The sequence below is a fragment of the Dendrobates tinctorius genome, unplaced genomic scaffold (assembly GCF_039654945.1).
Source record: "Dendrobates tinctorius isolate UK_male_01 unplaced genomic scaffold, ASM3965494v1 ptg000083l, whole genome shotgun sequence".
Taxonomy (NCBI): Eukaryota; Metazoa; Chordata; class Amphibia; order Anura; family Dendrobatidae; genus Dendrobates; species Dendrobates tinctorius.
The window spans coordinates 18,671,545-18,815,723 of record NW_027361751.1 but is presented as its reverse complement, the minus strand read 5'-3'; the positions used below and the strand labels follow the sequence as shown (position 1 = coordinate 18,815,723).

Genomic DNA, 144,179 nt, shown 5'->3' with positions numbered 1-144,179 from the left:
AGCAAAATATAAGTATCTTTGAATGTACCATGTCACGTACATCCTTGTCAGCACCTGACGGGGACTTTGAATGCAAGAGATAGGCCATCTCCTCCAACTCACTCTTGTACTCAGCCTTCATTGTAGGCTGCAAAGTGAGCATAAATCACCCCCCCGACACAATTCACCCACTCTAGATACTCAACATGCTGCCACCACTCATCAAATGGGAAATGAGTCCCCAAAATACTGGATATACTGTTATCAGACAGTCAAAGGCCACACAGTAGCCGAGACCCCGGAGAAATTCTGACCCTGGGGGGGCACTATACACTTACTTCTCAGCGCCATTAAAAAATGGCGCTGAGGCATAAGTACCCTTAACTGCCGCCGTTAAAAGGTGTATCGGCAGTCATTAAGAGGTTAAAGGAGTTGTCCTGCAAACAAAAGTTCATTTCAATCAATAGATCTTGCAATAATAACTTCAACAATTGGATGTGATTAAATAAAATGTCCCTGTGATGAGTAGGGATGAGCGAGCACTAAAATGCTCATATGCTCGTTACTCAAACTGTTTTGAGTAACAAGTATGATGGGAGTCAATCGGAAATCCAAGCATTTTTCCGGCAGACCCTACAGGGAGGTCTGAGGGGACTGTGAAAATGTTAAAATAGATGGAAAAAGTGCTGAATGGAAGGAGAACAGCATGGTGAAGACTCCTGGAAGCATCTCTGACTCCCAGACGGCTGCTGAGAACAATGGGGTCAAACTTTTACTCCACTTTAAGGACAGACAATAAAACATTCCAAACAGTACCAATAACTGGACAAAAGGAGCCATACTAAAATGAACCAAACTTAGTAAAGCTTTCTTGGAGTAAAACCTATAAAGAACTGCCCGAAAAGCGAAATGAATAACAAACAATCCATATACATAAACATCCAAATTTTATTAATAATAAATTATAAAAAAAACTAGAACTAGATAGGGATTTTGCCTATTTTTCAAAGGTCGATCATCTTTTGACACTTGCACAGTCCCTCTCATACTGTATTACTTTAAGATGGTGATTTCCTTCTTACTATTACTTTGACAATAACCTCTTTTGTATAGATAAGCTATTTTAGGTGTCTTCTATATATGTCGATGACATATTATGACTCATGTTCATAGGAAGAAAAATTTAGCTCTGAAAGAGTAACGCTTAGCTAATTCTTATCTCACCCAAGCATAGAAAGTTGAAAAATTTCATGAAACTCCTGTTAATATAAAAAACCTAGGCAGTTATGGCCCATGAAAAAAACCCTTAGTCAACTAAACCATATGAGAAATAAATATCTATTCACATTTTTATAAGGAATGTTTTATAATGGTCTTGCAACTGACTTGATACTGTGGCCCCAAGATTGAAATTGTGGCCCCAAGAGAAATTTAAATGTGATGGCCACTCTCGTGTTACCAGTACTGGTCCTGAGTGGGTTGGGGACACACTACCAGCTGAAATCAGGGGCGGACATATCAATGGGCCCAAAAGGTAAATAGGGCCCATTTACACATACAAAAGGGGAAATTGTGCATTATGAGGAGCTATTGGACTGCAAAGGGCCCATATATTGTTTTTGCATTGCTCTTTTGCCTGTGTCTGATAGTGACTGAAATTATTATCAATCAACAATCATCCAATGTCTGCAGCAGGGATGGACCCACGGCAAGAATTGCGAAGTGTTTATAATTCATAGCATCCAAGGAAATTTTTCCCAAGCCATGAAGTTCAGGCATACCAGATTACTGCTAAGTTATTATGACACCCTCTTACATGGTCTACCAAAGAAACAAGAATCTCTACTCCTGCTCTACTGTCTAATTCACGTACCGCTAGGCTCCGAATCATCATATAGGTGTTGTACCAAATTTCGAGACTTTTTAAAAAGTCTTCCTTGCGATGCAACCACTGTCGCTGTGGTTGCATCCTGAGAAAGAAGTTTGATAACTTCAAAATGCGTAGATATTAAAACCACAATTCCTTTATCCCATGTGTCCTGAATCTTTTCCGTGGGAATTTCACCAGCAGAGCAGATAAACCACTTAATCTTTCCACAGCAGCACTTTCCTGGTTTTGTGACCCTTGGAGTTGCAGCACCTGGTTTTTCATGCCTTGAGATTGTTAGGATCCACAACCATTTCAGGAGAGCAGTCGTTTTGCTCTTCCGCTCCTTGGTACATCATAATGTAGAGACAGAGACTCTGATTCCAGTGATATGTCACTTAATAGGTTGCTTGCTGTAGTTTCGATAAAATCATATTTTTAAGCAGGAGGTCATTACTAGAGAACTAGTAAACCTGCCGCCATGCAATCCTCCACATTCATGAGCTCTGTATAACCCTACCCTCACAACGGATTGGCAGCTTTCTGCCTAAGCACAGCATACACAGACTTTTAAGTGTAAATACGCATGGGCCAGCAAACGTGTTTCCGGTACATGCAAGTAATTCCAGTACATAAGCCGGAAATACGTTTGCCGACGCATGCGCTCTTCTGCTTTTCAGCTTTGTCCGCAGTTGTGCAAAGCATACTGCGCAAGTGCAAGACACAATTTTTCACGGCGATGAGGATGACTCAGGAGGATGCGTCATCCACGTCCAGCTGTGAGGGAGGGGTCGAGTGGCCCGAAGCCTCGCCCATCGGACCAGATGGACCCGATTACAATAGCTGGTATGAAACAAAAATGGTGACAGGTTCCTTTTAACAATGTGAAATTCTCATTGTACTCAGATTTTCAAAATGCTTACCTTCTCCTTTTTTTTTCAAGTTAAATCCATTAAATTTATCTAGTTTTTAATTTATATTAATTTCTATTTACTGAGAGCTCAAACAACATAATTTAAGGCTCCTTAATGTCATCTTTTTCAGTATGGATTTCCCCTTAGAAATGGATTACTTGCAGCCCAGAAACAATTAAGAAGACAATAAAATGCAATTTGGATCACCCAGGTTTATCTGCGGCGGCAGAATTTACTACTCCTAGCAGAAAGCAATTATGCCTAAATCTTCTTAAATAGATTGGTTAAGATGGACGGGTTGAAATCTGTAGGCAAGTGGCCATTTTCTTCAAAGCTTCCTTACACAACGATTAAAGAGATAATTACATTGACAGCTCCAAGACCCATATATACACAGGCATTTATTGTATATACTTGCTAAATCCCATGTCAGCTGTCAGTTAATAACATTCAGAAAATAGATATGTTATGGGGGATAAAAAGAAAATGAGATTACATGCTGGGATTTACATATCTAGAAAAAAGCCAGGATTGCAAATTAATTATTTAGAATACTCTGTATCATTTCCCAAAGCTCTGGAAGATGCATGAAATCAGTCTGCAAATAGAAGGAAATTAGAAAAAAAATGTGTTTCGCCAGACTCGTTATTCCCCCAACACACATTTTTTTTCTATTTTCTTTCTATTTGGAGACTTGATTTCATTCATCTTCCAGTGCATTTTTAATGAACTGCAACAAAGTTAGAAATGATGTTCAAACTATAATGAGCAATGAAGTTACAAAAAAGGTTTATACAGTAAGGGCCAAAGAGTGCGATGAATTAAAAGGACCAGCCATATAAAATACAAGTAGAGGTTGGACCTTTAAATCCAGACCTATCAGGCAAGCAATCCCTGCATGTGTTATCGCAGTCTAACATCCACGAGAAATGCAGCTGCGGGGATTCAAACCTATTTTTCGAGCACGCCGAAATGACTTTGTTAGCACACGAGCAGGCTCGATAACACCTTATCCAAGCACGTTCGCTCATCACTATTCGTTATATTGTAAGATCGAACTTGCGTTCACACAGACAGATAATTTGGAGTCAAATCCCAAAAGTGACACTAATTATTTGGAATATGTGAGTTCATAAAGTATCTTACAAACATTTCCAATGATTCTGTACAAAGAAAATGTAATTAAACTATAAAACGTTCAATAATTCATTTCACAAATTTATACTGTATGAAAAGTAGCATTTGCAATAATAATGGTGAAAAACATGACACAAATACAAGCACTTCTCACAAAATTAGAATGTCTTCAAATAGTTAATTTATTTCAGTTCTTTAATACAAAAAGTGAAACTAATATATTAAACAGAGTCATTACAAACAGAGTGATCTATTTCAAGTGTTTATTTCTGTTAATGTTAATGATTATGGCTTACAGCCAATAAAAAACGAAAAGTAATTATCTCAGTAAATTAAAATAATTAATAAAAAACAACTGCAAAGGCTTCCTAAGCGTTTAAAAAGGTCCCTTAGTCTGTTTCAACAGGATCCACAATCATGGGGAAGACTGCTAACTTGACAGATGTCCAGAAGGCAGTCATTGACTCACTCCACAAGGAGGGTAAGCCACAAAAGATCATTGCTAAAGAAGTCGTCTGTTCACAGAGTGCTGTATCCAAGCATATTAATGGAGAGTTGAATGGAAGGAAAAAGTGTGGTAGAAAAAGGTGCACAAGTAACCGGGATAGCCGCAGCCTTGAAAGGATTGTTAAGAAAAGGCCATTCAAAAATTTGGATATTCACAAGGCGTGGACTGCTGCTGGAGTCATTGCTTCAAGAGCCACCACATCTAGACGTATCCAGGACATGGGCTACAAGTGTCACATTCCTTGTGTCCAGTCACTCATGACCAATAGACAATGCCAGAAGCATCTTACCTGGGCCAAGGAGAAAAAGAACTGGGCTGTTGCTCAGTGGTCCAAGGTGTTGTTTTCAGATGATATGTTCCTATGTTACTATGTTGTTTTCAGATGAAAGTCAATTTTGCACTTCATTTTGGAAATCGAGGTCCCAGAGTCTGGAGGAAGATTGGAGAGGCACACAATCCAAGCTGTTTGAGGTCTAGTGTGAAGTTTCCACAATCAATGATGGTTTGGGGAGCCATGTCATCTGCTGGTGTACATCCACTGTGTTTTATCAAGACCAAAGCAGCGCAGCCGTCTACCAGGAAATTTTAGAGCACTTCATGCTTCCCTCTGCCGACAAGCTTTTTGGAGATGGAAATTTCATTCTCCAGCAGGACTTGGCACCTGTCCACACTGCCAAAAGTACCAATACCTGGTTTAAAAACAACAGTATCACCGTGCTTGATTCACAGCAAACTCACCTGACCTTAACCCAGAGAGAATCTATGGGATATTGTCAAAAGGAAGATGAGAGACCCAAGACCCAACAATGCAGATGAGCTGAAGGCTGCTATCAAAGCAAGCTGGGCTTCCATAACATTATAGAATACTGCAAATAAGCCCTGAAAGGCAGTGGGCGCATCTTATAGTGGCCAAAACAGCTGACAGGTTCGCTTTAAGGGTACTTATTCCTCATCGCCACTTTTTATCAGTGCTGAGAAATAAGGTTATAGCGCCCCCCCAGCATCGGAAAATTGCCTGGGTTTTGGCTACTGGGGGTAGCTGAGGCCCTGGAGAACATGATTCGGGTCCCCGAGATCTAATGGCTAGCATCTATTGGTTCATTTTGATTACTGTGATAGACCCTATCACAGTGATCAAAATAAAAAAAATTGTAAATCAAATCTCCCTTTATCACCCCCTTAGTTAGGTAAAATAATAAGATTAAAAAAATGCATTTTTTTCTATTTTTCCATTGTGTTAGGGTTGGAGCTAGGGTTAGAGTTAGGGTTGGGGTAAGAGCTAGGGTTAGGTTTGGGGTTACAGCTAGGGTTAGGGTTGGGGCTAGGGTTAGGCATGGTCTAGGGTTGGGCTAGGGTTAGAGTTGGGGCTAGGGTTAGGGTTGGGGCTGCAGAGCTATAACCTTATAAAGTGACAGTAGTCAGAATTGTAAAAATTGGCTTGGTCATTAAGTACAAACTTGGCTCTGTCACTCAGAGGATAAAAAGCTCCTATGATTCCCTCCATAATCCAACAGCTTTATTTTTCTTCACCTACTTCCTGTTTGATGACACTTCATTTGAGAACCTCCAGTGCGTGCTGGGATACTCAAATGAGCCATTGTCAGGCGCTGGACTTGTCCCTGCTCTACTTAGCATGTTCTGTGGATTGGTCTCTACTTACCAGGTTTTCTCCTTACAATGGGCACTGCTAGTGCGCTCTCTCATTATTTATCATAACAGGTGAGGAAGCACACTGTCACTGTGCATTAATTAGAATATTGCACAGTGTCAAGATCCTACTGTGTATATATTGGAATTGACAACTGACTCATGCTCATTAGAGCAGGGACTAGCCCAGCCCTGAAACAGAGAGGGCATCTTCTGCCCCATCATGACTTCTTGAGTATCCCATCATGCACTGGGGATTCTCAAACAAAGCTTTATCAAACAGGAAGTAGGTAAAAAACAGCAGTTAAATAGAATAAAGAGGGAACGGTAGAGACTTTTTAATTAAAGTATATTGGAAAAGAGATGAGTTTATGTCATTAAATAGACAGCAATTTAAGATTAAAATAAATGCTAGCTTTGGACCACTCCTTTAAAGGGAATATGTCATTAATTTTTTATGCCTAACAGCTGCGGCCACTGGCATCAGGGGCTTATCTACAGCATTCTGTAATGCTGTAGATAAGCCCCCGATGTTACCTGAAAGAGAAGAAAAATGAGTTAGATTATATTCATGAAGCGAAGGCCGGGGGACCACCACAATGCAGGGAGACAACGGTACACAAGATGAGGTGCAAACAACAAAGGGTTAATTTATTTACAGGCAAGGAATGCAGTGTTAAGAAAGAGTAAACAGGGGTATGCAATGACATAAAACAATTTACAAAAGTGATATTCTCTAGCTGGGCCATACAAATGGCACGGTGCACCAACTATTACAGATCAGTGTATTCTTTCAAAAGGCAAACAATGCAATAAAGTTCAGTATGCTGCTACTCTGACTATAGCCTGACTGGCCGCTGCTACTTCGGACGCACGGCTACCATGCTCTGTCTATTGTAGCCTATCCTAAGCCCTAAACATGTGCGCACATGGGGTTAACACTCACGGTGAAGTTGGTGTCTCAGTTCCTTCCTGGGGGCCCCCTGCAGTTCTCTGCAAGATGATGTGATGTCCTCCCTGGCAGCTCTGTGCAACGTGGTCTTGTCCTTGTGTGAAGATTCCAAGCCTGATCCTAGAAACGGTGAACTCCCTCTTCTGAATTCCTTCCTTGTAGATCTTCGTGGCTCCTCGCAGTATCACAGGAAAACCACCTTCGTTATCCCCAGAAGGGTATACACAATCCCACAGGTTCAGTCAGTTCTAAGCTACACGTTTTTCTCCTCACATCAGTCTCCTGCAGACTCCCAGCTCCAAACACTCTCTGGGAAAACAGCCCTTCCCCTCTCCATAGCTGGAAGAGCAAACCAAAGCAGACTTTGAACGGTAGAATAGAATGTACCATCTCATCAGCCAAGGGGGTGCTGTCTCTTAGGCTACTTTCACACTTGCTTTGTTTTGCAGCGCGTTTTTCCCCCCAAAAAAACATGGAAAAAACGCATACAAACGCATACAAATGCTGCGTTTTTTTCAAGCATTTTTATGAGCATGCATGAAAAAAACGCAGCGTTTTTATGCGTTTGTATGCGTTTTTAGTGCGTTTTTACCGCGTTTGCGTTTTTTTCCAACATTAGTTGGCCCCTCACACTAACCCAAACCATGACTTTACTAACCCTAACCCTTAACCAAACCATACCCTAACCCTTAACCAAACCATACCCTAACCCTGACCCTAACCCTAACCCTTAACTAAACCATACTAACCCTAACCCTAACCCTTAACCAAACCCTACTAACCCTAAACCCTAGCTAACCCTAAACCCTAACCCTTAACCAAACCATACTAACCCTAACCCAAACCCTAACCCTAAACCCCCTTAACTAACCCTAACTCTAACCCAAACCCCTAATTTCCATTGCTAACCAATGGTCAACAAAAAAACGCATGCGCAAAAAAACGCATACATGAGCATGCCAATGCACACATATGCGCACCCATAGACTTATAATGGGTGTCTTGCTGTAAAAAAAACCGCATTGCGCGCATGCGTTTTTTTGAGACAAGTCAGACGCCCAAAAAATGCAACAGGATGCATTTTGTTCGCCCGAGCCCACACCACAAAAAAACGCATGCGCGTAAAAATGCATACAAACGCATGTGTATGCGCACATAAGCGCATCCCATGCAAAATATAGGGAAAAAAGTGCATGCGTTTTTTAGCGCTAAAATACAGCGCAAAAAAATGCAAGTGTGAAACCAGCCTTAAAGGGGCAGCTTGTCTCTGCTGTCCATAGCAATGTCAGCCCCTTACACTCACCCAGGGGCGTTTCGGATCCGGTTCGGGTCCGGAGGGAGTCGTGGTCCGATCTGGCACCTCCCATCTTGCAGCAATGACGTCCTCTTCATTCCTGGCCGTCACGGCTATGGCTCTGGCGCACTGCTCTGCCCTGTTGAGGGCAGAGCAGAGTACTGCAGTCCGCAGGACCTCTTCTCAGCTGATAGGCAAAAAAATTGATGACAGATTCCCTTTAAAGGACATATCTGTCAGTAGGTTCAACCCTCCTAAGCCATCTACATGAGCATGTAGGTCATAGGAAGCTGAATAAAATGATATCTTGATATCTGCGATCCAGTGTTCTATTTGAGAGAATTCCATGTTTTTCTTATATGTAAATGGCCTCTTCCAGGTTATGGAATGCTTCCTGGAAGATAACTCCAGAGATTATTTTACATGAAAGGGAGTTACCAGTGAGACAAGTAACTAACACAGAACAAGAGAAATGAAATTTGTCTTCTTGCAAACACATTTTTTGCTTCTCTCTCAGGCACACTAGTGTTTGGCTGAGCTGCGGAGGGCTGCATACTTCGTCCATTAAGCTCCACCTACTTACGCATTTCTTCTGTTTAGCTCCGCCTACTTCTGCATAGGTTGCGATTCTGTGCATTCAGCGGGCACGTCAAAACGACGCATCCGCATACATCCATGTACATCCACATGTCCTGCATACCCAATGTTAAAGATAGGTATGCAGGATGCATGCAGAAGTAGGCTGTCAGGAACACCGCACTGCACCTGCTCACTGAGCCAGTACGCATGTCCTGAGTACAAAACTGTGCACAAAGATACCTGTGGAATGGGGCAGCAGTGGTGATGATGCATGCTCCAGGCTCACAGGACCTGAAGCATGTGACTGCTGAGGGCGTGGTATAAACTCCAGAGAGCTAGGAGCTGAGGAAAACTCCTAGAAAGGTAACTACAGGACAATGTTACCAAGGGGCATAGACAGAGACAGAAACCAGATCAAGCCAGGGTCAAAGCGCAAGATAGCACGACAGTACCAAAGGGTTAGGCAGAATGGATAGTCAGGATGTAGCAATAGATCAGAAAACCAGAACGGGCAATAGATGGTACAATAGGGACAAACTGTAATGGAGTAACGATAGAAAAGCCAGGTCAGAACCGGAAAAGACAATAATACCTAAACGAGAGACGGAGTACAGAGTGAGGGGACAGACGGGGTCATACATGGGAAGCAAGCAAGCAATGCAGTGCACACGCACACCAGGGGGGTCAGACACACAATCAGAACAACAGTATAGCTGACAGAGAACCCTGGTAAAGAGTGAGTATAAATACCCCTCCCAGATCCAGAAAGAGGCCACGTACACTTAACCCTGTGAGTGCAGGGCAAGAACACTGTCCAAACCATGACATAGGCGTATCTAAACAGAAGTGCGGAAGTAGGTGGAGCTTATTGGAGGAAGTACGCAGCCCTCCACAGCTCAGCCAAACGCTAATGTGAACTAAGCCTTAGCTCTGCTGTATTGTAACACTATTACAACCCTGTCTGCCTGTGAGATGGAAACTGAAGCTGAGAGGAACCTGTAGATGTGTCAGGTATAATCACTCACAGCTCTGCAGTGAGATCAGAAGAGCAGAGAGCGTCTATTACACATCACACTGGTAACACTGGTAACCATTACACATCACACTGGTAACACTCGTAACCATTACATATAACATTGGTAACCATTACACATCACACTGGTAACTGGTGATTACATATCATACTAATAACTCCCCCTTCATGTAAAATAACCTCTGGAGGCAGAGTTATCTCCAGGCACCATCCTCCACATAGACTGGAAGTGGTCATTTATACAAAGTGATAAAAGATGTTTTCTCAACCATAAGGCATCTGATATGAGACACACACAGATATCATTCACAGAAACACAATGTCACGCCGTGCTCACCTGGGGGCGGGACCTCAGTCCCGACGTCATCTCTTCCGGAGCTGCGGTCACTCCGGGGGTCCCGTAGGGTGCGCACGCGCAGCTCTCGTTCCCGGGCCTCCTCCTACATGTCACGTTTGCGCTTGCGCGCTCCTGTCAGTGCTGTATAGGGCTCGGTCCTCTCTATGGTAATGGAGGACCTGACCCGGAACCTGTAGTGGTCATGTGCTTTCTGGCTAGGTCCTGACCCGGAACCAGTAGTAGTCATGTGCTATATCAGACGACCTCCCCCTAGGGGAGGTGCCTGATTATTGTTGTGCTTCCTGGCTTGGTCTGCCGTGTCCCTGCCTGGCTGTGCGCTGTACTCAGGTCCTCTGCCTTGCACTCTGTTGTGCCTCTTGGCACACGCTCTGAATCTGCACTCTGCTTTGTACTTGGTTGTGCCTCCTGGCACACGCTCTGACCCTGTGTTCTGTCTCATACTCGGTTGTGCCTCCTGGCACATGCTCTGACACTGTACTCTGTCTCATACTCGGTTGTGCCTCCTGGCACACGCTCTTACCCTGTACTCTGTCTTATACTCAGTCGTGCCTCCTGGCACACACTCTGATTCCGTGCTCTGTCTTATACTCAGTTTTGCCTCCGGGCACACACTCTGATCCTGTACTCAGTCTCTTACTCTGTTACACCTCCTGGCACACCTGCTGCCTGACTCAGTGCTCTGACGTGCTCCTTGCACGTTTCCTGCTTCACTCACACCCGGACGAACGAAGTCTCTGTATACCACGTGTTCCCGTGTCCACACTTTACACGTTCCTGCAGACACTCTCACCCACTCGTGTCTCCTGTGAGCCGGCCGCCTGGTGCCAGCAGTCGTGGTGCCTCACCCCCTGGGGCTTGCCCCTGACACTCCCTGTATAGGGGGTGGTCTTCACTAGGTCAGCTCGCCCTGGGAGGGTTGGTGTCACGACCCAGAGGGTCCACTCCAGGAGTCGTCACAGTATAATCAGGCCATGGACCCCGCTGGTGCCACCACCTCCATCCAAAAGGAACTGGTGTTCCTACGGGAGAGTCAGACCAGGATTATGGTCTTTTTGAAATCCATGGAGTCTCGTTTGTCGGCCATACAATCCGTTTCTGCCCAGTCCTCGGCCCCGCACCCGATGCCGCGCCTCGGCAAGCCACCCCGATATAGCGGGGACCCCAAGTTTTGTCGAGGATTTCTGAACCAATGCCGGTTACATTTTGAGCTTTTGCCGCAGCACTATCCCACTGAGCGCGCCCAAATTGCCTTTATTGTTTCACACTTAGAGGGGGAGGCATTAGCATGGGTGAACCCCCTCTGGGAGCGCAATGACCCACTCGTCTCTCGGCTTTCCACCTTTTTGGACACCTTCCGCAAGGTGTTCGACGAGCCGGGTCGGCTGGCCTCTATCACCGAGTCCCTCTTTAACCTCCATCAGGGTACGCTACCGGTAGGACAGTATGCCATCCGTTTTCGTACCTTGGCCTCCGAACTCGGTTGGAACAACGAGGCTCTCGTAGGGATCTTTTGGCGTGGCCTGTCCAGTCGGATCAAAGACGTACTGGCAGGTCGGGATACTCCCACCTCTTTAGAGGATCTGATCTCACTGGCGACACGCATCGACCTGCGGTTTCAGGAACGTGCCCGTGAATTAGCCAGAGAGAGGAGCTCCTCTCACCTCCTCCGTTCCTGCTCCAAGAAGCCGGGAAACTTCTCCGCCTAGGGTTGATAGGAGAGGCCTCCCTAGGTGTACGTGATTCCTCTCCTCCCCTGCTCGTGTCCGTATTATTGAATCTCGGTGCCAAGCGTTATTCTGAGGAGGCTTTCCTGGATTCTGGCGCGGAGGGGAATTTTATCACACTCGAGGCGGTTAAAAAATACCGGATTCCTGTCAGATCCCTGGAGACTCCTCGGTCGATTGTTTCGGTCAATGGTACGTCCGTGCTGGAGTCCGTTACCCAGGCCACCGAAGAGATCGAGCTGCAGATCGGAGCCCTGCACCTGGAGAAGATCTCCTTCCTCGTCTTGTCCACCATGTCTCACGCACTTCTTCTAGGCCTCCCTTGGCTACGGACTCATGAGCCAACCCTGGACTGGCGGTCGGGCGAGATACTCCGGTGGGGACCGTTCTGTCAGGAGAAGTGCCTGTTGCCCGTCCGTCTGATGAACTCTGCCGGTCCATCCCCGGCACCTACAGGTCTGCCGTCGGCTTACTGGTCCTTTGCAGATGTTTTCGACAAGAAGGAGGCCGAGACTCTGCCCCCCATCGGCCATATGACTGTCCGATTGACCTCATTCCTGGTTCTACGCCACCCAGGGGTAGGATATACCCGCTATCCCCTGCTGAGACCCAAGCTATGTCTGACTATATCCAGGAGAACCTTGCTAGAGGTTTCATCCGTAAGTCCTCCTCGCCCGCGGGAGCGGGATTTTTCTTTGTAAAAAAGAAGGACGGCTCCCTCCGTCCTTGCATAGACTACCGAGGCCTGAACAATATCACGGTCAAGAACAAGTACCCATTGCCATTGATCCCGGAGCTCTTTGACCGACTTAGAGGAGCTCGAATTTTCACCAAACTGGATCTTCGTGGGGCCTACAACTTGATCCGCATTCGTTCCGGGGATGAGTGGAAGACCGCCTTTAACACCAGAGACGGTCACTACGAGTACTTGGTCATGCCCTTCGGCCTCTGCAATGCCCCAGCAGTTTTCCAGGAGTTCGTGAATGACGTCTTCCGGGATATGCTGTACTCCTGCGTGGTAGTCTATCTGGATGACATCCTCGTTTTTTCTCCAGACCTCTCCGCCCACAGAAAGAACGTGCGTCAAGTCCTCCAGCGCCTGAGGGAGAACCGCCTTTATGCCAAGCTCGAGAAATGTGCCTTCGAGCAAACGTCCCTGCCATTCTTGGGGTACATTATCTCAGAATCAGGTCTATGCATGGATCCGGCAAAAGTGTCCGCCGTCCTCGATTGGCCACAGCCCCATGGGGTGAAGGCAATCCAACGCTTCCTTGGTTTTGCGAACTACTACCGACAGTTCGTTCCTCATTTTTCCTCGTTGATTCGCCCCATCTCGTCCCTTATCTGCAAGGGAGCTAACCCAAAGGCTTGGCCCTCTGAGGCTGAAGAGGCCTTCCAGTCGTTGAAACAAGCCTTCGCCGCTGCTCCGGCGCTTCACCGACCTGAGGTTAGTAGACCTTTCACTCTCGAGGTAGACGCATCCTCTACTGGGGCTGGCGCAGTCCTTCTGCAGAAATCCTCTTCTGGATGTTTTGTCACCTGTGGCTTCTTTTCTAAAGTATTTTCCTCCACTGAGCAGAACTACTCCATTGGCGACAAAGAGCTATTGGCCATTAAGTTGGCCTTGGAGGAGTGGAGGTACTTACTGGAGGGTGCCATACATCCATTCAAGATCTTCACAGACCATAAGAACCTGGCGTACATCCAGTCCGCACAGAGGCTCAATCCTCGGCAAGCCAGGTGGTCCCTATTCTTCGCCCGCTTTGACTTTGAGCTACATTTTCGGCCCGGCGATAAGAACGTTAGAGCGGATGCGTTGTCAAGATCATTCCTGTCGTCTGATGCAGAGGAAGAACCCTCTCATATCATTGATTTATCCAAAGTAATTACTGTGGCTCCTGTCAAGTTAACCACGTTACCTCCGGGAAGAACCTTTGTGGCTGAGAATAACCGAAAACGAGTGCTAAACTGGGGACATTCGTCCAAGATTGCCGGCCACGTTGGTGTCAAAAAGACTTTGGACTTAATCTCTCGCCATTATTGGTGGCCTTCACTCTCCCAGGATGTTAAAGACTTTGTAGCATCTTGCCCGTCCTGTGCCCAGAACAAGATACCCAGGCAACCACCCTCCGGTCTTCTGTTCCCGCTTCCCATTCCGTCGGCTCCATGGCAGCACATAGCCATGGATTTCATTACTGATCTGCCTTGTTCTTCCAGTTGTACTGTGGTCTTGGTGGTTGTAGACCGATTTTCAAAGATGGCTCACTTCATTCCTCTTCTCGGACTACCCTCTGCTCCTGACTTGGCGAAGATCTTCATTTCCCATATCTTCAGGATTCACGGCTTCCCCCAGCACATCGTGTCGGATAGAGGGGTCCAATTCACCTCCCGGTTCTGGAGAGCTCTATGCGGACTCATGAAAGTGTCATTGGATTTCTCTTCCGCCTATCACCCCCAAACCAATGGGCAGGTGGAACGTACCAACCAGATCCTTACATCCTATCTCCGGCATTTTTCTAATGCTCATCAGAATGACTGGGTCGGTCTACTTCCTTGGGCTGAGTTCGCCTACAATAATCACTCCAGTGAATCGTCTACCAAGTCTCCTTTCTTCATCGTCTTTGGACAGCATCTCAATGTGCCTCTACCGGTACTTCCTGTCTCGGGGGTACCTGCTGCCGATTCTCAGTCTGTGGAGTTCTCCAGGGTATGGCAGGAGACCAAAACCGCTCTCGAGAAAGCACGGGACAGAATGAAATTACACGCTGACAAGAGGCGCCTGGACGTTCCTCCATTTCTCCCTGGTGACAAGGTGTGGCTCTCCACCAAATACGTCCGCCTTAAGGTACCATCTTACAAACTGGGTCCCCGTTACATTGGTCCTTTTGAGGTCCTCAGGCGGATTAATGATGTTGCTTACAAATTGAAGCTGCCTCCTTCACTCCGTATTCCCAATTCCTTCCATGTGTCTCTCCTAAAACCTGTGGTTCTTAACCGATTTCATCCTTCTCCAGGCCACACACCCCAGCCTGTTGGCTTGGGGGATGAGTTTGAGGTGAATGACATTTTGGCCATGAAGAAGGTAAGAGGGAGAACCATGTTCCTGGTCAATTGGAAGGGTTTTGGCCCCGAGGAGAGGTCATGGGAACCCAGGGAGAATATCCACGCACCCCAGATTTTGTCTAAGTTCCTCTCCAGTTTTAGAAAGAGGGGGCGTAAAGGGGGGGGTACTGTCACGCCGTGCTCACCTGGGGGCGGGACCTCAGTCCCGACGTCATCTCTTCCGGAGCTGCGGTCACTCCGGGGGTCCTGTAGGGTGCGCACGCGCAGCTCTCGTTCCCGGGCCTCCTCCTACATGTCACGTTTGCGCTTGCGCGCTCCTGTCAGTGCTGTATAGGGCTCGGTCCTCTCTATGGTAATGGAGGACCTGACCCGGAACCTGTAGTGGTCATGTGCTTTCTGGCTAGGTCCTGACCCGGAACCAGTAGTAGTCATGTGCTATATCAGACGACCTCCCCCTAGGGGAGGTGCCTGATTATTGTTGTGCTTCCTGGCTTGGTCTGCCGTGTCCCTGCCTGGCTGTGCGCTGTACTCAGGTCCTCTGCCTTGCACTCTGTTGTGCCTCTTGGCACACGCTCTGAATCTGCACTCTGCTTTGTACTTGGTTGTGCCTCCTGGCACACGCTCTGACCCTGTGTTCTGTCTCATACTCGGTTGTGCCTCCTGGCACATGCTCTGACACTGTACTCTGTCTCATACTCGGTTGTGCCTCCTGGCACACGCTCTTACCCTGTACTCTGTCTTATACTCAGTCGTGCCTCCTGGCACACACTCTGATTCCGTGCTCTGTCTTATACTCAGTTTTGCCTCCGGGCACACACTCTGATCCTGTACTCAGTCTCTTACTCTGTTACACCTCCTGGCACACCTGCTGCCTGACTCAGTGCTCTGACGTGCTCCTTGCACGTTTCCTGCTTCACTCACACCCGGACGAACGAAGTCTCTGTATACCACGTGTTCCCGTGTCCACACTTTACACGTTCCTGCAGACACTCTCACCCACTCGTGTCTCCTGTGAGCCGGCCGCCTGGTGCCAGCAGTCGTGGTGCCTCACCCCCTGGGGCTTGCCCCTGACACTCCCTGTATAGGGGGTGGTCTTCACTAGGTCAGCTCGCCCTGGGAGGGTTGGTGTCACGACCCAGAGGGTCCACTCCAGGAGTCGTCACACACAACTCTTTTGCTGATCAATTTCCAGAACTTCCCGTCCAAGCAAAAAACGTGGTTTAGTGAGGAAGTGACGAATCCCAGATCTGGGGCTCATGTAAAAAAAAAAAAAAAAATAGCCACGTGTTTGGAGTCCAGTCATTGATGCAGACATGGAGGAGAGGATTAGGAGAAGCCTGAGGAATCAGCTCAAAATTGTTTTCCATCATGTGCACATCAGCAGAACAATCGAGTGTCAGCTGTTCAAGAGTTAAAGGTGAGTGAGGGGTAAATAGGAGTGTGCAATGTATTGTAAGCAGCTTTTAAATATGAGGGCAGTTGGCCATTGGGCAATACTTGATGACGTACACTCCTTTCTAATCTGAAAGAGTGAATTCTCAGAATGATAGTTACTAGAACTAGAAAATTCACAAGAGCAGCAGAAACAGCAACTACATGATCATAATATCCATGTTATTGGTGCACGTCTACAGCTACACAGATTGCGGGTCTATTATTCTTTTATGAAAATGTGAACACAGCCATGTACATGGACAACTTCCAGCAACTCTACGCACAGTTACCAGATCATGACCGTGAGGATTGTTTCTTTCAGCAAAAACATATATGGTTTTTCATGGCCCATCCTGTATAACAAATTCTATTAATGTAGCTATTATGTAAATCCCTTTTCACTCAGTAAGGGCTGAGTACTTTTAGGAAAGAATAGCAATAGATTTGCATGATTGTTTGAATACCTAATGTTTAATCAAGTTTTCAGATTAAGTATCATTTTTACATGTTGTTGGTGTTGGTCAGTTGAATTTTTTATGCTTTATCTATATTTCACTTTAACTGCTTAGCCCCCCAAATCTTATTTTTCATTTCACTTTTCATTACGAGCTGTGTAGAGATGTGTTCAGTACTAGAGACAAGCAAATTGATTTGTAGAAGCCTGGTACAGTGGCAACGTCAATGGTCAATGGAGCTTGCAAACCGCATCCTACCTACGTGACATCAACGTTCCAGAGTGTTGCACACCTGGCTTTATGCTGGCCCTACTGATCAGTAAAGGTGCTGGGGATTCCGGCAGGTAGGAGATGGTTTGCAGGACTCAAGTTGGACGTCCATGGACCATAGTCCTCCAAATCAATGTGCTAAACTCTATTCAATAGTCATCTCAACTCAGAAAGGATTATTATACAGGAGAATACCTTTATAAGGCTACTTTCACATGTCCGTCGGTGGCATTCCGGCGCCATGCAGCAAAAAGATGGAGTGCCGGATCCAGCCGTGAACGGAGGGACCGGAAGTATATGCGGCGCATCTTACGGCACCTGACACGGCTATGTTGCAAAGGGGTCACCAGGGAAGAAAAGCATCCAGGAGCCGGTGAACGGGGTATGAAAAAGAGAGAGAACGTGGTATGAAAGAGAGAGAGAACAGGGTATGAAAGAGAGAGAGAGAGAACGGGGCATGAAAGAGAGAGAGAGAGAACGGGGTATGAAAGAGAGAGAGAACGGGGCATGAAAGAGAGAGAGAGAGAACGGGATATGAGAGAGAGAGAGAGAGACCGGGGTATGAGAGAGAGAGAACGGGTTAAAGAGAGAGAGATATCCAGGCATGCGCACAGGGTAAAACCGTGCATGCAGTGGCCGGATCAGGTAGAAGTCTGATCGGGCGGCCGGAATGTGCCATTGAGAAACATTGTCCCGCAGAGCCGGAAGGGCCGCATACGTCCATGTCCGGCTTTTTTCGCCGGACAAAAAAACGCTGCAGCACCCGTCCTTTCCGGCCGCCGGACAGAGGAATTCAGCCAGATCCGGTAAAAACCAGAACAAACGGAAGCACATGCGGCGCGATACGGCGCATGTGCTTCTCAATGACAAAAAACGCATCCGGCGGTAAAAAAAACCGGATCCGTTTTTTTACACACATGCCGGATTGTGCCTGACGGCACAAACCGGATGTGTGAAAGAGGCCTTATAAAGCTGAAGGTAGATAACATCCTAATATTGGAATGCATCTCAAGCTCCTATTGTTAAGTCTCATTCAAATGTCTGATTTCTCCATTTGTGAGAAAAAAAAGACTGATTATTCTGATCAGAGTTTCATCAATGTGGTCTGAGTGTATCACGTACAGTGTAGGACAGACTAAGGCCTGTTTCACACATCAGTTTTTTTGGTCAGTCAAAATCCGCTAAAATGGCGGATAACGGATCCGTTCCTGTACTGACCACAACGTTTGGCACCGGACCGTTATTTTAACAGATCCGTCAAAGGAAGAATTTTAAAGGAACCGCTGCCTGGGGAAGGGGGGGAGAGAGAGAGAGAGAAAATTTTTCAGCCGCCAGAACAGAGTTTAGGGTTAAATTTGCGGCTGAGTGAAGTCTTTTGTGCATGCGCAGTGAGAAATGCGGATCCGGCCGCCCGAAAAACGTTGCATGGTCTGTTTGGGCATGTCGGCGGATGTCAAAATTTTGGCGGATCCGCAAAAAAACTGATCCAACTGATCCATCCCTCAAGATCCGCCGGTAATGAAACTCAATGGGAAAAAAAACGGATCCGCCAAGAAAAATGGTGGATCCTTTTTTTTTGCAAAACGGCGGATTTTGACTGATGGACACAAACGGATGTGTGAAACAGGCCTAAGTGCAACACAAAGGGATAATGGAAGGGGAACTAAACACTAGGGAAGGGGGAAACAGAGACCCCTAGACAGATCTAATGTCACCCTGCCTGTCTCTATATAGGCTCCACACCTATCCCCGAGCAGGATACTTAATTCCTGTATGACCCTGGCGATAAGCCCTGCATCGGGAAGGACAGGATGTGCGCTAGTCAATCCCACTAATACTAAAGACAGCAAGGATAACTGAAACCAAGGGGACACATAGTTTGAGTAGATTCAGAGAGAAACGCCAACACCCTCCAAACTCCAAGAAGACGCTAGCAGACTGCTACAGCTCCAAGCTTCAAGAAGGAAGTGCAAATAACACCCACCAAGAGGTTGAGAGTTATAAAAATGTGGAGAATAAAAAAAAAGTTTCTTCACCTACTCCATTGTAACAGTCCGTGAAAATTAAACCTCACTCATATTTTATTCACGTGCGGTCTGATTTATTCACAGACCCAATGAGTTGCATTGTCAATTTTGATCCTACCCTCAGATTAAAAATCTAACATGTCTCCAATATTTCCCGCAAACCACTCAGTCCAAGAAAAGTATCCATCGTGCACAACCCAATAGAATATCATAGGCACAAGTGCTGCTTGTGAAAACCACACACACAGACGAGAAAATCAGTCGGGTGACTGAGCCCTTAGAAGATATGGTGCCACGAGGCTCCAAGTCCATACATTTTCTTCAGCACTACTAGTGTTCCTGCTCTAGAGGAGATTGTGATGGGTATCCATATAGACCTCCTGCACTTTGAATATTGGTGGCCAGGAAGACAAATATGGTTGGCACTTTCCATTACTAGTGTACTAAATCAAATAAAGCAACATGAAATATAGAGCTGACGAGTGTGAACCAGCAAAAAAAGGTTCTGTTTTAAGTACTGGGGGTCCATGCCAAGACATTTTAAGCTTGAAGGAACCTGTGCACATCTTCTCAGAAGAAGATGATATGTATCATATTTCAGTCCATCCAAAGACACCTGTTGGGAAACTGCATTTTAGCTTCTACTGAAAGGCCACAAAGCAAAGTAGTCTCAAAAAGAAGCCAGCAAAAAAGCCTCACGGATGATCTCAGAAGCATTAGCAATCAATTAGCTGTGTTGAACGGAAATCTGAAGCTTATTATTTCTGAAGTAAACAGAATTCGGGAACGTTGCATGGGCAGTCTGTCAGCAATAGCAATCACTCTGGGGAAGTGTTGATGTCATGCTGGCCCGTGTGTTGATAACAGAACCACCTGTAGTTTATCTTTAGTAGAATGTGATCATGGATTGATGGACGGGCGGTAAACTCTCCTCTGCAGAATGCTTACTTGCAGGATCCGCTGGAGAGAGGAGGGATGTTAATGTTATGGTATCTTAAACCGTTGCAGAAAAAGAAACATTATCTTGGATTACATCATTCCTCTACTCGAGGCATCGAAATGGAGCTTTCCAGAAAGACAGCACTTTATACTGCGAGGAATGTAAACGTACCACTTTCTCGATCTGGAGAGGTTTCTTTTTTAATGCGTGTAATTGTGTAATTGCATTGGGGTAGACATGCTCATTCATTCAGTTGGTAGATGAGGGTCATACCTTATTTTAATATTGGAAGCTGCGTGTAAGATTATTGATTGTAGATCACTTTAAGGCTGGGTTCAAACGTTGCATATTTGGTACAGATATTCAACAAGAATTTGCCTATGGAAAATCCACAGCACAATTCAGCACCTGCTCAATAAATGAGATTTCAAAAACATTCACATTGCTGAAAATTTCCGTGCAAAATTGACATACAGTGCAAATTTTAAAATCAGCAGTATGGTAAATTTTTGCGCAGAATTTAAGACAGATTTCACAATTTTTAACAGAAAAAAGGAAATTTAAGGCAAATTCACTAGTAAGTATGGATTTTTATTGTAGACAGGCTGCAGAAAAATTTACAAAAGCGCAATTTGTAAACTTAGGCCACATTCACACGTTCAGTATTTGGTCAGTATTTTACATCAGTATTTGTAAGGCAAAACCAAGAGTGGGTGATAACCACAGAATTGGTGACGTGTTTCTATTATACTTTTCCTCTGATTGATTGAGATGAGCTTTTGGTGAGTTTTTGATATTGCAGTTTTACTGCACCATTTCTACACTTATTAAGTAAATTATGTTCCTTGCATTTTTACATTGTGTTTTTGACTGCATTTTTACATTTTACATTTTTATCTTGTTTTTGATGCTGAGGCTTTGTCTCTTTTTGGTATGTCAATTAATAAATAAACCTGCAAAAAAAAGCCTGGTGACCATCTTCAATGGTTGCGCATGTTCCTTTTTGTTCCTAATTAGTGTTGAGCGATACCATCCGATACCATCCTAAAATATCGGATCGGATGGTATCGGCCCGATACGAAAAAAGTATCGGGTATCGCCGATTCCGATACCGGAAGTCCCATTCAAGTCTATGGGACTTCCGGTATCGGAATAAGAAAAACCCGTTTCTCTCCTTGTACAGCCTCACGGGGGGGTGTACGGACCTTCCGGGGGTCTGTGCCGACTACACGGGGGACTGTGCGGACTGCCGGGGCTCTGTACCGACTGCCCGGGTGTCTGTGCAGACTGTGGGGGGCTGTGCCGGCCTGCGGGTGGTCTGTACCGACTGCCCGGGTGTCTGTGCGGACTGCCGGGGGGCTGTGCCGGCCTGCGGGTGGTCTGTACCGACTGCCGGGGGGCTGTGCCGGCCTGCGGGTGGTCTGTACCGACTGCCGGGGGGCTGTGCCGGCCTGCGGGTGGTCTGTACCGACTGCCGGGGGGCTGTGCCGGCCTGCGGGTGGTCTGTACCGACTGCCGGGGGGCTGTGCCGGCCTGCGCGTGGTCTGTACCGACTGCCCGGGTGTCTGTGCGGACTGCCGGGGGGCTGTGCCAGCCTGCCGGTGGTCTGTACCGACTGTCCGGGGGTCTGAGCAGACTGCGTGGGTCTGTGCAGGATCGTCCGATGGGACTACAAGTCCCATCGGGTGATGCCTGCTACCATGACGGTGATTGACACATTAGCCAATGATGGGACAGTAGTAGTCCCATCATCCGGCTAATGTGTTGAATGTACAAAAAAAAAAAAATACATACTACATACATGCTACATACATACTACATACATACTACATGATACATACATACTACATACATACTACATGCTACATACATACTACATACATACTACATGCTACATACATACTACATACATACTACATGCTACATACATACATGCAACATATATACCACATGCATGCAACATGCATACTACATATATACCACATATATACTACATGCATGCAACATGCATACTACATATAAACCACATATACCGGGGGGCTGTGCCGACTGTCCGGGGGTCTGTGCCGGCCTGCGGGTGGTCTGTACCGACTGTCCGGGGGTCTGAGCAGACTGCGGGCGTCTGTGCAGGATCGTCCGATGGGACTACAAGTCCCATCGGGCGATGCCTGCTACCATGACGGTGATTGACACATTAGCCAATGATGGGACAGTAGTAGTCCCATCATCCGGCTAATGTGTTGAATGTACAAAAAAAAATAAAAATACATACTACATACATGCTACATACATGCTACATACATACTACATGCTACATACATACTACATACATACTACATGCTACATACATACATGCAACATATATACCACATGCATGCAACATGCATACTACATATATACCACATATATACTACATGCATGCAACATGCATACTACATATATACCACATATACCGGGGGCTGTGCCGACTGACTGTCCGGGGGTCTGTGCCGGCCTGCCGGTGTTCTGAGCGGACTGCAGGGGGTCTGTGCCGGCCTGCCGGGGGTCTGTGCGGACTGCCCGGGGGTCTGTGCGGACTGCCCGGGGGTCTGTACCGGCCTGCCGGGGGTCTGTGCCGGCCTGCCGGTGGTCTGTACCGACTGTCCGGGGGTCTGTGCAGACTGCCGGTGGTCTGTACCGACTGTGCAGGGGTCTGTGCAGGCTGCGGGGGTCTGTACGGGACTGCCGGGGGGCTGTGCCGGCCTGCCGGTAGTCTGTACCGACTGTCCGGGGGGTCTGTACCGGCCTGCCGGGGGCCTGTGCCGACTGTCCGGGGGTCTGTGCCGACTGCCCGGGGGTCTGTGCGGACTGCCGGGGATCTGTACCGGCCTGCCGGGGGGCTGTGCCGACTATCCGTGGGTCTGTGCAGGCTGCGGGGGTCTGTGCAGGCATCGTCCGATGGGACTACAAGTCCCATCGGGCGATGCCTGCTACCATGACGGTGATTGACACATTAGCCAATGATGGGACAGTAGTATTCCCATCATCCGGCCTATGTGTTGAATGTAAGAAAAAAAAAAATACATACTACATGCTACATACATACTACATACATGCAACATATATACTACATGCATGCATGCAACATACATACATACTGCATATATACCACATGCATGCAACATGCATACTACGTATATACCACATATATACTACATGCATGCATACTACATATATACCACATATACCGGGGGGCTGTGCCGACTGTCCGGGGGTCTGTGCCGACTGCCCGGGGGTCTGTTCCAGCCTGCCGGGGGTCTGTACCGGCCTGCCGGTGGTCTGTACCGACTGTCCAGGGGTCTGTGCAGGCTGCGGGGGGCTGTGCCGGCCTGCCGGTGGTCTGTACCGACTGCCCGGGTGTCTGTGCGGACTGCCGGGGGCCTGTGCCGGCCTGCGGGTGGTCTGTACCGACTGCCCGGGTGTCTGTGCGGACTGCCGGGGGGCTGTGCCGGCCTGCGGGTGGTCTGTACCGACTGCCCGGGTGTCTGTGCGGGCTGCGGGGGGCTGTGCCAGCCTGCCGGTGGTCTGTACCGACTGTCCGGGGGTCTGAGCAGACTGCGGAGGTCTGTGCAGGATCGTCCGATGGGACTACAAGTCCCATCGGGCGATGCCTGCTACCATGACGGTGATTGACACATTAGCCAATGATGGGACAGTAGTAGTCCCATCATCCGGCTAATGTGTTGAATGTACAAAAAAAAAAATACATACTACATACATGCTACATACATACTACATACATACTACATGCTACATACATACTACATACATACTACATGCTACATACATACATGCAACATAGATACCACATGCATGCAACATGCATACTACATATATACCACATATACCGGGGAGCTGTGCCGACTGTCCGGGGGTCTGTGCCGGCCTGCCGGGGGGCTGTGCCGGCCTGCCGGTGGTCTGAGCGGACTGCCGGGGGTCTGTATCGGCCTGCCGGGGGTCTGTGCCGGCCTGCCGGGGGTCTGTGCGGACTGCCCGGGGGTCTGTGCAGACTGCCGGGGGTCTGTACCGGCCTGCCGGGGGTCTGTGCCGGCCTGCCGGGGGTCTGTACCGACTGTCCGGGGGTCTGAGCGGACTGCCGGGGGTCTGTGCAGGATCGTCCGATGGGACTACAAGTCCCATCGGGCGATGCATGCTACCATGATGGTGATTGACACATTAGCCAATGATGGGACAGTAGTAGTAGTCCCATCATCCGGCCTATGTGTTGAATGTAAGAAAAAAAAAAAAAAACATACTACATACATACTACATGCTACATACATACATGCTACATACATACTACATGCATGCAACATACATATATACTACATATATACTACATGCATGCAACATGCATACTACATATATACAACATATATACTACATGCATGCAACAAGCATACTACATATATACCACATATATACTACATGCATGCAACATACATATACTGTATACTACATGCAAAATGCATACTACATATATACTGCATGCATGCAACATACATAGTACATATACCACATGCAAGCAACATGCATACTATATATACCACATATATACTACATGCATGCAACATACATACAACATATATACTACATGCATGCAACATACATATATACTACATGCAACATGCTTACTACATATATACTACATGCATGCAACATACATACTACATATATACCACATGCATGCAACATGCATACTGTATATATACCACATATATACTACATGCATGCAACATACATATATACTACATATATACTACATGCATGCAACATATATAATACATATATACTACATGCAACATACATACTACATATACAGTGGGGCAAAAAAGTATTTAGTCAGTCAGCAATAGTGCAAGTTCCACCACTTAAAAAGATGAGAGGCGTCTGTAATTTACATCATAGGTAGACCTCAACTATGGGAGACAAACTGAGAAAAAAAAATCCAGAAAATCACATTGTCTGTTTTTTTTTCCTTTTATTTGCATATTATGGTGGAAAATAAGTATTTGGTCAGAAACAAAATTTCATCTCAATACTTTGTGATATATCCTTTGTTGGCAATGACAGAGGTCAAACGTTTTCTGTAAGTCTTCACAAGGTTGCCACACACTGTTGTTGGTATGTTGGCCCATTCCTCCATGCAGATCTCCTCTAGAGCAGTGATGTTTTTGGCTTTTCGCTTGGTAACACGGACTTTCAACTCCCTCCAAAGGTTTTCTATAGGGTTGAGATCTGGAGACTGGCTAGGCCACTCCAGGACCTTGAAATGCTTCTTACGAAGCCACTCCTTCGTTGCCCTGGCGGTGTGCTTTGGATCATTGTCATGTTGAAAGACCCAGCCACGTTTCATCATCAATGCCCTTGCTGATGGAAGGAGGTTTGCACTCAAAATCTCACGATACATGGCCCCATTCATTCTTTCATGTACCCGGATCAGTCGTCCTGGCCCCTTTGCAGAGAAACAGCCCCAAAGCATGATGTTTCCACCACCATGCTTTACAGTAGGTATGGTGTTTGATGGATGCAACTCAGTATTCTTTTTCCTACAAACACGACAAGTTGTGTTTCTACCAAACAGTTCCAGTTTGGTTTCATCAGACCATAGGACATTCTCCCAAAACTCCTCTGGATCATCCAAATGCTCTCTAGCAAACTTCAGACGGGCCCGGATATGTACAGGCTTAAGCAGTGGGACACGTCTGGCACTGCAGGATCTGAGTCCATGGTGGCGTAGTGTGTTACTTATGGTAGGCCTTGTTACATTGGTCCCAGCTCTCTGCAGTTCATTCACTAGGTCCCCCCGCATGGTTCTGGGATTTTTGCTCACCGTTCTTGTGATCATTCTGACCCCACGGGGTGGGATTTTGCGTGGAGCACCAGATCGAGGGAGATTATCAGTGGTCTTGTATGTCTTCCATTTTCTAATTATTGCTCCCACAGTTGATTTCTTCACTCCAAGCTGGTTGGCTATTGCAGATTCAGTCTTCCCAGCCTGGTGCAGGGCTACAATTTTGTTTCTGGTGTCCTTTGACAGCTCTTTGGTCTTCACCATAGTGGAGTTTGGAGTCAGACTGTTTGAGGGTGTGCACAGGTGTCTTTTTATACTGATAACAAGTTTAAACAGGTGCCATTACTACAGGTAATGAGTGGAGGAAAGAGGAGACTCTTAAAGAAGAAGTTACAGGTCTGTGAGAGCCAGAAATCTTGATTGCTTGTTTCTGACCAAATACTTATTTTCCACCATAATATGCAAATAAAAGGAAAAAAAACCAGACAATGTGATTTTCTGGATTTTTTTTTTCTCAGTTTGTCTCCCATAGTTGAGGTCTACCTATGATGTAAATTACAGACGCCTCTCATCTTTTTAAGTGGTGGAACTTGCACTATTGCTGACTGACTAAATACTTTTTTGCCCCACTGTATACTACATATATACCACATGCATGCAACATGCATACTACATATATACTACATATATACTACATGCATGCAACATACATATATACTACATGCATGCAACATACATATATACTACATGCAACATGCTTACTACATGTATACTACATGCGTGCAACATACATACTACATATATACCACATGCATGCAACATGCATACTACATATATACTACATATATACTACATGCATGCAACATACATATATACTACATGCATGCAACATACATATATACTACATGCAACATGCTTACTACATGTATACTACATGCATGCAACATACTTACTACATATATAGCACATGCATGCAACATGCATACTATATATATACTACATATATACTACATGCATGCAACATATATATACTACATATATACCACATGCATGCAACATGCATACTATATATATACCACATATATACTACATGCATGCAACATACATATATACTACATATATACCACATATATACTACATGCATGCAACATATATATAATACATATATACTACATGCAACATACATACTACATACATACTACATATATACCACATGCATGCAACATGCATACTACATATATACTACATGCATGCAACATATATATAATACATATATACTACATGCAACATACATACATACTACATATATACCACATGCATGCAACATGCATACTATATATATACCACATATATACTACATGCATGCAACATACATATATACTACATATATGCCACATATACACTACATGCATGCAACATATATATAATACATATATACTACATGCAACATACATACTACATACATACTACATATACCACATGCATGCAACATGCATACTACATATATACTACATATATACTACATGCATGCAACAAACATACATACTACATATATACCACATGCATGCAACATGCATACTACATATATACTACATATATACTACATGCATGCAACATACATATATACTGCATACAATACATTCATACAATACATACATATAGACATACAGTACATATAACATAGAGTACATACTCACCATCACTTGTCACTTTGATCCCCGAAGCCATTGTCGTCTATGGAATAAAGATTAAAATAACAAAGCACAAATATACTCGTACCCCTGATCCGCAGAAATCCACGAGAGTCTCACGACGATCTTGCGTGGAGAACTGCAGCATCAGCTGATGCTACCGTTCTCTACGGGGCCCAGGAAACCAGTGTCGGGAGGTAGGTATCCTTCCGCCCTGTATTCCACCACCAGTGTAAAAAAAAAAAAAAAAAGTCCATAGTCTCACTTTATGGCAAAAGCTGCATGGGAAATTTTTCACACAGCAATGCCATGAAATGAGAATAGGGACTTTTTTTTTCTTTACAGTGGCGGAGGAATACAGGGCGGAAGGATACCTACCTCCCGACACTGGTTTCCTGGAGCCCGTAGAGAACGGTAGCATCAGCTGATGCTGCTGTTCTCCACGCAAGATCGTTGTGGGACACCCGTGGACTTCTGCGGATCAGGGGTGAGTATATTTGTGCTTTGTTATTTTAATCTTTATTCCATAGACGACAATGGCTTCGGGGATCAAAGTGACAAGTGATGGTGAGTATGTACTCTATGTTATATGTACTGTATGTCTATATGTATGTATTGTATGAATGTATTGTATGTAGTATATATGTATGTTGCATGCATGTAGTATATATGTAGTATGCATGTTGCATGCATGTGGTATATATGTAGTATGTATGTATGTTGCATGCATGTAGTATATACTGTATGTAGTATGCATGTTGCATGCATGTGGTATATATGTAGTATGTATGTAGTATGTATGTTGCATGTAGTATATATGTATTATATATATGTTGCATGCATGTAGTGTATATGTGGTATATATGTAGTATATATGTATGTTGCATGCATGTAGTATATATGTGGTATATATATAGTATGCATGTTGTATGCATGTAGTATATATGTAGTATATATGTATGTTGCATGCATGTAGTATATATGTGGTATATATAGTATGCATATTCCATGCATGTGGTATATATGTAGTATGTATGTATGTTGCATGTAGCATATATGTATTATATATGTTGCATGCATGTAGTATATCTGTAGTATGCATGTTGCATGCATGTGGTATATATCTAGTATGTATGTTGCATGTAGTATATATGTATTATATATATGTTGCATGCATGTAGTATATATGTGGTATATATGTAGTATATATGTATGTTGCATGCATGTGGTATATATGTGGTATATATATAGTATGCATGTTGCATGCATGTGGTATATATGTAGTATGTATGTAGTATGTATGTTGCATGTAGTATATATGTATTATATATATGTTGCATGCATGTAGTGTATATGTGGTATATATGTAGTATATATGTATGTTGCATGCATGTAGTATATATGTGGTATATATATAGTATGCATGTTGTATGCATGTAGTATATATGTAGTATATATGTATGTTGCATGCATGTAGTATATATGTGGTATATATAGTATGCATATTCCATGCATGTGGTATATATGTAGTATGTATGTATGTTGCATGTAGCATATATGTATTATATATATGTTGCATGCATGTAGTATATCTGTAGTATGCATGTTGCATGCATGTGGTATATATCTAGTATGTATGTTGCATGTAGTATATATGTATTATATATATGTTGCATGCATGTAGTATATATGTGGTATATATGTAGTATATATGTATGTTGCATGCATGTGGTATATATGTGGTATATATATAGTATGCATGTTGCATGCATGTGGTATATATGTAGTATATATGTATGTTGCATGCATGTAGTATATATGTGGTATATATATAGTATGCATGTTGCATGCATGTGGTATATATGTAGTATGTATGTTGCATGCATGTAGTATGCATGTTGCATGTAGTATATATGTATGTTGCATGCATGTAGTATATATGTAGTATGCATGTTGCATGTAGTATATATGTATGTTGCATGCATGTAGTATATATGTGGTATATATGTAGCATACATGTTGCATGCATGTGGTATATATGTAGTATGTATGTATGTTGCATGCATGTGGTATATATGTAGTATGTATGTATGTTGCATGCATGTAGTATATATGTAGTATATATGTAGTATGCATGTTGCATGCATGTGGTATATATGTAGTATGTATGTAGTATGTATGTTGCATGTAGTATATATGTATTATATCTATGTTGCATGCATGTAGTATATATGTGGTATATATATAGTATGCATGTTGCATGCATGTGGTATATATGTAGTATGTATGTTGCATGCATGTAGTATGCATGTTGCATGTAGTATATATGTATGTTGCATGCATGTAGTATATATGCAGTATATATGTAGTATGCATGTTGCATGCATGTAGTATATATGTTGTATGTATGTATGCTGCATGCATGTAGTATATATGTGGTATATATGTAGTATGCATGTTGCATGCATGTAGTATATATGTAGTATATATGTATGTTGCATGCATGTAGTATGCATGTTGCATGTAGTATGTATGTATGTTGCATGCATGTAGTATGTATGTAGCATGTATGTAGTATGTATGTACCATGTAGTATGTATGTAGTATGTATTTTTATTTTTTTTTACATTCAACACATAGGCCGGATGATGGGACTACTACTACTGTCCCATCATTGGCTAATGTGTCAATCACCGTCATGGTAGCAGGCATCGCCCGATGGGACTTGTAGTCCCATCGGACGATCCTGCACAGACCCCCGCAGCCTGCTCAGACCCCCGGACAGTCTTTATAGACCACCGGCAGGCCAGCACAGCCCCCCGGCAGGCCGGTACAGACCCCCGGCAGGCCAGTACAGACCCCCGTCAGGCCGCTAAGACCCCCGGGCAGTCGGCATAGACCCCTGGGCAGTCGGCACAGACCCCCGGGCAGTCTGCACAGACCACCGGCAGGCCGGCACAGCCCCCCGGAAGGTCGGTACAGACCCCCGAGCAGTCGGCACAGCCCCCTGGCAGGCCGGTACAGCCCCCCGGCAGGCCGGTACAGACCCACGGCAGTCCGCACAGACCCCCGGGCAGCCTGCTCAGACCCCCGGACAGTCTTTATAGACCACCGGCAGGCCAGCACAGCCCCCCGTCAGGCCGGTACAGACCCCCGGCAGGCCAGTACAGACCCCCGGCAGGCCGCTAAGACCCCCGGGCAGTCGGCACAGACCCCCGGGCAGTCGGCACAGACCCCCGGGCAGTCGGCACAGACCACCGGCAGGCCGGCACAGCCCCCCGGAAGGTCGGTACAGACCCCCGGGCAGTCGGCACAGCCCCCCGGCAGGCCGGTACAGTCCCCCGCAGCCTGCACAGACCCCCGGACAGTCGGTACAGACCACCGGCAGGCCGGCACAGCCCCCCGGCAGGCCGGTACAGACCCCCGGGCACTCGGCACAGACCCCCGGACAGTCGGCACAGCCCCCCGGTATATGTGGTATATATGTAGTATGCATGCATGTAGTATATATGTGGTATATATGTAGTATGCATGTTGCATGCATGTGGTATATATGCAGTATGTATGTATGTTGCATGCATGTAGTATATATGTTGTATGTAGCATGTAGTATGTATGTAGTATGTATGTAGCATGTAGTATGTATGTAGTATGTAGTATGTATGTTTTTTTTTTTTCTTTTTTGTTTTTTTTTACATTCAACACATAGGCCGGATGATGGGACTACTACTGTCCCATCATTGGCTAATGTGTCAATCACCGTCATGGTAGCAGGCATCGCCCGATGGGACGATGCCTGCACAGACCCCCGCAACCTGCACAGCCCCCCCGGCAGGCCGGTACAGACCACCAGCGGGCCGGTACAGACCCCCGGCAGGCCGCTCAGGCCCACGGACAGTCAGTACAGACCACCGGCAGGCCGGTACAGACCCACGGCAGTCCGCACAAACCCCCAGGCAGTCGGCACAAACCCACGGGCAATCGGCACAGACCACCGGCAGGCCAGCACAGCCCCCGGAAGGCCGGTACAGCCCCCCGGGCAGTCGGCACAGCCCCCCGGAAGGCCAGCACAGCCCCCCGGCAGGCCGGCACTGCCCCCCGGCAGGCCGGTACAGACACCCGGCAGTCGGCTCAGACCCCCGGACAGTCGGTACAGACCACCGGCAGGCCGGCACAGCCCCCCGGCAGGCCGGTACAGACCCCCGCAGCCTGCACAGACCCCCGGACAGTCGGCACAGCCCCCCGGCAGGCCGGTACAGACCCACGGCAGTCCGCACAAACCGCCGTGCAGTCGGCACAGACCACCGGCAGGCCGGCACAGCCCCCCGGCAGGCCGGTACAGACCCCCGCAGCCAGCACAGCCCCCCGGAAGGCCGGTACAGCCCCCCCCCCGGCAGGCCAGCACAGCCCCCCGGCAGGCCGGTACAGACACCCGGCAGTCGGCTCAGACCCCCGGACAGTCGGTACAGACCACCAGCAGGCCGGCACAGCCCCCCGGCAGGCCGGTACAGACCCCCGCAGCCTGCACAGACCCCCGGACAGTCGGCACAGCCCCCCGGCAGGCCGGTACAGACCCACGGCAGTCCGCACAAACCCCCGTGCAGTCGGCACAGACCACCGGCAGGCCGGCACAGCCCCCCGGCAGGCCGGTACAGACCCCCGCAGCCTGCACAGACCCCCGGACAGTCGGTACAGACCACCGGCAGGCCGGCACAGACCCCCGGACAGTCGGCACAGCCCCCCGGTATATGTGGTATATATGTAGTATGCATGTTGCATGCATGTAGTATATATGTATTATGCATGTTGCATGCATGTGGTATATATGCAGTATGTATGTATGTTGCAAGCATGTAGTATATATGTTGCATGTATGTAGCATGTATGTAGTATGTATGTAGCATGTAGTAAGTATGTAGTATGTATTTTTTTTTTTTCTTATATTCAACACATAGGCCGGATGATGGGACTACTACTGTCCCATCATTGGCTAATGTGTCAATCACCGTCATGGTAGCAGGCATCGCCTGATGGGACTTGTAGTCCCATCGGACGATCCTGCACAGACCCCCGCAGCCTGCTCAGACCCCCGGACAGTCGGCACAGACCCCCGGACAGTCGGCACAGCCCCCAGGCAGGCCGGCACAGCCCCCCAGCAGGCCAGCACAGCCCCCCGGTAGGCCGGTACAGACCCCCGGGCAGTCGGCACAGACCCCCGGACAGTCGGCACAGACCACCGGCAGGCCGGCACAGCCCCCCGACAGGCTGGTACAGACCCCCGGGCAGTCGGCACAGACCCCCGGACAGTCGGCACAGCCCCCCGGTATATGTGGTATATACGTAGTATGCATGTTGCATGCATGTAGTATATGTGTAGTATGCATGTTGCATGCATGTGGTATATATGCAGTATGTATGTATGTTGCATGCATGTAGTATATATGTTGCATGTATGTAGCATGCATGTAGTATGTATGTAGTATGTATTTTTTTTTTCCTTACATTCAACACATAGGCCGGATGATGAAACTACTACTGTCCCATCATTGGCTAATGTGTCAATCACCGTCATGGTAGCAGGCATCGCCCGATGGGACTTGTAGTCCCATCGGACGATCCTGCACAGACCCCCGCAGCCTGCTCAGACCCCCGGACAGTCGGCACAGCCCCCCGGCAGGCCAGCACAGCCCCCCGGTAGGCCAGGACAGAACCCCGGCAGTCCGAACAGACACCCGGGCAGTCGGCACAGACCCCCGGACAGTCGGCACAGCCCCCCGGCAGGCCGGCACAGCCCCCCGGCAGGCCAGCACTGCTCCCCGGGCAGTCGGCACAGACCCCCGGACAGTCGGCACAGCCCCGCGGCAGGCCGTTACAGACCCCCGGCAGTCCGCACAGACCCCCGGGCAGTCGGCACAGACCCCCGGACAGTCGGCACAGCCCCGCGGCAGGCCGTTACAGACCCCCGGCAGTCCGCTCAGACCCCGGACAGTCGGTACAGACCACCGGCAGGCCGGCACAGCCCCCCGGCAGGCCGGTTCAGACCCCCGGCAGTCCGCTCAGACCCCCGGACAGTCGGTACAGACCACCGGCAGGCCGGCACAGCCCCCCGGCAGGCCGGTACAGACCCCCGCAGCCTGCACAGACCCCCACACAGTCAGTACAGACCACCGGCAGGCCGGCACAGCCCCCCGGCAGGCCGGTATAGACCCTCGGACAGTCGACACAGACCCCCGGTAAATATGTAGTATGCATGTTGCATGCATGTAGTATATATGTGGTATATATGTAGTATGCATGTTGCATGCATGTGGTATATATGCAGTATGTATGTATGTTGCATGCATGTGGTATACACTCACTGGCCACTTTATTAGGTACACCATGCTAGTAAGGGGTTGGACCCCCTTTTGCCTTCAGAACTGCCTCAATTCTTCGTGGCAGATATTCAACAAGGTGCTGGAAGCATTCCTCAGAGATTTTGGACCATATTGACATGATGGCATCACACAGTTGGCGCAGATTTGTCGGCTGCACATCCCTGATGCGAATCTCCCGTTCCACCACATCCCAAAGATGCTCTATTGGATTGAGATCTGGTGACTGAGGAGGCCATTTGAGTACAGTAAACTCATTGTCATGTTCAAGAAACCAATCTGAGATGATTCGAGCTTTATTGACATGGCGCATTATCCTGCTGAAAGTAGCCATCAGATGTTGGGTACATTGTGGTCATAAAGGGATGGACATGGTCAGCAACAATACTCAGGTAGGCTGTGGCGTTGCAACGATGCTCAATTGGTACCAAGGGGCCCAAAGAGTGCCCAGAAAAAATTCCCCACACCATGACACCACCACCACCAGCCTGAACCGTTGATACAAGGCAGGATGGATCCATGCTTTCATGTTGTTTACGCCAAATTCTGACCCTACCATCCGAATGTCGCAGCAGAAATCGAGACTCATCAGACCAGGCAACGTTTTTCCAATCTTCTACTGTCCAATTTCGATGAGCTTGTGCAAATTGTAGCCTCAGTTTCCTGTTCTTAGCTGAGAGGAGTGGTACCCAGTGTGGTCTTCTGCTGCTGTAGCCCATCTGCCTCAAAGTTCGACGCACTGTGCGTTCAGAGATGCTCTTCTGCCTACCTTGGTTGTAACGGGTGGCAATTTGAGTCACTGTTGCCTTTCTATCAGCTCGAACCAGTCTGCCCATTCTCCTCTGACCTCTGGCATCAACATGGCATTTCCGGCCACAGAACTGCCGCTCACTGGATTTTTTTTCTTTTTCGGACCATTCTCTGTAAACCCTAGAGATGGTTGTGCGTGAAAATCCCAGTAGATCAGCAGTTTCTGAAATTCTCAGACCAGCCCTTCTGGCACCAACAATCATGCCACGTTCAAAGGCACTCAAATCACCTTTCTTCCCCATACTGATGCTCGGTTTGAACTGCAGGAGATTGTCTTGACCATGTCTACATGCCTAAATGCACTGAGTTGCCGCCATGTGATTGGCTGATTAGAAATTAAGTCTTAACACACAGTTGGACAGGTGTACCTAATAAAGTGGCCAGTGAGTGTATATGCAGTTTGTATGTTGCATGTATGTAGCATGTATGTAGCATGTAGTATGTATGTAGTATATATGTTGCATGTATGTAGCTTGTATGTAGCATGTATGTAGCATGTATGTAGCATGTAGTATGTATGTAGCATGTATGTAGTAGGGATATTTTTATTTTTTTTTGTACATTCAACACATTAGCCGGATGATGGGACTACTACTGTCCCATCATTGGCTAATGTGTCAATCACCGTCATGGTAGCAGGCATCGCCCGATGGGACTACAAGTCTCATCGGGCGATGCCTGCTACCATGACGGTGATTGACACATTAGCCAATGATGGGACAGTAGTAGTCCCATCATCCGGCCTATGTTTTGAATATAAGAAAAAAAAAAAAATACATACTACATACTTACTACATGCATGCAACATATATACTACATGCTTGCAACATACATACATACTGCATATATACCACATGCATGCAACATGAATAATACATATATACTACATGCATGCAACATGCATACTACATATATACCACATATACCGGGGGGCTGTGCCGACTGTCCGGGGGTCTGTGCCGGCCTGCCGGTGGTCTGTACCGACTGTCCGGGGGTCTGTGCAGGCTGCGGGGGTCTGTACCGGCCTGCCGGGGGGCTGTGCCGGCCTGCCGGTGGTCTGTGCCGACTGCCCGGGGGTTTGTGCGGACTGCCGTGGGTCTGTACCGGCCTGCCGGGGGGCTGTGCTGACTGTCCGGGGGTCTGTGCAGGCTGCGGGGGTCTGTACCGGCCTGCCGGGGGGCTGTGCCGGCCTGCCGGTGGTCTGTCAATCACCGTCATGGTAGCAGGCATCGCCCGATGGGACTTGTAGTCCCATCGGACGATCCTGCACAGACCCGCGGACAGTTGGCACAGCCTCCCCGGCAGGCCGGTACAGACCCACGGCAGTCCGCACAGACCCCCGGGCTGTCGGCACAGACCACCGGCAGGCCGGCACAGCCCCCCGGAAGGCCGGTACAGACCCCCGGGCAGTCGACACAGACCACCGGGAGGCCGGCACGGACCCCCGGCAGTCCGCTCAGACCCCCGGGCAGTCGGCACAGACCCCCCCCCTCCGGAAGGCCCGAACTGACGGCGCATCATGATGCGCACAGACTGCGCATCATGATGACGTCATTTCGGCAGCCAATCAGAGCCACAGCACTGGCTCTTTGCATTATGGGAACTTCCGATTCCGATATCCGATATTGTAAAAATATCGGTACTCGGTATCGGAATTCCGATACAGCGAATATCGGCCGATACCCGATATTTGCAGAATCGGAATGCTCAACACTATTCCTAATGTAATTAACCCCTTTCTGCCATATGACATACTATCCCGTCCATATGCCCTGGGACTTAATTCCCAAGGACGGGATAGTACGTCATAGCAATCAGCGGCACTCACGGGGTGAGCGCCGCTGATCGCGGCTGGGTGTCAGCTGATTATCACAGCTGACACCCGGCACTGTGTGTCGGGCAGTTACGGACCACCCCTGACACGTTAACCCCTGACACACTGCGATCAAACACAATCGCAGTGTACCGGGGGTTTAGGGAAGCATCGGCAGGGAGGGGGCTCCCTCCGTGCTTCCTTGAGCCCCCTGGAGCAGCGCGGGGACCTTCGGGGGCCTGCAGAGAGCCGGCTTCCTCAGTGCCTGCAAAGCGCAGGCATGAGGAAGCCTGCTGCTGTGCCTGTGTGAGATCGCTGATCTGTCACAGCGATCTGTGATGTGTCAGATCAGCGATCTCACACATGACAGTGATGTCCCCCCTGGGACAGTATAGTAAAGTTAAAAAAAAAAAAGTGTAAAAATAATTTTTAAAAAATTGCTAAATAAATTTAAAAAAAAAATTCCCTAATTCATTTTTTGGAAATAAAAAAAAGCAAACAATAAAAGTACACATATTTAGTATCACCGCATCTGTAACGACCCGCCCGATAAAACTGTCCCATTAGTTAACCCCTTTAGTGAACCCCTTAAAAATAAAAATAAAAAACAAAGCACAAAATAATGCTTTATTATTATACCACCGAACAAAAAGAGCAATAACGCGCAATCAAGAAGATATAAATAACCATGGTACCGCTGAAAATGTCATCTTGTCACGCAAAAAACGAGCCACCACACAGCGTCATCAGCGAAAAAATTAAAAAGTTATAGCTCGCAGAATAAAGCGATGCAAAATAATTTTTGTTCGTTCTGCGTCCCAAAAATCGGAATAAAAAGCGATCAAAAAATGTCACATGCCCAAAAATGGTACCAATAAAAATGTCAACTCGTCCCACAAAAAATAAGACCTCACATGACTCAGTGGGTCAAAATATGGAAAAATTATAGCTATCAAAATGTGGTGATGCAAAACTATTTTTACAATAAAAAGCGTCTTTTAGCATGTGACAGCTGCCAAACATAAAAACCCGCCATAAATAGTAAATCAAACCCCCCTTTATCACCCCCTTAGTTATGGAAAAATAATAAAATAAAAAAATGTATTTATTTCCATTTTCCCATTAGGGTTAGGGCTAGGGTTAAGGCTGAGATTAGGGTTAGGGGTGGGTTGGGGTTAGGGTTGGAGTTAGAATTGGGGGGGTTCCACTGTTTGGGCACATCAGGTGCTCTCCGAACGCAACATGGCGTCTGATCTCAAATACAGCCAATTCTGCGTTGAAAAAGTCAAATGGTGCTCCTTCCCTTCCAAGCTCAGCCATGCAACCAAACAGTGTTTTACCCCACATATGGGGTATCAGCCTACTCAGGATAAACTGCAAAACAACTTTTGGGGTCCAATTTCTCCTGTTACCCTTAGGAAAATAAAAAATTGGGGGCAAAAATTTCATTTTTGTGGAAAAAAATATGATTTTTTTATTTTCACGCCCGGGCGTTATAAACTTCTGTGAAGCACTTGGGTGTTCAAAGTGCTCACCACAAATCTAGATAAGTTCCGTTGGGGGTCTAGTTTCCAAAATGGGGTCACTTATGGGGAGTTTCAACAGTTTAGGCACATCAGAGGCTCTCCAAACGCGACATGACACCCGCAGACCATTCCATCAAAGCCTGCATTCCAAAACATCACTACTTCCCTTCCGAGCCCCAACGTGTCCCCATACAGTAGTTTTCTGGCACATATGGGGTATCAGCGTACTCAAGACAAATTGGACAACAACTTTTGGGGTCCAATTTCTCCTGTTACCCTTGGGAAAATAAAAAAATTGGGGACTAAAAGATAATGTTTGTGGAAAAAATATGATTTTTTTATTTTCACGAGTCCGATCTCAATACCAGCCATAAAAGTCAAATGGCGCTGCTTCCCTTCCGAGCTCTGCCATGCGCCCAACTAGTGGTTTACCCCCACATATGGGGTAACAGCGTACTCAGGACAAATTGCACAATAACTTTTGGGGTCTGGTTACCCTTGGAAAAATAAAAATTGAGGGTGAAAAGATAATTTTTGTGGAAAAAATATAATTTTTTAATTGTACGACTGTACTTTATAAACTTCTGTGAAGCCCTTGGGGGTTCAAAGTTCTCACCACATATCTAGATAAGTTCCTTGGGGGGTCTAGTTTCCAAAATGGGGTCACTTGTGGGGGGTTTCCACTGTTTAGGTACATCAGGGGGCTCTCCCAACTTGACATGGCGTCCGATCTGAATTCCAGCCAATTTTGCATAGAAAAAGTCAAACGGCGCTCCTTCCCTTCTGAGCTCTGCCATGCGCTGAAACAGTGGTACCCCCCACATATCAGGTATCAGCATACTCAAGCCAAATTGCACAATAACTTTTGCTGTCCAATTTCTCCTGTTACCCTTGGTAAAATAAAAAAAAATTGGACCTGAAGTAATTTTTTTGTGAAAAAAAGGTAAATGTTCATTTTTTTAAACATTCAAAAAATTCCTGTGAGGCACCTGAAGAAGGGTTTCGACTAACCTCTGCCCTAATCCGTACCTCCCACTCCCGACTCCAAGACTTCTCCCGTGCTGCGCCAATCCTCTGGAATGCTCTACCCCAAAATATTAGGACCATCCACAATTTGCATAGTTTTAGGCGCTCGCTCAAAACACATTTGTTCAGAGCGGCCTATCACATTCAGTAATCAAAGTCATGTTTGTGTGTGTGTAGCCCATTCACTATCTCCATCTAACCCCCACCCCCTGAAGATGGCTGGACCGTCATTGTAAATACATCATTGTAAATACAAACCTGTGCTTTGTATCCCCCCCACCTCATTGTAGATTGTAAGCTCCACGAGCAGGGTCGTCTTATTTCGCTTTAATTATTGTATTGTTAACGTTGTTACTTATGACTGTTGTGTTTGAAACTGTTCAACTGTAAAGCGCTGCGGAATATGTTGGCGCTATATAAATAAAGATTATTATTATTATTATTATTAAGGGTTAATAAACTTCTTGAATGTGGTTTTGAGCACCTTGAGGGGTGCAGTTTTTAGAATGGCATCACTTTTGGGTATTTTCTATCATATAGACCCCTCAAAGTGACTTCAAATGTGATGTGGTCTGTAAAAATAAAATGGTGTTGCAAAAATGAGAAATCGCTGGTCAACTTTTAACCCTTAAAACTTACTAACAAAAAAATTGGTCCCCAAATTGTGCTGATGTAAAGTAAACATATGTGAAATGTTACTTATTAAGTTTTTTGTGTACCATATCTCTGTGATTTAAGGGCATAAGAATTCAAAGTTGGAAAATTGCGAAATTTTCAAATTTTTCGCCAAATTTCCGTTTTTTTTTTTACAAATAAACACAAGTTATTTGAATAAAATTTTACCACTATCATGAAGTACAATATGTCACGAGAAAACAGTGTCAGAATCACTGGGATACATGGAAGCATTTCAGAGTTATTACCTCATAAAGGGACAGTGGTCAGAATTGTAAAAATTGACCCGGTCATGAACATGCAAACCACCCTTGGGGGTTAAGGGGTTAAAGAGGATGTCACAACCACTTAAGGGATAGTTCAGACAAGCATATAATTGGTCCCTGTGCTGTCAGTGTACAACACAGAAAACACATTCACCCATTACAGTCAGGGTGCCAGCGAACATGTCCTATTTACCACAAAAATCAATGGTCTGCAATGGAAAAAATTGCAGCATGCACTTTTCTCGTCCGCTTACCGAGCAGAATAATGAATGCAATATAAAGACAGTTCCTGCACCCATCCACAATGCTTACAAGCACATGGAGACAGTCTCGTTTGCAATTTGAAGACTTTTCATTATGGTCATCTGAACCTGACCTTAATATGTCATTGATTTATATTGTATAAATGCCCCTGTTATCCAGAAACTCACATTTTTCTTTTGTTCCTGCGCGCCACTCCATTCCTGAGATCCTTGCTTCCCTCTTTGTAAATATTTAATTTTTTTGGACAAGGATCTTAAAGTCTTCTTTGTAGGCATCTTCATAAGTATCACACCCCCTTGGCTAACAAGACTATATTTACATACAGGGAATAGGGGACCATATCTCAAGACAAGAGAGGCAGAGGGACAAACAAAAACTAATGCTGGATTTAGAAGAATAATGGCATTTGCAATAGGTAAGAATGTGCAGATTTATTGCTCCACCTCTTCTCTCCTCTTCCCGCTTCTCCTCTTCTCTCCTTTCCTCTCCTCTCCATTTACTGTATTATTGCTCTAAATTTTTGAATCAGAGATGGTTTGCTACACAGAACCTAATAACAGGAAAGGAGGACTCTACACTGCTGTATATGCCTTTTTTGATATTTAAGAAATTTTACAAAGTTTTTTTGAATTACACTATATTATTAATTATGCAAACAATTTATCAACAAATGCAGTTGTGCTCAAAAGTTTACATACCCCGGCAAAATTTGTATTTTCTTGGCCTTTTTTTCAGAAAATATGAATGATAACACCAAAACTTTTTCTACACTCATGGTTAGTGGTTGGGTGAAGCCATTTATTTTCAAACTACTGTGTTTTCTCTTTTTAAATCATAATGACAACCCAAAACATCCAAATGACCCTGATCAAAAGTTCACATACCCCATTTAAGGTGAATTGACCCCTCAAACATGAATGGCAGCTTGAAGTCTTTTGTGGTAGTTGTTGATGAGGTTCTTTATTTTCTCAAATGGTAAAGCTGCCCACTCTTCTTGGCAAAAATCCTCCAGTTCTTGTAAATTCCTGTGCTATCTAGCATGAACTTCGCGGTTGAGATATCCCCAGAGTGGCTCAATGATATGGCCACTCCAGAACCTTAACTTTGTTCTGCTGTAGCCAATGACAGGTCGACTTGGCCTTGTGTTTTGATCTTTGTCATGTTGGAATGTCCAAGTACGTCCCATTCGCAGCTTCCGGGCTGATGATTGCAAATTTGCCTCCAGTATTTGCTGATAACACGCTGCATTCATCTTTCCTTCAACTTTGACCAAGTTTCCTGTGCCTTTGTCACTCACACATCACCAAAACATCAGTGATCCACCTCCATGCTTTACAGTAGGAATGGTGTTCCTTTTATCATAGGCCTTGTTGACCTCTCTCCAAATGTAGCATTTATGGTTGTGGCCAAAAAGTTCAATTTTGGTCTCATTATTCCAAATTCCCTTTTTCCAGAAGTTTGAAGGCTTGTCTCTGTGCTGTTTTGCATATTGTAGGCAAGATACTTTGTGGCAGTAATGGCTTTCTTCTGGTGACTCGACCATGCAGCCCATTTTTCTTCAAGTGCCTCCTTATTGTGCACCTTGAAACAGCCACACCGTTTAATATGTATATGAAGGTACTATGGAATCTGATTGCGTGGGATAAACGAATCTGAGACCAAAGTTGAGACAAACAAACTGTATTAACAAAGCAAAAGTAAATATAAACTAACATGCACCCTTGAACATGGGTGCAGGTCTCCGGAACCTATCGGCTGATTTTTTGTATCTCTCCTGTGCAGTAGATTGTGATTCCTTCAGAGTTTCCAGATTTTCTTTCATCACCGCCAACCTCTCACCTACTGCAGGCACCGGAGCATCGATCGGGGATCTGGGAAAAATACTAGGATGATAACCCAAGTTAGCAAAGAAGGGTGTTACCTTAGTAGATGCACTCTGCGAGTTATTTTAAGAGAACTCTGCTAGAGGAAGTAACTCCAACCAGTCATCCTGCAAGTGGCTGATATGTAGCACCGAAGATACTGCTCCAGTGTTTGATTAGTCCGCTCCATCTGCCCATTAGTCTGAGGATGATATGCTGAAGACAGACAAACATTGATACCAAGCACAGAACAAAATGCCTTCCAGAATTTGGAGGTAAACTGCACTCGACGATCAGAGATGATTTCATATGGAACACATTCTGAATGACCAGATCTACCATCTCCTTAGCTGAGAGAAGACCAGTAGTACAAGGAATGAAGTGGGCAGCTTTAGTAAGGTGATCTACTACAACCAGGATAGAATTATTTCCCCCGTATACTCACCTGCTCGCTCCCGCGCTGCAGCCTGTCTCCTCCCATCAGCCGAGGCGTACTAGTCTGACCAGCCCGTGGCCTTCGACATCACTGCATGCTTTGCGCATGCACCGTAGGCCGCGGCCATGTCTCCCTTCAACTTCTTGTGCTCCGGTGGTGCCCTGACCCGTAAGCACCGCCGGACCAGTGGGGGCCAGTGCGGGGGTTATTTCAGGCCGCCCTCCTCTAATGGAGGTGCCTGACCGTCGTGCTTCTACCTGCATGCTAGGCTCTCCTTTGTCCTTGGCACTGTGCTCTGTGCTCGGTGCCTGTGTCCGGTGCTCACCTCTTCCTTGTGCTTCTTCCGGCAGCCCTGCTCCGTCCTGCTGCCTGTGCCTGTTTCCTGCCATCCTACTCCGGTCCTGTGCCCTTGCTCCGTCCTGCTGCCCGTGCCTGTTTCCTGCCATCCTACTCCGGTCCTTTGCCCTTGCTCCGTCCTGCTGCCTGTGCCTGTTTCTTGTCATCCTACTCCGGTCCTGTGCCCTTGCTCCGTCCTGCTGTCCATGTCTATCTCCTGCAGTCCTACTCCAGTCCATTCCGAGCCACCCCTCTTGGTATCGGCTGCCTTGGCATTTGAACCCCTGGGCCTGCTCCTAACGATCCCTGTATAGGGGTCTGTTGTGAGTTCATTCTCTGGTTCACCAGTTGTGAATTCCCCTTCTGGACTTCCTCTGGTGGTGACGGGAGGTGGTGCGGCTGGTTTGATCGGTGGAGATCTGCCACCTGAGAATGAGGATGACGATTGGATCTCAGGATTCTCAGATTGGATTTAAGACAGCCGACGCCCTATTCAGTTGCTGGTGATTCCTTCTGGCTTGTCAGCTCTTGGTTTTCAGCTCTGTTCCAGTCATCTAAAGCTAAGTTTTTCTGCTAATGTTCACACTTGATTTTGCTGGTCTATTCAGTTTTTTTGTGTGGTCTGCCAGTCCCGGCTGGGGGCTGAGCTGAATTTCCACTCTTATTTATCGGTATTTTGCCAATTGGCTTTTTGTTCCTTACTAGTTCGGTCTCTTTTTGCTCTGTCTCAGAATATTTCAGAGTGCTGATATAGTGGGAGAAGTCTAGTGACTTCAGGGTTAATTTTGCTATCAGAAGTGTTGGACATTATTTTTGTAGGGTTTTTTGCAGGTTGCAGACAGTGTCTTCCCTTTCCTTTCCTGTCTAGTTAGTTTGGGCCCCATCATTTGCTCAGCCTATTTTCCTGCCTGTGTTTGTGCCTTCATCTTGTTTCACTGTCAATACATGTGTGGGGGCTATCTATTCCTTTGGGGTCTGCTCTGGGGCAGTTAGTTTTTCCTTTTCTTGCTTTAGGCTTATGTAGTCCTTCGGCCGTGACGAGGCATCTAGGTTCATCGTAGGCACACACCACGGCTACTGCTAGTTGTGTGGTAAGATCAGGGATCTGCAATCTGCATAGTTACCAACCACTCTGGTTTTCTGTGGCTTAGCTTGATTTTGCTTTTTTCTCCTCGGTGACCCATTCATAACAGGGGTCGGCTCCACCTGGTTGCTCACCCGGTGATCCCTCGGTGCCACAGTCCAGAGGGTCCACTCCTGGAGTCTTGTCTCGCCAAGCGAGAATGCTAACTATCAGAAAGTCTTTGAGAAAAAAAGGCACACGGATGTAACAGACCCTTCTCTCCTGTTCTCTGCAAGAGGATGGCCCCCATAGCACAATCCAAAGCTCCATTTCCACAATGAAAGGATATGCTGGGTTAGGATGAATCAATAAAGGTGAAGACTAGGAGAAGGAATGAGAGCATGCGATAAATAGCATATAAAATAGTCAAAATTTTATTAGAAAAAAGTACTACAGATAATACATATGTAACAATTTGCTAGTCAGACAAAATAGACGGTATCAACCCAAAATAAAGGTGCAGAAGTGAAAAGGGTCTTAAGACAATCAAAAGCCTCTTGAGCTTGTGTAGACCACAAGAAAGTATTTTCTTTCTTAGTTGCATAATAGGTGGCACTATCTCAGATAAATTACAAATAAACCGTCTATAATAAAAGTTAGCGAATCCGATAAAGTGTTGTACCTCTTTGACATCCTTAGGTGCGGGTCAATCAAGAATAGCCTGGATCTTACTTGCCTCCATGTTAAGTCCCTGTGGTGAGATGACATAACCCAGAAATTGAATCTCTGTGCGATGGAAAACACATTTACAGGCATCTTAAAACAGTCTTAACATGCTCTTGATGTTCCTGCAATGAATTGGAAAAAATGAAAATATCTTCCAGATAAATTACAACAAAATGATCTAGCCGTTCTCTAAAAATGTCACTAACCAAGTGTTCGAAGGTTGCCGGGGCACTGCAAAGACCAAAAGGCAAGTGCCCATAATGACATTTAAATGCCGTTTTCCATTCATCCACAGAGCCGAATCAGGTTATAAGCTCCTCGAAGATCCAACTTAGAGTAGATCTTAGCGTGTCGTACTCTTTGAAGCAGTTCAGGAATTAACGGCAAAGGATAACATTTCTGAATGGTTACCTTGTTGAGCTCCCGATAATCAATACATCGTCTAAGAGTTCCATCCTTCTTTTTTATGAAAAAGATGGTTGCTCCTGTCGGTGATGAGGAAGGACAAATGAATCCCTTGAAGAGACTATTATCATCCATGTATTCCTTTAAGGCCTGCAGCTCGGGAGCTGCTAGTGGGTAGACATTCTTGAATGGAATAGCCGCCCCCGAAAGTAGTTCAATAGGACAATCATAACGTCTGTGAAGAGGAAGCTGATCTGCCATTTTCTCATCAGAAATATCAGAAAATACATTGTAAATACAGTAGATGGTAACATAGATAACTTAGTGGTACATTCTGTATTCCGAAAACTTGCCTGACTTGTTACAGGTGTGTTCTATGGTGGAAAAGTGATCTCCTTGGTCTCCTCCCAGTTGATGATTGGATTATGTGACTGCATCAAGGGAATTCCTAGAATTAAAGGGAAATGTGGGGAAGAAATTAACATAAAGGAAAGCACTTCCTGATGATTGGGTTCCATGAAAATCTCCAGAGGTACTGTCTCCTGATCCACCGGTCCTGAATTTAGAGGAGAACCATCCACTCTTTCCATGGTTACTGGGGTGGCTCTCTGTTGAATCTGTATGCCATGTTCTTTGGCAAAGGTTAGGTCCATAAAGTTACTTCCCGCCCCAGAGTCTACCATGGCTGCACAGGAAATCCATTTTCCCGACGACAAGATCTTAGGCTAGTTTCACATTTGCGTCTGTGGTGCAGCGTTTGATCCGCATAGATCCGCATGCATCATGCGTACATATATTTAACATGGTGTACGCAGGGACATGCATGTGCATGCGTTTGCTTGCGGATGCGTACGCATGCGTCGTTTTGCGGTCTGCGGCGGTGTCTGGTAAACGCAACGTGTTGCATTTTTTGAGGCGTCAAAAATCCATCAAATATGCGCAGGCATGCGCATGTGGATGAGTGCATCAAAAACGCATTACTGTCTATGGGAACGCATGCGTAAGCATGCGTTATTCAAAATACATATGGAAATCCCATGAGACACGCCAATTTGCCTGATGTCATATCAAATGCATGCGCATAAACAATGCAAATGAATGCACACGCAGCGTATTTTCCCGTCATGCTTAAGATGATGCGCATAAAAAACACTGCGTAAACATGCGTTTTGCATGCGTTTTTGCATGCGTTTGCGGATGCGGATGATACGCTGCGGACTCAAGCGCTAATGTGAACCAAGCCTTAATGGGGATGGAGCAATGCGTATCTTTATCCTTCCATATTTTAGGAGAGGCAGTCACCAACAGAGAATCAAAGACAGCATTCAAAGAAGAACTGGACAACAGATTCAGCATCCTGATCCTCATACTCCCCTACTGTGGCTAGTACCTTCCGAGGCCATTTGGGACAGTTATTCAGGAAATGGTCTGATTGACCGCAGTAGAAACACAAACTCTCAGGAAAACAATGCTCCCTATGCTCACTATTCTCACGCCGCTGTAATGCATCCACTTGTATCGGAACCGATTCCACTTCCCATGAGGACTTGCCTGCAGGTTTTTTAGGAGAAAGGGGAGAGTTAGTGACACGATTAGAAGCTACAAATTTCTCCTGTCTACGTTCAGTAATACGTATGTCAATGCGCATGCAATGCTGTATAAGCACCTCTAACTCTTGAGGAGACTCTGCATGGGCTACCTCGTCCTTACCCATTCTAGAAAGTCCTCTCCTAAAAATGGGTAATTGAGCATAACAGTCCCAAACTGTATGCACCACCAGCCATCTACATTCCAAAGCATATTCGATAACAGAGCGCTTACTCTAACGCAACAATAACAATGCAGTTTCAACAGTAATGCAACAATTAGGATCATCAGACATCATAGACATTGCAGCTAGAAAATCGTCTAAGTTACTCAAACTGGGGTCATGAGTCTCGATAAGCGGATTAGCCCAAACAAGTTCTCGTGAGGTAAGTAACATGTTTATACATAGGACCTTGGACCGATCAGTACGAAATTGGGAAACATACATGTCAAAATACAAAATACTGTACATTGATTAATAAACCCACAAAATATGTAGCGGTCTCCATTGAATCTAAACGGTTGTAACTTGGGTGGGCTAGATGGCAGTGGCTGCCCCGGAGATAAAGGCGCCTGTGCAGTTATTTGATTACTTAAGTCCTAAAGAACCTGTCCGAAAAGGGCCTCCCAGTTAGCAACCTTGTTTTGCAGAGCCTCCATGTCCTCTTTAAAGAGTTAATCATGGAAAAAAACTGATCCGACATTTCCTCAGTCATTATTACAGCAGATTCCTGATACGGCGTGAGTATCCTGTAATATATATATGAAGGTAATATGGAATCTGATTGCGTGGGACAAACGAATCTGAGACCAAAGTTGAGACAAGCAAACTGCATTAACAAAGCAACAGTAAACATAAATTAACAGAAGAATTCCTGAAATTACAGAGAAGTGCAAAACAGAAATGTTCAGCAGGTATGCTAGCGGAGCGTGACCGCTAATGCAAGCAAGTCCAGAAATTATATGCAGTAAGTGTGCGACCTGCACTTATACTTGGTAGTCCAGAAATATGCAAACAGTGAAGCCGGCACCTTTCATGGAAGTCCAGTAATATGAGGATGGTGAACCACAAGGAGGTTTTCCAGTGTACTTCCTTTAGGGCTGAAAAGTCCTGCTAAAGTCCGGAACCGCAGCCACACAGACACAGTCCAGGAGTTAATGTTCAGAACATAATAATATCAAAAAGTCTTGCAGACCACAGCAGTTCCAGAGATGTGTAACTCCACTCTTTAGAAGTCTGGTCAGTAGTTAAGCACAGCCAGGATCAGAAAGTAGCACAGGGGACTGAAGGCAGCTGGAAATGATGAAGTAGAACACAGAGTAAACGAGCAGCAGTATGAACTCCAGAAGCAAGTCAGGAGGAAGCTCAGAAGCCACCAGCAACAAAATACTCAGGCAAGGAGTCTTTCCTGACATGGACTTAAATGAGAGGACTGACAGGAAGTTCAAGGACAGGGCGAAGTAACAGACTCCATCTTGGACGAGGGCAAAACAGGCTCCATGGAACATCCGGAAACCTTACACACCACTAGTTCTCAGAGAGTCCAGTATTTCAGCTGATGTTATTTGTGGGGTTTATTTGCATCCCAAACAATTTTCCTGGCAGTTGTGGATGAAAGTTTAGTTGGTTTACTGAACCGTGGTTTCAGTTTTAAAGAGCACCTGATTTCCATTTGTTAATCACAGTTTCAACGCTGGTGACTGGCATTATCAATTCCTTGGAAATGTTTTTGTATCATTTTCCTACTTTATACAGTTCAACTACCTTTTCTGTAGATCCGTTGACAATTCTTTTGCTTTCCCCATGACTCACAATCCAGAAACATCAGTGGCTGGATGAAAGATGCAAGAGTCTGTCTGGATCCCAGAAACTCACTCAGCTTTTATGCACACATTGATTACAAGCAAACAGGTCACAGGTGAGGATGTTATCTTTAGTAGCCATTCAAATCCATTTGTGCCAACGTCTGTGCATGTTATCAGGCCAAAATCATCAGGGTGTGTGAACTTTTGATCAGGGTCACTTGGATGTTTTGGGTTGTCATTATGATTTAAAAAGAGAAAGCACAGTAGTTTGACAATAAATGGCTTCACCCAACCACTAACCTTGAGTGGAGAAAAAGTTTTGGTGTTATCATTCATATTCTCTGAAAAAGGCTAAGAAAGCCAAAATTCTACCGTGGTATGTAAACTTTTGAGCATAACTGAATACTTTTAGTTATAGTGATATTAGGAATATGATATTACTGTTTATTATACTGTATATTCTTGCCCCTATATACAGTAGATAGTTGTCTCTCCATATAAATGTTTTGTGGGAATCCTGTGGTTTGCATGGGATTAGCATTTAATTGAGGCATCTGCAAGAACAACAGGTGCTTACATTTGTCTAGACAGAGAAGTCTCCTATTACTTTATATGCACGAGATGGAGAATAACTCCAGCTGAAGGAAAGAGGGAATAATACTTTTACATTTTGACAGGGTAAATATAGAGCAAAAAGATTTCATGGCGAATAAATTGTTTCCAAGAATGTATCATTGTGTATAAATACCAGATTAATATATAAAAATATAGTATATTGTAGTGAAATTGTTCTACTGGTGTACAAACATCCCACATTATGAAGGCAGGGAACGGGACACATACGCCAAACCTTGCCCAATTTTTTCTGTGCACCATACAGAAGGAGTGCCCTTTGCATGGTCCTCATACAGTATGATGTCCCCCCACATAATCTGCCCCTCCACACAGTATGGAGTCCCAAAGTGAACATCCACATAAACACAGCATAATTCCCAACTGTACACCCCCACACAGTATAATGCACAAAAGTGCCACCAACACAACATAATGGCACCTAGGGCCTATCATACAGTATAATACCCACAGAGTAGCCCCTAACCTATAATGAAGCCCTAACAGTGGCCCCTAACACAGATACCTCCACTAAGTATTATTGTACCACACAGTAGGATACTCAAACAGTGACCCACACACAGTATGCTGCCCCCCACACATTATGATGTGTGTATAATGTATGTTACCTTGGTAATCAGGCACAGTAAAAGGGTTAATATGTGTATCTCTAGTCGTTTATAGCAGAGGGATGGTTGCTACCAGAGTCCTTTGGTAGCTGTATGACACCATCGTTAGTGATCTTGGGCAGATAAGCTATTAATTTTTGCATCCCTGCTGGTCTATTGTAGAGAATAGGTTACTGACACCATTCCTGGAGGTCCAGAGGATAAAAGGTCTTAATGTCTCACACTGGTGGTCTGGGGCAGAGAAGGAATTAGTGTTAATATCCTTGGTGGTCTATTACCAAGAAATGGTTAACGTCAGCATCCTTGGCTATCTAAGGTTGAGAAAGGATAAAGGTCAAAATACGAGGTGGTCTAGGGTAGAAGAGCTGGGGTCCTCTAACAGGAGATTGAACATTGATTGTACATTAAACATTTTGTTCTGCTGAGCTGATTGACTTTGGGACCATCATTGTAGCAGTTTAGGGGAGTTGTAGGAAGTGCAACCTTAGAAATAAGATTGTTACTATAAAGCATTATATTAACGGGGTTGTGTGCCCCTTTTAAATGTTATAGGCCAAGCATGGTGCATAAAAAAAGCAAACTTCTCTAGAAATCCCCCCTACTATTCTTCTCTTAGAAGTGCCTGAGTTTCCCACTAGACTCCTTACTTGCTCTTTCTTTGATGGCTTTGGCTAGTGATTGACTGCAACAGTCACATCCTTATGATCAGAATATAGTCTTTTTTCAGTCTCACGGATATATACCTCCTGCAGTCTATCACTGACTACAGTGGTTACATACCCTTCCTTGCCAAGAGAGGAATTAAGTAGACCCATGGGGTACCTGGGCACCACTAAGAGAAGAAAGACAGGGCATCTCTAGTAGAGTATGCTGCATCATTAATTTTTCACCCTGCTTGGTCACATTTCAACATAAAAAGGGGTAAACAATCTACTTAAAAAATATTTTTGGAATAATGATATTATTTAGTTTGTGGTAGTAGGTAGTCTTTTTTTGGAAGCTATAATGTTCCCAACAGATCCTATATAATCAGATGAAATACAGTTGAAACCAGAAGTTTATATACTGTATACTATATAAAAAGACCCATGTGCATGTTTTTCTCAATATCTGACATGAAATCAGAATAAACCTACAGCTAGGAATTACATTGATAACTCGTACTACCCGTAGATCAGATTCCACAGTGTATTGTTCATTGTCAACATTATGGCTTAATAAAAAAGGAACAAAATGTACAGTTGAAACCAGAAGTTTACATACTCTTTATAAAAAGACACATATCCATGTTTTTCTCACTATCTGACATGAAATCAGAATAAATCTTTCCTGTTTTAGGTCAATTAGGATTACTATAATTATTAATATTTGCCAAATGCCAGAATAATGACAGAGAGAGAATGTTTTAAGGCATTTTTATTATTTACTGCAAAGTCAAAAGTTTACATACATTTCATTAGTATTTGGTACCATAGCCCTTAAACTGAATGATTTGGGTCAAACGTTTGGGATATCCTTCCACAAGCTTCTCACAATCTATAAAAGACAAAATGAAAAAGCCATGCTATAATTAAATAAGTAAAAAGCAAAAGTGCATTTAAAGCTGCTTGTTTCCCGGCGATCTCACTCATTGTAACGCGGCTTCTCCTCTGATCTAACACTGACAGATGATCAGAGGTGAAGCAGCGTTACTATGTGACTAGATCGCTGCCTGGCACAGCTGATCGCTGCCTGGCACAGCTGTGCCAGGCAGCGATCTTGTCACACAGTAACGCTGCTTCTCCTCTGATCATCTGTCATTGTGAGATCAGAGGAGAAGTCGCGTTATTATGTGCCAGGCAGCGATCTTGTCACATAGTAACGCTGCTTCACCTCTGATCATCTGTCAGTGTGAGATCATAGGAGAAGTGGCGTTACTATGAGTCAGATCACAGGGCAGCAATCTTGTCACAAAAATAAAAAAAGTAAAGAAAAAAAAAAAGCAGGTACACAGGTTAGGGCTAGGGCTAGGGTAAGGGCTAGGGTTAGGGTTAGGGCTAGGGTTAGGGTTAGGGCTAGGGTTAGGGCTAGGGCTGGGATTAAGGTTATGGGTGTGTTGGTGTTAGGTTTTTGGTTAGGGTTATGGTTAGGGCTGAGATTAGGGTTAGGGGTGTGTTGGGGTTAGGGTTGGAATTAGAATTGGGGGTTTCCACTGTTTAGGTACATCAGGGGCTCTGTAAATGCAATATGACGCCCGCAGACCATTTCATCAAAGTCTGCATTCCAGAACGTCACTACTTCCCTTCCGAGCCCCACCGTGTGCCCAAACAGTAGTTTTCTCCCACATATGGGGTACCAGCGTACTCAGGACAAATTGGACAACAACTCTTAGGGTCCAATTTCTCCTGTTACCCTTGTGAAAATAAAAATTGGGGGCTAAAAGATCATTTTTGTGGAAAAAAAATTATTTTTTTATTTTCACGCCTCTACGTTATAAACTTTACTGAAACACTTGGGGGTTCAAAGTGCTCACCACACATCTAGATAAGTCCCTTGGGGGGTCTAATTTCCAAAATGGGGTCACTTGTGGGGGGTTTCCACTGTTTAGGTACATCAGGGGCTCTCCAAATGCGACATGGCATCCGATCTCAATTCCAGCCAATTCTGCATTGAAAAAGTCAAACGGCACTCCTTCCGTTCTGAGCTCTGCCGTGTGCTCAAACAGTGGTTTAGCCCCACATACGGGGTATTGGCGTATTCGGGAGAAATTGCACAAAAAATTTTGTGGTTCATTTTCTCTTTTTACACTTGTGAAAATAAAAAAAATGGTTTTGAAGTAAAATGTTTGTGAAAAAAAGTTAAATGTTTATTTTTTCCTTCCATATTCCATTCATTCATGTGAAGCACCTGAAGGGTTAATGAACTTCTTGAATGTGGTTTTGAGTACATGGAGAGGTGCAGTTTTTAGAATGGTGTCACTTTTGGGTATTTTTTGTCATATTGACCCCCCAAACTCACTTCAAATGTGAGGTGGTCCCTAAAAAAAATGGCGTTGCAAATTTTGTTGTAAAAATAAGAAATCGCTGGTCAACTTTTAACCCTTATAACTTCCTAAAAAAAAAAATTATGTTTCCAAAATTGTGCAGATGTAAAGTAGACATGTGGGAAATGTTATTTATTAACTATTTTGTGCGATATCACTCTCTGATTTAAGGGCATAAAAATTAAAAGTTTGAAAACTGCAAAATTTTCTAAATTTTTGCCAAATTTTGATTTTTTTTAACAAATAAGCGCAGATCATAGCTAAAAATTTTTACCACCATCATGAAGTACAATATGTCATGAGAAAAAAATGTCAGAATCAGTAGGATCCGTTGAAGCGTTCTAGAGTTATGGCCTCATAAAGTGACACTGGTCAGAATTGAAAAAATTGGCCCGGTCACGAAGGCAAAAACAGGCTCAGGTGCGAAGGGGTTAAATACAGTTTCCAGCTCAGGAGAGGGAGGCCACACCCCAACTTGCACAGAATGCAAAAATACAAAGAAAAAACACAAAAATTGAGCTTGGTTTGAGTTGGTACACATGCAGCATATAAATGCATGTTCACATGGCCAAAAAGCATACAAAATCTACAAAAGACAAAATGAAAAAAACCCTGCTATAATTAAATAAGTGAAAAGCAAAAGTGCATTTAAATCATACAGAGTTCTTAGTAATACTGTATTTGATCAAACATAGCATAAAAGCCGTCCCACCATCGACAAGGTGACCACTGATTGTGTTCATGTATTTTTGTTGTAGTTTCACCATCTATATACCTACATTCAATAAACCACAGATTCAACTACAGTCTCCCTTATTGGACCCCGGTAGAGCGGTTTAGCTGCTTATTAAGCTATATGAATCCCATTCATTTAGCTGAAGACAGGACAGTCACAAACTTACGCTGCTAATAAAAAGTTCAATGATATAAACTGCTAAACAAAAATGAACTGGTACAAAAATGAAGTTAAAAATGTATAGAAAAAACTACATGCTATACAAAATTGTGTATGAAAAACAATAATGACACAGAATGTTGCTTTGTGGAGTATATAGTTCACCAAAGTTGTCAATGTCCAGATTTTGCCAGTGTAATGACTGAACGGCAATAGCGAACATTAAGGGCAATTAGCATTGTACTGCCTCTACCTGTACTACATGTACTAGACTGCTCTCCACCACCATTTCATATAGTGTTCTGCTGTCCACCTGTACTACATGCACTGTACTGCAATCCACTGTACTGTGCTCTACCTGTACTACATGTAATGGACTACTCTTGATCTATATTTCATATACTGTCCAATCTCTACCTGTACTACATGTACTGCACTGCCATCTACCTGTTCTGCATGTACTGCACTGCTATCTACCTGTACTACATGTACTGCACTGCTATCTACCTGCACTACATGTATTGTACTGCCATCTGCCTGTAATACATGTACTGCACTGCCATCTCCCTGTACTACATGTACTACCATCTACCTGTACTACATGTATTGTACTGCCATCTACCTGTACTACATGTACTGCACTGCCATCTACCTGTACTACATGCACTTCACTGCCATCTACCTGTACTATATGCACTACACTGCCATCTACCTGTACTACATGTACTGCACTGCTGTCTACCTGTACTACATGTACTGCACTGCTATCTACCTGTACTACATGTACTGCACTGCCATCTACCTGTACTATATGCACTTCACTGTCATCTACCTGTACTATATGCACTGCACTGCTGTATACCTGTACTGCATGTACTGCACTGCTATCTACCTGTACTACATGTACTGCACTGCCATCTACCTGTACTATATGCACTGCACTGGCATCTACCAGTACTACATGCACTGCACTGCCATCTACCTGTACTACATGTACTGCACTGCTGTCTATCTGTACTACATGTACTGCACTGCCTTCTACCTGTACTATATGCACTGCACTGCTGTCTACCTGTACTACATGTACTGCACTGCTATCTACCTGTACTACATGTACTGCACTGCCATTTACCTGTACTACATGTACCGCACTGCTGTATATCTGTAATAAGTGCAATATTTTGTAAGATGGGATGAAAAAGTAAAAAAAAAGTACATTTTTGAGGTGATACATAAGGGCCAAATAAATGGCACGTTATTGTCCCTATCCACTTATCAAGCTGTAACAGATTTTTAACTAGGTCATTAGGTAAACAGTATTCCATTTTGCTTCTGAACACTTTGTATAATTTTCTCAATGTGTTTTAATTGACTTTAGTTTAATAATTGATGTTAAATGTTCTTTTCATAACTTATTTATTGCTGGCCAAGTCATGTCTACTACTCTTGAAAAATCATTGAATAAAAAAACAATGATCTTATATCATAATAGACTAAATAGAAGCTACTGTGCAAGTTAGGATTTTGCATAATCACAGATACTCCTAGCATCTAATCAGAATTTATTTAAATTTTAAAACACATCAACATAGAGATAGAAACTCCAATTAAACAGTTTCAAAGCCATACCTGATATTCTTATTTTTTATTTTTTTATAATTATTATTATTATTATTAATAGTGGTAGCAGATATAATTATGTTTAATCATAAGAAAGTGTCATCTTTCTTGATATCCTGCAGCCAACAATGCACACGTTTCCTGCCCCCAGTCCCTCTATAAGGATCCATACACCTCATCTGGGGAAGGGAGGATGCAGCTGCAGATTCCCTCTTTCTCTATGAGACTGTAGTGGGTGGACATTAAATCAAGAAGAGCCTGCCCACACAGTGGACATGGAGAGAAAAGATAAGCATGTGTATCTTGACCATCGGGACCCTTACCAACCACTAAAATCAAAAGCTTGCACCTCTGGTAAACCTCAGCAGATTGTTTTCTTTGAATAGAACTACTGTTAATAAAGAACTCGATTTGGAAAATTCTTTCCAAAGTTGGGTGATGTAATCACAGTGAACATCTCAGCAGAGCACCAAGAATTACCTGCCTCCATTATCACTACTAGTGGCATAACTTGAAACTCATGGGCCCCAAAGCAAAGCTCCAATATTTGCAAGTCTTTAATACCATTGTTCATGTAATATAGGCCAAAGAGACTTTTTAGGCCCCCCAGTTTCCAGGGCCCAGGTGCGATTGCAACTCCTGCACCCATTGTAGATACGCTCCTGATCACTACTTTATTTCTGGTATGTCTGTCTTTGAGAACCTACTGTACAGAAACTTATATGGAAATTTTATTTTATGCTTTTTTTGGAAACTATCGACCTTTTATACAATATTTGATATTTTAGCCTGGTTCTTGCCTGGTTTTTGTTGCCTGCTTTTGTTGTCTTCTTTTCTCACCAGTTTCCTGCCTGGTTTTGTTGTCTGGTTTTGTCACCAGTTTCCTGCCTGGTTTTGTTGTCTGGTTTTGTCTCCTGTTTCCTGCCTGGTTTTGTTGTCTGGTTTTGTCACCAGTTTCCTGCCTGGTTTTGTTGTCTGGTTTTGTCACCAGTTTCCTGACTGGTTTTGTCGTCTAGTTCCTGACAGGTTTTTTTTTTTGCTTGGCTCCTACTTGGTTTTGACATCTTGCTCCTGCATTGTTTTGACACTTGATTCCTGCTTGCATTTTGACAGCTGGTTCTTGCCTGCTAGTCATGTGGCTTCTGCTCCATTATCTCACCAGATTTCTTTGCTCCTTCTTGAATTTGTTGTTTGGGTCCTGCCTCGTTTTGTTACTTTGCTACTGCCTTCTCTCCTGGTTTCTGCCTAGTTTTGTCATCTTGTTCCTGCCTTGCTTTGGCACCTGCTTCCTGATCGATTTGTTCTCTGCTTCTATTGCCAATGTCATCTTCACACTTGTTCCTTGACTAAGGCTTCATCTTATTCTGTGACTTGTTGCATCCTGACCTTGACCTGAGAATCTAACCAGAAAAGTCAATACTCCATAACTTCACACCCCAGTTTATCCAGCACCAAAGTATTTGCAACTTTTCTGGTAAGAAACATAATAGAATAGCTGTCCGTATAATGTCTCAATTGACCAAGATTCACCATATTGGAAGCTGATCTCCCTATTCTCTATTACCATTCTGCATTTTAGCTCATAATGTGGGATCTTGAATGATGGGACACATCTCTAATATAGACATATTGCACACAGACACATTATAGTTTATGGCCTTTCTCAAATGCCTGTTATTTTTGTGGTCTGATGGGCCATAACAAAATGGAGGCATGAGTTAGATGGGACCAATTTGTGGACCAAACTTCTCTATTTAAGTGAACGGGACTGGGAGAAAATTGGTATTTTTTTTCATTTGAGAAATCTGATGAAATACTGATGGTAAAAACTGACAGACATGTTGACCAAAAATGGAAGAAAATTGGATTGAGCACACTGAAGGAAATCTGTCCACTTTTTGTGCATCAGAAAAAAATGACTTGGAAGTAAAGTCTCAATGGGGCAGGTAGACAAGAATTATCAAGGCAGTTTGACAAGAATTGTCTTCATGAGATTGTATGGTGACTTGTAGTCACATATATAAATGTACCCTCATATTACTACCATGATAGAACTGCTATGGTTTCCTCGGAAATAAAAAAAAACCTATAAGGTACGTGCACCCAGGCCAAATTTTAATTAATTAAAGAAAGAGCCGGATTTTCATGTTACTACCCTGTAACAACTTCATAGATTTTTACAAACTTTAGCTTGGAGCCTGCTGAGATAAACCGCATCTTCTTCTGAAATGACAATGACATTCACCACAGTCCACCTCCCTCATATGCAATCAAGAAAATATTGAACTGAGCTTTTGTTAATTCTTCCTAATCATTATAATTAGATGAGTGGGATCGATTTGCATTCATTTCATTTTTAACATGCAGATTCTCAAGCGACCATTCTGCAGAACCCCACTATGAAACTTTTCACTGTGTCAATGGATACTCATTCATTAAATGATATTGACTCTTAGAGGACGTTAATCAGTAATAGGCTTAAAACTGATTCAAATAAATGGACATTTCAAATACATGGCATGAATGAGATTGCAAGGTGACCCCTTGGTATTCATGAACAGATTGGAATATTATGGAGCCAACTTAGGTGTATACTTGTTACTGGGGTTTTACCATGAAAACTATTGCTTAAAACTCCATAGACCATATTAATAGAAGTATAAATGCAATATACATTTAATAAGATACAGTATGCTGTTTTCTAAATATGTTACATTTTCACCCATAAAAGTGGCTCCTGCTGTTTCTCCTGTAGCTAGAATATTTGTCCACCCGTTCTTGTGGACTCACATGCTCAGTAGTTTACTTCCTTTGTCTCTAAGGTTCATTCACAGTGCTCAATCAGTGAAGATGATGATACTATGTAGTAATGATAAATATATGAATGGATGGATGGATAGATGCAGCACTGGCAAAATTTAGGAGTACGAAACCTCCCAGTAGGCAAGAACCAAACCCTCCAAATACAAAAACAATAAGGGGGTCCACACTGCAATTGAAATATTTTTTTTTAAAAACTTACTTATAAGAGCCCATTGTGGCGACTTTCACGGCTCACCAGGTGAGGTGGATTCTATAAACCCCAGGTCCAGGTGGACACATGGACTTTGGGTGTTGATGCAGCAAACAAGAAGGCATGTAGATAGACAGGACTGTAAAGGATCCCCAGATATCCAGGATTAGCAGTGTGGTTGCAGCAGAAATGAATGCAATCACAAACACAAGGCATAAGTAGGAAAAATGGCAGCAGACGCCTAACAAAGAAGTAGGAGTCTTAGAAAATCAATCCTAAAGCACAGGTGTTTGTGTCAATGGGTTTTAACCCCTTCCCGACATGCGCCGTACATGTACTGTACTGAGGGAACAGCGTTCCTGCAAATAGCAGCACAAATACGGCGCACTGATCGCACTGCTTCAAGCTAAGTTCCGCGGCGATCAGGTGTGGATGACAGCTCTGTGTTAGAGCTGACAATCCTGCAGCAACGCCCACAATAGGCACCGATCGCCGGCATTTAGCCCATCTGATGCCTCTGTGAGTAGTGACAGCGGCATAGATGAGCATCACGCAGGGAATAAGTTCCTTGCACGCTTCCATCAGGACAACATGATGCCACAAGATGGCCATGGGGTCCTTCATGGTCCTGCAGAGAAGGTGACTTGTAAGCGCCTGTTGAAAGCAGGCGCTGACATGCCTCCTTCCTTGCCTGTTAGATTGATGACGTGATACTCTGCAGTGCAGAGTATCACATCAGCGATCTAACACCTTACAGTGATGTCCCAGGATGGGATATAAAAAAGTGTAAAAGTATTTTTTTTTAAATCCCCAAATAAAGAAAAAAATCAAATATTTTTTCAATAAATACATATATGTAAAAAAAAAAAACAATAAAAGGACACATATTTGGTTTTGTCGTGTCCATAACGACCCTCTCTATAAAACTGTCCCAGTAGTTAACCCCTTCAGTGAAGACCGTAAAAAAATAAACAACAAGGCAAAAAACAATGCTTTATCATCATACTGCCGAACAAAAAGTGCAATAAAACATGATCAAAAAGACTAATGTTAATAAAAATAGTATTGCTGAAAACATCATCTTGTCCGGCAACAAAACAGCCATCATGCAGCTCCATCAGCAGAAAAATAAAAAAGTTAAAAGCTATAGCTCTCAGAATAAAGTTGTGCAAAAATAAATATTATTTCTATAAAATAGTTTTTATTGTGTAAAAGCGCCAAAACACAAAAAAATATAAATATATAGTTTGGGTGTCGCTGTTATCGTACTGACACGAAGAATAAACCTGCCTTACCAATTTTACCACACGTGGAATGGTATAAAAAAAAGCAGCAATTCCTGAATAGCTGGTATTTGTTTATTCCTTCTCCCAAAAATCAGAATAGAAAGCGATCAAAAAATGTCATGTGTCCGAAAATGGTACCAATAAAAACGTCAGCTTGTCCCACAAAAAAGAAGCCAAAATATGACTCTGTCGGGAGAAATATGGAAAAATTATAGCTCTCAAAATGTGGTGGTGCAAAAACTAGTTTTTGCAATAAAAAGCATCTTTTTTTGTGTGACAGAAGCCAAATATAAAAACCCGATATAAATCTGGTATCGCTGTAATCACACCGTCCTGAAGAATAAAGTCGCCTAATTACTTATACTGCACGAGGAACAGTGTAAAAAATAAATAAAACCAATTCCTCACATGCTATTGATTTTTTCATTCTGCCTCTCAAAGATCACAGTAAGGCTTGGCGCAGTTATCCTGCGCTCTGCGCTGAGTGCTTACACCAGGTTTTCCATGTAAATCTCTGAAATACGTGATTCAAACGGAACTTCTGGTGGAAGATTCCCTATAGTGAGATCAATTGAGGCACTGTGGATGCTATAGGACCTGTGATCCAGCAGTGTCAGTCTTTTTAGGATTGCATAAAAGTGCCATTGGCCACAGTTTTGTGCACTTCTGAAAAGAACAGAGGCCAGACGGAGTCCAGAGTAACTCTGTTGCCTCATTATAGTGAATGGATCCATCTGGGGTTTAATCTGTCATGTCACTCAGAGATTTAGATGGAAACCCTGCTGTAAGTGCTCAGCGTAGAGCGCCGGATAAATGTGATCATAAATGTCATATAAAATGTTCCTAATAAAAGCTTCAACTCAATCTACAAAAAAGCAAGCCCTCACTCAGGTCCATCATCTGTTAACAGAAATTTAGGGACTTCCACACTACTGGTAGAACAAAGTCTCTGGGAAAGCGAAATGGCTCCTCAGCATCCAAAAGAAATTCAGCAAGTTCTGCTTTTCTAGCACTTAGAGGCTCTGTATATGGAGTCGGCAAACTATTTTAGGAAAATCTGTGCTCCATGAGGCAAATAGCGCTCCGTCCCTCCCGAGTCTCTCTGTATGGCTAAGCAGTACTGTACAGCCACATATGGTGTATTTTTACATTCAGCAGAAATTGTAATTTTGGTGCCATTTTTACCGTTTTCCCAGTATGAAAATGTAAAATTTGGGACTAACACAATTTTGGTGGTAAAAATGTAAACTATTTTTTCTTCACTGCCCAATGGTATAACATTCTGTGACACATCTATGGTGTCAATATAATTATTGCACCTCTAGATGAATTCATTGAGAGGTTTAGTTTGCAAAATGAGGTCACTTATGGGAGGGATCTGCTGTTCTTGCACCTCAGGGACTCTGCCAGTGTGACATGGCACCCTCAAACCAGTGCAGCAAAATCTTCACTGTAATATGGCAGTACTTCCATTCTGAACTTTTCACTGTGCCTCAAAAGTAGTTTTCAACCACATATGGGGTATCGGTGAACTCAGGAGAAATCGCAAAAAAATTTTATGGTCCATTTGCTCCTGTTACCCTTATGAAAATACAAAATTTGGAGCTAAAAAGATTTTTGTGGGAAAAATGTGATATTTTTTATTTTCATGGCTCTACGATATAAACTTCTGTGAAGCATCTGGGGGTTCAAGGTGTTCAATACACATCTAGGGAAGTTCCCAAAGGGGTCTAGTTTCCAAAATGTTGTCACTTATGGGGGGTTTCCACTGTTTAAACACATCAGGGGCTCTCCAAACGCGACATGGCATTCTCTAATTATTCCAGCAAATTTACATTCAAAAAGTCAAATGTCACTCCTTCCATTCCAAGCCCTGCTGTGCGCCCTGTGAGACAGTGACCGGCATTGTTGTAAATGGCCGGTATGTGTCGCAGAGGAGGGGTGTCCTCTGCACTGTAAGTCAGTAATGTTGCTCTGGGCCTGTAGTTCTACAAGCTTTGTTTATGTTTATAAGGGGGGTTTACAGGGTTAGCCAGAGAGCTGGGTGGGACTGGCTAACCACACACACACACCCCACCTATGGGGGTGGTTTCAGCTACATAATGTGACTGTGGTTTGGGTCACATGGTCAGTGTTGTAAGGTCCTGAAGGTCTCTGTTTTGGAAGGTCCTGGGAGTAGGATCGGATTCCTGAAGAGCACAGTGTGAGACCAGGTACCTGCAGAGTCTGTAACAAATAACTGTGGAAGGGAAGCTACCATCCTTCTGAGGGCCTGGACTGTAGGGTTTGGCCTGTGGAACAAGTCAGCGTGTGGAGCGGAGCTCCAGGACAGTGATCCCAGTTAGACAGCTTCTTTGTGAACCTAGGACTTACAAGGAGTCAGCATGTGGAGCAGAGCTCCTGGAAGATAACCCAGAGTATGGGGGTCTGTGTGCACTGACGAGGGTCAGTTAATGAACTGTGTGGCCAGCCATGGTAACTGGATGGAGTATGGTCCAGCATGTTTACAGACTGCAACTTAATGTCGACTTCCATGGTCGTAAAGTAATGGACAATGCGTGGTGCGGTTTATGATGGTTAAATAAACCAAAATAAGACTGCGTGAAAAACCATGCCTGTTTGCTTTAATCCCGTTGCCAAGGGAGTGTCCCCAACCCACACAGTAAGCATTGTCTTACATATGGTGATAGACTGCGGGCAACAGTCCAGTAAGCACGTGTGGATGTAATTGCTGTGGATTGGCGGGGCCACTGAATTTTCTTTCAAGACAGCTTGCTATGGCTTGGCAGGGCCACGAAGATTACAAGTGGTAACTTGGAGGGGTTACAAAGCTTGCTGTGGTCTTTGGTAGTCCGCAGAGCTATCTGGAGGTCTGTAGAGCCATCCAGAGGTCCGCAGAGCCATCTGAAGGTCCGCAGAGCCGTTTGGAGTTGTACAGAGTTTGGCAGAGCCTTGTGGAGCCGTGCAGAGTGGTGCAGAGCCGTGCAGAGCAGCAGTGGCTTGTGATCGGCAGCCAGAGGTGCCAGGAGAGCCAGTGGCTGTAGCAGAGACTGTGGCAGTGCCAGCAGGAGCTGATGAGGTGTCATAATAGGGCATTGGTGGTTCAGGTCGTACAAACTCTTAAAGGGCCAGTGCAAGCCCAGAGAGATAATAGTGTACTGTGCAAACTGGGGCCAGGAGTGTGCCATGGGGTAGTCCACAGGATGGACCCCAGAGAGGGGTGGAGTCCCAAGAGGGGGGTGGCGATCCAAAAAAGGCAAAAGGGGTGGAGTACCAAAAAGGGACGGTATCCCAAAAGGGAGTAGTTGCCCAAAAGAGGGTGGAGTCCTGGGAAGTAGTAGTTACCCAAAAGGGGGCAGAGGATCCCAAAGTTAAACAGATGGACTGTTGCCAGGGGCAAGTGTACTATGTGTGTCCAATCTGCTATATGAACTACTAACCAGCCAAGGGGCTACGTGGGTGTGCCCTGCAGATGAATGAAAAGGAAATGTGTAGACTGGTCGATTCTGGGAGCCCAGTGACTAGTGAGAGTTGCGCCCGAGGGATTTGGAATACCCAATAGGAAGGTCGGGGTCACCTCAAGATGGCCAGGGACATTGCACTCCATGATGTCACTATAGTCCCAAGCTTAACCTGTCCGGTGATAATAGGCCAGACTTTAGGTTGTTCTCAGACTTGTGGGAGAGGGGAGCATCTCTACAGCAGGAGGATGGAGGGCTTAAACTCCAGACAGTTGTTTTTCTTCACATATTGGGTATCTGGACACTCATGATAAATTGCACAAAAAATTGTATAGAGCAATTTCTCTTGTTACCCTTATGAAAATGCAAAATTTGGAGCCAAAAAAAGATTTATTTGGGAAAAATGTGATTTTTTTTATTTTCACGGTTCTACGATATAAACTTCTGTGAAGCACCTGTGGGTTCAATGTGCTCAATACACCTCTAGATAAGTTCCCTAATGGGTCTAATTTCCAAAATAGTGTCACTTGGGAGGGTTCTACAATTTAGGCACTTCAGGAGCTCTCCAAACACAACAAGGTGTCCGCTATTTATTCCAGTTAATTTTACTTTCAAAAAGTAAAAAAAAAAATAGGTCTAAAGGAAAATGTTTGTGAAAGAAAAGTAAATGTTTATTTTTTCCTTCCACATTTCAAAAATTCCAGTGAAGCACCTGAAAGGTTAATAAACTTCTTGAATGTGATTTTGAGTACCCTGAGGGGTGCAGTTTTTAGAATGGTGTCACTTTGGGGTATTTTCTGTTATATAGTCCCCTCAAAGTGACTTCAGATGTGTGGTCCCTAAAAAAATGCTTTTGCAAATTTAATTGTAAAAATGAGAAATGCCTTGTCAACTTTTAACCCTTATAACTTCCTAACAAAAAAAAATTCTGCTGATGTAAGGTAGATATGTGGGAAATGTTATTTATTAACTATTTTCTGTGAAATAACTCTGATTTAAGGGCATAAAAATTGAAAATTTTAAAATTGCAACATTTTCAAAATTTTCTCCAAATTTCTGCTTTTTTTCACAAATAAATACAAGTCATAGCAAAGAAATTTTACCACTTCATAAAGTACAATATGTCATGAGAAAACAATCTCAGAATCAGTGGATCGATTGAAGCGTTGCAGAGTTATGACCTTATAAAGTAAGAGTGGTCAGAATTTTAAAAATTGGCCTGGTCAAGAAGGTGAAAACAGACTTCAGAGCGAAGGGGTTAAATATGTCTATTAGGATGATATCATTAATCCTCGCTGGGAAACTTGCAAAACCCGACATGGAGCACAACTGAGGGAAGCAGACCAAGGGGGAAGGAAGCATGGACCTGGATACCATGGACAAGTGTATAACAGTTTACAAAACAATGTATTAAAGTTTTAGTTCAGTTTGGTTCATACTGTTAACATAGACCCAATGGGTTATTAAAAGTCAGCCTAATTTTTCAGTTGATGTGCTGCCTCTATTATAGTTTAGACAGGCAGACAGATGGATAGATAATATACATGGGATGCATAGATAGATAGGTAGACGTCCCTTAGTCTGTTTCAGTAGCCTCCACAATCATGGGGAAGACTGCTGACTTGACAGATGTCCAGGAGGTAGTCATTGACACATTCCACAAGGAGGGTAATCTACAAAAGGTCATTGCTAAAGAAGCTGGCTGTTCAAAGAGTGCTGAATCCAGGCATATTAATGGAAATTAGAGTGGAAGGAAAAAGTGCGGTAGAAAAAGGTGCACAAGCAACCGGGATAACCGCAGCCTTGAAAGAATTGTTAAGAAAGGAAGAAAAGGCCATTCAAATATTTGGGGGATATTCACAAGGAGTGGACTGCTGCTGGAGTCATTGCTTCAAGAGCCATCACACGCAGACGTATCCAGGACGTGGGCTACAAGTGTTGCATTCCTTGTGGCAAGCCACTGATGTCCAATAGACAACGCCAGTAGCGTCTCACCTTGGCCAAGGAGAAAAAGAACTGGACTGTTGCTCCGTGGTCCAAGGTGTTGTTTTCAGATGAAAGTAAATTTTACATTTCATTTGGAAATCAAGGTCCCAGAGTCTGGAGGAAGAGTGGAGGGGCCACAATCCAAGCTGCTTGAGGTCTAGTGTGAAGTTTCCACAATCAGTGATGTTTTGGGGAGCCATGTCATCTGCTGGTGTAGGTCCACTGTGTTTTATCAAGACCAAAGTGAGCGCAGCCGTCTACAAGGAAATTTTAGAGCACTTCATGCTTCCCTCTGCTGACAAGCTTTTTGGAGATGGAAATTTCATTCTCCAGCAGGACTTGGCACCTGTCCACAATGCCAAAAGTACCAATACCTGGTTTAAAAACAACAGTATCATTGTGCTTGATTGGCAGCAAACTCGCCTTACCTTAGCCCCATAGAGAATCTATGGGTATTGTCAAGAGGAGGATGAGAGACAGCAGACCCAACAATGCAGATGAGCTGAAGGCTGCTATCAAAGCAACCTGGGCTTCCATAACACCGCAGCAGTGCCACAGGCTGATCGCCTCCATGCCACGCCACTTTGATGCAATAATTGATGCAAAAGGATCCCCGACAAAGTATTGAGTGCATTTACTGAACATACATTTCAGTGTGCCAACATTTTGGATTTTAAAATCATTTTTCAAGCTGGTGATATAAAGTATTGTAATTTACTGAGATAATGACTTTTGGGTTTTCATTGGCTGTAAGCCATAATCATCAACATTAATGGAAATAAACACAAGAACACTCTGTGTGTAATGACTCTATATAATATAGGAGTTTCAGTGTAAATTTTTTTTGGTAGTGCAAGTGTTAATCTGCTCAGTTGAGAGCTCCTGGAAGCTTTCCTGCATTAAGGCTCTCATCTGTGCACTGTTAACCTCTCCCATCTCCTATATAATCTGGATCCTGGCTAGAACTCATTGTCAGAGTAGCTCATGCTACATGGCTGGAGGTTGCTGTTGGTTATCATTGGAGAATGTGTTTGTTAGGTTTATCTGTGACTGTTGCTAGGGATTGAGTGTGTGATAATTCCCTTTCTTCTCCTACTTTGATTTAAACCCATACTCCATTCTCCAGTGCATTTCTCTGTCACCATCAGAAGTAACCTGTGGAACAGGGTGAGATAGGGTGCCACTAGAGTTAGGGACAGGGAAGGAGCCCCTGGTTCCAGGACATCTGACAAGTCATGACACTTACAGTAAACAAACTAACAATGATAGACTAGTACAGGAGGAAGAGGACCTGCCCTTGCAATCTTACAGTCTACAGGATAATGGGAAGGAGACACTAGGTTTGAGAGTTGCTGTTGGAATATGTTTGGTGCAACAACTCCCTTCCTGTCTATGAGTGTTAAAAAAAACTCCCAGAGGCTCACACAGTAAGGATGAAGTTCCACAGAAACTTGAAGAATATCTTGCTGTAGTGTTTAACAAATTTGGAAGAATGCCAAAAGCCCTGCGTGCAGATAATGGAACCGAATATACAAGTGGTAAGGTGCAAATCATTTTGAAAAAGGATGGAATCACGTTCCTGACTACCATTCCATACAACCCAGAACAAATTGGCATTTCAGAGAGAAAGAACCATACTCCCTGTGAAAGTGGAAGAAGTATGTTATTTGATGCAAATCTACCTACAACGTATTGGGGAGAAGCCATCATGACAGCTTGCTATCTTCACAACAGAGTGACGGGTAAAGCCACAAATAAAACTCCACATGAGCTATGGAACTTCGAGAAGACTAACCTGAAGCACCTCAGGATATTTGGAAGCAAAACGTTTGTGTATGTTCCCAAAGAAAAACGTTCCAAGTGGGAATCACATGCAAAGCAAGGAGTCCTGGTGGGCTATAGCGAAACTCAAAAGGGATACAGAATCCTGCACCCAGAGACCAACACAGTAACAATCAGCAAAGATGTAGTGATTGATGAAAACTCTATCACTCAAATTCCATGAAGTTACACCAGTTATTCAACCTAAGAAGCAAGAACTAGAATCTCAATCACCAAACCCAGATGCCGAAAAGGAAAACACTGAAGTGTGGATAAGCTCTGAAGCCACCAAGGATGATACAGAAGAATCAAGTCAACCTCCAGTCAGGAGATCAGAAAGGCAAAACAAAGGTATCCCAGCTAGACGCCTTTCTTATATGGTCAGAACACTTCCTAAACCAGAGTCAGACATGGCAAGAGATGCAAAAACTGCCTTTCAACCAGAAGAAGAAGTGGTTAAATGCCACTAATGAAGAGATGGAGTCCCTTCACCAACTCCAGACAAGGGAGCTTACTGAGCTACCAAAAGGATGTAAGTGGGTTTCAAAAACAAACATGACTCAGAAGGTAAAGTTCACCGGTTTAAGGCAAGATTGGTCGCAAAAGGGTAATCGCAAAAGTATGGTGAAGATTATGATGCTACATTTTCTCCAGTTGTAAACAAAAAACACTAATATAAAATAAAAAATTAAAAAATAAACTGCAAATAATGCATAAAGGTAATAATAATACTAATAAGGGTATTTAGTAAACATAATTTTGATCAAAAGAATGTACAAGCCATCCTGCCACATCAAGGCAACCCTTGTGGGACAGTTCTAACTCTAGTATTTAAAACCTTTCCACTTGCGAAGTGACGTGAATGTGAAAAAGGATCGAGGGACTGAACCATTAGTAAAAGCATAGGCCAGACAGGATGGTTTTCCCAGCTCAGAAAGAGGGCGGTCACACCCATATATGCACAGAATGCACAATGAAATGAATTGTGCAAGCGGGATGGCTTGTACATTCTTTTGATCAAAATTATGTCTACTAAATACCCTTATTATTATTATTACTACCTTTATGCATTATTTGCAGTTTATTTTTTAATTTTTTATTTTAGGATATTTGTGTTTTTTGTTTTCTATGTGTAATGGTCATGTGTTAATATGCACTTACATTGTGCATACACATTAACTTACTTTCTCAGTTCAGACTCCAGTTTTTTATTCATTTCATTGTGCATTCTGTGCATATATGGGTGTGACCGCCCTCTTTCTGAGCTTGGAAAACCATCCTGTCTGGCCTATGCTTTTACTAGTGGTTCAGTCCCTCAATCCTTGTTCACATTCACGTCACTTGGCAAGTGGAAAGGTTTTAAATACTACAGTTAGGACTGTCCCACAAGGGTTGCCTTGACGTGGTGGGATGGCTTATACATTCTTTTGATCAAAATTATGTTTACTAAATACCCTTATTATTATTATTGCCTTTATGCATTATTTGCAGTTTATTTTTTAATTTTTTATTTTAGGATATTTGTGTTTTTTGTTTTCTCTGTGTAATGGTCATGTGTTAATATGCACTTACATTGTGCATACACATTAACTTTCTCAGTTTAGATTCCAGTTTTTTATTTTCTCCAGTTGTGAAGTAAACCAGATTCAGAACTTTAATGTCCATATCTGCAGTACAGTGAGACATTTTGACATCAAAGCAGCCTTCCTATATGGTGACATTGAAGAAGAGTTGTACATGAGCCAACCCAAGGGATATATTAAAAAGGGTGAAAAGCACCTTGCTTGTAAAATGCAAAAATCTCTCTTGGAACTCGAAAATGAAAAAGTTTTGATGGATGAAGGATTTAAAAAATTTCATGCTGATCCATGTTTGCATATGAAAAATGTAGCGAAGGAGTGGATGTATGTTCCACTGTATGTAGACGATATGATCATGTGTGCCACCAATACGCCACGATCCCACCACTGACACGGGTTTGTCAGTGGATGGAGGGATGCGATGCACTGCCGGCAGACGGCTATCACAGGCACAGTGGGGGCTTATCTTAGTTATCCCACCACTGACACCATGTGACCAAAATATACAGCAAGCTAATCTCGCTCTAACAATTTACCACAGAAGGGAGAATTTTAGATGCCCCACCACTGCTAACCACCTTCCAAGAACTGCGGGGATTTATGTATATCACACTTTTTCAGTTCCACTTTGGAACTCGCAGCTCTCCAGCGCCCCCCCTTACCCTCAGGTCAGTCAGGGAACTGCACCTAGGATATGTAGTCGCCGGATGGGCTGCTTGTTGTGTACGCGCACTTAGACTACTGCAGTAAGGGAATTATCAATGCTGTGGCCGCAGCCCCTCATTCAGCATGTAAGACCCGTCTGTACTGCCAGCTAGCCTAACCAACTGCACACACCACGCTGCCACCAGCCACGCTTTACTTAATCACAGAGTTAATTAAGAGGGTCCTTGACAAACCCCAAATTAGTAGCGATTATCTAAAAAAAGGGCGCATAGTTCATTTCTTAGAGCATGGAGACAGAGCTAATAGATTTTGTATCATTTTTTCCCAAAATGTGGGCAGTAATTACATAGATAAAAGTTGCTATAAAGTTGAGACATTAAATATGTACAATACAAATATAACATAACAGGGATGAAAGCAGAAAGTACACTTACGGGTGTGTGCACACGCTGCGGATTTTGCTGCGGTTCCGCAGCGGTTTTGGCCACTGCAGACCCGCAACAGTTTTTGCTGCGGTGTACAGTACCATGATTCCCTATGGGAATCAAAAACCACAATGCAGATGGGGCGGAATTTTCCGTGCGGATTATCTGCGGTTTTCAATCCGCAGAAAGAATTGACATGTCAATTGCTAGATTTGTATGCTATTCATAAAGTTAGAATTAAAGAAAAACTCCCAGAGGTTCACACAGGGAGAGCATGCAACTTTATTTCCTGTTTTTTCTGTCTGTGTGTGAGAGAAGCAGCCTGCTGTAGATGCTGCACAGATAGAGACCCACAAATGATTTATTCCTGATCTATTAAGCTTACATATATTGTTCCTGATTGTTCCTGAATAAAAAAGCTCTGTTGTCACACGCTTGGAGAGTATCCTGAATAATCCACTGCCAACAGTTGCAGTAGCTCCAATGGTTTTGAGGTGGCAGTGTGGTCATTGCAGGCTGTAAGCTTTCTTGAAGAGGTGGGTTTTCAGGTTCTGTCTGAAGGACCCAAATATGGTGGATAATCTGACGTGTTGAGGTTCAGAATTCCAGAGGATGGGGGATATTCATGAGAAGTCTTTGAGGTGGTTGGGTGGGAAATGAATAAGTGTGGATTAGAGAAGGAGGTCTGGGGAAGACCTGAGATTACATGAGGGAAGATAATTGGAGATTAGTTCGGAGATTGATATGAATGGCTTTATAGGTCCCATATCTTCCTTTTGGAAGTGCATTGAGCAGCAAGGTGGTGTGCTGGTGAAAGGGGAAAAAAAAAAAAAACTCTTTTAAATCTTCTACCTGAGCGAGTGTGAACGAGCTGAGTGTGACCTGAGCGTAAGTGCGAACTGTGGTAAGTGTGTGACTTGAGATTCTGTGAAGAGGTGTTTGGAAAACCTATAACAAATACCTGTGTGAGTTGCTGAATTGTAGGTTGCTGAGTGCTTTCTACCTGTTCAATTTTTGGGGGGCTTGGGGGCTTGTTTAACCTATTTTTTCTCTCTACAGAGTTAATCTCTTATTTTACTATCTGTTTTATGGGTTAACTATATTGCATTTACATCTTGAGGTGTAACTATATTCACAAGGGGTTAATTAAGGATGGGAGTTCATACAGTAATTAAGGGTTGATAAGGGGCAGCTGGTTGGGGCTCAACTCCTTTTGGAAGTGCATTGAGCAGCAAGGTGGTGTGCTGGTGAAAGGGGAAAAAAAAAAAAAAATTTTAAATCTACCTGAGCGAGTGTGAACGAGCTGAGTGTGAGCTGAGTGTGACCTGAGCGTAAGTGTGAACTGTGGTAAGTGTGTGACTTGAGATTCTGTGACTTTGGATTCAGGGAGTTTCCAAGGGAGGTCTTACTGAATTGCTGTTATATTATATTAATACTTTTTTTTTTTTTTTAATTTATTTTTGCTTATCTTATTGTCTGGTGCAATCCCCATTAGGATGTGCTCCACTATTGCCAATGCCATCCAGTGCACGTCTTGCCGCATGTATTAAACTCTTTGAACAGCCAGTCGAGGGTGCATACTGCTGTGCAAGATGTGAGCACGTTGTGCATTTGGAAGCCCAGATACTGGATCTAAATGTGCAGCTGGCAACACTGAGATCCATAGACAATATGGAATGGAGTCTTCTGCTCACTGAGCAGACGCTCAATGGGATAGATGAGGGGGGGATGCTAGGTTGGAGCTGCAGGACAATGAAGCAGCTAGCTGGGTGACAGTTAGAAGGCGGGGTAGAGGGAAGAGCACCAGGGAGGCTAGTCCTGATCTGGCACACCCCAATAAGTTTGCTAAGTTGGCAGATGAGGGGAGTGTTAGTGCAGGAGTAGCACCGCTGCAGCAAGGCATGTCCTCTGAAAGCCAGAGGAGTGTCTGCTCCAGTAAGGGGGGAAATAGGAGAGCAGGGCAGGCCAGACAGGTGCTGGTAGTGGGAGACTCAATTATTAGGGGAACAGATAGGGCAATCTGTCACAAAGACAGGGATCGTCGAACGGTGTGCTGCCTACCTGGCGCTCGAGTCCGACACATCGCTGATCGGGTTGACAGATTACTGGGAGGGGCTGGTGAGGATCCAGCGGTCATGGTGCACATTGGCACAAATGACAAAGTTAGAGGTAGGTGGAAGGTCCTTAAAGATGATTTCAGGGAATTAGGCTGTAAGCTTAAAGCAAGGACCTCCAAGGTGGTATTTTCGGAAATACTTCCTGTACCACGTGCCACGCCAGAGAGGCAACGGGAGATTAGGGAGGTTAATAAGTGGCTCAGGAATTGGTGTAGGAAGGAGGGGTTTGGGTTCCTGCAGAACTGGGCCGACTTCTCAGTTGGCTACAGGTTCTACGCTAGGGACGGGCTGCACCTCAATGGGGAGGGTGCAGCTGTGCTGGGGGAGAAAATGGCTAGAAGGTTGGAGGAGTGTTTAAACTAGGGACGGGGGGGAGGGTATTCCTTTTATAGGAGGGGAAGACAGTGCAGCTAGAGACCTGGGCACAAATAATGACATTGGGGGTGGGGGTGGCATGGGGGGTGGGGTTAGAACAGTTAATAATTTAAGAAAGAATAGAGGTACAGAGAGATACATAAAGTGCAAGTATACTAATGCCAGAAGCCTCGCCAACAAAATGGAGGAATTGAAGTTAATGTTGTTGGAACATAATTATGACATGATGGGGATATCTGAGACATGGCTGGACGAGAGCCACGACTGGGCGGTTAATTTACAGGGCTATAGTCTGTTCAGAAATGACTGTACAAATAAGCGAGGGGGAGGCGTGTGTTTATATGTAAAATCATCCTTAAAACCCATCCTTCGTGATAATATATATGAATCTAATGAAAATGTAGAGTCCCTGTGGGTAGAGATAAGGGGAGGGGGGAAAAATAATAAATTACTGATAGGGGTTTGTTATAAGTCTCCAAAAATAATGGAAGCAACAGAGAATATCCTCATAAAGCAAATAGATGAAGCTGCGACTCAAGGAGAAGTCATTATTATGGGGGACTTCAACTACCCTGAAATACATTGGGGAACAGAAACCTGCAGTTCCAGCAAAGGTAATAGGTTTTTGACTACTATGAGAGACAATTACCTTTCACAACTGGTTCAGGACCCAACAAGAGGGGGGGCACTGCTAGACCTAATATTAACCAACAGGCCAGACCGCATATCAAATGTAAGGGTTCGGGGTCACTTTGGTAACAGTGATCACAAATTAATAAGTTTTCATGTATCCTTTAATAAGATGTGTAGTAGAGGGGTTACAAGGACACTAAACTTCAGGAAAGCAAATTTCCAACGGATGAGAGATGATCTTGGTGCAATTAACTGGGACGATATCCTGAGACATAAAAATACACAAAGAAAATGGGAGACGTTTATTAGCATCCTGAATAGGACCTGTGCACAATATATACCGTATGGGAATAAACATGCGAGAAATAGGAAGAAAACACTATGGCTAAATAGAGCTGTAAGGGGCGCAATAAGGGACAAAAATAAAGCATTTAGCGAATTAAAGCAAATAGGTAGTGATGAGGCATTAACTAAATACAGAAGATTAAATAAATTCTGTGAAAAGCAAATCAAGACAGCAAAGATTGAGACAGATAGACTCATTGCCAGAGAAAGTAAAAATAATCCCAAAATATTCTTTAACTACATAAATAGTAAGAAACTAAAAAATGATAGTGTTGGCCCCCTTAAAAATAGTCTGGGTGAAATGGTGGATGAGGATGAGGAAAAAGCCAATATGCTAAATGACTTTTTTTCAACAGTGTTTACACAAGAAAATCCCATGACGGATAACATGATCAGGGATAAAAATTCTCTGTTAAATGTCACCTGCTTAACCCAGCAGGAAGTACGGCGGCGTCTAAAAATCACTAAAATTGACAAATCCCCGGGCCCGGATGGGATACACCCCCGAGTACTGCAGGAATTAAGCACAGTCATAGATAGACCATTATTTTTAATCTTTAAAGATTCCATAATAACAGGGTCTATACCACAGGACTGGCGTATAGCAAATGTGGTGCCAATATTCGAAAAGGGGACAAAAACTGAACTTGGAAATTATAGGCCAGTAAGTTTAACCTCAACTGTGGGTAAAATCCTGGAGGGTTTTCTAAGAGATACTATACTGGAGTATCTGGAGAAGAATAACCTCATGACCCATTATCAACATGGGTTTACAAGGGACCGTTCCTGTCAGACTAATCTGATAAGCTTTTATGAAGAGGTAAGTTCCGGACTGGACCAAGGGAATGCAGTGGATGTGGTGTACATGGACTTTTCAAAAGCTTTTGATACGGTGCCACACAAAAGGTTGATACATAAAATGAGAACAATGGGGATAGGGGAAAATATGTGTAGGTGGGGTAAGAGCTGGCTCAGGGATAGGAAACAAAGGGTGGTTATTAATGGAGCACACTCAGACTGGGTCACGGTTAGCAGTGGGGTACCACAGGGGTCAGTTTTGGGCCCGCTTCTTTTTAACATATTTATTAATGACCTTGTAGGGGGCATAGAGAGTAGAATTTCAATATTTGCAGATGACACTAAACTCTGCAGGGTAATCAATACAGAGGAGGACAATTTTATATTACAGGAGGATTTATGTAAACTAGAAGCTTGGGCTGATAAATGGCAAATGAGCTTTAATGGGGATAAATGTAAGGTCATGCACTTGGGTAGAACGAACAAGATGTATAATTATGTGCTTAATTGTAAAACACTGGGCAAAACAGTCACTGAAAAAGACCTGGGTGTATGGGTGGACGACAAACTCACATTTAGCGGCCAGTGTCAGGCAGCTGCTGCAAAGGCAAATAAAATAATGGGATGCATTAAAAGAGGCATAGATGCTCAGGAGGAGAACATAATTTTACCTCTATATAAGTCACTAGTGCGACCACACTTAGAATACTGTGTACAGTTCTGGTCTCCGGTGTATAAGAAAGACATAGCTGAACTAGAGCGGGTGCAGAGAAGAGCGACCAAGGTTATTAGGGAACTAGGGGGTCTGCAATACCAAGACAGGTTATTACATTTGGGGTTATTTAGTTTGGAGAATCGAAGGCTTAGGGGTGATCTTATTACAATGTATAAATATATGCGGGGACAATACCAAGAGCTTTCTAATGATCTTTTTACTCTTAGACCTGTGACGGGGACAAGGGGGCATCCTCTACGTCTGGAGGAAAGAAGGTTTAAGCATACTCACAGACGCGGATTCTTTACTGTAAGAGCAGTGAGACTATGGAACTCTCTGCCATGTGATGTTGTAATGAGTGATTCCCTACTAAAATTTAAGAAGGGACTGGATGCCTTTCTTGAAAAGTATAATATTACAGGGTATATACACTAGTTTCCATAATATTGCGTTGATCCAGGGAGCAAGTCTGATTGCCGTATGTGGAGTCAGGAAGGAATTTTTTTCCCCAATGTGAAGCTTACTTGTTGCCACATGGGGTTTTTTTCCCTTCCTCTGGATCAACATGTTAGGGCAAGTTAGGATAAGATATGGGTTGAACTAGATGGACTTAAAGTCTCCCTTCAACCTTAATAACTATGTTACTATGTTACTATATCATACTTTATGATTTCTCTTTTCCAGCCTAGCCTTTTTTGGGAACACTGATCTGAAAAAAAAACATCCGATATTAATTTGATTTGCAGATCACACATGTCTATTCAAGTGAATGGATATGCACAAAAATGGATATCACACAAAAGCCAACCATGTTTCATCTCTGTGCTGTCTGTTTTTCACTGATTAATTCTAGAAGCTTGTGAAACCTCCTTGAGGTTTTTTTTCTCAAACTAAATGCATAAATGTTAAAAACAGATCAAAAACAGATCAAAATTGGAAAACTCTATTTTTTGCATGAGTGGCAAGAGAATTTTCAGTATAAATGTTCCTTCAATGTAGGTTATTAATCTTAATCAATTGGTGAAATCTGAAGCAAATCCACAGCATTTTAATAATGTAATAAATAGCACAAAAAGGTGTGATTTGGTGATTATTTTTTTGCCACCACAGATTTCACTTTGTGTGGAAATACCCTAAAGTAAAAAAAAAAATAGAGTAAAACCATAGCATTCTCTTTGAGAAGCCATTATTTTGCCACTTTTTTAGCCTTTTTCTGAGGGTTGGAAATCTGATTGATTACTTATCTTTTATTATAATTATTTCTCTTTAAAACATATTATCCACATTTTCTACAAGGCAGATTACTGCTTTTCCACAAGATATGGAATAAATTACACATTGATAGTGGTGGGTATATAACTCCACAGGATAAGGGTGGTTTCACATTAGCGCTTTTTAAGCGCACGCACGGCTGGAGGTAGCTCCGCCCCCGAGCCGGCTCTCTGCCCGGCGTGCCCGCCCCTTGCTTGTAGCGCCGCCTCCTAGCGCTATCTTTAGCATAGGGTGCGCAGATCGTGCGCAGGCCGTGCGCTAGTTGCGCTTTGACCTGCGCACTTTTGACGGTGCGCCCTTCACGCCAAAATCAAACTTTTCGGATTTTGGCGCGCACGGCGCACCATCAAAAGTGCGCAGCGCAGGTCAAAGCGCAACTAGCGCACGGCCTGCGCACGATCTGCGCACCCTATGCTAAAGATAGGGTGCGCCGATCGCAGGCGCCGCTGTGCGCTAGGAGGCGGCGCTACAAGCAAGGGGCGGGCACGCCGGGCAGAGAGCCGGCTCGGGGGCGGAGTTTGCGCTGTTTCAGAGAAAACGTATTTAAGAGTGGCCAGGTTAAAGATTTGTTGAACAGTGAGAAATAGGACGTTGGGCAAAAATATGCTCAATAAAATATCTTTATTTCTGGTAGGGTAAATAACACTGTATACACTAAAAAAGACACCAAAAAAAAAAAAATATATATATTTAAAAACTACAGAGTAATTTATACCCAGATACAACTTAGACCCATTGTGAATGGTTAGTTCATTTAGCCCCAATATAATGTATAGCACACAGGTATGGTATCAAAGAGATTGTAAAATTAACATAGAGCACCAAATAATTAAATAAAAATAATAAAATAAGGCATGTGCATATATAAAGTGCAAAGTGCTAATTTATATACCAAAAAAGCTGTGTAGTAATTGTCATAAAAAAGACTGATCACAGAAGTAATTTAAAGTGCAAATGTTGCACCCTACTGGCACAGATAAAAAATAAATCAACCAGATATAAAGTGACATATGCTGCATATAAACAAATGATCCTCCAATTTAATCTAGATAGTTAAAGTGCTGTGTGCATCTGCATCACAATTGTGCCAAAAAATACAAAGAAAATGTGCAGAAAGTGCAAATTGCTGCACCTTACTGGCACAAAAAAATATAATAATAATAATAATAATAATAATAATAATAATAATAATAATAGGAAGTGACATATGCTACACACCAAAAATTGATCATCCAATTTGATCCAAATGACTAAAATGCTATGTGCATGTGACTCACACATGTGCCAATATAGATATCAAAGAAATAATTTTCGGATTAACCGTGCGCTGCTAGACAAAACGACTCCTTTCCAGATTGTGTACTTGTATACTTTTATTTTCCCAACGCGTTTCGAAGTTTCAACCTTCTTCCTAAGGGGATGATATGTACATAGGTACATAGGTACATATCATCCCCTGAGGAAGAAGTTTGAAACTTCGAAACGCGTTGGGAAAATAAAAGTATACAAGTACACAATCTGGAAAGGAGTCGTTTTGTCTAGCAGCGCACGGTTAATCCGAAAATTATTTCTTTGATATCTGATGATTTATGGTCACGGAGTGGCCATTTGGATGTGCAGCAGCTTTGACTTCTATTCCTTTATGCCTCCAACTCTCCTGCTATTGGTGAGTATAATAGCTTGAACTATATCTCTTTTACCTGGGTAAGACCCTATTGCGCTCTTTCTCTTTTAGTTTTAACCACATGTGCCAATATAGAATAACATTATAGTGCCCTATGTACAAAAATGATGACGCTAAAAATAATTTGAACCTGTATATTGTAAAGTGCTATATGGTATCAGAGAAGGACCATTTTGTCAATCACATTAGACAGGAACCCTATATAGAAAAGGACACAGTGTCCAAAAGGATTACAAGTGACCAGATTAAGAAAAAAACTTAATGTTGCAATAAATGCCTGCACAATGGGTTAAAGATGGCGATAGTTAAGGTGTCTAAGGCGCCCCGACGTGTGTTTCGGAAGTGCTCTGGGTGAGTATAATCTAACTTGTTTTTCTTATCTTTCAGGTTACATTGGGGGCTTACCTACAGCATTACAGAATGCTATAGAATATGTCCAGTATGCTGTCAAAAACATAGGACTAGCAATCTATATATCCAGACTGTTGCACAGGGAAGAACAAATCCTCAATAGTCATACCTTTATCTACTTGTTAGACAGGTTTGGAATATGGTGGTTTATTTTTTTTGTCTTTTACAGGGGACATGGGCATCAATGGATTAGGCATAAAGGCGATTATAATTTTGCTCTTTCATTTTTATTTCAGATAAAAGAGTCCGTGTCTTTATTTCAATTAAAGGACTTTATTTTGTCTGGGGTTTTTTACAATCTAACTATGGGCTTAGTGAAGGGGGCATCTTATAGGTGCATCTCCATTACTAACCCCTGGACTTGATGTCATAAACTGTAACGCTTGTGCCCTGACTGGGTGGCCCTAGCGCTGATTGTGGCCCCAGTGTGCCACAAACCAGACTACCCTGGAGGGGTGAGACTAAGCAGCTACCTTGGTGTTCACTGGAGCCTCTAGTGGTGATGTCAGGCTTGTGTGGCAGGTTCTTGCCAGGTACCACTCCAGGGCGGTGTCTGGCTGTAGCAGCTGATCCCACTGGGGGACAGAACACTAATGACAGGTGCGGGCAAACACCAACAGGCACGACTGGCACTCTGGCAGGCAGGCGGACATGGCTAACACTCTGGCAGGCAGGCACGGGTAGGACTGGAGGAACAGGAACCGGAATGCGTAGGGCAGGAATACAGGCAGGTATAAATGGTAAAACCGAACTGATAGGAAACAGTTCAGACTAGAGAGAAAGGAACAGTTAGGAACTAGTTCCAACTGGAAGGACAGGAACAGTTAGGAACCAGTTCAGACTGGAAAGTCAGGATCTGTTAGGAACCAATTCAGACTAGAAGGAACAAGACTCGCAGTACGCGGAACAAGAGCAGAGCAGAACAGCAAGGTGCGGAATGGGAGCAGAGCAGAACTGCAAGGTGCAGAGCAGAACCGCAAGGTGCAGAGCAAAGAGCATAGCAGAACGGCAAGGTGCAGAGGAGAAGGAGTAGACACAAGGCTACACAAGCTGAGTAGGGAAGGAAACAGACAAGGAAACGGACAGGTACAAGAAACTGACTTAGTATAGACAAGGACGGACACGAGAACAAACTCAAGACACGGGATTCAGACCTGAGTATGCAGCCCTCAGGGAGGTAGAAAACAAGACACAACGAACTCAGAAACTGGTCTGGGTATGCTGCCCCCAGAGAGAGGTGGAAAACAGGACAGGACCTGGCAACTCAACAGCAAAGTAAAAACTGACAGAGTTGGTTGCTCAGACATCTCCCTATGGGTGGAGATGCCATCAGTACACAATGCCTCTTTGTAATAGGCTGGGGACAAATTAGGGAAATGCACACTGTCTCTATAAAACTCAGAAAGTGCCGGCACCATTTCCCCTAAGTCTACAGCCAGGAAGTATGCAGCAAGCAAGGACATGAGTCCCACAGCATGGAGGAGGCAGAGGATAGAACTCACAGCATTCCCAGAGTGGTAAGTAACATGGTGTATCTGCCTGATGGGAGATGGAAAGCCATGCAGTGATGCCAGCAGGGACATTACATAAACAGCTTACATCAACCACAAACCTATTACCCCACTTGCCACTGCACCATGGCAAGTGGGAAGAGCCGGAAAAGTGCCAGAATTGGTGCATCTAACATGCTTCTGGGGCGGCTGCAGGCTGCTAGTTTTAGTCTGGGGTGGGCCAATATACATGACCGCTTCCCAGTCTGAGAATACCAGCCCCCAGCTTTAGCTTGGCTGTTAGTCAAAAATGGGGAGGATCCTATGCCATTTTTTAAAATTATTTATATAAATAATAAAAAAAGCGTGCGAGCCCTCTATTCTTGATAACCAGCCATGGTAAAGCTGATAACTGGGGGTTGCATCCCGCAGCTGTTGATTTTGCCTGCGCTAGATTTCAAAAATATTGGTACTGCACATAATTTTTTAAAATTTATTTACTGGACAGGCACTGGCTGGTGAATACTCCCATCATCATAAACCTGCTCTCGCTGCAGACGTAGGATGATGAGAATAATACTGAGACACTAGTCACTTCTCACGGCCAAGCCATGAGTCAGAATGGTCAAGGAGTCCAAGGTCAGAAGCCAGGAGAGTACATCATAAACAGAAGAAGAGACAAAGCATGGTCAGGTAACATTCCGAGATCAGAACACCAGGAGAAAAACGGATCACAGCAAAAGAGGTTAAACAGTTGAATGGTCAGAACGAAGTCCAAGGTCAGGCAGTAAATAGTAAAGCATACAGAACTCAAGGTACAGAGAGCACAAACCTCACAAGCTGAATGTACATCTGGCAGAGGTCTGGAAGAAGCAGCTCAGTTAAGTAGGCATGGCAATCACCTGGGATAGTGAACACTTGGAAACAACTGACGCATCCCAGTCACAAATTGGATAGTTGAGCTGTCAATCAACACACTGACAGCTCAGCATGCCCCTGTAATGGAATGGATGGCCGAACTGTCAGTAAATGCAGCCTAGACACACTGAGGGCTGGAACCGTGACAAGTACTCACATCAGCCAATGCCTGTGACCGGTGATAACCTTTTTACCGCTGGTCAGAGTTTCTGGCTTGTGCTGTCATCTATGTGACAACGTGGGAACCGAAGCACTCTGACCTGCCAAAATGAACATACCACTGATCAAAACCAGTGTTTCTTGCACTGTCACACAGATGATAGCATGGGAAACACCTGATGTTCGGGATGCCGAACCCGAACAGTAACACAGACTTCCTGGAGAAGTCCATTTTTGTAGTCTGTGCATGGATACTAAGTGTTCGGTACGGACCCCATACTTTACCATGCGGGATCACTCATCCCTACTATTAATTCACATATGCAAAAAAAAAATTCCAGACTTCTACCAATTAAAAAGTAAAAAATATACAATACTCAAAAGAATCCATTTTTTTGACAGAACTATTCACTTGAATGTACAGTTCTGATCAAATCGGATCAAAAATTAACATATCTTAGACAATCTATATATATAAAATTGAATGTATGTGTGTATCACCAACCAATCACGAAGCCTCTTTCATTTCACCAGAGTTGTTTGAAATAGCTGAGCTGTGATTGGTTGCTATGAGCAACAGTTTACCCACTCCACAACACCTCAGCAGACAATGACTGGGTGGGAGAAATCTAGCATCCCCGGGAACATAAGCTCACAGCCATTGTCTGCCCCCCATAAAGGAGCAGAGAGCACATGACAGAAATGAATCCCCCCTCCCATACCCATTTCCCCATCACACATCCTCCATCCCACAGGCACATCTTCCCTCTTAAAGGGATCTCCGGTATGGAAGTTAGGGCAAATCCCTCAGTGCTCTGATTCTGACCTCAGACTTCAATTAACCCCTTCATGACCCAGCCTATTTTGACCTTAATGACCTGGCCATTTTTTGCAATTCTGACCAGTGTCCCTTTATGAGGTAATAACTCAGGAACGCTTCAACGCATCCTAGCGATTCCGAGACTGTTTTTTCGTGACATATTGGGCTTCATGTTAGTGGTAAATTTAGGTCGATAATTTTTGCGTTAATTTTGAAAAAAAAAACGGAAATTTGGTGAAAATTTTGAAAATTTCACAATTTTCAAATTTTGAATTTTTATTCTGTTGAACCAGAGAGTTATCTGACACAAAATAGTTAATAAATAACATTTCCCACATGTCTACTTTACATCATCACAATTTTGGAAACAAACTTTTTTTTTTTGTTAGGAAGTTATAAGGGTTAAAAGTTGACCAGCGATTTCTCATTTTTACAACAAAATTTACAAAACCATTTTTTTTAGGGACCACCTCACATTTGAAGTCACTTTGAGGGGTCTATATGGCAGAAAATACCCAAAAGTGACACCATTCTAAAAATTGCACCCATCAAGCTACTCAAAACTACATTCAAGAAGATTATTAACCCTTCTGGTGCTTCACAGGAACTAAAGCAACGTGGAAGAAAAAAATGAACATTTTCATTTTTCCAACATAAATTTTCTTTTAGCATCAATTTTATCATTTTCACATTGCTAACAGGATAAAATAGATTGTAAATTTTGTTTAGCAATTTCTCCTGAGTACACCGATACCTCATATGTGGTCATAAACCACTGTTTGGGCGCACGGCAGGGCTCAGAAGGGAAGGAGCGCCATTTGACTTTTTGAATGGAAAATATGCTTGAATATTTAGCGGTTGCCATGTCGCGTTTGGAGAGCCACTGTGCGCCTAAACATGGGAGCTCCCCCACAAGTGACCCTATTTTGGAAAGTAGACCCCCGAAGAAACTTATCTAGATGCATAGTGAGCACTTTGAACCCCCAGATGCTTCACAAATTGATCCGTAAAAAAAAAAGTACTTTTTTTTCTCATAAATTTTATTTAGCCTCAGTTTTTTCATTTTTACATGGACAACAGGATAAAATGGATCCTAAAATTTGTTGGGCAATTTCTCCTGAGCACACCAATACCTCATATGTGGTCATAAACCACTGTTTGAGCGCACGGCAGGGCCCGGAAGGGAAGGAGCGCCAGTTGACTTTTTGATTGGAAAATTAGCTCCAATCGTTAGCGGACACCATGCCACGTTTGGAGAGCCCCTGTGTGCCTAAACATTGGAACTCCCCCACAAGTGACCCTATTTTGGAAACTAGACCCTCAAGGAGCTTATCTAGATGTGTGGTGAGCACTTTGAACCCCGAAGTGCTTCACAGCAGTTTATAACGTAGAGCAGTGAAAATAAAAAATCATTTTTTTTTGCTCAAAAATATTTTTTTAGCCCGCTATTTTTTATTTTCACAATGGTAACAGGATAAATTGGACCCCAAAAGTTGCTGTCCAGTTTGTCCTGAGAACGCTGGTACCCCATATGTGGGGGGAACTACTGTTTGGGCGCACGGCAGGGCACAGAAGGGAAGGAGCGTCATTTGACTTTTTGAAAGGAAAAGTAGCTCCAATCGTTAGCGGACACTATGTCGTGTTTGGAGAGCCCCTGTGTGCCTAAACTTTGGAGCTCACCCACAAATGACCCCATTTTGGAAACTAGACCCCTAAGGAACTTATCTAGATGCATAGTGAGCACTTTGAACCCCCAGGTGCTTCACAGAAGTTTATAACGCAGAGCCGTAAAAATAAAAATATTTTATTTCCTCAGAAATGATTTTTAGCCCACTATTTTTTATTTTCACAAGGGTAACAGGATAAATTTGGACTCCAAAAGTTGTTGTCCAGTTTGTCCTGAGTACGCTGGTACCCCATATGTGGGGGGGACCACTGTTTGGGCACACGTTCGGGCTCGGAAGGGAAGTAGTGAAGTTTTGAAATGCCGACTTGATGGAATGGTCTGCGGGTGTCATGTTACGTTTGCAGAGCCTCTGATGTACCTAAACAGTGGAAACCCCCCGACAAATGACCCCATTTTGGAAACTAGACCACCCAAGGAGCTAATCTAGATATGTGGTGAGCACTTTGAACCCCCAAGTGCTTCACAGAAGTTTATAAAGCAGAGCCGTGAAAATAAAAAAAAAATTTTTTCCTCAAAAAATGATTTTTACCCCACTATTTTTTATTTTCACAAGGGTAGCAGGATAAATTTGGACCCCAAAAGTTGTTGTACAGTTTGTCCTGAGTACGCTGGTACCCCATATGTGGGGGGGACCACTGTTTGGGCACACGTCGGGGCTCGGAAGGGAAGTAGTGATGTTTTGAAATGCCGACTTGATGGAATGATCAGCGGGTGTCATGTTACGTTTGCAGAGCCCCTGATGTACCTAACCACCCACAAGTGACCCCATTTTGGAAACTAGACCACCCAAGGAACTAATCTAGATGTGTGGTGAGCACTTTGAACACCCAAGTGCTTCACAGATGTTTATAACGCAGAGCCATGAAAATAAAAAATAATTTTTTTCCACAAAAATAATTATTTAGCCCCCAATTTTTTATTTTCCCAAGGGTACCAGGAGAAATTAGACCCCCAAAGTTGCTGTGCAATTTTTCCTGAGTACGCTGATACCCCAATGTGGGGGTTAAACCACTGTTTGGGGCGCACATCGGGGCTCGAATTGGAGGGAGCACTGTTTAACTTTTTGAACGCAAAATTGGCTGGGATCAATGGTGGCGCCATGTCGCGTTTGGAGACCCTCTAATGTGCCTAAACAGTGGAAACCCCTCAATTCTATCTCCAACCCTAACCCCAACACACCCCTAACCCTAATCCCAACCCTAATCATAACCCTAACCACAACCCTAACCCCAACACACCCCTAATCCTAATCCCAACTCTAACCCTAACCACAAGCCTAACTGTTGTGAGTTCATTGAGTTCTCCTTCCAGGCTCCCTCTGGTGGTAACAGGAGGTAGTGAGGCTGATTTAATCAGTAGAGATATGCCACCTGATAATGAGGATGACGATTGGACCTCAGGAATCTCAGATTGGATTTAAGACAGCCGACGCCCTACTCTGGTGCTGGTGATTCCTTCTGCTTGTCAGGTCTTGGTTCTCAGCTCTGTTCCAGTCAGCTCAAGCAAAGTTTCTCTGCTAATGTTCACACTTGATTTTGTTGTTCTATTCAGTTTTTTTTGTGGTCAGCCAGCCCCGGCTGGGCTGTGCTGAATTTCCACTCTTATTTATCTATATTTGCCAATTTGGTTTTTGTCCCTTATTAGATTGGCCTCTTTTTGCTCTGTCTCAGAATATTTCAGAGTGCTGATATAGTGGGAGAAGTCTAGTGACTTCAGGGTTAATTTTGTTATCAGAAGTGTTGGACATTATTTTGTAGGGTTTAGGGCAGATTGCAGACAATGTCTTTCCTTTCCTCTCCTTTCTAGTTAGTTTGGGCCCCATCGTTTGCTCAGCCTATTTTCCTGCCTGTGTTTGTGTTTTCACAGAATCATAGAATCGTAGAGTTGGAAGGGACCTCCTGGGCCTTCTGGTCCAACCCCCTGCTCAAAGCAGGATTCGCTAAATCATCCCAGTCAGATGTCTGCCCAGCCTCTGTTTGAAGACTTCCATTGAAGGAGAACTCACCACTTCTCATGGCAGCTTGTTCCACTCATTGATCACTCTAACTGTCAAAAAGTTTTTTCTAATATCTAATCTGTGTCTCCTCCCATTCAGTTTCATCCCATTGCTTCTAGTCTTTCCTTGTGCAAATGAGAAAAAAGTTGATCCTTCTACAATGTGACAGCCCTTTAGATATTTGTAGACAGCTATTAAGTCTCCTCTCAGTCTTCTAAACTAAACAATCCCAAATCCTGCAACCTTTCCTCATAAGACAGGGTTTGCAGACCGGTCACCATTCTGGTTGCTCTTTTCTGAACTTGCTCCAGTTTGTTGATGTCTTTTTTAAAATGTGGTGCCCAAAACTGGACACAATATTCCAGATGAGGTCTGACCAAAGAGGAGTAGAGGGAAATAATGACTTCACGTGATCTAGACTGTATGCTTCTGTTAATACATCCTAGAATTGCATTTCCCTTTTTTGCTGCTGCATCACACTGTTGACTCATATTCAGTCTGTGATCTATTAGTATACCCAAGTCTTTTTCACATGTGCTGTTGCTTAGCCCTATTCCTCCCATTCTGTATATGCTTTTTACATTTTTATTTCCCAGATGTAGTACTTTGCATTTTTCCCTGTTAAAAAAAATTCTGTTAGTTGCTGCCCACTGCTCCAGTTTATTTATATCATTTTGAATCCTCTCTCTCTCTTCTTTAGTATTGTTTCACTGTCAATACATGTGTGGGGGCTGTCTATTCCTTTGGGGTCTGCTCTGGGGCAGTTAGTTTTCCCCTTTTCTTGCTTTAAGCTTATTTAGTCCTCCGGCCGTGACGAGGTGTCTAGGTTCATCGTAGGTACGCTCCACGGCTGCTGCTAGTTGTGTGGTTAGGATCAGGGATCTGCAATCTGCATAGTTACCAACCTCTCTGGTTTTTCTGGGCTTAGCATGTTTAGATTTTTTCCTCCTCGGTGACCCATTCATAACACCTAACCGTAATCCCAACCCCAACCCACCCCTAACCCTAATCCCAATCCTAATTACAACCCTAACTCTAATCCCAACCCCTAATTCCAGCCCTAACCGTAATTCCAACTCTAACCCTAATTCCAACCCTAACTCTAATTCTACCCCTAGCCCTAACCCTAATACTAACCCTAACCCTAATTCTAACCCTAACCCTAATTCTAACCCTAGCCCTAACCTTATCCCTAACCCTAGTCCTAACCCTAGCCCTAACCCTAGCTATAACCCTGATGGAAAAATAAAAATAAAAATATTTTCTTTATTTTTTTATACGTCCCTACCTATGGGGGTGATAAGGGGGGCGGTGATTTACTTTTTTATTTATTTTGATCACTGTGACAGTGATCAAAATAAATGAATGAATCTGCAGTGTCGCAGATTCCCGGTGGGGACACTGCGCATGCGCCCGCCATTTTCCAAGATGGCAGCACCCATGATCCCAGACGGCGGGACACCAGGACGGCCATAGGGAGTTCGGAGGCCTCGTGGAGGGTGAGAGGGGGTGATCGGAGGGTGGGGGACCGGAGGGAAGGCGGTGGGGAGATTTTGACAGCGGCTGCCGATCTGGGCCGCCAGATGGTGGCGGCAGCCGATCGGCGCTGTCAGTCAGTTGGGGGGGTCGGTTCAGTGTCTCCAGCCATGCCTGATGCTACAGTATTTCAGCATCGGCCATGGTTGGATTTGTAATATTTCATCAAATTTCATTGATGAAATATTGCAATCGCTCTGATTGGCAGTTTCACTTTTAACAGCCAATCAGAGCGATCGTAGGCACGTGGGGGCTAAGCCACGCCCCCTAGGGTTAACGCTAAGGTGTCCTCTGTGTGCGGGTCGAGTGACCTTTCAGTGACCCCAGTCATGATGCCTATGTGGCGTCAAAGGTCGTGAAGGGGTTAAAGGGATCATTGGTATGGAAGTCAGGGCAAATCCATCCAGCTCTTTGGTTCTGACCCCAGGGTCTCTTAAGCCCTTCATGACCCAGCCTATTTTGACCTTAATGACCTGGCCATTTTTTGCAATTCTGACCAGTGTCCCTTTATGAGGTAATAACTCTGGAACGCTTCAACGCATCCTAGCGATTCTGAGAGTGTTTTTTCGTGACATATTGGGCTTCATGTTAGTGGTAAATTTAGGTCGATAATTTTTGAGTTTATTTGTGAAAAAATCAGAAATTTGGCGAAAATTTTGAAAATTTCACAATTTTCAAATTTTGAATTTTTATTCTGTTAAACTAGAGAGTTATGTGACACAAAATAGTTACTAAATAACATTTCCCACATGTCTACTTGACATCAGCACAATTTTGGAAGCAAAATATTTTTTTGTTAGGAAGTTATAAGGGTTAAAAGTTGACCAGCGATTTCTCATTTTTACTACAAAATTTACAAAACCATTTTTTTTAGGGACCACCTCACATTTGAAGTCACTTTGAGGGGTCTATATTGCAGAAAATGCCCAAAAGTGACACCATTCTAAAAACTGCACCCCTCAAGCTACTCAAAACCACATTCAAGAAGATTATTAACCCTTCAGGTGTTTCACAACAGCTAAGGCAATGTGGAAGGAAAAAATGGACATTTTAATTTTTCCAACACAAATTTCCTTTCAGCATAATTTTTTTCATTTTCACATGGGCAACAGGATAAAATGGATCCTAAAATTTGTTGGGCAATTTCCCCTGAGTACACCGATACCTCATATGTGGTCATAAACCACTGTTTGGGCGTACGGCAGGGCTCAGAAGGGAAGGAGCACCATTTGACTTTTTGAATGGAAAATATGATGGAATATTTAGCGCTTGCCATGTCGCGTTTGGAGAGTCGCTGTGTGCCTAAACACTGGAGCTCCCCCACAAGTGACCCCATTTTGGAAACTAGACCCCCCAAGGAACTTATCCAGATGCATAGTGATCACTTTGAACCCCCAGGTGCTTCTCAAATTGATCTGTAAAAAAAAAAAGTACTTTTTTTTCACAAAAATTATCTTTTAGCCTCAGTTTTTTCATTTTCACATGGGCAACAGGATAAAATGGATCCTAAAATTTGTTGGGCAATTTCTCCTGAGCACACCAATACCTCATATGTGGTCATAAACCACTGTTTGGGTGCACGGCAGGGCCCGGAAGGGAAGGAGCGCCATTTGACTTTTTGAATGGAAAATTAGCTCCAATCATTATCGGACACCATGTCGCGTTTGGAGAGCCCCTGTGTGCCTAAACATTGGAGCTCCCCCACAATTGACACCATTTTGGTAACTAGACCCCTTAAGGAACTTATCTAGATGTGTAGTGAGCACTTTGAACCCCCAAGTGCTTCACAAAAGTTTATAACATAGAGCAGTGAAAATAAAAAATCATTTTTTTTCCTCAAAAATGATTTTTTAGCACGCTATTTTTTATTTTCACAAGGGTAACAGGAGAAATTGGAGCACAAAAGTTGTTGTCCAGATTGTTCTGAGTACGCTGGTACCCCATATGTGGGGGGGGGCACTGTTTGGGTGCACGGCAGGGCGCAGAAGGGAATGAGCGCCATTTGACTTTTTGAAATGAAAATTAGCTCCAATCGTTAGCGGACACCATGTCGTGTTTGGAGATCCCCTGTGTGCCTAAACTTTGGAGCTCCCCGACAAATGACCCCATTTTGGAAACTAGACCCCCTAAGGAACTTATCTAGATGCATAGTAAGCACTTTGAACCCCCAGGTGATTCACAGAAGTTTATAATGCAGAGCAGTGAAAATTAAAATTCTTTTTTTTTTCCTAAAAAAAAATTTTTCAGTCTGCAATTTTTTATTTTCACAAGGGTACCAGGATAAATTGGACCCCAAAAGTTGTTTCCCAGTTTGTCCTGAGTACGCTGGTATCCCATATGTGGGGGGGGACCACTGTTTGGGCACACGTCGGGGCTCGGAAGGGAAGTAGTGACATTTTGAAATGCTGACTTTGATGGAATGGTCTGCGGGCGTCATGTTACATTTGCTGAGCCCCTGTGTGCCTAAATAGTAGAAACCCCCCACAAGGGACCCTATTTTGGAAACTAGACCCCCCAAGGAACTTATCTAGATGTGTGGTGAGCACCTTGAACCCCCAAGTGCTTCACAGAAGTTTATAACGCAGAGCCGTGAAAATAAAAAATCATTTTTTTCCCTCAAAAAAATGATTTTTAGCCCGCAATTTTTTTTTTTTTCACAAGGGTAACAGGAGAAATTGGACCCCAAAAGTTGTTGTCTAGTTTGTCCTGAGTACGCTGATACCCCATATGTGGGGGATGACCACTGTATGGGCACACATCAGGGCTCGGAAGGGAAGTAGTGACGTTTTGGTATGCTGACTTTGATGGAATGGTCTGCGGGCATCATGTTACATTTGCAGAGCCCTTGATGTTCCTAAACTGTGGAAACCCCCCACAAGTGACCCCATTTTGGAAACTAGACCCCATAAGGAACTTGCCTAGGTGTGTGGTGAGCACCTTGAACCCCGAAGTGCTTCACAGAAGATTGTAACGCAGAGCCATGAAAATAAAAAATCTTTTTTTTTCCTCAAAAAATGAATTTTTAGCTCGCAATTTTTTATTTTCACAAGGGTAACAGGAGAAATTGGACCCCAAAAGTTGTTATCCAGTTTGTCCTGAGTACGCTGGTACCCCATATGTGGGGGGAAACCACTGTTTGGGCACACGTTGGGTCTCAGCAGGGAAGTAGTGACATTTTGAAATGCTGACTTTGATGGTATGGTCTGCGGGTGTCATGTTACATTTGCTGAGCCCCTGTGTGCCTAAACAGTAGAAACCTCCCACAAGTGACCCCATTTTGGAAAATAGACCCCCCAGGGAACTTATCTAGATGTATGGTGAGCACCTTGAACCCCCAAGTGCTTCACAGAAGTTTATAACGCAGAGCCGTGAAAATAAAAAATCATTTTTTTCCCTCAAAAAAATGATTTTTAGCCCGCAATTTTTTTTTTTTCACAAGGGTAACAGGAGAAATTGGACCCCAAAAGTTGTTGTCTAGTTTGTCCTGAGTACGCTGATACCCCATATGTGGGGGATGACCACTGTATGGGCACACGTCAGGGCTCGGAAGGGAAGTAGTGACGTTTTGGTATGCTGACTTTGATGGAATGGTCTGCGGGCATCATGTTACATTTGCAGAGCCCTTGATGTTCCTAAACTGTGGAAACCCCCCACAAGTGACCCCATTTTGGAAACTAGACCCCATAAGGAACTTGCCTAGGTGTGTGGTGAGCACCTTGAACCCCGAAGTGCTTCACAGAAGATTGTAACGCAGAGCCATGAAAATAAAAAATCTTTTTTTTTCCTCAAAAAATGAATTTTTAGCTCGCAATTTTTTATTTTCACAAGGGTAACAGGAGAAATTGGACCCCAAAAGTTGTTATCCAGTTTGTCCTGAGTACGCTGGTACCCCATATGTGGGGGGAAACCACTGTTTGGGCACACGTTGGGTCTCAGCAGGGAAGTAGTGACATTTTGAAATGCTGACTTTGATGGTATGGTCTGCGGGTGTCATGTTACATTTGCTGAGCCCCTGTGTGCCTAAACAGTAGAAACCTCCCACAAGTGACCCCATTTTGGAAAATAGACCCCCCAGGGAACTTATCTAGATGTATGGTGAGCACCTTGAACCCCCAAGTGCTTCACAGAAGTTTATAACGCAGAGCCGTGAAAATAAAAAAATCATTTTTTCCCTCAAAAAAAATGATTTTTAGCCCGCAATTTTTTTTTTCACAAGGGTAACAGGATAAATTGGACTCCAAAAGTTGTTGTCCAGTTTGTCCTGAGTACGCTGATACCCCATATGTGTGGGGGAACCATTGTTTGGGCACACGTCAGGGCTCGGAATGGAAGTAGTGACGTTTTGAAATGCAGACTTTGATGGAATAGTCTGCAGTCGTCATTACGTTTGCAGAGCCCCTGATGTGCCTAAACAGTGGAAACCCCCCACAAGTGACCCCATTTTGGAAACTAGACCTTCCAAGGAACTTATGTAGATATATGGTGAGCACTTTCAACCCCCAAGTGCTTCACAGAAGTTTGTAATGCAGAGACATGAAAATGAAAAAAACATTTTTTTTTCACAAAAATAATTTTTTAGCCCCCAATTTTTATTTTCCCAAGGGTAACAGGAGAAATTGGACCCCAAAAGTTGTTTCCCAGTTTGTCCTGAGTACGCTGGTATCCCATATGTGGGGGGGGACCACTGTTTGGGCACACGTCGGGGCTCGGAAGGGAAGTAGTGACATTTTGAAATGCTGACTTTGATGGAATGGTCTGCGGGCGTCATGTTACATTTGCTGAGCCCCTGTGTGCCTAAATAGTAGAAACCCCCCACAAGGGACCCTATTTTGGAAACTAGACCCCCCAAGGAACTTATCTAGATGTGTGGTGAGCACCTTGAACCCCCAAGTGCTTCACAGAAGTTTATAACGCAGAGCCGTGAAAATAAAAAATCATTTTTTTCCCTCAAAAAAATGATTTTTAGCCCGCAATTTTTTTTTTTTCACAAGGGTAACAGGAGAAATTGGACCCCAAAAGTTGTTGTCTAGTTTGTCCTGAGTACGCTGATACCCCATATGTGGGGGATGACCACTGTATGGGCACACGTCAGGGCTCGGAAGGGAAGTAGTGACGTTTTGGTATGCTGACTTTGATGGAATGGTCTGCGGGCATCATGTTACATTTGCAGAGCCCTTGATGTTCCTAAACTGTGGAAACCCCCCACAAGTGACCCCATTTTGGAAACTAGACCCCATAAGGAACTTGCCTAGGTGTGTGGTGAGCACCTTGAACCCCGAAGTGCTTCACAGAAGATTGTAACGCAGAGCCATGAAAATAAAAAATCTTTTTTTTTCCTCAAAAAATGAATTTTTAGCTCGCAATTTTTTATTTTCACAAGGGTAACAGGAGAAATTGGACCCCAAAAGTTGTTATCCAGTTTGTCCTGAGTACGCTGGTACCCCATATGTGGGGGGAAACCACTGTTTGGGCACACGTTGGGTCTCAGCAGGGAAGTAGTGACATTTTGAAATGCTGACTTTGATGGTATGGTCTGCGGGTGTCATGTTACATTTGCTGAGCCCCTGTGTGCCTAAACAGTAGAAACCTCCCACAAGTGACCCCATTTTGGAAAATAGACCCCCCAGGGAACTTATCTAGATGTATGGTGAGCACCTTGAACCCCCAAGTGCTTCACAGAAGTTTATAACGCAGAGCCGTGAAAATAAAAAATCATTTTTTTCCCTCAAAAAAATGATTTTTAGCCCGCAATTTTTTTTTTTTCACAAGGGTAACAGGAGAAATTGGACCCCAAAAGTTGTTGTCTAGTTTGTCCTGAGTACGCTGATACCCCATATGTGGGGGATGACCACTGTATGGGCACACGTCAGGGCTCGGAAGGGAAGTAGTGACGTTTTGGTATGCTGACTTTGATGGAATGGTCTGCAGGCATCATGTTACATTTGCAGAGCCCTTGATGTTCCTAAACTGTGGAAACCCCCCACAAGTGACCCCATTTTGGAAACTAGACCCCATAAGGAACTTGCCTAGGTGTGTGGTGAGCACCTTGAACCCCGAAGTGCTTCACAGAAGATTGTAACGCAGAGCCATGAAAATAAAAAATCTTTTTTTTTCCTCAAAAAATGAATTTTTAGCTCGCAATTTTTTATTTTCACAAGGGTAACAGGAGAAATTGGACCCCAAAAGTTGTTATCCAGTTTGTCCTGAGTACGCTGGTACCCCATATGTGGGGGGAAACCACTGTTTGGGCACACGTTGGGTCTCAGCAGGGAAGTAGTGACATTTTGAAATGCTGACTTTGATGGTATGGTCTGCGGGTGTCATGTTACATTTGCTGAGCCCCTGTGTGCCTAAACAGTAGAAACCTCCCACAAGTGACCCCATTTTGGAAAATAGACCCCCCAGGGAACTTATCTAGATGTATGGTGAGCACCTTGAACCCCCAAGTGCTTCACAGAAGTTTATAACGCAGAGCCGTGAAAATAAAAAATCATTTTTTTCCCTCAAAAAAAATGATTTTTAGCCCGCAATTTTTTTTTTCACAAGGGTAACAGGATAAATTGGACTCCAAAAGTTGTTGTCCAGTTTGTCCTGAGTACACTGATACCCCATATGTGTGGGGGAACCATTGTTTGGGCACACGTCAGGGCTCGGAATGGAAGTAGTGACGTTTTGAAATGCAGACTTTGATGGAATAGTCTGCAGTCGTCATTACGTTTGCAGAGCCCCTGATGTGCCTAAACAATGGAAACCCCCCACAAGTGACCCCATTTTGGAAACTAGACCTTCCAAGGAACTTATGTAGATGTATGGTGAGCACTTTCAACCCCCAAGTGCTTCACAGAAGTTTGTAATGCAGAGACATGAAAATGAAAAAAACATTTTTTTTTCACAAAAATAATTTTTTAGCCCCCAATTTTTTATTTTCCCAAGGGTAACAGGAGAAATTAGACCCCAAAAGTTGTTGTGCAATTTTTTCTGAGTACGCTGATACCCCATATGTGGGGGTAAAACACTGTTTGGGCACACGTCGGGGCTTGGAAGGGAGTGAGCACCGTTTGACTTTTTGAACGCAAAATTGGCTGGAATCAAAGGTTGCACCATGTCGCGTTTGGAGACCCCCTGATGTGGCTAAACAGTGGAAACCCCTCAATTCTAACTCCAACCCTAACCCCAACACACCCCTAACCACAACCCTAACCCCAACACATCCCTAACCCTAATCCCAACCCTAACCCTAACCGCAACACACCCCTAACCTCAACACTAACCATAACACTAACCACAAGCCTAACCCTAATTCTAACCCTAACCCTCTTTTCAACCCTAACCCTCTTTTCAACCCTAACCCTCTTTCCAACCCTAACCCTAACCCTCTTTCCAACCCTAACCCTCTTTCCAACCCTAACCCTAACCCTCTTTCCAACCCTAACCCTAACCCTGATGGAAAAATAAAAATATTTTCTTTATTTTATTAGTTCTGCCTACCTATGGGGGTGATAATCGGGGGGTTCATTTACTTTTTATTTCATTTTGATCACTCTGAGAGTGATCAAAATGAAATAATGGAATCTGCAGCCGGCAGATTCGGGCGGGCGCACTGCGCATGCGCCCGCCATTTTCCAAGATGGCGGCGCCCATGAACCGGACCCGCCGGACACCGGGAGCGACGGGGGGACTTGGAAGGTGCCGGGGGCGGTGAGAGCGGGTGAGGGGGGGATCGGAAGCTGGCGGGGAGCGAAGGGAATGGGAGGGGGGCAGATGATGACAGCGGCGGCAGATCGCCGCTGTCATTCAGTGGCGGGGGGGGCGATCGCCGGTGGGGGGGGTCAAATCGGTGTCTCCAGCCATGTCCGATGCTACTGCAGCATCGGCCATGGCTGGATTGTAATATTTCATCAATTTTCATTGATGAAATATTACTATCGCTCTGATTGGCTGTTTCACTTTTAACAGCCAATCAGAGCAATCGTAGCCACGTGGGGGTGAAGCCACGCCCCCTGTGGTGAATTACAAAGCCCCCTGTATCTGCGGGTCAGGTGACCTTTCATTGACCCCGGTCACCCGACCCGCAGGGGGGCTTTGAATTCATGACACAGGGTATGCGTCATAGGTCGGATTGGCACCGACTTTCATGACGCATACGCTGTGTCACAGGTCGAGAAGGGGTTAAAGGGATCATTGGTATGGAAGTTAGGGCAATTCCACTAAGCGCTCTGGTTCTGACCCCAGGCCTCTCTTAAAGGGATCCCCAGTAAGGAAGTTAGGACAGTTACACTCAGCTCTGTGGTTCTGACCTCAGGGTCTCTTAACGGGATCCCCGGTATGGAAGTGAGGGCAAGTCCACTCTGCGCTTTGGTACTGACCCCAGGCCTCTCTTAAAGCGATCTCCGGTATGGAAATTAGGGCAAATCCCTCAGCGCTCTGATTTTGACCCCAGGCTTCTATTAAAGGGATCATAGGTATGGAAGTCAGGGCAAATCCATCCAGCTCTTTGGTTCTGACCCCAGGCCTCTCTTAAAGGGATCCTTGGTATGGAAGTCAGGGCAATTGCCTTCAAATGCTCTGGTACTGACTCCAGGCTCTCTTAAAGGGATCTCGTGTATGGAAGTTAGGGCAAATCCCTCAGCGCTCTGATTCTGACACCAGGATTCTATTAAAGGGATCATTGGTATGCAAGTCAGGGCAAATCCACTCAGCGCTCTGGTTCTGATCCCAGGCTCTCTTAAAGGGATCCCCAGTATGGAAGTTAGGGCAATTCCACTCAGCGCTGTGGTTCTGACCCCAGTCTCTCTTAACTGAACCTGTCAAAGACAGAACTCCTTGTGTTTCCTCCCGCTACTAATGTACCTATACCCGACATTGCCATTTCTGTGTGTGGTTCCACTATTATTCCCCAGCAACATGCCCTGTTATGATTGGGTCACCGAGGAGGAAAGCAAGACCAAGCTAAGCCACAGAAAACCAGAGAGGTTGGTAACTAAGTGGATTGCAGACCCCTGATCCTATCCACACAACTAGCAGTAGCCGTGGAGCATACCTACGATGATTCTAGACGCCTCGACACAGCCAGAGAACTAAATAAACCTAAAGCAAGAAAGGGGAAATCTAAACTGCCCCAGAGCAGACCTCAAAGGAATAGATAGCCTCCAAACATATATTGTCGGTAAGACAAGGTGAAAACACAAACGCAGGTAGGAAAATAGGCCGAGCAAACGATGGGGCAAAAGAACACTTAGCTTGAGCATGCAGGGACTGAGCTGGAAACTAAGACCTCAGGAGGCAGGAAAAAATCACCAGCAGGGATAGAGGGAGTTGGCTGTCTTAAATCCAGTCAGAAACTCCCAATGTCCAATGGTCCTCCTCATTATCAGGTGGCAGGCCTCTGTTAATTAGATCAGCTCCATTACCTCCTGTAACCACCAGAGGGAGCCTGGAAAGAGAACTTGCGACCCCTCTGTCAATATAACCATCTCCACTACCTTCACCAGTAACCAGAGGTAGGCCAGAAAGTGAATTCACAACAATGCCCGCTGTCTTGGGGTCACACTTGACTCCGAGCTTTCTTTTGCCCCCCACATCCGATCACTGGATCGCTCCTGTTATCTGCACCTCAAAAACATTTCTAGAATTCGACCTTTTCTTACTTTTGACTCTGCAAAAACTCTTACTGTTTCTCTTATTCATTCTCGTCTTGACAATTGTAACTCTCTTCTAATCAGTCTCCCTCTTACCAAACTCTCCCCCCTCCAATCTGTCTGTAATGCTGCAGCCAGGATCATATTCCTCGCCAATCGTTATACCGATGCCTCTACCTTGTGCAAGTCATTACACTGGCTACCCATCCACTCCAGAATCCAGTGCAAACTTATTACCCTCACCCACAAAGCTCTCCATGGCTCAGCACCACCTTACATCTCCTCCCTTGTTTCAGTATACCACCCCACCCGCGCTCTCCGTTCTGCTGATAACCTGAGGTTAGCATCCTCAATAATCAGAACCTCCCACTCCCGTCTGCAAGACTATACACGTGCTGCACCAATTCTTTGGAATGCACTTCCCAGGTCAATACGATTAGTCCCCAATCCCCACAATTTTAAGCGTGCCCTGAAAACGCATTTATTCAGACTGGCCTACCGCCTCAACACATTAACCTAATCTATCCCTGTGTGGTACAGCCAAAAGTTTTATCATAACCAAGTTCACCGCATCATGTTCCCACATGTTTTATGCATCCATTAGCCCTCTGTGTCTGTACTGTTACACACTTAACATTATGGCTGGTCGATACAATCAGGGCAATTGTTACCACCTACCTTTCGTGTCTACCTTTTTCCTCATAGATTGTAAGCTTGCGAGCAGGGCCCTCATTCCTCTTGGTATCTGTTATGAGCTATGTGATTATTGTTATGCTGTAATGTCTATTGTCTGTACATGTCCCCTCTGAAATGTAAAGTGCTGCGGAATATGTCGGCGATATAGAAATAAAATTTATTATTATTATATTATTATAAAGGGATCATTGGTATGGAAGTTAGGGCAATTCCACTCAGCACTCTGGTTCTGACCCCAGGCCCCTCTTAAAGGGATCTCCGGTATGGAAGTTAGGGTAAATCCCTCAGCATTCTGATTCTCACCCCAGGCTTCTATTAAAGGGATCATTGGTATGGAAGTCATGGCAAATCCACTCAGCACTCTGGTTCTGATGCCAGGCCTCTCTTAAAGGGATCCCCGGTATGGAGGTTAGGACAGTTCCACTCAGTGCTCTGGTTCTGACCCCAGGCTGATGTGATGATGTGGGATATTAGGGGTAGTAGTCCTGTGGCTCTGGCTGATGGGATGATGTGCGATATTAGGGGTAGTAGTCTAGTGGCTCTGACAGGATGATGTGGGATATTAGGGGTAGTAGTCCAGTGGCTCTGGCTGACGGGATGATGTGCGATATTAGGGGTAGCAGTCCGGTGGTTCTGGCTGATGGGATGATGTGGGATATTAGGGGTAGTAGTCCGGTGGCTCTGATGGGATGATGTGGGATATTAGTGGTAGTAGTACGGCGGCTGTGACAGGATTGTGTGGGGAATTAGTGGTAGTTGTCTGGTGGCTCTGGCTGATGGGATGATGGGGGATATTAGTGGTAGTAGTCTGGTGGCTCTGATGGGATGATGTGGGATATTAGTGGTAGTAGTTCATTATTTCCACGGAATCGCGGCGATTCCGCCGCCATAGGACTGCATTGAAACGCTCACTTTACGCATGTGACTATGTGCACCATGCCTAAAGTGAGCACTTCATGGGCAGATGGTACCCAGGGACTGGAGGAGAGGAGACTCTCCTCCAAGCCCTGGGTACCAAAATCCTGTTAAAAATAGAATTCAGATAAAAATTGGGATATACTTACCCTCTGTCGGTCCCCGGAGTCCTCCCAGCTCTCAGCGGCGCTGCCAGCAACTTCCGTTCTCAGGGATGCATTGCGCGAATGACCTCTGATGACGTAGCGGTCTCGCGTGCATCAGTAGTAAAAAGTTGGTCACACTTGTCAAGCACTATGCTTGACAAGTGTGACCAACCTGTCAACCACTTTTCCAAGAGATGCTTCAAATCGCATGGAAAAGCGCTAGCATTCTGCAAGCTAAAAATGGTTGCAAAACGTATGTTTTGCAGGAAAACTCATGCGAATTCCGCATGCGTTTTACTCGTGACGGGGAGTTGTGGAAATGCTGCGGACAATTCTGCAGCATTTCTGCAACTTGGGCACATAGCTTAATGGCTACATGTTCTAGAACTTACATGTAAAAAATGGCAGTCTGAATGAGGCGTAAGGCGTTGTTCACATGTACGTTTTTGTTTTCCTTTTGCATGTTCTGTTTAGAACAAATTAGCATCCTGTGCATTGCTGTTTCACATGGAAGCAGAGGGACCACATTTAGTTATATTGGGTCCATCTCCTTTCCGTTTGTTTGTTTTTTTAAACCAGAAGTATTGTAAGCGGGACTGTTTATTCCATTTGAAAAATAGTCAACAAGCATAAAGCAGACGGAACTCGTATAAATCAATGGGAACCCCACTGATTCCATTTGAAACAGGAATGCAGAGAATGCTATATGGATTCTAAATTCTGAATTCTAAATGGAACAGACAAGCAGAAAACATAAATGGACATGTGAACAGAGCCTGACAAGTATTATCCAATTACTGACATTTCATTTCAGTCCTATATCAGGTGTAATGTCTGTTTATTTAGAAATGAGCGAATGTGAGAATATACTGTAAATTGCTTACGTATAAGATCATTTCTCGCAGTCCAGTGGCTAAATTAAATATTTTGGGCGATTGCATCATAGCATCATACCTAGAGGTTTGTAACGTTCATAATTACATGTGCAAGGAGGAGATAAACTTCACCTCAGTACTGTGGATTTGGCAATGGTCAGAAGTGTAATGGAACTCGAAATTCATTTAATAGGTTTCACCCCTATGAGCATGTATATATTCGTAAGCTTTCAAGATTGTCGTGTAATCCAGACCACAAGATACAGTTTTATGCAAATTATTTTAAAGTTATTAAAAGAGATGAGGCTATGGGCATTTTCAAGTTGGTAAAAAAGTATGAATATACAGTATATGCCAGGAATAATAATACTATGTGGTAGAAAGGTACAGTAGTTACATACCATATGACACCAGTTCACCATGGCTTGGTCTAATGAGGACAATTTACAATGCATCCAGTTCTATGCATTTAAAACATTAGGCTGACCTCTAATGGGCTGTAAAGAAATTGAAAGTGGAGAATGAAAGTGCTGACGTGCTCTGAAAATACCAGTTTTTTAAACTGAAAGCCTGAAATGAGTCATAGGGGAAACCTTACTTGGTCAAATGTTATCTTCTGCTGGAAAATCCCATGGCAAGTTCATAGCGCTGGGGCCAAAAGTCTGAGGTCATATTGAAAAGTTGTGATTTTCGAAAAACTTATATTGAAAAAAAAAATTTCCACAACGATTTACAGACACTATATTCTCTATCATAATGTCTTTGGAGTGTGGGTGAAAACCGGAGAACCAGGAGGAAACCCACGCAAACATGGGGAGAACGTACAAACTCCTTGCAGATGATGTCCTTGGTGGGATTAAAACCCAGGACCTCAGCTGGATACAAGTAAAGTTGAAAGCAATGATGGAACAGAAATCCGTCAGCTCCTTCCTTCATCATACTCCCTATGCGTCTGACGTTTCAGCGCAGTGGGCATGATGACGTCACAACATAGCAACCGCTGTGCGGAGCAGTACAGAGCTTCAGAACACATGCTGCAGAGACCAGAGCAGTGGGAGAATGAAGAGAGGTGACTACTTATTTTTTTTAATCATTGTGTATTTTCTGGGGGCTATCATACTATTTGGAGGGCTATGTGGTTTTACCATAATACCATTGGGAGTGCTATGTGGGAACTATCATACTATCCAGAGGGCTATTTGAGGGCCATCATACAATTTGGAGGACTATATGAAAGCCATTATATTAAAAGGAAAGCCGAGTGGGGCCAATTATACAGCTCCAAGTGCTGTGTGGGGATGAGATATGCTCTTTTGTGACCCCCGCTATATATATTATTTTCTGTGAAGGCAGGGATGGGGAGCCCAATTTGGACTTCTGCTATGGGACCCCATGATCTGGGGGATCCTCCAGCTGGTCACCACATGGAAATATGGGTAAACCAACCAACGCGTTTCAGCTAATAGCCATAATCATGGCGTATTTTAACATCTTCTATAGTCTTGTGTTGTCAACCTCAATATCATTGCCGCTCGACGGACAGGGAAGATCTTGTGGTCCTTAAAGGGACTCGGTCAGCACAGAATGACTGTTCACACCAAGTATAGGTATAGCCAAACATTTAAGTGCACCTTCCCACCTGCTTTGTTTCTCTATATCCTGTAACTGAAGTAAAATGCTTAGAAATGACGAAAAACAATTTTACGCAATGTGAAATTGGTCAAACGATTTGTGACTTTGGGCATTTTCAGTTGTTGCAGCCTTGGGCATCAAGCCATCCCTGACTTCGGCATGTGTGACTGCACCGCTTGGACACCCTAAGTCTGGTCCTGGCTTCTACAGGCCGGTGGACCCAGGTGGACCCAGGCACCTATAGGCCGGTGAGTCTGACTTCTATACCAGGAAAGATCTTTGAACAAATTATTAAACAACATGTATGTCAGTACCTGGATAAGAATGAAGTGATTAAACAGAGTCAGCATGGGTTTGTAACTAATAAGTCATGTCAGACTAACATAATTTCCTTCTATGATGGAATCACTGATTGGGTGGATCAAGGAAATGCTGTAGATATAGTATATCTTGACTTCAGCAAAGCATTTGACAAAGTATCTCATACAATCCTTATTGAAAAAATGACTAAGTATGGAATGGACAAGGCAACTGTTAGGTGGATTCATAACTGGCTTAGTGATCGGACCCAAAGAGTGGTCGTAAATGGCTGCACATCCAGTTGGAAGAATGTCTCAAGTGGGGTACCACAGGGCTCTGTCCTGGGCCCTGTATTGTTCAACATCTTTATCAACGATTTAGATGAAGGAATTGAGGGTAAACTGATTAAATTTGCTGATGACACAAAGCTAGGAGGGAAAGCTAATACTAGAGAAGAGAGAGAGAGGATTCAAAAATATATAAATAAACTGGAGCAGTGGGCAGCAACTAACAGAATGGTTTTTAAGAGGGAAAAATGCAAAGTACTACATCTGGGCAATAAAAATGAAAAAAGCATATACAGAATGGGAGGAATAGGGCTAAGCAACAGCACATGTGAAAAAGACTTGGGTATACTAATAGATCACAGACTGAATATGAGTCAACAGTGTGATGCAGCAGCAAAAATGGCAAATGCAATTCTAGGATGTATTAACAGAAGCATACAGTCTAGATCACATGAAGTCATTATTTCCCTCTACTCCTCTTTGGTCAGACCTCATCTGGAATATTGTGTCCAGTTTTGGGCACCACATTTTAAAAAAGACATCAACAAACTGGAGCAAATTCAGAAAAGAGCGACCAGAATGGTGACCGGTCTGCAAACGCTGTCTTATGAGGAAAGGTTGCAGGATTTGGGAATGTTTAGTTTGCAAAAGAGAAGACTGAGAGGAGACTTAATAGCTGTCTACAAATATCTAAAGGGCTGTCACATTGTAGAAGGATCATCTTTATTCAAATTTGCACAATGAAAGACTAGAAGCAATGGGATGAAACTGAATGGGAGGAGACACAGATTAGATATTCGAAAAAACTTTTTGACAATTAGAGTGATCAATCAGTGGAACAGGCTGCCACGAGAAGTGGTGAGTTCTCCTTCAATGGAAGTCTTCAAACAGAGGCTGGACAGACATCTGACTGGGGTGATTTAGCGAATCCTGCTTTGAGCAGGGGTTTGGACCAGAAGGCCCAGGAGGTCCCTTCTAACTCTACGATTCTATGATTCTATTCAAAGTTTTGAGAAATGTTTTTGTAAGTTGAGCAACATGTTTGCACAGCAAAAAAATAATTAATGTTGAAATGGTCAAATGGATGTCACGGGGAATTGCCATTGTATTTATTAATTGTCATGCTTTTGGTTCACCATTTTTTTCGCATAGCCGTATAGTTATTATATCAGCAAGTTCTGAACATGTGAGAGGCGTGATGCAATCACAGATGAAGACAGATGATGAAGTTAGAAGCAGCAGTGTAATTGATGTCTTCGGGTTACATACCAAGAAAAGTTCTGTTTTGGGGGGTTTAACCCCTTAATGACCAGACCAAATTTTTTAAATCTGACCAATGACACTTTATGTGGTAAGAACTCTGGAACACTTCAACATATCCTAGCAATTCTGAGACTGTGTTTTCGTAACACATTATACTTTATGATAATGGTAAATGTAGGTTGGTATGCTTTGTTTTTACTTATAAAAATATCAGAAAATTAACAAAAAAATAAAAAAATGTGCAATTTTCAAACTTTGATTATCCTTTAAATCCAGATAGTCACACCACCCAACAAATCATTATTAAATAGCATTTCCCTCATGTCTGCTTTACATCAGCACCATTTGTAAAAGGTTGTTTTATTTTGTTAACATTTTAAAAGGTTTAAAAATGCAGTAGTAATTTTTCATTTTTTTTTTTTTTTTAGCTTTGGTCATTTAATGACTTTGGGGGGTCCCATGTAATAGAATCCCCCAAAAGTGATAGAATTTTAAAAACAGCGCCCTTCAGCGTATTCAAAATTGTTTTCAGGTAGTATATTAACCCTTCAGGTGCTTTTCAGGGATTAATGCAAAGTGGCATGACAAGAATGAAAAAATGTATTTTTACCACCTAAATGTTTCTGTCACGCTCGCACCTTGGCTGAATGGCGCGAGCCGGGGAGTTGTGGCCCCACTGTGCCACAAACCAGACTACCCTGGAAGGGACGTGCCTACGACAGCTACCTCGGTCTTTGCTGGAGCCTCTGATGGTGAGGTCAGGCTTTTGCGGCAGATAGCTGTCGGGTACCACTCCAGGGTGGTGTCTGGCTGTGGCTGCTGATCCCACTCAGGGACAAGTCACTCGGACAGGTGCTATAGACAGGCAGGTAGGCATGACTGGCACGGTTTGGAAACACAGGGCAAGCGGGCACGGCTTGGAGACACAGGGCAAGCAGACACGGCTTGGAGACACATGGCAAGTGGGCACGGCTTGGAGACACAGGGCAAGCGGGCACGGCTTGGAGACACAGGGCAAGTGGGCACGGCTTAGAGACATAGGGCAAGCGGGCACGGCTTGGAGACACAGGGCAAGCGGGCATGGCTTGGAGACACAGGACAGGCGGGCACGGCTTGGAGACACAGGACAGGCGGGCACGGCTTGAGAGACAGGACAGGTGGGCACGGCTTGAGACACAGGACAGGAGGGCACAGCTTGAGACACAGGACAGGCTAGCATGGTATGAGAAGGAACAGGTAGGGGCCTGTTCACACAGCAGGTGCAGGTACCAGTGTAGGCAGGAAGGAGTGGAGTATGTTGGCACAGGTTAGGAACTGAGCCACAGGAGTGTGGAGTCGGCAGAGCCGCAGGAGTGCGGAGTAGGCGGAGCCTGCAAGAGTGCAAAGTAGGCAGGGCTTGTGAGAGTGCAAAGTAGGCAGAGCTTGCAAGTGTGCAGAGTAAAGACAGGGAGGACACAGGGAAAGACACAGCAGGGAAAGAAATCACAGACAAGAAGACTGACAGACAGAGGTAAGACAGAGTTCAGACAGCGAAACAGTACGAGACAATGTACAGGGACCGAAGGATACAGGAACCAGGATATTCTGCCTCCTGGGGGGCGGGCAGAGAAGTACTAGGCAAAGTACAGAGACAGAGCTAGGACAAGGCAGAGACCAGGATATTCGCCTCCTGGCGGGCAGCCAGAGAATACTAGACAAAGCTAGGAGTAAAGCCTCTCAGAGAAGGCGAGACATAGGACAAGACCTGGCTTCCTCAGCAGCAAGGAGCTAACTGAGTTGAGACATTGCACAGGCAAGGGTTAGTTGGTGTGGCGGCCCTATATAGTAAAGGGCTCCAGGTGATTGGTCAGGGACATATTAGCCAGGTGCGCCCTAACTCCATAAGAAGCACAGAGAGTTCAGGCGCCGCCCCCCTATACACATAGTCAGGAAACATGAACACAGCAGACAGGAGGTAAGAGGGACAGAACATGGAGCTGGAAGTAAACAGAATTCACAGCATGGCCTGGAGCAGTGAGAAAGATGGTGAATGGGGAATGGGAGGCCATGCAGGGATGCCAGCATGGTTGTTACAGTTTCTAACTTCTGAACTGGCCGCTATAGCTGGAAGACACTAAGGCCTTTATTTTGCCATGAATTGAAATCGCAAACATCATGACCACACGATCAAGATCTCACGGTGCTGATGGGGTTAAAGAGGGAGCCCTCACACTCTGTTAACCATCTAGATGCTGTATTTACAGCAGTATTTAACGGGTTAAACAGCTATAGTTGGTGCCAACGCTGATCATGGTTGATGGAGCAAGTTGTCACCTGTAGTGTACAGCCGACAGCTGCTGGATTGTCATCCGTCGGAAGATGCTAGTCTCTTATATTGCAGGTCAGTTTTAAGTCGTATTGGTGGTCATTAAGGGGTCAATTTACAATATAGATCCTCTTCAGTGGGGCGTTATCTGCTGTGGTCTACACTCCCTGACAGAAGTTATGTCTCATCCATGTTATGTAAATAAAAGCTATAACCTGACCTTAAATTCAGCCATTGATTGTATAAATTATTCTTTTGAAAGCTGAAACCCTCCAAAATGTGGTTTAGGTTGAGAAAATAAATTGGCATCAGTGCAGAAATATTGATCATTTAATGAACACAGAATGGTCAGATTTTGGCAAGGCAAAAGTTTTGTCAGCCACAGAAAGTAATGTGATATTCAAACAAATAATTAACTTAAAATACAAATATATTTTGCATAAAATTGGTGAATAAAGTTGTGTTGCTATTAGAGTCATATTTAATATTTTGTGTGACTTCTATGAGCATGAAGGACTGCATCCATATGGTTCAGCAATGATTCATACAATTTCTTAATGAAGTCATCAGGAATAGCAAAGAATGCAATCTTACATGCCTCCCAGAGTTCATCTAGATTCTTTGGTTTTGTATTCCAAGCTTACGCTTTCATCCTACCCCAAACATGCTCAATTATGTTCATGTCTGGTGACTGGGCTGGCCAGTCCTTGAGCACGTGATCTTTTTTGCCTGGAGGAACTTTGTTGTAGAGATGGATGTATGAGATGGAGCATCATCCTGCTGCAGAATTTGAACCCTTTTATGATTTGGAATATAAGAGGTAGCTAATACTTCTTGATATTTTAGGCTATTGATATTGCCGCCCACCTTGCAAATGTTTTGCACACCCCCATACTGAATGTTACCCCAGACCATGATCTTTCCACCACCAAATTTAACTGTTTTCTGGGTGTATTTTGGATCCATACGGGCTTCAGTAGGTCTCCTGCAGTATTTGCGGTGGCTGTGGTGTAATTCTACTGAAGATTCATCAGCGAAATCCACCTTCTGCCACTTTTCCAGTGTCCATCTGTTTAGCAGGCTGTGGGACTTTGCAAATGCCACATGGTTGTTTATTTGCCTTTTGTTTAGTGCTGGCTTCTGGGCACTGATTCGACCATGGAGGCCATTTCGAGACAGAATCTTTCAAACTGTTCTAGTTGACACAGGAACTTGAGGTGACCAGGCCTGTTGGAGCTCTGCTGCAGTGGAAGAGGGGCTTGCTTTGGATTTTCTAACCAACAAACAATCCTCCTGAGCAGTTGTCTTGCGGGGTCTGCCGGACCTGGGCTTGTCAAACACATCTCCAGTCTCTTCGAATCTTTTTTTAATTCTTTGTACTTGACGCTGAGACACATTAAAGGTGCCAGCCAGCTCTGCAGTGGATCTGGTCTTCAGCCTCTTGATAATCAAGGCTTTGGTCGCAGGGTGGATTTTTGACATGTTGTCAGAGCTCAAGTTGCAGCTCAAGTGAAGGTCTGGGGTGCTGGGTTTCTTTTTGTACACACCCACTAATTAACCGATCATTTACTGAGCACAGGTGAGGATGTAAACTAGGATTGGGTGCATTATATGACCAGGCAACAAAACTTTTGTCTTGCCAAAATCTGACCATTCTGTGTGCATTAACTGATCAATATTTCTGCATTGATAGTAACATAGTAACATAGTAACATAGTTATTAAGGTTGAAGGGAGACTTTAAGTCCATCTAGTTCAACCCATATCCTATCCTAACTTGCCCTAACATGTTGATCCAGAGGAAGGCAAAAAAAACCATGTGGCAAACAGTAAGCTTCACATTAGGGACTCCACATACGGCAATCAGACTAGCTCCCTGGATCAACGCAATATTAAGGAAACTAGTGTATATACCCTGTAATATTATACTTTGCAAGAAAGGCATCCAGTACCTTCTTAAATTTTAGTAGGAAATCACTCATTACAACATCATATGGCAGAGAGTTCCATAGTCTCACTGCTCTTACAGTAAAGAATCCGCGTCTGTGAGTATGCTTAAACCTTCTTTCCTCCAGACGTAGAGGATGCCCCCTTGTCCCCGTCACAGGTCTAAGAGTAAAAAGATCATTAGAAAGGTTGTGGTATTGTCCCCGCATATATTTATACATTGCAATAAGATCACCCCTAAGCCTTCGATTCTCCAAACTAAATAACCCCAAGTGTAATAACCTATCTTGGTATTGCAGACCCCCCTAGTTCCCTAATAACCTTGGTCGCTCCTCTCTGCACCCGCTCCAGTTCAGCTATGTCTTTCTTATACACCGGAGACCAGAACTGTACACAGTATTCTAAGTGTGGTCGCACTAGTGACTTATATAGAGGTAAAATTATGTTCTCCTCATGAGCATCTATGCCTCTTTTAATGCATCCCATTATTTTATTTGCCTTTGCAGCAGCTGCCTGACACTGGCCGCTAAATGTGAGTTTGTCGTCCACCCATACACCCAGGTCTTTTTCAGTGACTGTTTTGCCCAGTGTTTTACAATTAAGCACATAATTATACATCTTGTTCGTTCTACACAAGTGCATGACCTTACATTTATCCCCATTAAAGCTCATTTGCCATTTATCAGCCCAAGCTTCTAGTTTAAATAAATCCTCCTGTTATATAAAATTGTCCTCCTCTGTATTGATTACCCTGCAGAGTTTAGTGTCATCTGCAAATATTGAAATTCTACTCTCTATGCCCCCTACAAGGTCATTAATAAATATGTTAAAAAGAAGCGGGCCCAATACTGACCCCTGTGGTACCCCACTGCTAACCGTGACCCAGTCTGAGTTTGCTCCATTAATAACCACCCTTTGTTTCCTATCCCTGAGCCAGCTCTTAACCCACCTACACATATTTTCCCCTATCCCCATTGTTCTCATTTTATGTATCAACCTTTTGTGTGGCACCGTATCAAAAGCTTTTGAAAAGTCCATGTACACCACGTCCACTGCATTCCCTTGGTCCAGTCCGGAACTTACCTCTTCATAAAAGCTTATCAGATTAGTCTGACAGGAATGGTCCCTTGAAAACCCATGTTGATATTGGGTCATAAGGTTATTGTTCTCCAGATACTCCAGTATAGTATCTCTTAGGAAACCCTCCAGGATTTTACCCACAGTTGAGGTTAAACTTACTGGCCTATAATTTCCAAGTTCAGTTTTTGTCCCCTTTTTGAATATTGGCACCACATTTGCTATACGCCAGTCCTGTGGTACAGACCCTGTTATTATGGAATCTTTAAAGATTAAAAATAATGGTCTATCTATGACTGTGCTTAATTCCTGCAGTACTCGGGGTTCTATCCCATCCGGGCCCGGAGATTTGTCAATTTTAGTGATTTGTAGACGCCGCCGTACTTCCTGCTGAGTTAAGCAGGTGACATTTAATGGAGAATTTTTATCCCTGATCATGTTATCCGTCATGGGATTTTCTTGTGTAAATACTGTTGAAAAAAAGTCATTTAGCATATTGGCTTTTTCCTCATCCTCATCCACCATTTCACCCAGACTATTTTTAAGGGGGTCAACACTATCATTTTTTAGTTTCTTACTATTTATGTAGTTAAAGAATATTTTGGGATTATTTTTACTTTCTCTGGCAATGAGTCTCTCTGTCTCAATCTTTGCTGTTTTGATTTGCTTTTTACAGAATTTATTTAATTTTCTGTATTTATTTAATGCCTCATCACTACCTACTTGCTTTAATTCTCTAAATGCTTTATTTTTGTCCCTTACTGCGCCCCTTACAGCTCTATTTAGCCATAGTGGTTTCCTCCTACTTCTAGCATGTTTATTCCCATGCGGTATATATTGTGCACAGGTCCTATTCAGAATGCTAATAAACGTCTCCCATTTTCTTTGTGTATTATTATGTCTCAGGATATCGTCCCAGTTAATTGCACCAAGATCATCTCTCATCCATTGGAAATTTGCCTTCCTGAAGTTTAGTGTCCTTGTAACCCCTCTACTACACATCTTATTAAAGGATACACGAAAACGTATTAATTTGTGATCACTATTACCCAAGTGGCCCCCCAACCCTTACATTTGATATGCGGTCTGGCCTGTTGGTTAATATTAGGTCTAGCAGTGCCCCCCCTCTTGTTGGGTCCTGAACCAGTTGTGAAAGGTAATTGTCTCTCATAGTTGTCAAAAACCCATTACCTTTGCTGGAACTGCAGGTTTCGGTTCCCCAATGTATTTCAGGGTAGTTGAAGTCCCCCATAATAATGACTTCTCCTTGAGTCGCAGCTTCATCTATTTGCTTTATGAGGATATTCTCTGTTGCTTCCATTATTTTTGGAGACTTATAACAAACCCCTATCAGTAATTTATTATTTTTCCCCCCTCCCCTTATCTCCACCCACAGGGACTCTACATTTTCATTGATGCCAATTTATTTTTTTAACCTAAACCACATTTCGGAGGGTTTCAGCTTTCGAAAGAATAATTTATACAACCAATAGATGAATTTAACATCAGGTTATAAGCTTTTATTTACATAACATGGATAAGTGACATAACTTCTGTCAGGGAGTGTATGTACACAGTTGTGTCACGAGTTTATGCTGCTCAATACTGGAGAAACCTCAGAGCATACAAAATGTAAGGGATGGATGGGGATAATAAATTAAAAAACACTTTTTACTCACCTGTCTTTGCCCCGCAGTTAAAAGGGGAAAGGGCAATGTGCGTCATTGATGTCATTGAAGAGTGTTCCCCCCTTGTGATCTCGTTGAGTAATAGGGAGCTGAGGCAGCAAACTGGGCGTAAGGAGTCGGGGGAAGGACTGGATAAGTGAGTGTAAGGTGTAATTTTTATTCTCAGAATAATCCAGCAAAATGGTGGCCCAATGGCTGCAAATCAAATTCCAAAAATTTCATATTCACAAGAATATGGATTTTTAGGGAAATTACTAGCCAACTTGATTTATTAAGGCTCAATTCTCTTATCCCTAAATGACAACATATTTTTCCTTTACAGCCTCTTTTGGGCTATGTCTGGTAATAAAGATCAACCTCTTTCAAATAAATGATGCTCAGCTAAAATACCACAGACAGCCAAAAGGACAAGGACAGTTAAAGTCTGGGAGGGGGTGAATCAGACCCTTTTGTGAATTTTTTTCAATTATTTGAGTTATATGAATCAACATAACAATAATAATGTAATTTCCCAATGTTAAAACTAATGACTCCAAAGTGCAGATATACTAAATATGTGATAAAAATAACCAGGAGAATTCTTGGCTCTATTATGAGGTAATTAAAAGTATAGGTGACTGGCAGAGCTCCGTGGCTTCATGTGGGTTATCAGTCAGAGAATCAGATGACTGGACAAATGTCATGCGTGGCTTTACACAATCCTACCTCGTGTACTGTCCTTGGTCACTCACAAGCTGATATACTCGTACAGTCATAGATAGTGGGGAAGACCTAGTCAAATATTTCAACTTTGTCATGACACTAAGAGTGATCCCAATGGACTTTGACACAATAAATTATCAGAATCCTGCTCGCCACCACCAGATTATTTCTGTGTGTTATTTCTGTGATTATTTCTGTGTAAGCTGAATTCATTTCCTCCTAAAACTTATAGGGTGCTTATATTGGATAATATACTTATCCTATAGTCTATGATATCACAGTTTTGTGATATATAGGGAAACTGAAAATCTCTTATGAAGCCCAACCTGTACCAACATGGCAGCCATAAGGGACTATAACTGGCCTCTGTTTTCATGGTAACGCAATGTCACCACACAATTATGTTATAGGTGGGGGCCAAAGATTACCAAAATGTCGTGTTCCCATGATCACTTACCTTACATGTCAGTCAGTTATGTACAACTGCATTTAAGGAGTTGCACTGGGACTCTGGAAGAACAGGGGGCCCACTCGCCGTCGGAGACACTAGAGCGCTATGGGGTTTGTGAGTTGCTGCAGGGAACAAGGAAAGATGAGTATTTGATTATTTATTTTATCTATGGAAAATTATATGGGGCCCATTTTACAGTTTGGAGCATTAAATGGGGCCCATTATACTGTATGGCGCATTATATGGGACCATTATATACTATATGGAGCAATATCTTGGGTCATCATATACTGTATGAAGCATTATATGGGGTCATTATAAACTGTATAGAGCATCATATGTAGCCCATTATACTGTATAGAGTATGCTATGGGGTCCATTATACTGTATGGGGCCATTACTCTATGGACAATATAAACTATATATATGGAGTCTATTATACTGTATACAGCATTATATTGGGACTATTATACTGTATGGAGCTCTATATGGGGTCATTATATGCTGCATGGAACATTATATGAGGATATTATATGCTGTATGGAGCAATATATGGGACCATTATATACTACATGAAGCAATATATGCGGCCAATTATACTGTATGGAGCATTACATGGGGTCCCTTGTTCTGCATGGAGCATTATACTGTATGTGGCCCATTATACTGCATGGAGCAATATATGGGGTCCATTATTCTGTATGGAGCATTATATAGGGCCCATTATACTGTATGGAGGACTATGTGGTGCCCAAAATACTGTATGGAGGACTATGTTGTGCCCATAATACAGCATGGAAGACTATGTGGTGCCCATACTATTATGTGGAGGACTATGTAGTGCCCATAATACTGTATGGAGAACTATGGAGAATTATGCTGTGCTCATAATACTGTATAGAGGACTATGTGGTGTCCATACTGTATGGAGGACTATACTGTCCAATCTAAAATGAAAAATATATAGTCACCCTGACTTTTGAATCTCCCCAGGGCATGCACTGTGTGCTGCAAGGATTCGCCGGTTTCAGAGCTAATGTAGAATTTACACTAGATATCAGTCGTGTAATGTAAGAAGTGAAACCTTTGGCATTGTGCAATACCTATATTTCTTATCTGTGCATCATGAATCATGGTTTGTGTTAAAGGGGCCCTCTGAGATTCTTTTACCAAGGGCCCGAGAAAACCTGGAGCCGGCCCTGCATACAGCAGCACCTGACATTTCATCTACTAGTATGTCCTGTGTTGGGAAGGAGTTAAAAATAATTGTAAAGCTCTGTATGCAATCAATAGACTTTTAGTCAATCCTTCAATGTAAATTGGAAATGTATTTCTTGGGCTATAATGATATAAGCACGGATTCTTTCTTTTTTGGTGGAAAAAAAAATCGATTGCCATGGTCTGCCATTTTGACAGGAAAGATAACATTTCATGCAGTAGTATTATCTTTCCTGTAAAAATGACAGAACCCGTCATCAGTTTGTCAGATCCTGGCAGAGGCTGTTCTGAAACTAATCTTTTCTGTAACAGAAACTACAATGCAAATGTGAACAGCGTCTAAGACATGAAAATATTATAAATCTGTGAGGTGGGATTACCCCTTTAAAGCTTTCACTAAAGGGATTATGTCAACAGTTTTTTTTGCTAAGTGATCTGTGGACAGTGTGAGGTAGGGGATAAAACACTGAATTAAGTGAAATGCGTCACTAGTCAGGCTGTGTGCTGTTCATTTACACTGAGGGATTTATCATCTGGTGATTATCATTGCTGCATGCTAGTCAGACTCCACCCCCTTCTGTGATAAGCAGCTCACTGTCTGTAGACAATATACATGCAGAGCCTGGTGTGGGCGGGGTTAGCCTTCTCAGCTCTGCTGCCTTGCTAAATCTAAAAACTCTGATTGTAACAGCTGCAACCATTAAACTGATACATCGCTGGAATCAGGTTCTCTTTGCCTACATTACGCCGCTTTCAGATGAGGTAGTAAAAGCCTGCTGGCAAATTCCCTTTAAATGTCGCCTTCTGCTGATCTCTTCCAGTCTACACAGCAAAGGTTAAGAGAACTGTTTCACACATAAAACGTCAGGCTATTTCATATATACTAGTGGGTAGTATAAAAACATAACATTTTTGTTTTACATATGGCTAATCAAAAATGTAAAAAAAAATGTTTTTCCATAAAAAACTCAACTTAAATAATCTGCTGTCTCCAAACCAATACATTCCCTTTACGTAATCGAGCTTTCAAGTCCGTCCTGTGGAACAGTGAAAGCTTTCTGAACAACAGCAGAGATTCACATTGACATTAATAATCCTGAGACCCATTGCATAATTACATTAGCTGATGCAGATGTAGACAAAGGATGATGTCATACCTCTTCTACTTTCTATTTTTTTTTTCATTCCCTTTAACTCTCTCCCTCTCGTTTTCTCACTCGCCCTCCGAAACCCGAGACAGGCATGAGATAGGAATCTGCTTGACTGCCTTTAATCGGATTAAAGTTCCTGGCAGCTGATGATCGATTGGTTACTGGAGAAATCAATAAATGCTGACAGATTTCTGGGTTCATGCGAAGATTTGACTCCTCAAAGACAGCTGGATGTACCATGGCGCACACACGGCTGTCAGAAGATACACGGACGGGAGAATGGCGAGTATGAAATGTGATAATACTGGTAGCTGAATCTATGAATATGGATTGTCTGAAGGTGCTTCTTTATGAGGAGGGTTTGAGAAGCTTGTGAGAAGCATTACCTCATCCAGTGCTGAAATCAATAGAATGAGTCTGGCAATCAATTATAGACTCCCGAGGTTCTTATGTAAGTGTAACACTTCTGCAGGAAATATGATTACTGAGAGCTATGAAAAAAAGACAACGCTATAATCTGCTAAGCATCAGTGGCTGCCAGGATCTCAGACCCCAAAGCAAGCAACAGATCTTATGAAATATTAATGATCTCGTTGGAATCAATGATAAATGCATGTTAACTTCAAATCTGATCAAAGCCTCTCTACTCCATTATGAATAGCGATCTCCGGGAGAAGTTTATACTCGGAAATACTAATGAGCGCAGAAACCGATCTTTTGGGTCACTAACACATCCAGCTTGTAAATTTGAATTTGACGTAACGTCGGAGAATGCACAAAAAATTACATCAAAATCTGCAACGTCCGCTGTCTACAAGTTAACCAGGGAGTTGTACAGTATACAGAATTTGATGCCAATTACGCTACAGTTTACTCCTAGATGTGTTCTATTATAACACATGGCACATATAACTGTAGACTGCATGTAGGCTAAACGAGAGCAGACCAGCTACAAAGAAGCTGTGGCTTACTCATTTGTTTAGAAGGGCAGAGCGCACTTCCCACACGTACATAATGATTGGTAATAGATCGTTCCGTGTGGGTAGACCGCCATTGATGTCGGCAGCGATTGCCCTGTATGCACAGGAAGATGTATAGCGGAGAACAATGATTTTTAAGCCAGCTTAAAAATAATTCTATTCCAAGGAAAAGCATTTTCCTCGTCGGGTGATCAGCAGTCGGTTTATATTTGCCAAAACGAGTGTTCATAGGAATACTCGTTTATTATATTCGAGCAGTGAAAATGCACCCTAAAAATGGAGTCAAAATTAATGGAGTCTCTGGGTCTTTTCTACTGATGACCTTTCCCTATGGTAGATCATTAATATCTGATTGGTGTGGGTGAAACATCCGGTATTCCTGCCGATCAGCTTTTTCCAGTGCAATCAGCAGCCAGAACTGCTCAGTTGAGCACAGCTCCATCACCTGCATAGTGTCTATGGATGCAAACCACATATCCTCCATGTATTGGAATCAATAGGGGGAGGATGTGCAGTATTCGGCCATAACAACTATACAGGTGATGGAGCTGTTCGGAACAGCTCCTCAACTGAGCCCTTCTGGCTGCTGTTGGCACTGGAAAAATCTGATTGGCAGGAGTACCGGATGTTTCTGGGTCGCCCTCCCAGGGCTATGGGGTATTTGGTACCTGGCCGGTAACTCAGGGGGGAAGGTGTCACAGCAGCGGTGACCCGGTCTGTGGCCCTGGGCACCCAAGTAAGAAAAGGGGAATTGAATGATGGAATAAAGTTGAATGGTTCGTGACGCCACCTGTGGTGTTCAGCAAGGGAGGTGTTAATCTGACGCTGCATGCAGATCCTCTGGGACTGATGGTGTAGTGCAGCAATGATGTTATAGCTCCCCACAGGTGAAGCTGTAGTCCCAGGGCAGTGTAGATAAGCGTTGCAGGAATGGTGCAGTGTAGGCACAGGGATGTAGCGGTGCCAGGTGTGTGGCGCAGGAATAAGTGGAGGACACCAGGGCATGTAGTTCCAAAACTTTACTCACAGTCTGTTGTGCAAACAGGTGCCTGCCTCCGTGCCGTGTCCTTCGGGTCAACCTCCAGGCCAGATGGAATACTCCTTTTCAACACTCCGCCAACAGATGCCTTTCTGAACGTCTCCTCTTATAGCACCTTTAAATGAAGTACTCCTAGTACTGAGTTACACTGGAGTTCCTCCTGTCCGATGTTCTTATGAACTCTACTTGTACCGCAGACAGCTGTAGCCTGCTTCAGGGACTCCTTGCTACTAAGTCCCGGCTCACTATCCAGTTGCTGTTGTGCCCCCAAGTCTTGTGTGGGAATAAAGCGGTCACTACTTCTATTCCTCCGGTGTCTGCTCCAGGACCATTAGTATCCATACCTCGGGGACCGGGCCCCGGCCTTGTGCTTTGAACTTCTAGGAAGGGTTCTCTTCTAACCCGCGTCCTCTGTTCTCTTTTACTTCTCACGTTCCGTACTAATCTTTTTTTCTATGGAAAATCAGGCTTTCAGTCTATGCCGCTCTCTCTCTCTTCCTTTCCTGTGCCAGCAGACCCAGGTCACTGGGATCTGCTGCAGCACTTCCATCCATCTATCCCTCTCTCCGGGGATCTTCTTCTCTCTCCAACTGAACAACTCACCGACTCACTGTCCTAAACTCTTCCCGCTCTCTTTAATGTAAACTAAGCTCCACCCACCACCCAGCACGTTTCGTGTTCCAAGCAGGGAGCCACCAATGGGTGCTTTGCTACACTTCAAGCAGGGAGCCGCCGAAGGTGCTTTGCTACACTACTTTGTGGTGTGGGGTGCAGGTGTTGGAGTGTGGTCAGGAGTCTCCACCTTACCTGGATGGTGGGGCACCACACCTCAGGAGGAGGTGCAGTACCTCTGTGGCGACTGAGCCTCAGGGGCACCATATTTCAATAGGGGGGCACTTCCTGATTGTAAGAGATAAGGAAGTAGAGTGATTAAGTCACGTTCAGGTGTAGTAGGCTGCTAAGGTCATCGTGTACCAAGGCAATAGGACATCATACTGGAATCGCGAGTGGATGTTCTTGTCATGTCTGGAGCCCAAGGTTTGGCATCAGGGCTGTGGGTACATCGTGTCTTCTGGTGTACAGGGAAAGATGGACAGGAACCCATGTAGATGGAAGGTAAAGAATCCTGGGTGCAGTGCCAAACTGCAAGGGAGATCCCTGGGGCTAACAGAGCCAGTGGACAAAGGGATGCTCAAGGAGAAACGAATAGTAAGGCTGAAGATGTGTTGTGAACTTACACGGACTGACTAGTAAACGTTTGCTTGTGGCAATGAACTTGGTATCTCACAGTTGTATGAGGCAGCTCCTGAAGATGGAGGCCTGGAGGCAGCGGAGGCCTGCAGCATACTGGGACTGGGACACTGTTTTCCTGTAAAGTGCCAGAGTGTAACCGGACAGCAGCTCTGTGATGACTACCACTCTCAGTCACTTTACATGTTCGATCTGGGAAAAACACAGAACACATACTGTACGCGATTCAGGGACATCTGCATGAGGCCATAGGGTGGTACACAGGGTATAGTTTTACTATCAATATTCATTGCTATTCATATCCAAAAGCTGAAAAGTTTGATGCAATAAAAAATAAAGAAACACATGGTGAAAAGATAGAAAAGCTTTCTCAGCCGATGAATGTAGTGCTCCTACAGCTCCAAGTCTCAGGATTTGCAAACTCTGCAGGTTCCCCAATCTAGCCTGCAGTTTACCCTTGACCCTTCCAGTCTTGTCTCTAAGCAACATAACAGCAGTTAAACACAACCTTTCAGCCTGCAAAATGCTATGAACACTAAGCTCAGGGAGCCATTAGCACCTACAAGATAACTACTTGATGAAGCAATATGATGCAACATGACTGTACTAAAAAAACCTTCTAAGAAGCGGGGTGGTGTATAAAACGAAAATAGCGCCTATACCTACATTGCCAAAATAAGCTGGTAATAGAGAACACGAGGCAATCTCTAGTCACAAAGTTATTTTCAAGCAGTTATTTAGTCTGGGTAAATGAGAGTCAAAACTGCAAAGATGACTCCAATGAAAAAATAGGATTATCACTGCAAAAACCTGACAAAAACGTAAACCAATGATGACTCAGAAACAATATATAAAGGAGGAAACCTCAAAGAAGTAAATGGATATATTTAAAGGTCATTTCCATCTGAGATATTTATGATATATTGGCAGAATAGCTGCAATTTTTGATTGAAAAGAGATGTGCACATATGTGGCCATCTCTCTAATTCTTACAATTCACTCTGGGGCATGAGATGTGAGTTCCTGCAGTATGGAATAACTTTAAAGAGGTTTTTCCACAAACAAAGTACATTTTAATTAATGGATTTTAGAATAAAAATAATTTCCACATTTGGATGTGATAAAAAAATGTTCCTGTGCTGAGATAATCTTATAAATGTGCCCCTGCTGTGTACTGTGTAATAGCTGTGTCTAACCGTGCAGGAACATGGTCTGATCATAGCACATCTCCTGGGCAGGGGAGGAAGCAAAAGAGTATACAGACAGGACAGCATGGGTCACAGCTGATTCTTTTTGTGAGACGAAATATGTTACTGCCTGTTTTTAAGTAATGCTTTACTTCAAAGAAAGAATCAACTGTGATCCCATGCGGTGTTGTCTGTATCTTTTTTGTGTCCTCACCTGCCCAGGAGCTGTGGTATGATGAGACCATGTTCCTGCATGGTAAGACACGGCCATTACACAGTACACAGCAGGGGCACATTTATAAGATTAAAACACATCCAAATATGGAAGTTATTATTATTCAACTATCTATTGATTAAAATATTAATTAAACTTTGTTCGTGGGACAACCCCTCTAAGTGTCTGTGCACACGTTGTGGTTTTGTGGCTTTTTTGTTGCATTTTTCCTGTGCAGATTTGTCGCATAAGGCCTGTTTCACACTTCCGTTTTTGTGTCCGCCAAACGTTTTTTTGACGGATCCGCGGTAACCGTAATGGAAGTCTATGGGACAAAAAAAACGGATCCTGCAAAAAATGGCGGATCCGTTTTTTTACGGAAAACAACGGATTTTGACGGATTTGAAAAAACGGAAGTGTGAAACAGGCCTTACCTGAAGGTTTCCATAGTACCAGCAAAATTAATGAGATTCCAGAAGTCTCATGCACACAGTGCTTATTTTTTTTCTTGCGGTTTCTCAGCATGTCAATTTTTTTTAGCGTTCTTACGCAATTTTCTCCTTTTACTAATGAATAGGAAAAATGAGTTAAATTTGCAAGCAAAAAACAGAGTCAGAATGCATGTATTTATGCTGCGTTTTTCCTGCCAACACATCAGTCAGTATTTGCAGAAGATTGTTCTGCTACAGATGCTGAATATGAACACATACGCTAACATTAGATTTCAAAATTCTGTTTGTTTCCATTGTAGTTTGTCCACTGTGCTGGGACCCACATTTATCTTGAGAATGGGGCCCCGTTGCGCACTTTCAGGAATGATCTGAAAATTGGAGCTCTGAAAATTTCTAATATGTTATCCAAATGGTTGAAGAAGGAGACATGAAATTGCTAAATAATTGACACTAAACTGTTAAGTAGATGATTTGTGAAGTTCAGTATGTTGCAACAAACATTCTTTTTTTTGCCTTTTGAGCGCCCTCTCACACAGCCTGTGTTCATGGCTTGTCAATTTCTAAAACCATGCAGCTGGAAGTTTGTGAATCTTTAATAAAAATATGAGGGATCAGTGGTGTTTTCTTCATATGCAAATACTCTATTGCTCCAGTCACCATGCAGAGGATACTGCCATCAGATAACCATCAGATTTCTATATTTTGGACCATTGGTCAATTGGAGTACATTCTAGCCAGTCTATCCAAAACCAAAAATAACATGGCAAGCAATAATAAGATATAACGGAAGGGTAATATTGTACATATACCAACACGGCAGCTTGCAAAACAGGCTATGGTTTTTATTGTTTTTAATAAATTGGAAAACATGAGGATTTTATGGGATATTGTTACTCAACTGTCCTGGGACCAGTGCCAGCCCTTGCTCTCTTCTCCTATTTCCGCTTCCTTGCAGTAGACCACGTCAGATTTCTCAGTTAGGCCGGTTTCACATTAGCGCATTTTCAGCGTGCGCACGGCCGGGGGTAGCTCCGCCCCCGAGCCGGCTCTCTGCCCGGCGTGCCCGCCCCTTGCCTGCAGCGCCGCCTCCTAGCGGACGGCGGCGCCTGCGATCGGCGCACCCTATCTTTAGCATAGGGTGCGCCGATCGTGCGCAGGTCGTGCGCTAGTTGCGCTTTGACCTGCGCTGCGCACTTATGACGGTGCGCCGTGCGCGCCAAAATCCGAAAAGTTCGATTTTGGCGCGCACGGCGCACCGTCAAAAGTGCGCAGCGCAGGTCAAAGCGCAACTAGCGCACGACCTGCGCACGATCGGCGCACCCTATGCTAAAGATAGGGTGCGCCGATCGCAGGCGCCGCCGTCCGCTAGGAGGCGGCGCTACAGGCAAGGGGCGGGCACGCCGGGCAGAGAGCCGGCTCGGGGGCGGAGCTACCCCCGGCCGTGCGCGCGCTGAAAATGCGCTAATGTGAAACCGGCCATACTCCGGCAAATTCCTCTGATGTCATCAGCCTAAGGCCGTTTTCACACGTCAGTGTCTCCGGTACGTGTAGTGACAGTTTTCACACGTACCGGAGACACTGACACACATAGAGCCATTCAAATGAATGGGTCTATGCAGATGTCAGCGGGTTTTCACGGGCCGTGTGTCCATGTGCAAAACACGGAGACATGTCCGTTTTAACACGGACACACAGCCTGCAACACGTGCTGCACACGTGCACACGGAGAACTGTTCACACAGTCCTTCGTGCGCATGGGTGGCCGCCGGGAAGACGCGGCTACTGTAAGCGCTGTTCCCGGCAGCTGGTGCTGACCGTGGCTGTGATTCTGACTGGGGAATGAATGGAACAGTTGGCGCCTGCTCAGTAACTAGCGGTGACATCACTGCTCATCACTGAGTCTGGCTCTGCTCCATTCATTCCCCAGTCAGTTATAGTCGGGAGCGGCTGTATTAGCAGCGCTCTCACTGTAAATATATTAACCCCCGAGATGGATTTACGCCGTGGGACGTGACTGAGTGCCGGACAAGTAATGTATAGATTTGTTTTATTTTTTTCAACTTTTTTCAGAAGAACGAGGGCTTCGCTAATGAATTACCAGTATCATAAAGATTATAAAAATGTGTGTGTTGTCTTCTTTCATTAAAATAATTTATTCTTATTGTGTGAGTGTGTTTATTTAACCCTTTCATTACTGTAGGATTAATAATGTATCTGTCGCTTATTGACACCTCTCCATTACTAATCTGGGCTTAATGGTGTCATGATCTCAGAGCGGGTTTGACTCGCACATGTGGGGTTAATGTCTGGAACCAGTTCTGATGACTGGCACTTCTGAGGTTAAAGGTTATGATCCCAGTGCAGGCTTACCTGCACACCTGGGGCTCATTGCTGTGGCCTCTCCCTGGTTCTGGGAAGGCTTCTCATGGCCTCAGGAAGCTCAGATCCCCGTCAGTTATACTTTTGTTCTTGGCAGAGTTGTGTTGACCCCTGAGTGTGTTTGTGCTGTGTTCTTGTTTGCCTGATAACTTGGTGTACAACTTGGCATGTTCTCTGGATACTGCTTGTTGGATTCTGCTTGGTACCTTCTATGTCTGTTTGGCTTTGACCACTGCCTGTCCCCGACTATCCATTCTGTCTCATCCCTGGTACTTTACTGTTATCTCTGTGTATGACCCGATTTGTCTGACTTTGAGTATTCCTGTATAGTATTCTGCCTATCTCTGGCAGCAGGACGCTAAGCCCCGCCCCCTTGCAGTCACATGACTGTAGGTCCTTCACTGCTCACTGACTTCAGCTGCTCCAAGTCCTGTTTGCCTGAACTATCCGGCCGTGTCTGACCCCGGGCCCCTCTGCAGTGTGGGTGAGTCCTTGCTCAGCGGTGACTGCACGCTGACCCTAACAGGGCCGTGACATTATAACTGACCTCAGGCCATGTGCTTTCTTTTCCAAGAAGTTCTCTACGGAAAGAAACTACGATGTAGGCAATAGAGAGCTTCTTGAGGTCAAATTGGCATTTGAAGAATGGAGACACTTTTTGGAGGGGGCCAGTCACCCGGTTACTGTGATCACCGATCACAAAAATTTGTCACACATTGAGTCTGCTAAAAGACTAACGCCCAGACAGGCCCATTGGTCACTTTTTTTTCCCATTTTCAGTTTATGATTACATTTCGTCCATTGTCTAAGAATGTTAAGGCTGACGCCTTATCGCGCAGTTTTCAGTCGGTGTCTCCCCCTGAGCCACCGTCCTCCATTCTTCACCCTGGGGTTGTGTTAGCAGGGGTCTCGTCTGAATTTGGACAGGAGATTCAGGGTTGCCCAGTGTTAAATATTAATAATCCGTTAATTTCTTATAAGACCCAGTTCTGTACATTGCTTTAGCTTACACGACATAGGCTATTTTTAAGCTTGGCTCATGGTAGAAAGACAGCTCCATATATGTAGAGACCACGTGCTTTAGGAGACGTATATAATTCATGGCTAACTGTAGAGGGTGCTGTCTTCTTCCCTCACCATCATGAGAGACAGACGCAAGATGACATGACACAACAGCTGGTATATTACTTGACGGCGATGTGACAAGCCGAACTGAGACACAGCAGCCATTTGCTATTCAGGATCCCGTAGAGAAAGAAGAATACATGCTGCTTTGCTATGAACAATGGACAATATCTCTTTCACTTATTTTTATTCACCTGTTTTTCTGTAATAACCTTTCTTTGATGGAAGTAAGCAAATAAACCACTATATTTTTATCTGGTAACTAGTCCTGAGTATTTTACAGGATATGCATTATTTTACATTGGAGAGCCAGCCAGATCTGAATTTTTGTACTTTTTTGCGGATTTCCCTCAACTTGCACACGGGGGATTGGACTTTGCTAACGTCAAATCATATGTGCAAGTTATCGGGAATTCCACTACTTACAAGAATCACATGGAACCTAGAAGTAAGAAGTACCAGATAGATTGAGAAGTACTACAAGTGCCAAAAGTACCAGACCTAAGCCAGACGTGTGAAGACAGGAACCCAGCGTTGTCCATCAAAGGAGCTGAGACATTTCAAGGTAAGATAAAATGGATGTCATTAATTGTCTTGCTAAGCAGAGTAAATTGAAATTTAAGTCTGTAGACAATTCTAATTCAGAAGTTTTATGGTTAAGTTTATATGCCGAGTGTGAACTCGAGAATCAGAGGTTAGATTCTAAGTTTTTCAATAGAGAAAGAGAGAGATTAAAAAATATTCTACAGATGGTAGATATATTTCATAGATCTGTGTCAGAGAAATCTAAAAATGATTGTGTAGAGGATAGTGATATTCCCGAGATTCACTGTAATGTGGAGAAACAGTTACAAGTAGCAGTCATTGAAGGTGACCTTGCAGACGTGGAACAAGATGGAGACGTAGGAGGAGACTTCAGAACTGACGTAGAGGACGTACAAGGGAAAGACGTACCACTAAAAATAGAAGACTCACAGGCCCAAATCCGAAGTAACGTGAGGAAGGATTTGATAAAAATATGCCAAATAATTCCTACTTATGACAACAAAATAGATGTTTGTAGAAACTCTGAGATCTTTGAAAGTTGTACTGATAACTTTGATTTATCTAACGAGGAGAAGAATCAGTTGTTCAAAATGTGGATCCCTGTAAATTTTGCAAGGAGATTGTCTTTAAAGTTATCTGGTGAAACACATGAGAATTTAACTGATAAGGACAGATTAAAAATTCTCATTTTTTGTTCATCAAATGAAAATCATCCAGATATTGATATTCTTCAAAAATTAAGGATTGGTCGGAAGGAATGTATTTTTACGTTCATGTCCATATATGAACGTTTGTACAAAATGCTGAGTGAGAATGTCAAAACACAGTCCCTCATAAGGAGTTTTGTAAGCAAATTTTGGTTTCTAAATCCTGCATCTCGTGTTATTGCGTCACAAAAAGATTCTTTGTTTGAATGTGCGCAATCCCTCGATTTTGCCAGAAAACACGAGAATCGTGAAAGGAAAATAAATCGTGCTAATTTTGGAAAGACAGGCAGAGTAAAATCTTATCAGAAGCCTGTATTAGCAAAACCTTCTAAAATGAGTTTTCCCCAAAATCAAATCTACGAAGAAAGAAAAAGAAAATCACATGTTTGTTATAAACCATATGGAATGATGCAAAAGAACACCGAAAAGACACAAATGGAATTAAGAAAAATGATGAGTTCTGATTTTCTTTCTGTAACAAAGATGGCCAAATTTAACAGACAGAAACAGGTGGTGAGTGACATCATGGCCTGTAAACTGAATACTCTGCTCCAAGAATCTATCAGCTTTAAAATGGCAAGAACCTTTCAGGATATTTTTTGCAGAGAAATAAGTATGGGTGTAGGAATTGGCTAGAAAAAGTAATTATATATATATATTGTGTAACAGTGTTATACAATTAGTGAGTTATATGTAATTATTTTATAGAGTATAATCCTGTAGTTTTGTGGTTTGTGGATATATACATAGTCATACAGTATATATAGAGTGTTTGTAGAAGTAGAAATAGTAGAACTGTATTTTTTAATGAAAATTAAAATCTACATCAGTAATAATATTTAGAATATGAATATGATATTAACCTTATTTTTTATGTTTCCTTAGAATTTTCATTTCAAAGCAGGACTTAATCGAGAAAAATTCTCTTCCAAGGATTTATGTCTTTATTTACACAGGAAGTTGCAATAATTGCATGATTTTATATATATCTAACCCTTAAAAGGAAATAACTAATTGCTTTTTAAAATGTTCTGGGTGTGTGGTTTTTTTACTGCATGGTTTGAATGACAACCTCAACAGGTGAAAATTTCAACCTTGTTCTAATAATAAGTATACCATACCAGTATACTATGTCCCTGTTCCTTAGGAAAAGAATTTTAAAGGGGGAATATTCAAAGAAATATTAAGAGACTAAATTGAAATAGTTTACAATGCATTGATAATTAGGATAATTTGGGTTAAAATACGTGTATTAAAGTTAATATGTGACACAGTCTGAGTGACAGTGACTGAGTGTATGAGCAGCTGCTGAGCGAGTAATGTGATATGTTTGTGAGACCTCAGGATCCTGAATGCATGAGAGAAAAAAAAAACAAAAAACCCCAAAGCTTTTATCTTTAGGAAATTAGAATATTAAGATACATAATGAAATATTATCTATACAAACATATATTTCTATATTTCTATAGTAATTATTATTTCTTGATTTAGTTAATTGTGGATAAGTGCAATCGCACAACAAAATAGAAAATAGTTTAGGAAGAAAATCTATTCTTTCCTTATCAGCTTTAGCTCTTTTAAACAGGCACCAGCACAGAGCCTGGTATTCACCAGCTGCATCTGGGAATAGTGGACCTTCCTTCTCTGTCCAAGTGTGTTACATTTAAATTAATTTTTCCAAAGGATAATTTTATGATATTCAAATTAATTTTGATGGTTACACATCTTCAGACAAATAATGGTATAAGCAGGTATAAATTCACATAATTTATACATTAATTATTTTTAATTTTGGTTTTGATAAATGAATTATTTCATGAAACAATATTTTTTGGTATTAAGGGAGAAATATGTTTTTTATCCTGACTACATAATCACATTTGATTAATACCTCTTCTTCACACATTTTAATAGAAAAAAATATTAATAAGGTACAATGGTATAAGTATTGGGTATAATAACAAGTATTATAAAGAGTCATTTCTTTACACTAAGAGGAATTACATGCAAAGTTGCATGATTTGAATATTTTGATAACACAAGTTTATGACAATTATGAAATAATCCAGATCATGGAAATATTAAGGGTATATGTTACTGAAGACATAACTACTCTGCATCAACATAAAGGCCTTATTCTTATTCTTATTTTTCATTCTTATTTTTCATTATTTTTAATTCTTTCACCAATATTTAGTAAAGTAATATCTACTGAGAATATTGCTTCATTAAATATAGCAATTATATGGTTCTATTACTAAGGAAAATGTTTCACTTCTGAGTTATATGCAACAATTCTTTTATTCATTCATTCGCTCACTCATATATTCTTATTTTGGTTCATGGCTATACATTCCTACATATTATTAGTATAATAAATATATTCCTTATTAATAAAGATGAAAACACTGGTTACATAAAACACAGTGACACCTATGGGTTGAAAAAGGTAATTACACCTATGACATAAAAATGTTCTATCACATGAAAAAATGGATAATAATGTATTATCACTTATTATTGGTTTATTATTTCAAATATTGAAATCCATATACAGTACAAATTCTGATAATAATTATATGGATATTACTGATTGCTATGGTACGCTGTGATATTATGGGATAGGGAAATTTCCAGATTTGGTATAGAATAGGGAATGAAGACTTCAAGCAAGATACTGAAATTATGTTAATAAAGACTTTTCACATTTCTAAACTTCATTGATTTTTATCAGTTGCAAGAAGAAGAATGCTGCGATCCAGAAGTCCCAGAAGGTAACAAAGCTATGATTACTGAGTAATAGACTGTGTTAATTACAAGTGCAGTATCCACCACTGACAGTCACAAGTGCAGTATCCACCACTGACAGTCACAAGTGCAGTATCCACCACTGACAGTCACAAGTGCAGTATCCACCACCGACAGTCACAATTAAAGTGTCTAACCTGACAACCAGAGGACGATGATCCTATGATGCTGAGATGAACGGTGTTATCACGTTCTTATCAAGTTCCAGAGGTTTTCAATCACCTGAAAAGCTTCCATGAAAGCTGGTGAACAATGAAGGTAATTATCAGGAAGCTACAACCCTGACATATGTCCTGTGCATTAGGACAAGGACTGGTTATGGTGCTATGTTTAGCAAGGAAGAGTCATTTTAACCCTTGCTTTGCTGACCAAAGACGTCACACCTGTTCAAAGACCAGTACCGATGGAGGATTCCAGAATATCCAAGGCGAGCCAATGTAAGCCCAGGTTTTTAAAGATAACACTGCACAGATATTAAAGCTGCATAGACTTTGTTTTCGTATTAACATTTGAAATTATGGACTTTGATTTGATACACAACACATCTATATGCTATAAGAAAACTGTATTTTTAAAAGAACCAAGAAGAAGACAGAAGACATCAAAATGAAGACCAGATGACATCAGATGATGATGACTGGACCTGAGATGCTTCAATTTAGACTTAGGGAAGTATAATTATACATATTTTATATGAATATTGTTCACGACTTACCATAACATGAATTCACATCAATTATGTCATTGAGTACTTATAACGGTAATCTAATATTATTATTATTATTATTATTATTATTATTATTATTGATATTAAATTATTTTGTCAAAGAAGAAGAAAAGAAGAAAGAAGATCTTGTTATATTTGAGGGTTCCAATTAATGTCTGTCTCCCTCAAAAGGGGGAATTGTTAAATATTAATAATCCGTTAATTTCTTATAAGACCCAGTTCTGTACATTGCTTTAGCTTACACGACATAGGCTATTTTTAAGCTTGGCTCATGGTAGAAAGACAGCTCCATATATGTAGAGACCACGTGCTTTAGGAGACGTATATAATTCATGGCTAACTGTAGAGGGTGCTGTCTTCTTCCCTCACCATCATGAGAGACAGACGCAAGATGACATGACACAACAGCTGGTATATTACTTGACGGCGATGTGACAAGCCGAACTGAGACACAGCAGCCATTTGCTATTCAGGATCCCGTAGAGAAAGAAGAATACATGCTGCTTTGCTATGAACAATGGACAATATCTCTTTCACTTATTTTTATTCACCTGTTTTTCTGTAATAACCTTTCTTTGATGGAAGTAAGCAAATAAACCACTATATTTTTATCTGGTAACTAGTCCTGAGTATTTTACAGGATATGCATTATTTTACACCCAGTCGCTGGCTCCGGCGGCAAAGCCGGGGGGTAAGTTGTTTGTCCCAGAGCAACTTCACCTGAAACTCTTGCAGGAGTTCCATGAATCCAAGCTGAGTGCTCACCCTGGTATTTCAGCCACGTGTCTGGTGGTGGCTAGGATCTTTTGGTGGCCTACCCTTGGTTCGGACATAAAAAAATTCATTTCTGGCTGTGGGGTCTGCACTCGTTCTAAAAGCTCTCATAGCCGGCCGGCAGGGGAGCTGATGCCCTTGGCAGTGCCCAAAAGACCATGGACTCACTTGTCCATGAATTTTGTTACCAATCTCCCTCCGTCTAAGGGAAATACGGTGGTATGGGTAGTGGTGGACAGATTTTCTAAGCTGGCTCATTTTGTACCCATGCCAGCACTACCGTCAGCTGAGACTTTATCCAAATTGTTTGTGCAGCATGTGATCCGGTTGCATGGGGTACCTCTGAATGTGCAAAAATTGCAAAAATTTAGCGATGTCTCTGTCTGTGATGGTCAACGTGTGACTGGACACACCGCCTCCAGCAGGGTGAATTTCTATGACACATGTGACCCTGGATACACCACCTCCAGTAGGGCGCATTTAAATAATATAATGTGCAGCCGGATACACCGCCTCCAGCAGGGTGAATTTAAATAATAAGGGGAAACCGATACAATGGAGGGCCCTGCAATAGGGAACGGGGACGTGGAGACCTCCTGCACTCCCCTGAGTCTCTACACTCCTAACAGTCCCTATACAGGTTCCGCACCTGTCGCCGAGCTGGAACCTAAGAACCCTAGCTTGCCCTGCACCTAGCCCTTTCTAATGAAATGGATGGTGCAGAAACTAATCCCACCACTGCACTGAAACACACAAAAGGAAAGTTACAAAACAGGGGTAACACCACTTAGCTTTGCTCTGTTGCTATTGCTCTCAGCAACAGAGTTCACCACCAGAATGCAGCTTTCCTCTTGAATAGCTGCTCATTCACCAAGCTTTGTCAGAGCTGCAAGGAACTCCTCTCTGACTCCTTCCACACCAGGACTCTGACTGAGCTGCCAGGAACTCTCTCCTTCCTTCACCAGTCTTGGTTGGAAATGAGCAATATCACCAACAGTGATTGCAACACCTGACACTCTTTTATAGCAGAGCTAGAGCAATCACACCTGCTTTATAATCACGTACACTAAACTAAAGTAACCAGAGTGCAATGACCCTAACAGCCACTGGGGGCAAAACTAGAACTGAAACCACCACAGTGCAATGACCCTAATGGCCACCAGGGGCGAAACTATCTTTAAGCACACAGCTTAAGGAAAAAAAAGGTTGCTAGTGCATTTATCTGTCATAATCCAACCTGGATCATGACAGTACCCTCCCTTAAAGAGGGGCCTCTGGACCCTCAAGACCGCTCCTCATCAGGGAACCACCTACAGCGGGGACACCCAGATCCAGAGTTCACCCCTGCAACTACCTGCACGTCAGGTTAATGACAAACGAGCCCTGCTGGTATTGGCAATGTATGTTCTGGAGGCACCACGCATCTTCGAATTGCTGACCTGGGGAACGAGTTGTGTATGTGCATGTTTGTGGGTAACTCCAGCTGGTAAGTCTCCGGGCCCTGGATAGCCGACACCAGATACAGCCCGATCACCTTTGAATTCCAGACCCCCACAACACACTTCCACTGGATGTTTCTGGTGGCCACCCATACCTGCTCGTTTACACACAGGTCCGGACCTGAACGTTTATTGCCACACATTCGTTTGTCAAAATAGGGTGAACTCTTTCTGGCACTGATAACAGAGGCGTCCCCCTATGTCACCACACTCACACCCCCGCAATTCACCAAGGGAAGCACCACCCTCCAACCCCTTCCACCACGAGGTTGCCGCCTCCCAGGGTTGGCTAATGGAGAGGGTTGAGACTTGCCTCTACTCTCCTGCAGCACCTCTGCTGCTCCCACTGGAGAGGAAGGGGACGCTTGTAGAGAGACGGCAGGGACAGTAGCCCCTAGGCAGCAGCCCTCACACGACTGCTCCCAGCTGACTACTTCCCTAGTTCGCCAATCTGAAACCGGGTTGTGTTTTTTAGACCAAGGGGGGCCAACAACGATAGGTGCTGGATTTCCCTCCAAGACGTAGTATGACTGGGACTCATCATGATATTCACTATGCAGCACAATGTCTTCTTCTATGACTTGGTTTAACCCCCCCTGGCTCAGTGAGATAGAGTTAATGGCCTGGATGCTTATGGGTTTGTCCGGTGTCTCACAACTCAGACCATGAGTCTGGACAAACTGAGCATCCACCAGACTGACTTCAGCTCCACTGTTCACTAGCACTGGTATGCCCTCAGGTACCTCGCCAACCATTACCTCTGCTGACATACTACCTTCTGAGGGCGAGGAGGAAATATACACTCCCAGGTCGTCTTCCTCCACACAACCCGGGGGGCACGGCTTCTCTGACAGTACAGAATTTTCGTCGTCAGTGCCAAGGACTAAATCATTAGTCTGCTCACTACAGGGACGTACCCCTTCACCTTTGGGAACACCAGGCAGCACCATGGGGACACCGACTCCACCCACCTGCCTGGGTACATCCGCCTGTATAAGCAAGTCCTGCTCCCCAGCAAGGACTCCACGGCACAACCTCGCCAAAGCAGTATATGGACCCTCTAGTTGAGGCAGAGGATAAGCCTCAGACCCATAATTCCGCTGGAGGTGTTGCTGAAACACATCATGCAGCTCCTCACTCATCTCAGTGAGGGCCAGCAGCAACTGCTCATTGGTCTGAACTTGGCCCATGGCTCAACAGAGAAAAATGTAAGGTTGGTGATAATGTGATGGTCAACGTGTGACTGGACACACCGCCTCCAGTAGGGCGAAATTCTATGAGACATGCGACCCTGGATACACCGCCTCCAGTAGGGCGAGTTTAAGTAATATAACATGCAGCCGGATACACCGCCTCCAGCAGGGCAAATTTAAACAGTCCCTATACAGGCTCCGCACCTGTCGCCGAGCTGGAACCTAAGAACCCTAGCTCGCCCTGCACCTAGCCCTTTCTAATGAAATGGACGGTGCAGAAACTAATCCCACCACTGCACTGAAACACACAAAAGGAAAGTTACAAAACAGGGGTAACACCACTTAGCTATGATCTGTTGCTATTGCTCCCAGCAACAGAGTCCACCACCAGAATGCAGCTTTCCTCTTGAATATCTGCTCCTTCACCAAGCTTTGTCAGAGCTGCAAGGAACTCCTCTCTGACTCCTTCCACACCAGGACTCTGACTGAGCTGCCAGGAACTCTCTCTCTCCTTCCTTCACCAGTCTTGGTTGGAAATGAGCAATATCACCAACAGTGATTGCAACACCTGACACTCTTTTATAGCAGAGCCAGAGCAATCACACCTGCTTTATAATCACGTGCACTAAACTTAAGTAACCAGAGTGCAATGATCCTAACGGCCACCGGGGGCAAAACTAGAACTGAAACCACCACAGTGCAATGACCCTAATGGCTACCGGGGGCAAAACTATCTTTAAGCACACAACTTAAGGAAAAAAAAAGGTAAGGTTACTATGTCATGATCCAGGTTGGATTATGACAGATAAATATCTGTTGTGAGTTCATTTTCCCCTTCACTACTGAGGCCCGAGGAACTCCCTCTTCTGGTGAAGAAAGGTAGTGAGCCTGATTGTCAAACACCTGTGGCTGATGATGATGACTGGTTGAGTGGAGTTAATGACTGGATATAAGGCTGCCGACGCCCTTCTGGCCTGCGGGTGATTTCTTTGTGGACTTCTAGGAAACCAGTCTGATTCCTGCTCATCTAAAGCTAAGATTTCTGCTTTGCCTTTTTGCATTAGTGTTTTGTTTTCCTTGCTTTTCTGGAATCTGCCATTCCCTGCTGGGGTGAGCTGAATCTCCTTTTGCCTGTTGCTCTGTCTTCAGAATATTCCTGAGTACTGACATAGCTTTTTGAAGCCTAGCGTCTTCAGGGCCTTTTTTACTGTCAGTTGGTTGGCTCTTATTTTCATAGGGTTTTTCACGGATTGCAGACAGCAGCCTTCCTGTCCTTTCCTATCTAAGCTAGCGTGGGCCCCATCTTTGCTCAGTCTATCTTTCTGTCTGTGTTTTGTTCTTTCTTCTTGCTTCACCGTCATTATATGTGGGGGGCTGCCTTTTGCTTTGGGGTCTGCTCTGGGGCAGTTTAGATTTCCCTCTCTGTCTTTAGGCTATGTAGTCCTCTGGCTGTGTTCGAGGGGCCTAGGGCATCGTAGGAGCCCCCCACGGCTACTGCTAGTTGTGTTGATAGGTTCAGGGGTCTGCAATCCGATAGCTGCCAACTTCTCTGGTTTTCTGGACTTAGCTAGCATTTCTATTTTTGCCTCCTACGGTGACTCAATCATAACAGAATCACCCGCCATACCACAGATTCTAGGGTACTCAATAGCAGGAAAGAATTGTAAAAAAAAAAAAAAAAAAAAGTGTGTATATTTTTTCCTCTATATCTCTGAGGCCGTAGGGGGAATTTTTTTTTTCTCTCAATGGAGATAAAGCAATTGTCTGATCGTGTGGAGCAGCTCGCTGCGGAAGTGCGGGGAATTTCCGCCTACCTTGCTCATTCACATGCTGCTGAACCAAAGATTCCTACACCTGATGTATTTTTTGGGGATCGGTCTAAATTTTTGAATTTCAAAAATAATTGTAAATTATTTTTTGCCTTGAAGCCTAACTCGTCAGGGAGCTCCACGCAGCAGGTTAAAATTGTCATCTCTTTGCTGCGTGGCGATCCCCAGGATTGGGCGTTTTCTTTGAAACCAGATGATCCTATTCTGACTAATGTGAACGCATTTTTCCCAGGCCTTGGGGTTGTTGTATGACGAACCTAATGCCATTGATCAGGCTGAAAAGACCCTGCTGGCATTGAACCAGGGTCGTGATTCTGCAGAATTGTACTGTCAAAAATTCCAAAAGAGGGCAGTACTTACTACCTGGAATGATAATGCCTTGGCTGCTCACTTTCGGAAGGGGTTGTCAGAAGCCATAAAAGATACTATGGTGGGATTTCCTGTTCCCTCTGGTCTTGACGATTCTATGTCTTTAGCCATTCAGGTTGATCGGCGTTTACGCAAACGCAGAGCTGCACGAGAGGTGTTGCCACCTGTTGAACAGAAGTCTGAACCTATGCAATGTGATTTTCCAGAGAGCAGCGTCAGGAGTTCAGAAGGCGTAATAAGTTGTGTTTTTTCTGTGGAGATGCCTCGCATATTATTTCTGTCTGTCCTAAACGCGAGAAACGCTTTGCACACACGTTTTCTGTTGGTGGTGTTCAACCTAAGTTTCTTCTGGCTATTACTCTGATCTGCTCCCTGTCCACATTTTCCGCCAAGGCTTTTGTGGATTCGGGAGCAGCTCTAAACCTAATGGACTTGGATTTTGCTAAACGTTGTGGATTTCCGATGACACCTCTGCAGACGCCTATCCCTTTGAGGGGGATTGATGCTACTCCTTTGGCTAAAAATAAACCTCAGTTTTGGACCCAGGTGGTAATGCGGGTCGCCCCAGACCATCAAGAAAATTGCAGGTTTTTGGTGTTACATAATCTGCATGATACTATTGTTCTGGGGTTTCCCTGGTTACAAATTCATAATCCAGTTTTGGATTGGAAATCTGTGTCTGTGGTGAGTTGGGGTTGTCGGTGTGCCTTTAGTGAGGCTCCGGTGTTTTCCACCTCTCCTCAGTCGCACGATGTTCCTGATTATTTGGCGGACTTTTATGATGTATTTAGTGAGAATGAGTCTGCGTCTCTGCCTCCTCATAGGAGTTATGACTGTGCTATTGAACTGAGCCCGGGGTGTAAATTTCCCAAGGGTCGGCTCTTCAATTTATCTGTACCCGAACACGAGGCTATGTGATCCTATATTAAGGAGGCGTTGGAGAAGGGTCATATTAGACCATCCTCGTCACCCTTAGGTGCCGGGTTTTTTTTTGTAGCCAAAAAGGATGGATCATTAAGACCTTGTATTGATTATCGTGCTCTCAACAAAATTACTGTTAAATATCAGTATCCGTTACCCCTGATTTCTGATCTATTCTCCAGAGTTAAAGGTGCTTGCTGGTTTACCAAGCTTGACCTTAGGGGGGCGTATAATCTTATTCGCATTAAGCATGGGGATGAATGGAAGATGGCGTTTAATACTCCGGAGGGACATTTTGAGTACCTGGTGATGCCTTTTGGGCTCACTAATGCCCCTTCTGTCTTCCAGTGCTTCATGAACGATATTTTCCGAGATTTTGTCGATACATTTTTGATTATCTATCTGGATGATATTTTGATCTTCTCCAAGGATTGGGATTCTCATGTGGAACATATTCGGACTGTGTTCCGGATCTTGAGGGAGAATTCCCTGTATGTCAAAGGATCTAAATGCCTTTTTGGAGTACAGAGGATTTCTTTTTTGGGATTTATTTTGTCCCCGTCAACTATTGAAATGGACCCGGCCAAGGTACAGGCCATTTACGATTGGGTTCAGCCCACTTCTTTGAAGGCCCTCCAGAAGTTTTTGGGTTTTGCTAATTTTTATCGGAAATTTATAGCAAAATTTTCTCGTATTTCCATGCCATTGACTGATTTGACTAAGAAGGGTGCTGATTAGAGTTGAGCGACTTTTGGTTTTTTAGGGTCGCGTTTCGTTTCGTGAAACCCGACTTTTCCAAAAGTCGGGTCGAGCAAGATCGTCCGATTATAGGGAAAAGTCGGGGTCGTCCCGAAACACGAAACCCAATGTAAGTCAATGGGGAATAAAAGTCGGCAGTGAGAGGAGGACAGGAAACACACCTACAGTGCCCATTTGAATGCCAAAAGCATCAATTCTTCTTTCTTAAGCTTGTCAACCTTAATTAACTTCATAATACAAGTTACGCACTGAAAAATGGGGGTTATTTGGCTACAAACTGTGGGGGGGGAGGGCTGGCTTCAGGTTTTCATGTGCCCTGGGCGAAAGAGCACCCCTTTAACACATACCACAACTCATCATGCTCCGATACGGCAGAGAAATAGCGGTATAGTACAATGAAAAATACCTCACTTTTTACATCTCATGACGAGGCCCATCTATTTCTCCATACAGAATCATTGGTCCCATATAATGTTTGAAACAGTATATGATGAGCTCCACATAATGCTACAGTATATGTTGGTCCCCATGGATGAAGCTCCACTGTCTTATGGGCCCAAATAATGCTCCAAACATAATGGGCCCCATTTCTAATGCTCTAGTGTATAATGGGCCCTGTAAATGCTGCTCCAGTGTCTGATGTCCACCTTTGGAATGTTCCAGTGTATGGTGGGCCCCATCTATCATTCTCCAGAGTATAGTGCTCCCCAAAAATTGCTGTCCCAACATTGAAAACAATCAAATAAGTCTCCTCGCTAGGGAATCCCTGTACTTGTCTGGACAGGTGCTGTAGCTTGCTTAACAGCTCGCCAGCCGTTCTCACGCCCAGTATGGATTACACGTGATTGCACAAAGGTGAGAAAGGGTACCGTATCCCCAGATAACATGTATGGATAGCGTACACATTCAAAATATATGTCTCAGGAGGCAGGCTCAGACGGTGTTAGGCCCAGTATGGATTGCACGTGATTGCACAAAGGTTAGAAAGGGTACCGTATCCCCGGATAACATGTATGGATAGCGTACACATTCAAAATATATGTCTATACAGCATGAGGCAGGCTCAGACGGTGTTAGGCCCAGTATGGATTGCACGTGATTGCACAAAGGTTAGAAAGGGTACCGTATCCCTGGATAACATGTATGGATAGCGTACACATTCAAAATATATGTCTATACAGCATGAGGCAGGCTCAGACGGTGTTAGGCCCAGTATGGATTGCACGTGATTGCACAAAGGTTAGAAAGGGTACCGTATCCCTGGATAACATGTATGGATAGCGTACACATTCAAAATATATGTCTCAGGAGGCAGGCTCAGACGGTGTTAGGCCCAGTATGGATTGCACGTGATTGCACAAAGGTTAGAAAGGGTACCGTATCCCCGGATAACATGTATGGATAGCGTACACATTCAAAATATATGTCTATACAGCATGAGGCAGGCTCAGACGGTGTTAGGCCCAGTATGGATTGCACGTGATTGCACAAAGGTTAGAAAGGGTACCGTATCCCCGGATAACATGTATGGATAGCGTACACATTCAAAATATATGTCTATACAGCATGAGGCAGGCTCAGACGGTGTTAGGCCCAGTATGGATTGTACGTGATTGCACAAAGGTTAGAAAGGGTACCGTATCCCTGGATAACATGTATGGATAGCGTACACATTCAAAATATATGTCTCAGGAGGCAGGCTCAGACGGTGTTAGGCCCAGTATGGATTGCACGTGATTGCACAAAGGTTAGAAAGGGTACCGTATCCCCAGATAACATGTATGGATAGCGTACACATTCAAAATATATGTCTATACAGCATGAGGCAGGCTCAGACGGTGTTAGGCCCAGTATGGATTGCATGTGATTGCACAAAGGTTAGAAAGGGTACCGTATCCCTGGATAACATGTATGGATAGCGTACACATTCAAAATATATGTCTATACAGCATGAGGCAGGCTCAGACGGTGTTAGGCCCAGTATGGATTGCACGTGATTGCACAAAGGTTAGAAAGGGTACCGTATCCCTGGATAACATGTATGGATAGCGTACACATTCAAAATATATGTCTATACAGCATGAGGCAGGCTCAGACGGTGTTAGGCCCAGTATGGATTGCACGTGATTGCACAAAGGTTAGAAAGGGTACCGTATCCCTGGATAACATGTATGGATAGCGTACACATTCAAAATATATGTCTCAGGAGGCAGCCTCAGACGGTGTTAGGCCTAGTATGGATTGCACGTGATTGCACAAAGGTTAGAAAAGGTACCGTATCCCCGGATAACATGTATGGATAGCGTACACATTCAAAATATATGTCTATACAGCATGAGGCAGGCTCAGACGGTGTTAGGCCCAGTATGGATTGCATGTGATTTCACAAAGGTTAGAAAGGGTACCGTATCCCTGGATAACATGTATGGATAGCGTACACATTCAAAATATATGTCTATACAGCATGAGGCAGGCTCAGACGGTGTTAGGCCCAGTATGGATTGCACGTGATTGCACAAAGGTTAGAAAGGGTACCGTATCCCTGGATAACATGTATGGATAGCGTACACATTCAAAATATATGTCTATACAGCATGAGGCAGGCTCAGACGGTGTTAGGCCCAGTATGGATTGCACGTGATTGCACAAAGGTTAGAAAGGGTACCGTATCCCTGGATAACATGTATGGATAGCGTACACATTCAAAATACACTCACTGGCCACTTTATTAGGTACACCTGTCCAACTGTGTGTTAAGACTTAATTTCTAATCAGCCAATCACATGGCGGCAACTCAGTGCATTTAGGCATGTAGACATGGTCAAGACAATCTCCTGCAGTTCAAACCGAGCATCAGTATGGGGAAGAAAGGTGATTTGAGTGCCTTTGAACGTGGCATGATTGTTGGTGCCAGAAGGGCTGGTCTGAGAATTTCAGAAACTGCTGATCTACTGGGATTTTCACGCACAACCATCTCTAGGGTTTACAGAGAATGGTCCGAAAAAGAAAAAAAATCCAGTGAGCGGCAGTTCTGTGGCCGGAAATGCCATGTTGATGCCAGAGGTCAGAGGAGAATGGGCAGACTGGTTCGAGCTGATAGAAAGGCAACAGTGACTCAAATTGCCACCCGTTACAACCAAGGTAGGCAGAAGAGCATCTCTGAACGCACAGTGCGTCGAACTTTGAGGCAGATGGGCTACAGCAGCAGAAGACCACACTGGGTACCACTCCTCTCAGCTAAGAACAGGAAACTGAGGCTACAATTTGCACAAGCTCATCGAAATTGGACAGTAGAAGATTGGAAAAACGTTGCCTGGTCTGATGAGTCTCGATTTCTGCTGCGACATTCGGATGGTAGGGTCAGAATTTGGCGTAAACAACATGAAAGCATGGATCCATCCTGCCTTGTATCAACGGTTCAGGCTGGTGGTGGTGGTGTCATGGTGTGGGGAATTTTTTCTGGGCACTCTTTGGGCCCCTTGGTACCAATTGAGCATCGTTGCAACGCCACAGCCTACCTGAGTATTGTTGCTGACCATGTCCATCCCTTTATGACCACAATGTACCCAACATCTGATGGCTACTTTCAGCAGGATAATGCGCCATGTCATAAAGCTCGAATCATCTCAGATTGGTTTCTTGAACATGACAATGAGTTTACTGTACTCAAATGGCCTCCTCAGTCACCAGATCTCAATCCAATAGAGCATCTTTGGGATGTGGTGGAACGGGAGATTCGTATCAGGGATGTGCAGCCGACAAATCTGCGCCAACTGTGTGATGCCATCATGTCAATATGGTCCAAAATCTCTGAGGAATGCTTCCAGCACCTTGTTGAATCTCTGCCACGAAGAATTGAGGCAGTTCTGAAGGCAAAAGGGGGTCCAACCCCTTACTAGCATGGTGTACCTAATAAAGTGGCCAGTGAGTGTATATGTCTCAGGAGGCAGGCTCAGACGGTGTTAGGCCCAGTATGGATTGCACGTGATTGCACAATGGTTAGAAAGGGTACCGTATCCCCGGATAACATGTATGGATAGCGTACACATTCAAAATATATGTCTATACAGCATGAGGCAGGCTCAGACGGTGTTAGGCCCAGTATGGATTGCACGTGATTGCACAAAGGTTAGAAAGGGTACCGTATCCCTGGATAACATGTATGGATAGCGTACACATTCAAAATATATGTCTCAGGAGGCAGGCTCAGACGGTGTTAGGCCCAGTATGGATTGCACGTGATTGCACAAAGGTTAGAAAGTGTACCGTATCCCCGGATAACATGTATGGATAGCGTACACATTCAAAATATATGTCTATACAGCATGAGGCAGGCTCAGACGGTGTTAGGCCCAGTATGGATTGCACGTGATTGCACAAAGGTTAGAAATGGTACCGTATCCCTGGATAACATGTATGGATAGCGTACACATTCAAAATATATATCTATACAGCATGAGGCAGGCTCAGACGGTGTTAGGCCCAGTATGGATTGCACGTGATTGCACAAAGGTTAGAAAGGGTACCATATCCCTGGATAACATGTATGGATAGCGTACACATTCAAAATATATGTCTCAGGAGGCAGGCTCAGACGGTGTCAGGCACAGTATGGATTTGACGGCCCAGATTACACAGCGGAGGAGCAGGGAGAGGTAAAGATTGCAAATGCTGGGGCCCTGCCCAAGCAAGGGGGGCCCACTCGTGGGCGTCGGTACTGGCACTGGGCCCCTCATAGTAGAGCGGTGTGTCTGACGGCGGGTGTGCACCACCACCGTCAGAGACACTTGATTGCACTATGAGGGACCCTGTGCCAGTGCCCGCGCCCAAGAGTCGGCCTACCCACCTGTCCAGGGCAACGGCACTCGCACGGTGTTGTGCGGTAGGTGGTGACCCCGGCCATGGGGGGGGAGGCAGCACATTTAGGGAGTTTAGAAAGTGGCATATGTTGATGTTGGACATTCAGCTGATGCAAAAGGCGAAATAGGTGAAGTACCAGGAAGAGGTGGACCAAAGCAAGCCATTTTTCTGTCACCCTATGTGTCATCAGGGGAAGGTGGGACAAAATCCTTGGAAACCCATGCGTGGTTCATTTTAATGAAGGTTAGATCATCCACATTTTGGGTTGACAGACGGGTCCTTTTTTCTGTCAGGATTGATCCAGCTGCACTGAAGACTCTTTCCGATAGCACACTTGCAGCTGGGCAAGCGAGCTCCTGTAAGGCATATTGGGCCAATTCAGGCCAGGTGTCCAGTTTAGCGGCCCAATAGTCAAAGGGGAATGACCTGTGTGGGAGAACATCGATATGGGAGGAAAAGTAGTTTGTTACCATAGTTGACAACTGCTGTCTCCTGTCACTTTCCATCGATGCAGTATTACCAGTTGTGTGAGCGGTATTTGAAAAATCAGTCCACAACATTGTCATGAAACCCCTGTCTCCAACGCCACTTCTGCTGTGTGCACTACGAACACCTCTGCCAAGCTGCCCCCGGCCCGTACGGCTCGTGTGAGAACCATCACCGCTGCTGTGTGCTGGGAATGCCTCAAGCAACCGATTTACCAGAGTTGCTTGTTTATTAGCCAATATTAGGTCAAGGTTCTCCTGTGGCATGATGTTTTGTAATTTGCCTTTATAGCGTGGATCCAGGATGCTGGCCAACCAGTAGTCGTCATCGTTCATCATTTTGGCAGTGCGGGGGTCCCTTTTTAGGATCCGCAAGGCATAATCTGACATGTGGGCCAATGTTCCCGGTGTCAATGATGCACTGCGAGTGCTGGGTGGAGGAGCACTTTCTGGCAAATCCACATCCCTCCAGTCACGCACAAACCCTGTACCAGACCTTGCCACGCCAACATTTTCACTTGCCCCACGAGATGCATCCTCCTCCCCTAAGTAATCATCCCCATCATCCTCCTCCTCCTCCTCTTCTTCCTCCACCTCGTCCAGGAGAGGTCCCTGAGCAGACAATGGCTGCATGTCATCAAGGATTCCCTCCTCCTCTTCCTCCTCATCAACATTGGCTGCAGACGCCTGCTCCTTAAGGTGCGTCAAAGTTTGCATGAGCAGACGCATAAGTGGGATGCTCATGCTTAGGATGGCATCGTCTGCGCTTACCAGCCATGTGCATTCCTCAAAACACTGAAGGACTTTACAAAGGTCTTTCAGCTTCGACCACTGCACACCTGTCAACTCCATGTCTGCTCTCAAAGTGCCTGGCCGTGTATCCTCCCACAAATGCATTATGGCCTGCCTCTGCTCGCACAGCCGCTCCACCATGTGCAGGGTGGAGTTCCACCTTGTTGCAATGTCGATAATGAGGCTGTGGTTGGGAAGGTGGAGCAATCGCTGCAGCTTCTGCATACGAACGGAGTGTACAGGCAACCGGCGGATGTGCGCGCACAGTCTTCACACCTTCTGGAGCAGGGCTGTTAACTCTGGATAATTTTTGAGGAAGCACTGCACCACCAGGTTCAAGGTGTGAGCCAAGCAAGGTATGTGGCTGAGTTTTGAAAGGGCTATGGCTGCCACAAAATTACGGCCGTTATCACTAACTACCTTGCCTGCCTCAAGATGTACACTGCCCAGCCATGACTCAGTTTGTCGCTTCAAGTACTCGGCCAGCACCTCGGCGGTGTGTCTGTCGCCCAAACACATCATCTGCAACACAGCCTGCTGACGCTTTCCACTAGCTGCTCGATAGGGGGACACATCGTGTGCAACAGTGGCAGCTGCAGATGGAGTGCTCGTACGACTGCGCTCTGTGGACGAGCTTTCGCTTCTGGAGGAGGTGGAGGAGGGTCGAACGCCTATAGCCAACTGTTTCCTATACCGTGGGCTAGGCAGCACTGTCCCACCACCACTGTCCCCTGTGGACCCTGCATCCACCACATTAACCCAGTGCGCAGTGATGGACACGTAACGGCCCTGGCCATGCCGACTGGACCATGCATCAGTTGTGAGGTGCACCTTTCCGCTCACTGACTGCTTGAGTGCATGGACAATGTGGTCTTTCACATGATGGTGGAGGGCTGGGATGGCTTTGCGAGAGAAGAAGTGGCGACTGGGTAGGTCATAGTGTGGTACTGCATAGGCCACTCTTTTGATGTTTGGAACCTGTCTTTGGAGTGCTCCGGGCCTGCCAGATAACAGCTGTTGCGATGTCGATGTCTGCTGTGGATGCTCCTCATCTGAGCTATTGGAAGCCGCACCCTCTTCCCCCAATGGATGCCAATCTGGGTCAACAACTGGGTCATCCATCACCTCCTCTTCTATGTCATGTGCACCTTCCTCTGTGTCACCGTGTATGGTGGTATAGTGTGCGGGAAGGGGCACCTGAGTCTCATCAGGGTCAGAATCTGGCTCTGTACACTGCGAGGACAATGTAGTGCTCTGAGTGAATGTACCAGCAGAATCATCCATCAGCGGCTGTGCATCAGTGCACTCCATGTCAGATTCATCTTGGCCTGGGTAATTCACCATTTGACTTGATAATCCAGGCATGGTATGTGAAAACAGCTCCATGGAGTAATCAGTAGTATGGCCTGCGTCATCCTTCAATCTTGGTTGGGGTGAAGGACACAAGGAAAGGTGTGGTTCATGAACATGAGCCTCCAATGACGACTCAGTGCTTTTACTTTTTACAACTGAAGAAGAGGAGGCGATAGAGCTGGAGGCTGAGTCAGCAATGTAAGACAAAACTTTTTCCTGATGCTCTGGCTTTAAAAGCGGTTTGCCAACTCCTAGAAAACTAAGCGTTCGAGGCCTTATGTAGCCAGACGATGACGCAGGGTCAGCATCTCCTGCATTCGGTCCTATTTTGCTCTTGCCACTACCATCAGATCCACCACCAACACCATCATTACCAGCTGCCAACCCCCGCCCAATTCCACGGCCTCTTCCACCAGCCTTCCTCATTTTTGGTAGAAATGTAGACAAAATCCAACAAACTATATAGTAATGTAAAACAAGGTACAAGGTGTCTATAGGGCAGGGGAGATTTTGAATTTCTGCACACACTTGTGGACAGTGGACACTTTTGGATTGTGTGAGGCCCACTGATATCTGAGCGCTATGTGACAGGCTCGATGGCACTGCTGTGACAAAAGTGACTAGAGGATAAGGGAGATTTTGAATATCTGCACACACTTTTGGACACTGGACACTTTTGGATTGTGTGAGGCCCACTGATATCTGAGCGCTATGTGACAGGCTCGATGGCACAGCTGTGACAAAAGTGACTAGAGGATAAGGGAGATTTTGAATTTCTGCACACACTTTTGGACACTGGACACTTTTGGATTGTGTGAGGCCCACTGATATCTGAGCGCTATGTGACAGGCTCGATGGCACTGCTGTGACAAAAGTGACTAGAGGATAAGGGAGATTTTGAATATCTGCACACATTTTTGGACACTGGACACTTTTGGATTGTGTGAGGCCCACTGATATCTGAGCGCTATGTGACAGGCTCGATGGCACTGCTGTGACAAAAGTGACTAGAGGATAAGGGAGATTTTGAATATCTGCACACACTTTTGGACACTGGACACTTTTGGATTGTGTGAGGCCCACTGATATTTGAGCGCTATGTGACAGGCTCGATGGCACTGCTGTGACAAAAGTGACTAGAGGATAAGGGAGATTTTGAATATCTGCACACACTTTTGGACACTGGACACTTTTGGATTGTGTGAGGCCCACTGATATCTGAGCGCTATGTGACAGGCTCGATGGCACAGCTGTGACAAAAGAGACTAGAGGATAAGGGAGATTTTGAATTTCTGCACACACTTGTGGACAGTGGACACTTTTGGATTGTGTGAGGCCCACTGATATCTGAGCGCTATGTGACAGGCTCGATGGCACTGCCGTGACAAAAGTGACTAGAGGATAAGGGAGATTTTGAATATCTGCACACACTTTTGGACACTGGACACTTTTGGATTGTGTGAGGCCCACTGATATCTGAGCGCTATGTGACAGGCTCGATGGCACTGCTGTGACAAAAGTGACTACAGGATAAGGGAGATTTTGAATCTCTGCACACACTTTTGGACACTGGACACTTTTGGATTGTGTGAGGCCCAATGAATATCTGACCGCTATGTGACAGGCTCGATGGCACAGCTGTGACAAAAGTGACTAGAGGATAAGGGAGATTGGATTGCTTTTAAAAAAGCAGTTTGCGGAGCAGTGGGTAAACAGCAATGCCAGCCTGTCAGGAAGCCTTAAAAGGCAGCCCAACAACCAACACCACTGATACACCACTATATAGCCTCCCCTTGCACTGCACACACAGTGACTGGTGTGTTGTGCAGGCCAAATCGCTAGCAGCAGAAGCAGTTTTTTTGTCTTCTTCCCTGCCTAACGCTCTCCCTACAGAATCAGCAGCAACCTCTCCCTATACTAAGATCGGCAGAAGTAAGATGGCGGTCGGCGTGCACGCCCTTTTATACCCCCTGTGACGCCCACCAAAGCAAGCCAATCACTTGCATGCCCTTCTGAAAGATGGTGGTGACCCGTGCCTATGTCATCACGTTGCCCACAGTGTCCGTGGATCCTGATTGGCTGAAAAAGAGCGCAAAACAAACTTTTGAAACGCGACTTTGGCGCGTAAGTCGCCGACCTCGTGGCCGACCTCATCCTAGGGTCGGGTTTCGTTTCATGAAACCCGACTTTGCCAAAAGTCGGCGACTTTTGAATTTTTTCGACCCGTTTCGCTCAACTCTAGTGCTGATGTGTTAAATTGGTCTCCGGAGGCTGTTTCTTCCTTTCAGGAGCTGAAGCGAAGATTCACCTCCGCCCCGGTTTTGCGGCAACCTGATGTCTCACTTCCGTTCCAGGTAGAGGTGGATGCTTCTGAGATTTGTGCAGGAGCTGTTTTGTCCCAAAAGGATCTTGTAACATCTAAAATGAATCACTGTGCTTTCTTTTCCCGAAAGTTCTCTCCATCTGAACGTAACTATGATGTGGGGAATCGGGAACTGTTAGCCATGAAATGGGCATTTGAGGAGTGGAGACATTGGTTGGAGGGAGCTAAGCATCAAGTCGTGGTCCTCACTGACCACAAGAATTTGATTTACCTAGAGTCAGCTAAGCGCTTGAACCCTAGACAGGCTAGGTGGGCCTTGTTTTTTACACGTTTTGATTTTGTGGTTTCTTTTCTTCCTGGAACTAAGAATGTCAAGGCTGACGCCCTCTCTAGGAGCTTCTTTGCTGATTCTCCTGTGGTGACCAAGCCTGCTACCATCTTAGGCGAAGGGGTAGTTCTTTCTGCCATCTCGCCCGATTTGAGACGTGCTCTGGAAGAGTTTCAGGAGGACAAACCTGAGCGTTGTCCCAGTGGAAAGTTGTATGTTCCTGACCAGTGGAAGAAGAGAGTGATGTCTGAAGTTCATTGCTCTGCTTTGGCTGGTCATCCAGGTATTTTTGGTACTAGAGATCTGGTGAGTCGGTCTTTTTGGTGGCCCTCCTTGT

General features: G+C 44.0%; 1 long non-coding RNA gene across 2 annotated transcripts; it reads right to left on the bottom strand.

The window, feature by feature from the left end:
• Positions 1-51,329: 51,329 nt before the first annotated feature.
• Positions 51,330-113,386, bottom strand: LOC141097230 (uncharacterized). Of its 2 annotated transcripts, none has more exons than XR_012233888.1 (3): positions 113,329-113,386; positions 110,580-110,695; positions 51,330-51,457 (listed from the first exon to the last, which is right to left on the bottom strand). It is a non-coding gene; the product is annotated as an uncharacterized lncRNA (long non-coding RNA). The 2 variants fall into 2 exon arrangements; XR_012233889.1 differs by lacking the exon at positions 113,329-113,386 and adding an exon at positions 112,949-113,209.
• Positions 113,387-144,179: the final 30,793 nt, after the last annotated feature.